This window comes from Dipodomys spectabilis, unplaced genomic scaffold, assembly GCF_019054845.1.
Source record: "Dipodomys spectabilis isolate Male_0828 unplaced genomic scaffold, ASM1905484v1 ptg000112l, whole genome shotgun sequence".
Taxonomy (NCBI): domain Eukaryota; kingdom Metazoa; phylum Chordata; class Mammalia; order Rodentia; family Heteromyidae; genus Dipodomys; species Dipodomys spectabilis.
In genome coordinates this window covers 1,322,422-1,444,317 of record NW_024870789.1, presented here as the reverse complement: position 1 = coordinate 1,444,317, position 121,896 = coordinate 1,322,422, and the positions used below count along the sequence as shown (strand labels likewise).

At 42.3% G+C, this 121,896-nt stretch overlaps 1 protein-coding gene across 1 annotated transcript; it reads right to left on the bottom strand.

Moving 5' to 3' along the window:
* Positions 1–16,276: 16,276 nt before the first annotated feature.
* LOC122114866 (spermatogenesis-associated protein 31A6-like) lies at positions 16,277–64,448 on the bottom strand. The gene is made up of 4 exons (XM_042688129.1): positions 64,210–64,448; positions 33,291–33,363; positions 20,703–20,827; positions 16,277–19,427 (listed from the first exon to the last, which is right to left on the bottom strand). Exons 1-4 carry the CDS (start codon positions 64,446–64,448, stop codon positions 16,277–16,279), a joined length of 3,588 nt encoding a protein of 1,195 aa, XP_042544063.1.
* Positions 64,449–121,896: the final 57,448 nt, after the last annotated feature.

Below are 121,896 nucleotides of genomic sequence, written 5' to 3'. Positions count from 1 at the left end.
TGGATTCAACCATTGAAGCAAGGTGAATTGTTTTCATCTACCACAAAAGAAGGTAAAATTTCTTGTATATTTTAAGCAGATTAGAACAGTGACAGGGTCCACAAGGTTTGAATGGTGAGTGGAACCACTGAGCTGCAACTTACTGGATGCAGGGGTTTTTCTCCACGGTGGTGCCCTGTATAGCATGTGGCTGTCAGTGTGAAAATTGGCCTTCTTCCAAGAATCACTAGCTTGTGCACAGATGGGAATGAGCTGCTCTCAACAAATCCAGACTTTTTTTTTCTTAGATGTGCACAGTGTATATAAAGGACAAACAAGTCAAAATTTACATCTTCTTTTGCCTAATGTTAAAGAGGCTTCCCTGGAGGGAATAGACAAATACATTGAGTATACATTGTATTAAAATTCGTGGGAAAGAGGGCTCTGAAAATCTCTTAGGAGGAGAAATAGTTTAAAAAAAACTTCCTTCAAAATCTTCTAGATGAATAAACCTGACCACTGGCTGATAGAGATGGGAGAATATCTAGATTAAAATACTCCCAAATGATGACCTTCCTTAATTACCTGCCATTCTTTCATTGCTATTATAGGTAGAGTGGAATCAAGTCCCTTTGGGGAATATGTATTCCTTGCAGATGTTTATAAGTGCACTACCAGTGGGAAAGCTACAGGTGAAAGGAACACACTTTATATATTTTAGGCAGAATGGAATTGTGAACCTGATATCTTAGAGATTATTCCCACTAGCCTTTACTGGGTGGCATTTTGATTGGGATGGGTTAAGGATGGTGAATTAGGGGAGAAGCCCTGCATGCTAGATTGATCCAGCTGGTTTAGCCCTCATTCTGTATGTGCAATTATTTTAGTTCATACAGTTACATGTGAAAGGGTAAGTCCCAATGCATAAATTATATTAGAAGACAAAATCCCTACATAAATGTTTTGTTTTGTTTTTGGAAGAACTGTTTTGTTTCTGGAACTGTTGTGAATGTACCTTTGGAGCTTCCATAGTCCTAAACCTAGTCACTGGAGTGGAGAAGAGGGAGAAGAGGAGGTGAGGCAAGGGGCTACCCTGTCCATGTCTGGAAGAAAGATGTTTTTGGTAAACACTAGTGTTCAATACCAGAGTTCATTATTTCATAGCATAATATGATGCTCTATAGATATACCAAGGTGATAGTGTTTGGTAAATCCAGTGAACTAGCCAATTTATGACTATATGTTTAAATGGGGAGAAAAATACGCATCTTGAGCATAGATTCATTATGCTCCCTTTGGGCAGTGTTTGCCAGGACTGGTTCATTATGTGGTGGTGAAAGATGGAAGGAAGCCCACACAGAGAAAAAGAGCTGTGTGTGGGTGTCCTCAGATTCAAATTTCATGAGAAGCATTGGTGAATGTATCTTCTGGCTGTTCTGTAGGGGTATGTTAAGTAGAGGGAACATAGCTTCTTGATAATCATTTAGTAGTATAGATCTGATAACAAGCTCTTAGAAATGCTATTCTTAGTATACTCTGTTCTTTATGCCTCATATAACAAAGTGTATGCAGTAATTTCATACAACTCTGCCAACAACTTTTACCCACAGCTTGTTGCTGTCTTGTCATTGAAAATTTGTCCCTGAGAAAGTAAAAACTACAACCTTTACTGGTAAATTAAATTGCAGTAGTATATATTTGGTTATCAGCATCTTCATGTAGCTTAGAGATTTTGAGCTAGTGGATATTCCCAATGTATGGGAAAGCATGACACATATGGTAAGATATAATTTTCTATCATGAAGGGCTGTGTGTATACATGCAGTGCCTAGGAGAAATACAATGGAATGGTTTGTGTGAAACTCATGTGAGACTTGTGCTTGTGTTTTTGTTTCCTGTAACTGTGGGAAAAAACAAAGTGTGTTTAATAAGCCTGAAAAAAATAAAATAGGCTGAAACATAAATGTATGTTTAGGAGTCTATAAACATGAAAATAAGTGAGTCTGCTCAGAAAAGAGCATCATAGCAAGCCTGATTTCACTCCTTAGGAGGTTTTTCTATAAGATGTCAGCTCTTGCTTGGTATTTTAAGTTAGGAGGATTGTAAACATCCTGTCTGTTCTTTTGGGTGATGGGTACTTTGTGGGTATTTGGTTTAGTTTGTGCTTCTCTGTCTATGCTCAAGTTAATGAGATCCTGTGTGCTTGTCCCAGACGAGATGGGAACCTCCTCCTCTTTCTCACCCTGCCCAGCAGAAAAATACAAAACTGATACTCAGATTATCAGGTAAATTGGGGTCATTCATTGTGAATGAGCGTTTTTATACAGTTTGTTCTGCTCACTGTGATGCTGGCCTGTGGAGTGAGCCAAGGAGAAGTCTTAAATGACTCAGAGCTAAGATAGGAAACCAGTGAAAATTTTAAAAATTGGTATATTTTCGTGTTCTGGTAAGTTTCATGTAGTTGGATAGATACACTGTAGACAAGGACATATGGGAGTTGCCATACAAACAAAAAATATTAGGTCCAATCTAGACAATCTTCAAACATTATATTATACTGTAAAAGGCACAGAAAGGTGGATGGGGGAGACAGTGCAACATCAACACTGGTATTCAGTTGGGAAATGTACAGCAGGGGTCCCCAGCAGAGGTTACATTTAGGTTGTACTGCTGCTTGCAAACCCGGAGACTTTATGGTTTATTAAAGAACTAGCACACTGTTAATGAGATATGTCCCTGGCCCTTCATAAAAAAAAACTCTTTTCAAGTATCACTTTATTCTTAATTAACTGTATGAAATAATGGGTTTAAATATGAAAATTTCATAGTTGTACCTGCTCTTTTAATGATATTCTCTTAGTGATCCTCCCCTTTTTTCCTTCTTCTTCCTCCTACTGGTCCTCCTCTTCAAAAATAGTCCCTCTTCACATCTTTAAAAAAGTGTCTAGGCACGCAGAAAAGCTCAAAAGCTATGCACATATGACCATATAAGATGCTGCTCAGTGAAATGAACTCCAAGAAAGGTACACAGGAGGTTCTATCTTTGTCACTGTTGCGTTTAATGTAGAATGTGATTTTTTGTTTCTTTTGTTTGTTTGTGCTCTTCCACATTTCCCCTATATTCTCACCAGCATTTGTTGTTGTTTCCTGATTCTGGCTAGCGTGCGATGGAATCACAATTTCATTAAACTTTCATTTTCTTTATAAATGAGGATCTAAACTCAAAATTAACAAATTTTTCAGAAGATGGTTAATGAAGATAATTAATACCATTTGTTACAAGACCATATGCCAGAGAGAGCCTAATTTAATAATAATCCTATAGCATGCGTGGGTAATAATGAATAAACATTTCACAGTCATTGCTAGTTGCATGTGGTACAGAATTTCAGGGTCCATAGTAGATGTCCCCCTTACCAAGAAGAGAGGAACTTTCTGTTCTTACATCTGTGGTTCTTCTGTGGTTTCTCCATTAGAGAGGAAGCAGCTTGCTTTCTCAGCCCCGATTTCACAGCCTTGAGGGAAGAACTTGAAAGAGTGATACTGTTCCCAGATCTAAGGGAAGCACTCTGGAACCAGCAACAGGCATGTTTGACCCACAGAAAAAAGAAAGCCTTTGACATATGTGTCAATTTGGAGGATTATGTTGGCTGTACATTTGTAGTAACAGTGACATGTCAGAGAATGAAGAATAGCCTTCTTCTATCTGAGCAGTCAACAGGGGAGCCTTTAATTTGATCCTTCGAGTGTTAGAATTTTGAGATCATTAAAACGCCATCCCCTCCAGAATATGGTTTGCAAGCATCCATGAGTCTCATGCCTGAACAGCAAAGTCAGCCAGTGATGTCATCCTATGGGACTGCACTGCTAGACTTGGGCCCTGAGAGGCTACTTGCTGCAAACACACTGGTTTCACAGGCCTCTCTGACTACTCTTCTGGTAGCTGCATATCCACTTCCTGTGGATCATGCCCTCCATTACTAGGGAGTGGCACATCTAGAAACCACAGGACACAAGATTCCCACCTCCAGGACCATGGTGTAGCAAGTTGTTTCATGTACCTGATTATAGAGCTTTGAAAGACCCAGACTCAGACTGCATGAAGAAGAGCCTGCAGGAATGAGGTTGTCACAAGGCTGGAAGCTGAACCTTACTGCCCAGGTGAAAAAAGAGAAATTCTAAGAACAAGTCTCTACCTGTGCCAAAGAAATGAGGCAGCCTCCAGAGAGGCATTTGAAGAGCCAGAGAAAGATTTTTAATGTCAATGTTCCTTGGTAAGGGCAAAAAGTGAGGTGGGCTCCCTGCATTCTAATATCCAGTCAGGCAGAATGTCAGAGTCAAGCCATTCTACAAACGGAATATTCATGGAGATTGGGGTGGGTGAAGAACAGTCATTCCATAAGCACTGTTTGGTGGATGCTGGGAGAGAAAGTCAGTTTTCAGCCGCTGTCACAAAATTATCTGAGGAAGATGACCAAACACCGCTGACACGGTGACGGTGGTGTGGACAGTGCACATGCTGGCCTGAGGCATCAGACTGTGCTGGCAGGATGACTGACTAGGGAGATAGACTTTCTGGGAGGCAAGGCTGTCCCAGTGCTGTCCCAGTATGGAATCTGCCTATCATTGGTAGAATGGCCATGACCACTGGGGCTGGTTTAATGGAAATAGACTCTACTGTTCTTGATTTTGTCCTAAGTAGGAAGAAACCATGTGATAGTGGGAATATCTACTTACAGGAATCTGAAATTCTTTGTGCAAACGTGTTCTTCAAGAAAAATGTCACATCATGCACAGCAATGCCAATTTTTTAAACCTGTGCATCCACTCAGTACTGATTTTTCTTCCTATCCAGATGTTGGTTACTTCGTAGTACAGCCTCCCTTTTCCTCCAAGGTAGTGGCTTCTCTGCTCTGCAGGTTAGGGTAGGGACTGTTATTATCTATTCTTCAGGAAAGTAACTAGAATAGATGGGCACATGGGATGGTGCCACTGATGACTCCAAGCTCATCCCAGATCCTTTACTGTTTCTTACCTGTCCATTGTTTAGTCCCTACAGAAACAAACTTCAGAAAGGCTTTAAGATGTGTGGATGAGGAAACCTGGGAAGACATCATGACAAGGCATTGCTGACCCTACTTTTTAGTGGTTAATTGGGTATTGGAGTGTCTGGACTTCCCTACCCAGGCAAGCTTCAAATTGTGATTCCCAGATCTCAACCATCACCACCTGGTCTCATGGCACTTTTATATGTTCTGGTGGAAGTTCTTAGGCATTCATGAGTAATTGCTTGCACACAGTAATTCTTCAGATGTGTAGTAATTCTATGAAACTGTCATGTCCATCATCTGCTGCAGGATGGGCCTGATTGACTTATTGAACTGAAACCACTTAAAGTTCAATAAAGGCCTGTATTGGGTTGATTTGGTTGTCCTTCTGGAGTTTTCGTATGACACACTTTCACCTCTGAGACTCTCCTTCTATCCTAATAAATATTTTGAATAAACTTTGTTATAACTCTGAATACAATTTGTGTCTTGGATGAAATTTCTCATTGCAGTCAATGATGGCGATAGTCAGATTTTCTGTGACATTTTGATACATTTCAGTCTGAAAGTTGTCCTTGGTTGTTTTCCCCACTATCCTTTCCCTTCCTATCCTCCACCACCCCCGAAGATGTAAAGTTCATTTCTGATATAGTGTCTTTTGTGTATCATTCTTGTAATGGGTCATCTTTTGTTCTTCTTTCAGCATTTTGTCATTCCCTTCCCCAAACCAGACTTGATTTTAAACCTGCACCATTGGATGAACTTTTTGGATTTTTACTTGTCCTTTTATTTGCCTGTCCTGAGGCTTGAACTCGGGGCCTAGGCGCTGTCCTTGAGCTCCTTTCACTCAAGGCTAGCACACTACCACTTGAGATTTTTTTCTGAGCACTCTAGCTTTTTCTGAGTAGTTTGTGGGAGATTAGAGTCTAATGGCTTTTCCTGCATGGGCTGGCTTCAAACTGTGATCTTCAGATCTCAGTTTTCTGATTAGCTAGGATTATAGTTGTGAAACACTAGTGCCCAGCCTCATCTTTTCTTTATTATTTTCCTATTCCCTGTGTAGTTCCCGATACTTGTCTTATGCACTCTGTCCATGCAATGAGGCAACCATGGCCAAGGTGTACATTGTTTACTCAAGGGATAAAATCCTACCATGCAACTTAATGCTTCCTTCCAGGTGCCAGTGAGCATATTACAGAGTCTAGAAACTCAACTATTCTTTTCTTTTTGAATATTTTAATAATATTTATGTATTGTACAAAGCAGTTGACATTCACTGAAGCAGTTTATGAATACAGTTCATCTTGATCAATGTTACCCTTTTCAACATTCTCACTCATCCCTTCCAACTGAGACTAATCCCACAGTTCTCTCTTCCTTCTAGAACCTCACTTACCCACATGGAAAAGAAATAATTGATTCCTTAAAGGACTTTGAAATGATTTGTTAGCAAATATTATGCTAATGACTATCTGTGCTGGAGGAATTAGTGTTGATATCTTGTAAGTCTTGGAGCTGTGAACCTCATTTGGAATCCATAGCAGTTTCCATGACTGCGTGGTCCTTGAACTGTATGACTCAGATGTAAGACTCTCATGTGTTTGGGCAATTAGTTAATTTCTCTGGAAGTTGTGAGAAAACACTGAAACTTCTGGTTAGATTAATGCACTAGCAACTGGCTACTGAAGACACCACCAAAACAGAGTACTCAAACTTACAATTTTTTTAATCAATAGGGATTTTTTGTTAACATTTACAAAATTTGGGGCAGCATAATAATGGCTTGATAACGTTGAGCAAGACACAGAATTTTTAGGAGTGGAGAATAATTAATGGTAAAAGTGGAAAAATGATCACATCTAAAGAATTGACTAGAAAAGAAGATAAAAAGGGAGGCCTTATTAAAGAAAAAAAACACATAAGCATCTTGCAAAACAGGATAAGAGAATTTCTTCTGGGGGAAAAAAATTGTTTTAATAAGTAGTAGAGAAGCTGGCTCATATAGAGAAAGCTCCTAACTAGATTTCCCCTGACCAATTTATGTAAATGAAAGGTGCGGTGGGACATCCCTATTGGGCAGTGAATCATGTCCCTATGCCACACCATGATTGGTTAACATTTGTACGTGAGGACGCTCAGTTTGCACGTCAAGTTAGCACTTCCGGGGACTGTTTATTCTGGCGGTTGGGACAGGCATAGGCCTGGAGGAGGGCTGGGAAGTGTACCTTGTGGTCCTTGAGGAGAACTGTGTTATACACTGTAGATGGCTGTCGTTGGTTCAGATGTGAAGGCCAGGCGGTCTTGGGCCCTGAGGCTGTACCTGGCCTGAGGCTCCTGAGGGCTCATGTGAGTGTGCCCGCAAGTCCTGGGAGGTGCCAGGTGAGAACCTCTGCGAAACACTAGAAACAAAGGCCGATGACGCTGAAATCCAGCTTGGAGGGGAGTGATTTACATGGTGTTTCACAGAGGCTTTTCTGGTTGAGCTGGCTTCAAACTCTGGTCCTCAGATCTCAACCTCCTGAATTGGTAGGATAACAGGCAAGTACCAACAATTTGCTTTCTCATATATTTTTTATATTTTTGTTGTCATTTTAAATTCTCATATCTATTTTCTGTATTGATATTTTGAATATATCCAGCTTTTAATTTGCATGTTTATTAGCATCAATTAGTTGTTGATCATTACAAAGTACTTTCATATTTATATGGCCATATATGAATACAATATACTTTGTACAAATTCAACCAGTCACCTTCCTGTTTCCCCTCCTCCCCTTCTCAAAAGTTTGAATGAGATCATATTCCATTTTGAAACATATACATGAAGTATTTCAAGCATATTCACCGTCTTTCATCCCCTCTGTGCAACTTTCCCATTACTGCGAATACCCATACCCTGCACCGAAGTACCTGCTTTACAATCCTGTCAGTTATTCCTAAAGAGTGTGTTAAGTGTTCAAAGAAGTCTCACATTCGTGTTTCACAGCCTATATACTATAACCAGACTGACCATGTTCTACTTATGTCCTAACATTCATCAGCTTTTGGTGAGTTGGATTTTTTCATGTTTATTTACAGATGTAATGTATTTCACTTTTAATTAAAATGTAATACATTTCAGTATTATTTATCATCTAACAGTCTGTTTTTGCACAAACACAAATACTTTTGTGTGTACATATTATTCTTTGTTACTTTGAATTTTAGATCTAGCTAGAAATATTGAGCCAAAAGTTGACCAAATATTCTGGATTTTCTAGGTTTATAATGACATTAACTAGAAATGTTGATGGTTGCATATTTTCTCTCAATTCTCTGCTCTGAAATTCTTAATGCTCCCTGTGTACTGACAAGGTTTTTAGGGCAATGTTTAACAGAAGCAATGATTCCTATTGAAGTCTTCTTCCTGATTATAAAGTAAATAGTTTTTAATATTTTTTACTTAAAAGTTGTGTATTAATTGCAGTTTTCATTAGTGAGGATGAACCAATCATTACCTTTCATGTATTTTTCAATCCAGTCCTTATTTAAAATTAAATAATATAATAGTAGAAAAAATATAAGGTAAATTTGCAAACTTCACCACTGCTTCCTTATTTCATGACAACTGCCTATGCTTTCAGCTCTATAGACGTTCACCTATCTTCCAACAGCTTGGAGGAAAAGTCATACAGAAAGTGAAACTGAGCATCACTTTCCAACCTTGAGGTCATTAAGGATCAGATTGAATTTGGGGTGAAGGTGTGAACTCATACAAATAACAAATGGTATAAATCAGGGTTTTAATTTTCCTTGAGAGCCTGTTCTTACAGATTTACTAGCATATCTTCATCAGATTGAGGATTCCTACAAGTTTGGTCATTTTTCTGTTAACTAAAAAGGTGAGAAAGAAGGAGGAAAAGAAAGGAGAGCATTAAAAATATTAAAATAATAAAAAATATAGTAAATAGTAAAGTATAGTAAAAATATAGTAAATAGTAAAAAATAAAAAATATTAAAACTATTTACTTTATAATCAGGAAGAAGACTTCAATAGGAATCATTGCTTCCGTTAAACAATGCCCTACAAACCTTGTCAGTACACAGGGAGCATTAAGAATTTCAGAGCAGAGAATTGAGGGAAAATATGCAACCACCAATATCTATTAATGTGTCTGTTAATCTGTGCATGATGATTTTTTTGTCTTCAGCTATGGTGGTGCTTGCTTCAGGTGTCCGTAAGTAGCAGCGTCTAGCCAGCTGTACAGCAACCTCAGCCTGTGGTAAGTTTCCTGTTGTCCTCTTGTAAATTTGCCCTGAACTCCCTCAGAAAGTGTTCTTTGCTCTTAGCTATTTTTCATTCTTAGAGCTATAAATTCAATTACACTGTATTTAATGAAATTGAAGACAATTGTTATGATATAATTTATAGCTTTTTTTTCTTGCTTAGTATGCATTTGTCTGTGGTTTGGCTAACTTTTCCTTTTACTGAATGACAATAAGTGCTATTAAAGGAAACTGAGGTTGGAAAGGATCATTGGAATTTATACATTATTTCCAAGTATGTCATCCCTTTTGAGTTGATAAACAGGTTAGAGAAAGTTGACTAGACAAATGAGGTACTTATGAAAAACTAAAACTGAGGAATTTAAAATATATATGAGCCCATATCAGAGCTACAGGGAGAAAGCCAAGACACATCATGACACCTCTATGCTGTGAAGGTGCTATGTCTAGTGCCAGGGACAAAGTCCCAGGACCTCTGTGGGAGGTTAGAAATATACCATTGAATAGAAGGACTCCACAGGAAGCCTGTACTCAAAGGGATGGGCTAGAGCCAAGGGTAGAGGAATGAAGAAGAGAGGGGTAAGAAAATGCAGATGTATTACCTAGAAAATTAGGAAGAGTGAGGGAAGAGGTGTGGACAGAGTGGTTGAGAATTTTGAATGGGTGACATTGACCAAGATACATTGCATTTAGAAAACCCTCCGTGAAATGGCAACTCCTTTCTACAACTACTTAAAGATAATGTAAAAAATTAATTTAATAAAAAGAAAGTAAGGATTACCTTTCATGGTAATGTAATGTTGTGAAGGGATTTATGGGATGATTCTTTGGAGATGTATTAATCTATTCATGCTAGTACTACTTGAATATGTTGCTTTTGCTATTATCAAAAAACCCACATCAAGTGATTTAATGCTAATATAGTTAAACTCAAATTTTCTTGTACTCTTTAAGGGGTAAAACTATTTTTCAGTGAAAGATGAACTTGTTTAGGAAGTACAACTTAAATTTAATGCTGCTGCATGTAAGTTCATTGTTGTAAATCATGGTGGTTTAACTATAGAAATCAGTATTTTTCTCCCATTTTCGAGTATTTTGAATTAGAGAGGTTAATTAGGACCTGAATTCACTGTATTTCTTAACCATCACAAGTGAACATATTAATTGTGGTAATGTACAAGATTCTGATGTCAACTATATTGTATAAAATATGAGTGAGTATCCTGATTATTGTGACTCATACAGGCAGTTGCTTTGGGTTTTGAAAATTCTAAGCCTGATCTAGTGAGGAAAATGCTGGTTAAAATGCCCTTTCTCTACATTATGGGATTTGTAGATTTTTTTTGTCAGTTGTTGGGCTAGAACTTTGGGCTTGGGCACTGACCCTCAGCTCTTCAGCTCAATGCAAGTGTTGTACCGCTTGAGTTCCAGCACTACTTCTGGTTTTCTGGTGGTTTATTGGAGGTAAGAGTCTTACATACTTTCCTGCCCAGGCTGGCTTAAAACCGAGATCCTCAGATCTCAGCCTCCTGAGTAGCTAGGATTCCGGGTGAGTCACTAGCGCCTGGCTGATTAGTAGATTGTTACTGTGTGACATCTTATTCTCTTAGCTTCTCATTTATGTTGTAATCATTGGGCTTCCAGAGTTTTTATTTAAAAATCAGGCCTATTGCAAATATCACAACTTGTTCTAAGTAGTTTATACACAGCAGCTGATCACTGACTCATACTTGGTACCTGAACTCCATTAGAGAGTTATCGGGCATAGTTTAGGTCGGTGATACATGAACTTAACCATCTTCTTGCTCCCCAGTATCATTTCAACACGTAGGAAATATGATTGACCAATTACATAACCCACATTTTGTACCTTCCAGATTTTGCCTATTTTTTGTGGTTCCATTTCTTCATTTAATTTATGCATATGTTCATGTAGCATTGTTAAATAATTATTTCTCACAATGTCACTAGCAATACATGTAACAGAAGAGTCTTTGAAGGGCCCTGAGTGCAGGGATTAGAGACCTGTGCTGAGACCCAGGCATTCCTCCAGAGCAGGAGGAGAGAGGCCCCATCCTAAGGGTTGCACATTGTGACCCCTGACATGTCACTATATTTTGGTCAGTTTTTCCAGTTTTTCCAGTTGTCTAAAAGAAAAATCTGGTTATTTTAGAGATAGCAATGGCTTGGTGTTATTTTACACAGAATCAAATGCTCCTAGAATTTACTTTTGAAATCTGTCTCAGAGGTTCTTCTAGAGGTCGTTTGATGTCTGAGATTTGGTGTCAGATACACTGTTTGCAAGAGAACCCCAATTCAATATAATTTTAACTTTTCACACCTTGAAACATGAACAAGCTTTCAATGTTCAACATTAACATTAAATTGCTATAAATTAAAAGTTCATTCATATTTCTCATATAAAGTATAGCTGATGAAATCTGCAAAATTGATGACAAATGAACAGTCTGTGATATTCATCTTTATTTTCTTTCTTAATGTCCTTCCCTACAAGCTATAATTCATTGAGATCTCCATCCCCCAAACAATCAGAAAAATCTATTCACAGTAAATTTTGTGAGGGTTTCATTCTAAGTCATTCTACATTTTGCTTTTGTTGGTTGTCTTTTTGTTTCCACAGTCTTGCTACTTAAGGAACTGTGAAGGATTTCAGATACTACTGCCTCCTAGCTGTAGGTGACATCAGTCATGAACACTGAGTGCAGGTATGGTGACAAGGACATGATCTTGCCAGAGGTAGGTAATTAACTAGGAAGTAACAGAGATGACTTATGTCTCTTTGCTCTTCCTCACAAGTGCTTGACTAAGTATTAATTTCCACACAGAAAGCCCACTCTCTCTAAATCTCACATTCTGAAACCATGGGTTGTAAAGTCATGCATATCCCATACACCCTGTACACATTGGAGGCACTAGACACACTGCTGTGGTTTCAACTTTGATTTCAATTTACCAAGAGTGAAATTTCAGAATGATGTGATTTAATATAAACAGATATGATTGAACCATTAGTTTCTACACTGTAGTTTTCAGCCTTCCTAATACTGAGTAATTGATATTTTGCTCAACTCATCAGTTTACTATCTGTTGGTAGATCAGGAATGTGTCTAATGTTTTCCATGCAGTTAATAACTGAGTATATTAGGGATTATCTTGTGAAAAGGGATCATATTTATTTCCCACTTCCTTACCATAAATTTATGGTTTAGGCTTTAGGAAAATAAGTAAATTAAAAAAGTATACAATTAAAAACCAATATTTACTAGATCCAGGGGAGAACCCTAAGGGTACAATTCCTCAGAAGGACAAATTCATGGACAAACAAAATAAACACCAGGAAAAAGTACTCTAAAGGTAGGGGTAGTGGGATAAAATGAAAGAAGTAAACAAATGAAGTGAGGCAAGGAGGGGATAAGGCAGTCATAAAATTCAGTGCACAACTTAGAAAATTTAGATAAGAAATGGTGTTGAGAGGGGATGATGGAGAACAATGAAAGGGATGACATAAAAAATAATATTTAGCTTTGCTTTAAAGATACTAAATAGGACCTCTATTTTCAATGTGCACATGGCCAAATAGCACACGATAGAAAATCCACTGTTTCTTAATCAAGGAATTGTTTTGTAAAACTTGGGAGAGGTTTGATGATTTGGCTATTTCTCTTTGTGCATCTCACAACATGGTTGTACAGATATCTCCATAGTAAGCTGACTGATTTTCTTTGAGGAGGGAGGTCTGTTCCTAGAGTGGTATGGATGGATTATATATGAGGTCTGGTTTTGGTTTTTGAGAAAACTCCAAACTAATTTCAATAGATTAGTTTACCTTCCCACCAACAGTAAATAAGAATTCTGTTCCCTCTGCATCCTCACTAGCATTTGTTATATTTCTTGTGTGCGTGCGTGTGTGCGTGTGTGTGTGTGTGTGTGTGTGTGTGTGTGTGTGTGTGTGTGTGTGTGTGTGTGTGTGCTGACTCTGGGGCTTGAAATCAGGGTTTTGGCATTGTCCCTGAGATTCACTGCTGAAGAATAGTCTTCTGGCACTTGAGTCAGAGTACCACTTCTAGCTTTTTAAATCTCTCATGGACTTTTCTGCCCCTGCTGGCTTCAAACCATGAGCCTAAGATGTCATCCTTATGAGTAGCTAGGATTACAGGCCTGAGCCACTGGTGCCCGGCTCTTATTGGTTTTCTTGAGATAACCATTCTTGTTGTGGTTTTGATTTGTATTTCCTTTATGCCTAAAAATGTTGAACAATTGTTCATGTATTTGCCATCTTATTTTGAAAACAGATAAGGAAAGTATCCACTACTTGGTCATTAAGAATGAAATGATGTAGGTTGCTAAAAATTGTATAGCCCTGGAGATCTTCATATTTGGTGAAATAGGCCATTCCCACAAACACATATATCACATAGTTTTCTCTCATTTGTAGAAACTAGGAGAAAACAACCAAACCACCAAGGCCAATGATATAAAACGTGGATTACAGTGGAGTAGTGTGTATTTGTGTGTGTGTGTGTGTGTGTGTGTGTGTATGTGTATGTGTGTGTGTTTGTGTGTAATTGCATTAATAACATTTGTTGAAATGACATGGGCAATTTAATATAAATGAAAACCTTGAAACATTAATTAGATATTTACTCTTAAATCACTTATGTTTGATGCAAATCTTGACAGTAACATTTCTTATATATTTTTAGAATCATAAATCATGATAGTGTTCCTATCTTTTCTTCAGCACCCAGTATGGGTCTGATATGAAGCAAAAAAAATCATAACAAAGAAAAACACAAATTTCCTTAAACATGCCTCGTGTTCTGAATTTATTTTGGCTTCCAAATGGCGTTAGGCCTAAAAGGGGCAAGTGATGGTTTTTTTTCATGTCATATAATTTTATTTAATTATAAAGGTGATGCACAGAGGGTTTATAGTTACAAATATCAGGTAAAGGGTACATTTCCTTTGGACAATTGTTTTTCCCGTCCATACCCACCTACAAGTTGTAAAGTTCATTTTCAACATACAGTGATCTATTTTTAAGCCAGTATTGTTTCTATTTAAACAAAGGTTCCTGCAGATATATTATGGATGTTACTAGGACAAAGGTAAGATTCCAATAGAATGTGCCCATGGGCTCTTCAATATTGATATAACTGATTGAATATCAAAGCTTGTCTGAAATGATAGTAGCTTTTGGAAGGAGATACAACACAACAGAACAAGCCTGGACTGATGTCGATGTGGAGTCATGTGATGCAAGGGGAACATCCTCTGCTCAGATCCTCTCACATTCCTTCCCAGCATCAGATGGTCCATGTTAAAAAAAAAAACAAACCCACACATTCTCAGTGTTGTCACCAACCTTCAGAAAGGAAGGTATGATTTTTTGGATACCATCTGTTAATTGATACTGGGATTATAAAGTTGTATTTATACCGGACCCTAGTCAACATACCCTTTTTTTAATAAGGTGGATCAGCAGGGATCATTGTACTGTCACTGCTTAATTCAAAATGGTATGTTGATTTATGTTAAAACCACGTGTTGCAGAAATGTACCTACCAGCACTGGGCCTAGGCTCTCTGTGCAGTTTCTGGTGTACACTGCCTGAGTCCATAGAAGAAACAACTCAAATTTGTTTCCTGTAACACATTCTTAGTTCAACTTTCAGCTTATAGAGCTTTAAAGAATATGCAGGTACATTGCTGGGCACCTGGGGCTCCTGCCTGCAAACCAACTCACTCCTGAGTCTGAGATCAAAATCTTGTCCCCCAAAGTGGCTCAGATCAGGACAAGGCCAACATCCCATACTTTCTCTCAAACCAACTACACTATTCTCCATCCATGATTAGGATTCTACATTCCAGCAAAAGGAACAACAAAAGGCTTTAGTATCTAATTCCAAAAGTCTCAATAAACCATTAGTCAACAGCCAACATTCTGGAGAACAGGCTGATTGATCTGTTTCTATGCTTTCTGGAATTCAATGCAACCCAAACCAGTGACCCAACAGCACCAAGGATCACTAGACATGAATGGCAGCATGGCTTTCCCTACAGACCCCTATCCTCCAGTGGCTGAGACAGCTTCTGTGAAGATTCCCAGAGAAGTGTTAATGGCAGATATAAGACAAACATAGGCTTTTCTAGTCAACATTCTGTCCTAGATGAATAGCCCGCAAGTACAACAGATAATGTTCCATCCGAACCAAGTTCATTAGTTTGAGGAACATCCCAGTAAGCTGTCTTCCCAGGCTTCCTCATCCTGACAACCCCAAAAGGCTTTGTGAAGTTTTTGTACTGATTAAATAACAGGATAGGGAAAAGGGGGGATAGAGGCTGAGTCTTCACTAGCATTATGTCATTTGCCCATCCCTTCTAGAAGGTTCTTTGAGGAAGACCACAGAGTGCCCATCCTTACACCAGCCGAAGGCACAAAGAGAAGTCAGTACATCTCATGACACACAAAGACTGTATTAAGCAATATGTATTTGAGGGGGAGACAGAGATTGTACTCATTCACAAAAAGCAGATTTGCTTTGCATGGACTGGAGTTAGTCCTCACAAAAATGAGCCTCACAAGGAAGTACATGCTAAGCATAATATGCATGACTGCCTAACCCACCCTGAGGACATTGCCCTGGGCAATGGGTATGCTGCCCTGGGACATGTGTCTCCCTTGGCCTATGCTGGCAGGCATGGCTGAGTAGAGACACAGGCTTTCTGGGAAGCAAGTCTGTCCCAGTGTTGTTATGGTTTGAGAGACTTCTGTCATTGAGAGGACAGCTATGGCCAGTGGGGCTGGTTTGGGGAAGAGACCCTGCTGGTCTTCATTTGGACTCCTTCTTGGTAAGGAGGAGCCATGTGGGAGTGGGAATGTCTATCTGTGAGGGCTTGAAATTCTTTGTGGAAAGTTTTGTTGGAGGCAGAAGGCCTAAGGTGAATTTCTTCTTCTAGGATTCACCCAATGGTGTTCTTGAGTGTCTGGGCTTCAGGCCCTCCACTGTCTTGGATTCTGCTTGTTGTTAAGTCTTGGTTCTTGCTATTGGCTGACTGGATTTTTGAATTTGACAGTGTGTCTGCCTGACTGTAGACTTTTCTAGGGAAAATAGACATAAAAAACTTCATTATTCGGTTTCCGAACTGACTCTCCAGGGGATGCTGTGCTTTCTCTGACACAGGTAGGCTGGAGTTCTTCACAGTTCTTGTTTTCCTAACCTGGGCAGGAGAGTTCAGCTTCCAGCCTTGTGAGGGCCTCATTCCTGCTGGCTTTGCCTTCTGTGTTGGAGCTTTGGGCCTCTCACAGCTCTGTGTCTCATTATGCCCATGAAACATTTTGCTGTACCATGGCTGCTGGAGTTTAGATGTCTTAGGTTCTTGCTGCTTCGTGATTTGCACTCCCTTTGGCAAGGGAGTGCGTCGCTCATAGAAAGTGGATGTGCTGCTTCCAGAAAGGTTCTCTGAGCTAGTTAGAGAGCTCTGAGAAGCAAACATGTCGTCAGCAATCAGCATCTCGGGGGCACCACCTTGCAGGAATGGGTCAGCATTGCAGTCCTGAAGGATATCATCAAAAGGGGTGCTTTCGCTTGTACTGGTTGATCCTGTGTGTTCTTTAAAGTATGAATCAAGTGGATAGTTGGAAATTGAAATTCTGGGTGGTAATAGTGTTTCAGTGGTCCTCAGTACTTCTGAATTTCTGAGTTTCAAGTTATTGAAATCCAGGTTAGTGGGCTTTTTATACTCTCCCATTTCCATGAGACCTTCTGTGTACTCAGAATTGGGTGCAACAAAGACCTCTTTAATGGACACACTGTGGCAGAGGTTTTCTTTTTCATTTGTCGCAGACATGCCCATTTCTGGGCTATTTGTTGTTTCTAAACTGCTTCCTTCTGATCCTGGCACAATGTTATGGTGCCACTTTCTTCCTAGTAAGATACAAGATGGAGTCTCAGAAAGCAGTCTACCTTCCTCTCCACTAGGAGAGACCTCCAAGGGACCACAGTTATGATTATCCTGTGTTCCCCTCGGGGTTTCAGGTTGTGAAGGAGGTTGAGAAGGTTGTAAGGCATGGCCTTCAGTTTTTTCTCTTTCTTTGCTCTTTTGTTCTTTGGGAAGGGCTTCTCTCTGGCATGCACCCTCCTTCACTGTGTGATAGGCCTTGAAGTTACTACAGGCCATGTAGGGTGAAGCTCCCTGTGAAGTTGGTAAAGGGGGAGCCTTTTTCAGAGTAAGGATGTTTATCGGTTTGAGAATTTTTAGGCATAAGCCCCACTGGTGCTTTGCCCAAAGCTTCTTGATATGCACATCTAGTAGCTGTTGAGTGGCAGCATCAATGTGGGAAACCTCCTGGGAGGAGCTCTTGCAGGTTTCCCTGGTATTTAAGGGTGGTTCTCCGCCAGTGTTCTTGCTAGAGTTGGAGTTACCACGGGCGGGCAAGGCATGATTTGTCTTGCCCCGGTAATGACTAACATGCATAGGGAGCTTGTCGCTACTGATCTGCTCCCATTTAGTGATGAGATGTGCTATTGGGGTTTCTCCTAGATAGTTCTTATTTGAATGAGTTGGGGGAAAATATCCTGAATCACTACTTGGTCTCATCATGTCGCTTTCTAATTTTTTCTGTGTTTTGGCCTCTAGAAAATCCCCTGAGGAGCTTTCTGCATCCCTGTCTAGAGCTCTCACTACTCTCCTCATAGAGAATTGCAGATCCGTTCTAGAGTTCTTCCATCCTTGGGATACTGGACACTCTGGGGTTGTTTTATTCCGGTAACAATTCTCTACAGATGTAGAGTGTTGTAAAAATGCATGTTTGTGGTCTGTCTGATCTGTTCCTGTCAAATTCTTAGGTGACAGCTGGATCTTGTGATTTGTTTTACATAGGTGCTGTAGGATCCTCCCTTGGAGGTGATGTTCCAGCTTTTTCCTCATCTCTAGGCTAATAAAATCACTGGAATCATCACTAAAGCCTCTCTGGTTCCAGGTACCCTGATCTTGACTAAAGGTTTTGTGAGACTGTTTGACCACAGAGGGTAAAGTTCTATGACATTGTAGGTGTTTCTTCTTGAGATGATGGTCTAATTGTTGAACAACAGGTGGGATAGTACAGGACCTCACTGGAGGTGAAGGACAGGATTGTATTGGTGTACAGAAGGTGCCATGGGCATAGGTCTGGATCTCAGCCACTGAGGAAGGCTGAGGCCAGGATACGGTTGGAGTGAAGGGTTGTGATTTGACCAAATGGTGCTGTAAAGGCTGTGGTAGAAAGTACGGTGGAGGTACTTTAGCTTGGACTTGTACCGGCACTAAGTGCAAGAAATTATTGAATAAAACAAAGGGTAAGTCTAGTGGATGACCAGACATTTGGACAGGAGCCACCAGAGACTCGCTGTGCAGGAAGGGAAGGCCCCAGAACAGTTGGCAGCATTTCTGCAAGACCATGGGGAAAAACAGTTCCTGAGAATCAGGAAGCTGCTGTGGTTTTCCCTCGGTGTTCCAGAAGGGCTGAGGGATGGCAGTGTCTTGTGCACTGCCTAGTGACTTCATCATGTTCCCCCGAGAATCCAGAGGGTGTTCTTTCTCCTGAGAAGCTGATTTCAGCTTTTCCCTCTTACTAATCACTCTGTCTGGAAAATCCAGGAGATCAGAGTTGAGGGTTGGGATAGGAGAAGGCACCTGAGAGCTGTTGGTTGGAGAGCTCTGTGGGGTGGTTTCTGGTGGGACTTCCCTGATGTCACATGGGGGAAGACCCGAGTTTGAGTCGTGCCTGGGTGGAGTGCAGGCCACAGTTGGAGGAAAATGAGAACAGGGAAAAGACCCTTCTCCTAGAGCAATCGACGGCTCCGGAGGCTGAGACACACTCTGGGATGAGTGTGACTCAACAGAAACTGAGGAACCCATGTGGACTGGTGACAAGGTAGAGGCCAGAGGCTGCAAGCCCTGGGGTGAAGGAGATGGGGAAGCCTTCAGGGACACAGTGCTGGAGAAAGTGTCCTCCTCAGAGTCCCTCGCTGATGGGAGGGCTGTAGCAGATTCTGAGTTGAAAACTTCACCTAAGGCATCTCCTTTTAAGAAACGCTGAAAGCTTCCAGTGTCATCGAGTTTCCCTAGGGTGCTGTAGGAGACAGGAGACAAACTTCATTCAGCAACAGACAGTCCCAGTATGGACAAGGGTATTTACCTGCTGTCCATGGCACCCACAGTACCACACCCTGTCATTTACACAGCCCTTGCTTTTCTACATCCTGTGGCTTCCGCCACATCCCAGGCCAACCTGAAGTCTTCCTCAACCCCAAGAAAATTCCATTCTCTGGGGTAGAAATGCAGGCACAGGGACATGTGGAAAACCTTACCTACTCAGAAAGGAAGCTAAGTCATGCATCTCCTCAAGCTCTTCCCGAATCTCTCTGCAAACTAGAAACAGATGGTGGTTAGGGCAGATAAGGGAGGGCCTCTGGAACCTACAGGAGGCTGAAGGAAACATCTGTCTATTAAAGAACATGGAAGATCACATTGGATCCCAGATCTGTATCCATGGCCGCCAGATGTGTACCAGTGCTAAGAGGGCATATAGAGGGGTAGTGCTTCTTTATTTACAAGGGACCACCGGCCTGCAAACCTCCATCATCTGCACCACCTCTTGGGGCACCCGGAAAAAGGACATCTCATTGCTAATACAGTTTTTAGGGAATTGAATTGGGCCACATGTGGGTTTGAAGTTCCCAGCTCCTCATCAAGTCAGTGTTACCTCTCAGCCTCTCAGCCCCTCCCCCTGTGTGACACACCTCCACATCATCAGTGTGACCTCACAGCCTCTCAGCCCCTCCTCCTGTGTGACACACCTCCACATCATCAGTGTGACCTCACAGCCTCTCAGCCCCTCCCGCTGTGTGACACACATCCACATCATCAGTGTGACCTCACAGCCTCTCAGCCCCTCCTCCTGTGTGACACACCTCCACATCATCAGTGTGACTCCACAGCCTCTCAGCCCCTCCTCCTGTGTGACACACATCCACATCATCAGTGTGACCTCACAGCCTCTCAGCCCCTCCTCCTGTGTGACACACATCCACATCATCACTGTGACCTCACAGCCTCTTAGCCCTGCCCTGTGTGACACACATCCACATCATCAGTGCTACCTCACAGCCTCATAGCCCTGCCCTGTGTGACACACCTACACATCATCAGTGTGACCTCACAGCCTCTTAGCCCTGCCCTGTGTGACACACCTGCACATCATCAGTGTGACCTCACAGCCTCTCAGCTCCTCCCATTTGTTATGATGCATGTCGCAGCTTCATTCCATGCAGAGAACCTGAAAAATGTCTCCAGTTCTGGTTTCTTTCCCAGGACTCTCCTCCTAAGGTTTTACACACTGAAATACTTGGTGGCCTGACTCTTGCTGACAGAGACCGAGATCAAATCCCCTTGGGAGAACGTGCGGAGCCTACCTTTCAGAGCAGCACGTTTCTTCCTGCACTTGATCTGGCCTCGTTTCTCCACAGGATACTGAGAGATGAGAAAAACGTGACTTAGACCTCTTTACTCTTTTCCTTTCCCTAGACAAGTTTAAGATATTTGGTGTTTCTGGATAAAATGATGTCTTCACCTATGTCCCTGCATTTCCTTTCTTCACAGTTAGTGTGGCTGCTAATTATTTCTGTTTTTCTTTCTTTTTTGGGGGCAGGGTCTGGTTCATGGGGCCTGAACTCTGGGCCTGGGCACTCTTCAGCTCACGGCTAGCACTCTACCACTTGAGCCACAGCACCACTTCTGGCATTTTGCTTTTTGCTTATGTGGTGTAAGGAATCGAACCCAGGGCCTCACCTATGCAAGGCAAGTGCTCTATCACTGAGCCACCTTCCCAGCTCATTTCTGTTTCTCTTATATGAGATAGACAACAAAGATCACCTCAGTGCTTTTTCTGTTCTAAGGACCAAGAACCTGATTTCCAGGTGCCTCTCAGCTTCCAGGTTGGCTTTTCCTTTCTGAGTCCAAAGGTGACCTTAGCCTCTGGTGGGAGGTTGACATGGGCCTTGAACAGTCGGCTAATAAGCCTAACACTGGGGAAAGTGCAGTTTTCAGGCACCTGCTGTGACATAGGATTGAGTGTTCAAGTCCTCAGCTCTCAGGACCTCAGTCCTTGGTTGCTGAGTTTCAGGGTTTGAATTAACCCTGGTACTTGCTGGACTCCACACAGCTGTTCTGAGAACTCAGAATACTACCTAATGCTACTGACATTGTGCCCTGTATGCTGATAGTTCCTAGGAGAAGATGTCTCTCTTTTTTTCTGGAATTTCCCCTCTAGAGGCTTTGTTACTTGTTTTTGAGAAGTGCAAACATCAGTAAACTAAAGAACCATTTAAAAAATTATCAAGCAGTTGTACACAGGAGTTGCTATTTCACAAAGTGGTATAATTGTTAATTCTTTCTGCAGTGTGTCCCTCCCCCCCACCCCCCACTCAGCCCTTTCTTACTGTGATAGATTATATATTGGATTCTTGTCTACATATCCCCCTCTTCTCCATTGAATACCCCCCTTTCCCTTTGACCCCTCCCCACCCTGTCAACAACACATTTCTGATTTTTCTATTTTACTGAACTTGGGCTTTTGGCTTTCTAATAAATTCCACTTTAAGATCTCCTTTGACTCTACCATATCTCAGTCAATACATTTGTGTACACATGTGTATATACACTAAATCTACCTTCCACATATCAAGGAAAACATGGATCCTTTGTCTCTCTGGGACTGACTTAATTCACTTAATTTTCCCAAGTCTTCTATTCCTATACAAATGCTACAGTATCACTCTAACTGATAAGTAAAATTCCAATGTGTGTGTGTGTGTGTCTATCTATCTATCTATCTATCTATCTATCTATCTATCTATCTATCTATCTATCTATCTATCTCTATCTATCTACGTACCTACCTACCTACCTATTTTTGGGTGGTCTGCCCTTAGAGATCTTACCTTAGTCAGTTTGTTCTTTCTCTCAGGTGTTGGTGAGGATGGATTTTCCTTGAAGCAGGGAAGTAGCAGTAGCAGGAGGTAGAGCCCCACCCCACCCACAATGGCAAGGATCATATCCATTGCAAAGGTGGCGAGTTCAGGGCTCAGCCATGGAATAGCAACGCTTTTCAGTGACAAGAGAGGATTCTCCATCATCTGAATCGCACTATTGCTCTTGAGCAACTGAGCTCTGGGAGTTTCTTCGGCAATATATAGTAAATGAAGGCCTACATCACAAAGGCCTGGTTTTCTACTAAGTCACAAAGGGGAAAGAGTGATGTGTCACAAAGCCCTACCACTGGCACTAGCTCAGCAAGTCCTTCATTCTTGGGCCCTCTAGATTCCTACCTCCAAATTCACCTGCTCAACCTGTCAGAGGCATTCTTCCATCCATTTCCTGTGCCTTTCCCCTTGACTCAGATATTACCTGTTTCTTTGGAGATCACTGCTTATAGTCTATATCGTTACCAGTTTTGAAAATTTAGAGTTTACTCTGCAATTTGTGTTTTTCACTTTGCTTTGTAGTCTGCAGCTCCCAACTCTCCTGTGTTACTGAAAATTCAGTTCCCTGAATTCAATGTCAATTCAATGTCAGTGAGATTAATGTCTTAGCGTAAAGGTAATAAAGGTATATTAATTTGCAGGCAAAATGAGACCTACTTGAGCTATTGTCTGAGAAAGAAGAGCAGAACTTGTGGGTAGGGGAAAAAAGAGGTTTTTATGGACACACCTAGGAGCATGGACTTCCTGATGGATTTAAGTGCTGAGGAATGAAGGTCCAGCCAAATGGTGTTCTTGGGCCTGATTATTTCCAAATGTGTTAACCAGCAGTCTCCAGAGATGTAGTCATCATCCTAAATGTTCCTTCAATACCTTGGAAAGCAAGATAAGGAGAGGAGTGTGTTGACCTTGACTCAAGGTATGAGAATCATCCCGAATTTCCTCTTCTAGGGAATGGCAAGTAGGTGTGTGGGTGGGGCGATAGGAGAGTGAGAAAGAAGAGAAAAATGCTGCCTTTGAAAAATTCAAGTAATTGGAGGCATCTTGGTCTAGTCATGAACTAAATCCTCACATGTAAACATATTCAGATGTCAGGTCCTATTACATTTTCCTCACTCGCGATTGTACCCAGCAACTTCTTTAAAAAGAGTTATTGTCAATGTCTAGATGCTTCCTGCTGAAATGGAATAATGGCCTATGATGACTCGGTCTCTCATCTGTAATCCCAGCTAAGCAGGAGACAGAAGTAGAGGACTGGAGTCCAAAGCCTCTCTGAGGAAAACTATCACAATGATAACTGAAAAAGATCTGAAAAATAACTAAAGAGCCATAAAAATAATGGGACCCTAACTCTGCCTAATGTGGTCCTGAGTTCAAATCATACTATTGCCAAACAAAACAACCTAAATAAAAAACTAGCAAGGAACTAGGGCTCCATGTTCTTCCAGTTACTACCAACCTCAACTTTCTCTTTTGTGTGGTTTTTCATGTGTGCTGACCTTGGGATTGAACCCAGGGCAGAAGCCTCTTCCTGAGCTTTTTGCTGAAGGCTAACAGTGTAACACTTGAGCCACAGCTCCACTTGCTTCTGCTTGCTTTATAACAGCTATCCTAGTGGATGTAAAGTGGTGAGACCCTGTGGTTTGGCCTTTTCCTAAATACTAGTGATGTTTCATGGGGCTGTATATCTGCTGTGGAAAAATTCCAGTTGATGTCCTCTGCCATATTCAAATTAGGTTTATTTTCAATTCATTATTCTGTGCCAAATCTAGGACTTGAAGTCAGGTTCTGGGTGCTGTCCTTTGTGTTTTTGTGCTCAAGGGTAGTGCTCTGCACAGCTCCACTCTTGGAGAGAGGTATCTGTGTGATAAATTGGAGATAAAATTCTTACATGCTTTGCTGCCTAGGCTGGCTTCAATCTGTGATCCTAAGATCTCTGCTTTTGAGTAGGTAGGATTACAGACATGAGCTAGTGGTGCCCAGAAATTCATAGTTTTTTAGTCATTTAGTGTAGAACTCTCATTCCCAGCTGGAATCGACATAGTAAAGTGCTAACCCTAGACACGCTTTTGTTCTATGTAATTATTTCCTTAAAGCCACAGTAGTTTATTCTGTCCTAACCTCTCATTTTAAATGAATATGCAAGTTTAAAGGGAGTGCTCAATATTTTGTACTGTATGCAAATATCACTCAGCTCATAACTCACTTCCTTAGTCCGAAGCATATTGAACTGTTGAAGAGGAGGTATGGACTGGACCCAGTGTGTGAGCACAGTTGAGTCTCTAAGGTCTTCTGGCCAGGCTCAGCCTGGCAAATGTGCGGGGTTTATGTCTGGTCTGCACTTCCTCGCGGACACCAGCAGAGGCACTCGCGGCACTAAGTGGCGATAGTGTCCCTAGGAGCATCTGGGTTGGAGGCTCAGCAGGCTCCAGGGCACAGAGCAGTGTGCTGGAGGGTTGGGGTGGGGTTTACAGGTTGAAGCTTATTTTTGGTGTGCTCTGGCTACTTGAAACACACAAGAGAAGAGAGCAGCAAGGAGGCATTAGCACCAAGCGGAGGACTGGAGTGATGGACAGTGGAGGACACTCAGACGCGGATATGGCCCTACCGCCCTGTTCAGGATGCTCGTGATTCTTTCTATGCAGACCTGGAACCCAGGAGTAGCGGGATACATTCGTGAGTGTAGAAAATCATTTACAACTGTATCAGAAACAGAAAATGCCATTGCATTACTATAAACTTTTATGAAAACCGTGGCTGACCTGCTTCTGAAAATGAAGCTAGCACGAGGTGGTTTATAGTTGATTAGCCCTCCTAAGTCCGGAAGATGAAAGTACTTTTGACTCTGGGAGCCCAGGTGTCTTGCAGTCCCCAAGAAAGCTCTCGTTGTGGTAAGGTTAACAGGCATGTTGAGAGATGAGAGAATAAGATGGGATTGCTGGACAGGAAGATCAGGCCAGTGTCCTCACTGGTGTTTTGGTGTGGATGAATCTTCCAGGAACTTTGTTACTAAAAGAAATCACTGGTCCTGGCCCAGGTGGCTTGGTCCTGCATTAGCATCATAGGTGTATGGAGTTGGCTCTCTACCCAGTAAGCAGACCAGAGAGGTGCAGGGCTGTCAGGTGGGCACAGCCTCCTTAGGCACAGAGAACAGACAGGTAACGGGAAGCACCACCATCTGAGACTTTCTTAAATTCTTTTTAAAACTGAGATTAATGATTTGACTTTAAAAATGTTTACTGTATTATCGAGGTGATACGTAGAGTGTTTACAGTTACACAACTCAGGTAAAAAGTATTCCTTTTTGGTCAATGTCATCCCTTCTCTCTCTCTGTCCTAGTTTTTCCTCCCATCCCCACTCACAGCTCTATAGTTCATTTTCAACATAGTGTGCAGTGAGAATCTTGCAGCATTTGCTCATCCATTGCCTTGTGACTCTTATCTCCATTTAACTAGCAAAAAATTCCCAAAGTGTAGGTATGGCTTAAATAGTAGAGCACCAGACTTGAGTGGAAAAAACATGAGCATGAGGTTCTGAGTTCAACCTCCCAAAGAAACAAAAAAACAAACAAAATTAAAACATCTTCCTAGAGTATATTGACATGGCTCAACTTTATACAAAGTTATATCTCTATAAATAATTTCTCTGATTTTTAGCTATTAAGGTCACTGGTTATTAGCAACTTAAACTCCCTCCCCCTTTAAAAAATAATGTAAAAGGATAACTTCTTTCAATATCACTTACTTTCCATTAGTTGGAATTATTGTGCTGAATTTGTCAGATCAATGTGGCCTGGACAACTGTGATTCTTATTCCTCGACTGTTGATTTGTTAAACCATGCTAGTCTCTGTGTGGAGCACACAGCTGTACCGGGGTGGGAGTCACATGTGCATAGACAGTGATGTTAGGCAGCACTGTTGGAATCTGAGAGTCTTCTGGAAATTCCAGCCCTTGAGTTTTCTCCTTTCCTCATTTCTTCCCCAGGCTTCTCTCTAGCTTGTTGAACCCTTCTTAACTCTGGCTCTTGCCCTGGGAATGTGCCTTCCTGAAATGCTTGGTATCTTCCTTTGTGTTCTCCTGTGCGGTTTTGGCTCTTTGCAGCCACTGTGAAGGTCAGAAGTGGCTGCTCAGGCATCTGTGAGGGAGAGGGTACAACACTTTACAGAACCTGCAACTGCCACATGTCCTGGCTAGTGGGTGTCTCCTGTCCCCCAAGATGTGCTATGCTTCCACCCCAGATGTCTGAGCGTACTTCTCACCTGAGGAAGATTCTTGCACAGCTCACTGCTTGGCCCTGGTAAGGAGGGGGTGTTTCACAAACCAGATCCCAAGTTCTCTGTTCATGAGATCTCTACCTTGTGTTCTGGTTCACGGCACTCCAAAGAGAAACTAAGACCCATACCACATGTCTGCCATTTCTACTCACGTTTTTTATTATTTTTTAAAATACCCTGCAAGGAGAAAATATTTGCAAAACACATCCAAATGCTTACTGGTAATAATCTTTGTCCACACTAAAATATTAGAAAATAACAATAGTTTTCTTGGGATCCACATAGTTCATTGTTTAGACCAGAATTTCAATGGAATTGTGAAGCAACAGGAAAGGAAGTGGCTTTCCAGATTCTATAGAATGGAAATAATCCTCTGGATTAAAGAAATTGAATAATATATTGTTCTGTGGCCATTTAAACCATTTCACAATAGAATCTGAGATTTTCGTAGAAACTACAGAATTGGGAAAGTTTGGGTTTAACATAACATGACTTCTGTTTTGAAACTGTGAGGTCACTGTCACTGATGTGGAATCGGGCTGAGTGGTACTGTCCTAGAACCTCTTGCAGACAGGAGATGTCCTAAGAAAACTGCAGGTTAAGTCTGGCCCTGCTGACATCATTGAGTGACCCCTACAAGTGATTCCTAGAAGTCCATCCATTGCACAGATAGAGCCCTGTGCTTCTGATGTGAATACATATATTTCCTCCCTCTATACACAGCCTTCTCCCTTGACTGTACATATACCCGCCCAGTGTATCTTTAATATTCTGGATTGGTAGAGCCCAAAGCAGATTACATTTTGCAAATCACAATTTCATGAATGGAAGTATATGTGTACATGGAGAAGAGACTGTATGTTTGTAACATACCCTAGATGTTTTATATTGCTTTTGAAATTACCTGACAGGGTTCTCTGATTAATGACAGGGTCTGATAGTCCTACCCAGAGGACCTGGGAGGCCTAGGCAAGTGCAGCCACAGGACTCAGTGCTTTGGGGCAGTGGGCTCTCAAAGTCTCCTTCAAGTCTGTGTTTAAAAGCAGACACTGCTGCTTTGCCTATTCTCTGTATTTTATTTCACAAAAGGACCCAATCTTGACAGACTATGCAGAAGTTATGGGTCCTGTCAAAAAGTGGGGTGTGGTGGGTTGTTGAATGTAGCTGGGATGGGAATGTGTCCTGATGTGAATGCTGTGGGAGCCTGCCTGGCTGCAGAGGTAAGCCTTGTTCCTAGACTCTTCTGTCTTGACTGGTGCTGTCACTCCTCTACCTCCCATCTGGCCTGGCAAATGAGGACGGCACAGCTCTCCTTTTAGGGTTATTTCAGCCCATTAAAGACGCATATTTATGGTCAATATGTGTTCAGAGTGATATATAGGGTAGATAACAGAGAGTTTTAGAAAGTTGTACAGAAGTTCTTAGATCAGTGGTCGGTGTAGTTCAGGAAATACTCATCAAATGTCAACTGTGGGTCAAGCAGTATAATGCAAGTTGAGGAAATAAAGATTAAATCTGGTTCCTTATGGAAATGACCTGCTTTATTTAAGCTGCATTGGCAGTGATTTGAGAGTCACCTCACTTGATTGCAACCTGTTTTTTTGCTGAATGAAGAGCTTCTCTTTTCCTTTAGAATTGTTATGCTTCTCAGAAATGTGTCCTGAGTACATTTAAACCTCAGAGGGAGTGAGTGAATTGGGAAACTGGCATTTTTTTCATAAGGACACACTTTGCACTATGTTTTATGGAGAGAAGTAAATTGCTCAATCCTAGTTGTAGCAATCTCTAGTTTCATGTGTGATTACAAGCTTATGATTTCTACCTAGCTTGTTTCTCCCCTAAGGTGATGGTTCTCCAATTGGTTTTGACAGTTCACTTGTTAAAAAGAAATAACTAGAAATGGTTCTTTTCTTCTGAAGGTTTTCAGAATTCGTCCATTGAAAAAGAAATTTTATTTATCAATAAGGCTCATCATCAGTTTTTCGTATAGAGATTTTTTCTGATGAAGCAAGAGAAAGAAAACAAAAAGAGGTCTTTTTTGTGTGTGTTCTGGTACTGCAACTTGAACTCAGGGCCTGGCTACTGTCACTTACCCCCTAGTTTTTCTACTCAAGGCTATTGCTTTAGCACTTGAGTCACACATACACTTGTAGCTTTCTGGTGGTTGATTGGAGATAAAAGTCTCAGGAACTTTCCTTCCTAGGCTGAGTTTGAACTGGGCTCTTCAGTCTTCAGCTTCCTGAGTAGTCAGAGTTACAGATATGAGCAGAGGGACCGAATTTCTTATCAACTTTTGAAGAGAATGTCAGAGGCTCCCGAGCCTGCAGTGGTGTGCATGTCAGCCAGCTAGAGTCAGTGCTGTATGTAATTAGCAGTGTTCCTGTCAGGACTTATGGAAAGTGTCACCTTGTGAACCCTTCCATTTTCCTAAGTGACTAGCAGTCAATTATGTGAGTTGATTCTAAAGCCTCTTATTTAGAGTGTAAAATAAGTGATAATTCATTAAAACTTGATCAAATTGTTCCTCTCAAGGGAAGACTGTGTCAGCATAGGTATTATTTCTTTTTCTGCACTAAGCTTTGCATACTTTGTGTTAGGAAAATAGAAATGTGGTTTCATAGCATGGATGTTATCTGGTCTTTCTTAGAGTTTGTATGAACTCAGCTTGTGGCCTCCACATCAGGGCTCAGATTACAGACCAGACTCAATAACAGAACCAGAGAAGAACATTCTAGAGGTTTAGTAAACTTTGTATTCTGTGGAGTGAGATATGCCTATAGGTTAAACACAGGGGTCCTGAACAGAAGTGGAGGAGAGGGGGCTGATTGGTCCAGGTGTCATAGCAGAGAGACAAGACAAGAAAGACAAGGTGAACAGATAGAAAGCAAAGACATGGAGGTTGAGGATCATAGTTGGGAGAATATGGAGAAGTGAGAGAGGATATGAAGTTAGAGGGCATAGAAAGCAGATGTGAGGAGAGTCAGAGGTTATATCAGATAACAGTGAAGGTGACAGGGCACAGCAGAGAAGGAAAGGGAGATCAAAACCACAGCAGAGAGCACACAGGCAGGGGCCATGATAGAGAGAGGACAGAGTGAACAAGGAGCACTAACAGAGGACAAAGAGGCTGGGGGCAGAGCCAGCAGAAGATACAGTTCAGGGGATATAGGCAAAAGACATCAGGAAGGTCAGGAGGTGACAGAAAAGAGAGGAGAGGGAGGTCGTGAGGCACAGTAGACAGGACTCAGAGTGGAGGGCTCATCGCAGTCAAGGAAGTCAGAGCCCAGAAGAGAGAAAGGACAGGAAAGGCTAGGGCATAGCGTGGACAGGGAGGTCAGGAGCACAGCTGAGAAGTTAGGCAGGTCACAGAGGAGAGGGGTGAATGAAGCTATAAAGGAAAGGAAGATCAGGAATCACAAACAAAGGGTATTTATCTCAGGGCACAGTCAGGGAGAGAGAAAACATGGAGGTCAGAGGGTACTGGCAGAGAAAGAGAGGGGCCCTACATCTTTGTGCTTTTATTGTGCCCAAAGTGATATCCAAATAGGGCCCCAGGGTTGCTCTATCCTGGAGTGTGAAGCATGGATGTGGTAGTTCAGAAGGAACTGAATGTAGTCAGGTTTATTGTGAGTACAAATGTCTGAGTGGTTTCTGTAAAAGGAGTTGGAGGAAAGTGGAGCGAGATCTGTCTGTTTTGCTCTTGCTGCCATCTGGACCCCTTTGGAAAGGATGTCACAGTGAGCAGGCCCAGCCTCTGTTAGGAGTAGTTCAATTACAGTTAAAAATGAATATGAAGACAGGACAAAATCATAAGCGTTCCCTACATGGGGACAATGTCCTCACAGAAAATGTCAGGGGACTGAATGTGTGGTGAGTTGTTTCACCATCATGAAATAGGCAAAGCAAGCCTTGTGAGCCGTGTGAGATTCTCAGTAACTTGTGTGGATGAGAAAATCCAGGCTTTGGGAAAGTGAGAAGCATTCTAAGGTCAGACACCTGGTGCCTAGCCCAGAGCTTTCTGTAGTCTGGTTCTGGAATCAGCAATGACGAGATTATTACTACGTGAGCAGAGGGGACAGAGAGGGGGCTGGACTGCTGTTTCCAGAGGCCATGAAAAAGAAAGGTGTAGGGGGGAAATATGGAGCAGGTGGCTCAGTTAAACAGGGAAGGAAATGAATCCCCACTCGGCCTCAGCCAATGCCATGTGTTTGGAGAGGTTGATTCCCTTCCTGGGATCCCTTTGTACACAAAAGGAATGGGGTAGACTGGTCTGCTGAAGACATCATTGCACCTGAGTTCCTTCCACTGTTATGCCTGCAGAAAACCTCTCCCTTCCAGAATGTTCTGAAATTTCCATTTTCCACAGTAATACTTCAACAATTAGGTTTTCTTTTTTCTTTTGTTAATTTTTTTGGGTCCGGTCTTGAGACATGAACTCTGGGCCTGGGCGCTGTCCCTCAGCTTTTCAGCTCAAGACTAGCACTCTACCACTTGAGCCACAGCGCCATTTCCGGCATTTTTCTTTTCGCTTATGTGGTGCTGAGGAATCGAACCCAGGGCCTCATGCATGCAAGGCAAGCACTCTACCACTGAGCCACCTTCCCAGCCCACAATTGGGTTTTATTTACACTTCCTTGTGCCAGGAGCATGTTAGAAGTTTACCGGTCCTGTGAACATGGTCTCAGAGTAACACTCGTAAAGGCCCGACACATGTAGAGAGGGCTGCAAAGAAAAGCCCTGAGACTGAAGCTGTTGAGCGTAGAAACTGTTGTGTGATCGGCATCCATAGATATCAATCAGCGCATCACATAACAAATTGCACGCTGAGTGTGTGAAGTGTGCTATTTTGAATGGATGAGAAGAGCGAACAGTGTGTCAGCCACAGTGGAGACTGTGGTTACCCTGGTAACAGACACAGCTGGTGCTGACCTGTGTGCCGTGCGCACCCATGACCGGAGGAAAGGCTGAGCCTGAGGCCCTGGTGAGTGAAAATGGAAATGATGTTGTAATAACCAGCGTGGCCCCGATAATAAGTGGGGCCCCGATAATCTGCATGGCTCCGTGGCCCGGCCGGCTGAAGGGGGCGGGAATCAAGAGGTGAGCCTCACTGCTGCACAGCCGGGCCACCGGAGGAGGCGGGACATCGAGAAGCTGGCCCCGCCCCGCGTGGTGTGCCACAGGAGGGGCGTGCCATGCCGCCGAAGGGGCGGGGCAAGCCTCCGAAAGGGGAGGGGCGCAGCCTATACATAGGCTGCCTGTTAGGAGTCCTGAGGGAAGACCGAGAAGGGGAGAGTAGGGGAGAGACCAAGAGTCCTGAGGGGAATCCTGAGGAGAGTCCTGAGGAGAGTCCTGTGGAGAGTCCTGAGGGGAATCCTGAGGAGAGTCCTGAGGAGAGTCCTGAGGAGAGTCCTGTGGAGAGTCCTGTGGAGAGTCCTGAGGAGGGTCCTGAGGAGAGTCCTGAGGGGAGTCCTGAGGAGGGTGGGGGAGAGAGAGCAAGGAAGAAGTAGAACAAGGGAGAGGGGAGACACTGAGTGAAGAGAGGCGACAGCAGGGACAGCCTGCCGAGTAGCGCAGGGCAGGCCTGAGGAGGCAGGCCAGCCTCCACAGCCATCCGGGACGGCCTCCAGAGGTCATTCGGGGCCTCCTCGAGGGGCCGTCTGGGACCTTTCTCTGGAGCGGCCTGTGGAGAGGCGCCTCCTGCGCAGGCGGGGCAGGCCTGTGGAGAGCAGAGAGGCTGCAGAGAAGGAGGAAGGGAAGAAAAGGAAAAGCCTTCCCCTTCGGAGCTTTGCAGCTTTGGAGGTCTGGGGTTGGAGGTAGCAGAACAACCGACTAATTTGTGGTTTGCAGACGAACTAATAAGATCGGGGCTGCCTACTGGAGACTTGGAGGCTTCATGGTCGAGGCTGCTCTTGGTTCTGGGTATCTAGCCCAGGACAACGTAGTCACAGGACCCCTTTCTGGTGTAAATAGTGTAAATAATTTTGTTCGTTATGTGAACCGTGCCTCGAAGGATTTTCTCACTCTTTAGAGGTCATTGGCAAACCTGTGTCACTTGTTTCCAAACTCTGAGCCATGTAGGGCTGTTTGAAATGCATGAAAAATTTTCTTTGGCTCTGGACTGGGCTTCCAATGAATCCTTAGATAGTTTTAGGGAAGTGTAGAAACTTTCAATACAGAGCCAATCATTACTTTTACAAACCAGTCGTTTTTCAAAATAAAATTATATAAACTTCCAGTTAAGCAAAATGAAAGTAAATTCTCAAACCTCTCCACTAGTTATTGATTTCATGACACCTATGTTTTAAGCACAATGGCTATTTACATATGTATGTGCATGGAGAAAATGCCATGTGATATGTGAAACTGTGCATCTCTTTCCAACCTATCCTGTGGACAGGTTCAATTCTGGTCAAATTGAAATACTTCCACCATGAGAAAGAACAAATGCTACACATCAGGTTTTAATAATCAATGAGAGCCTGTAGTTAGCAGTTACTAGCATATCTCAGTGAAAACTGATGTTTGCTACAAATTCAAGCGTTTTTCTACCTCTTAATTAAAAAAGAAGGGAGGTGAGAAAGTAGAGAGTTGGAAAATTTTTCTCAGTGTGTCTCTAGCCTGTGAGGGATGATGATGTCTTTTGTTGTTGTTGTACAGACAAGAGCGATGCTTCACTGACCTCTGCCTTGCGCTTGGTATCCTTCAGCAGCAGCTCAGAGCTGTCCAGCAGCCACGGCCCTGGATTTGCTAGTCTACATAGGACAGATGGTGAGTCTGCTATTGTCAATCCACTCTGGTGTCTTCCAAAGATTTTATATTCTTAGCTATTTTCCATATAGCTGCAAAACTAGTTATACTGAAATTTAAGAAAAGGACCCACCAAGTTATCATTTGTTAGCTTCTTCTTGCTAAAACTTTGTGTTTATTTTGTTTTGTATCTTTTCCCTGTATTGAATGACAATAAATGCTGATGAGGAAAACTCAGTCAGAAAAGAAATATTGGTGGTCATAGATTATTTCCAATTATTTCATCGTTTTTAATTTTAAAGTATTTCGTTTTAAAATAGCATGTGACTGGTCAAGTGAGCTGATCATAAGAAAAATATCACCAAAACTAAAATAAACAAAGAAAAGCCATGAGGCAGTTTCAGAACAGCTGGGTAAAGTAACCAAGGTAGCACATGATGCCTCTGTGATGTGTAGGAGCCGTGGCTTGTGATAGGGTGATGCCTGAGTCCCACTACCTCAGTGGGAGGAAGCCAGAAATGTATCATTGAAAATAAGGATTCCTGTCCACGCTAACCATGTGAAGGGAGCTACAGGATCACTCTCAGAAGATGTATTAATCTATTCATGCCAATCTAGCTTTACTAAATACATTGCTTTTCCTATTGAGCAAATAACACTTTAGTTGATTAAACAATTGAATGCATTATGAACTCACAAGTCCTGTTACTCTTTCTTTTCTTTCCTTCTTTCTTGTTTTCTTTCTTTCCTCCTACTAAGTAGATGTACAAACACATTTGAATTCCTTAGTTGTCAGGTTTTGACTACAATGCATTTTGATGACGCCCAATGCCTACTAAAGTTATATTTTCAAAATAATAATTTCTTTTCTAACATTTCCACTTCCTAATGGCTTCCAAATTATTATAGTAAACGAGTAAAGACTGAAGTTAGTTTAAAGAGACTCAAGGCTTGTGTCTTCTGTTTCTGACCTTCAGAGAAAGAAATTTAACAGTCTGGTCCCTTGCTTTGAGGACTGGGTACTGTAGAGGCTATAAACAATAGGAAGAAAAATTTAAAAGTAGAATTTCCACTTATTTCTAATATATTTAATGTAAACAACTCATGTTTGACATATTATAACATGTCTATTAAATGACTATGCAAAGTTTATCTTCTATTTGGGGGCTTCTTCATATATTCAAATGACAGATTAGGGAGATTGAGAATTATCTAATGGGGCTGGGAAGGTGGTTCAGTGGTAGAGTACTTGCCTTGCATGCAAGATGACCTGATAATTCCTGAGCACTACATAAGCAGAAAAAGCCAGAAGATGTTCTGTGGCTCCAGGTCTGAAGTGTTGTTGGATATCGCCCCCGCCAAGAGTTCAGGCCCTAAAACTGATTTAAAAAATCCATAATTAAAAAGCTGGTGATGGTAGAGAGGTAACATATTAGTATCATTTAATATATACTCTGAGAGTATGTTTGAAATCGTTTATTGTGATTTTCCTAGAGTTCCTGTGATGAGAACAGGCTGGACTTGCTTTAGTTCCTGTAGGATGAGTCAAACAGATAGCTTTTTGGCTGTATATAGTCTTTGGCACAGCAGGTCTTTCTCCACAGCTTGTGCTCTGGAAAATTGCTGGAGGCACAGAGAAGTCAGTCAGCCAGCACTTAGACCAGTCTAAAACAGGGTACATCCATTCATGTTGCATGCGAATAACTGAAATTGTTTCCTAAGAAAAAAGAGCTACAGCAAAGGCTTTAACTCTCCATGAAATAGTCAGAGTGGTAAAGAAGCCTCAGGGTTAAGCCCAGAGGTCTGAGCAGGTGTCCTGGGAGCAGGTATTGAGCTAATTGTCTCTTTCCTGTAGACACCTTCGATTTTGAAGGAAGACCCTGCTTCCCTCACCCTCTCCCCACTTGCCATATCATGTTCTGGAACCCTAATGAGTCATTAATGGTAGAGGAAGGCACGACATCCCATTTGAAACACTATTACAGTGGCCTATCATGTGGGACTATCTTGTATTTCACATTAGCCCACTTAGAATTTGTCCTCTGTATATCTCTGCTCTTGTTCTTATTAAAACTTCAGGAAAATATGAACTTACTTTCACTTTTCACATAGTGAGTCTCCTTTTTGTGAAATGAGTATTTTAGGGCAGTGTCCATCCTGGGTCAGCAGGGCCAGTGGTTATTTTTAGTAATCACTGGTGAGAGGAAGGTGGGCCCAGCCCACACCTGTGAATTTCTGTCAGCCTTTCATCTCTCTTGGGAAGCATCTTCCTGTGTGTCAGGATTCTGCTAGAGGTGAGCAAGCGGTTACATCGAACTAAGATAGGAACTTGCAGTATGTTTTCCCCCATTGAAAGTATTATCCATGTAGGCAATTGATAAGGACAGTCTAATTCCTGGACTGGGTACCACTAAAATGGAATTACCCTTCAATAGAAGCCTCACAGTATCCAAAAATGATGGTGTGTTTTCCTCATTTGCAAAGCACACTGCCAAGACAGCCACAGAGGGGCTGAAGAATTGGGATTGTGGTGAAGAAACCCTGTGTTGTGAGCAATGTCATATATAATATCAAATTTTATTAAGTAGCCATGAATTAGAAATATATGTTCATTTGCTTCACGTTAATTCACCAAACACTTAAGAGCCTAGGGCACTAACAATGTAGTCTATTTTATTCTACCCTGAATTATTAATATTAATTCTCCGACCACACCTTACACTTCCAATTAATTGAGGTAACGAGCAATGTAGGCTAAGAAAGGGTTAAACTGGTGGGCACAGGATTTCAAGAGGCCTTGCCTAAGGGCAAGAGCTTATGGCCAGATAAGATACTGCCCAGTAACAGAGCTGTCACTGAGCTGTTGAGGCCAGGTGGTGTCAAAAATCAGAGTTGTTTCCAGTGACATTCTGGTTCAAGGTACACAACTTATTTCAAGAAGAGTTGAGTTTGGATCTAAAGATGATTTTCAGGCACACTTCATCCTGAAGAATAAGTGAGTGGGCGAAATCAAGCTGAGGAATGACGTGAGCTGAAACTTCCAGGATAGAGTTGGGACTTAGGCACTTGTAAATCCTTGACACATAAGCTGGATAGTCTGATACTGGGTCAATGTGTGCGTCCCTGTACTAGGTATTACTCCTTTTATAGTTTACATGATGGAATTGCACCAAAGAAAAGATCTGTTATGTTTGGTAAGCTCATGGGCTTAGTGTCTGTGGTATGATTTTATATATTTGCACATGTGATTATTGGCACAAATTATTTATCAGTTCTTGCCTCATGCTGTGCCAATGGATATTCACTGTTGATGTATGCAAATAAGATGTAAACTTTTTGTTTCTTTTTTTTGGGGGGGGCTGTCTGGTCGTGGGGCCAGAACTCTGGGCCTGGGCGCTGTCCCTCAGCTCTTCAGCTCAAGGCTAGCGCTCTACCACTTGAGCCACAGCACCCCTTCTGGCTTTTTTCTTGTTTGGTTCTGTGGTGCTGAGGAATCGAACCCAGGGCCTCATGCATGCAAGGCAAGCGCTCTACCACTGAGCCACCTTCTCAGCCCTGAGATGTAAAATTTTTCTATCTGGCAATCATATTCATTTCAGATTAACGCTATTACTTCACAAAATGATATAGATCAAGGCTAGGCCTTAAAGCTTCTGTTCTACACATTATACAGAAACACAGCTGTTTCTTGTCACTGTGACATCTGGAAGGGCCTTGGTACCTCAGAGGAAGATAGTGAGTTGTGTTTTTCTTGGTTTTCTTCCTTAGCTTTTCAAAATTTACCTACAAATGCAAACTTCATGTTGGCTCTGTTAACTGTGAAGTGCCCAATGAGCAAGCCATTAAAATACCATTGTAGGAGCCTTGATTGCCTTCCAGCATGAGATGGAGCATGGAGAGAAATCAGTCAGTACTTACTAGATTTCTTCCTGAATGTTCATCACAGCCCTAGAGCTAATATGTGGAAAGGCTGTCTCATATGGGGCCCCCTGGGCTTTAGAAGCTTGCTCTGTGCCATGGGAGCTTCTAGAAGTACTTTCATTTTGAATCCTGGTATTTAATTCAGCTAAGGCTTCTGTGAATGGGTGAGAAGGGAGGAGGTGGGGGACAGTGGAGAAGCAGCCTAAGCCACTAACAATAGGCAAGTTGTGGGACCAGTCTTTTGTGTGAGGTAACCAAGTAATTACCAAATGCTGGACTCCCTTTGGCTTCTACATAGAACTTGTCTTTTTTCTTTTTGAGATAGTCTCCCAATGTAGCCTTGACCTGGACTTGAAATTATAGTCTTCCTATCTCAGCCTCCTGAGTGCTGGAATTACAGGCGTGCACCTCTACATCTTACATGGACTTTACAGATCTGCAATATTTGATAAGAGTAGCAGAACAGCTTGAGAATGACTGATCGGCACTGCTAGTGAGTAGGAGGCAGCCATTCACCTTGCCCCTTTTAAAATGCCATTAGTGTGCTTTGTTTGGTTTGATGTTATGCCTTGTTATGTTATGTTGACGTGATGTTAAGTGAGAGTTGGCTTCCAAACTGCCTTGAGCTCCCCAATATTCACCAGTCCAATGCTTATATATTTCCTGGTCTCTCTTTAATATTTTATTAAGTTTTAGAGAAAGCTTGTTTGACCCTGGCATGTGTAGATAGCATTTCTAAACCAGTCCACTGCAGCTTCCTTACCTGCAGAGACCTGGGTTTACCTGTGGCTGTGGTTCCTGCTTCAACAAATGGCCCCAGGCAGAGGGGACTCAGCTGGTTTCTTACTTTATTAGTGAATTCAGTCAAGCAGTTTAATAGGCAAGTTAATAGCCTCTCCTCACCATAGGTTGGAGGTGAAGTGTTCAAGGTTGATTAATTGCAGTTGTGGAAAGCTGCAGGGATGTGGGATGTAGGGATGTGGCTGCCCTGTGGGAGAGGCTGCTTCCAGGGCTACACTCTGGGAACATGCTGAACCTTTCATTTCTATGCACTCATTTGTAGGGCTTCCACAGAAAGATGGACATGTGCAAAAGAAAAGAACAGTATCAATAAATTATTGAGGATTGTAATACTAACCAGTAGGACCGTGAGAATTTGCGGCATTTAGCCATTCTCATCTAACATTTCAAGTGTACAACTTCCAAGGACAAGAAACTGTCAAGCCTAATTTCTAGCTTTGTCCTCCGCCCCAATGTAATATTGACCTCAGGGAGGCCAGAGCTCTATTGTAATATTTTCATTCCTCATTTTTTCCAGTCCTGGCAGTGAACTCAGGACCTGGTTACTATCCCTGAGTTTGTTTGTTTTTTGTTTTCTTTTTCTCAAGGCCAGCACTGTACTACGTGAGCCACAGCGCCACTTCTGTCTTTGTCTGTTTATGTAGCAATGAGGATCACACTCAGTTCTTCATACATGCTAGGCAAGCATTGTACCACGAAGCCACATTCCCAGCCTTCATTCCACATTTTTAACTTTAAATAGTAATTACAAAATTATAGTAGGAATTTTAGTCAAGGCTATGTACTCTCAGTCAAAACCCAACAGACTTCCACCTACCACATATGGGGTGTTTAGGCAGAGAAGAACAGGGAAGGAAGGTGTTAGATAAGTATCAGCCTTGTCATGAAAGATGAAACTCTGTCACAGAATGGAGAACACTGGGAAATCTGATTCCTGAAGCAGTGTGGGAAGAATGGTGTTAACAAAATGTGGAGTCTTTTGAGTAAGATTGGTGTTAATACTAATATTAATAATAAGATTGGTAGTAATATTAATATTAATATTGTTACTATTAAGGACAAGATAATATTGTTAATATTTCGCCACTTATCCCTAGACACTTGCCTGTTATGGCAACTATAGCTATTAAGAATATTCAGTTCACTTGGCAATTACTCAGAGAGTAGACTGTATGTGTTCTCATAACACATACACTGATTAGTTTGGTTGAACCTTTCCATGAGTCACGCATGGATCAAAGCATTGAATAGTACATAACAAGTTACACAATTTTTATTTGTCCAGTAAAATAATATTATCTCCATATTAACATCACAGTTTTTCTCAAAGTACCATGGAGAAGATAGGTTTTTATGAAGCATACAGAGTCTGGTGTTGGTAGTAACACTTGTAATCTAATTACTCAGAAGACTGAGATCAGAGGATCATGGTTTGAAACTAGCCTAAGCAGAGAAAGCCAGGAGAGTTTTATGTCCAATCACCATTAAAACAAAAAAGCTAGATGAGGAGCTCTGGCTCAAGTGGTAGAGCACTAGCCTTGAGCAAAGAAGCTTGGGGCAATGCCTAGGCCTTGAGTTCAAGCCCCAGGAAAACACACACACACACACACACACACACACACACACACACACACACACACACACACACACTAACAAAGCAAATTGATCTTTATGGAAATTGTTTTGTTCCCTCAATCCAACTTTTCTGCAAGTTTAAGTTGTTCCAAATAAAAAAAATAAATAAAAACAAGCCCTTACAAACAACTAGCATCACAATCCATTTAAGAATGGGCAGTGGGTTTTGTTTGAGGCAGCTTAGGTAGGTTTCTATTGTCCTCTATCAGCCTTCTAGTGCTGGAGTATATACGCAGGTACCACAATGTCTGGCCTTATTTGAGATTCTGGAACAAAGAAGTGGTTCTTGGCTAGGGCAAGCAGGGGGACACACAAAGGGAGAGAGGGCAAATGAGCAAATGCAGTCATTATATGCAATGTACATTGTGTAAAATTTGAACTCTAACTTGAGGATAAGGATGGGCTGAGGAAGGATGAGAGAAAATGGTGGAAAGAGTGACATTGATCAAGATGCACTGTGCTTCTACCCTGACTTATGGAACTGAAACTCCTTAAGGGATAATAAATTAGAAAAAGAACTGCATCATTGCACTTAGCAACATTTTGAGTATTTGAACACAGATTTTTGTTGAAGCAAATGAGTAGATCTTAGCATCTAGGCTCTAAAACTTACAGATGCTTTCTATTTTACTAAGCACACAGCTATACCTATGTGCAGGGCTATGCATAGAGGATGTAGTTGAGAAATGATATCTGTACCTCCCCAGTAAAACTCCACAAGTCCTGATGTAGGTGCTCTTGCACTTCCCTCCTCCCTGTCAGGTACCATGTCAACTATCTGACTTGTCCTCCTCACTTAAACATCAAGGCTTGGATGTCAATGTTAGCAGCTCATGAGAGGCTCTCCCTTCTTTCTAAATAAACAAATTAGTTCTGGATACAGATTAGGCATCAGAGCCCTTGGAAACAGTATTCAGATTTTGCTATATTAAGGACTGTTTGGAGGACAGTACTCTTTTACAGGCATTAATTACTAGTAAAAATCAGTAATTTCTAATTTCTTAGCTTATAAATCAGAAAATTCAGGTACAGGTCATCCTAAGGGATCATGGGATCCACAACCCAGATTTATCCAAGTTTCAACTGGCAAATAATTTGGAAATAATGTTGTGCAGGAAATGGAAATAAGAGTTTTTTCTTTGTTGCTATTCTTTTCTTTTCTCTTCTTTTTTATCTATGTTATGTATATATGTATGTATGTATGTATGTATGTATGTATGTATGTATGTATTTATCTATCTATCTACCCACCATATTTTTGTTGGAGATGGGACTTGAATTCTGTGCCTGGCCATTTTTCCTGAGCTCTTCTCCTCAAGGTTACGCTCTACCAGTTGAACCACAGCACACCTTCCTGGGGGTGTATTGGTGATAAGAGTCTCACTGCCTTTCTTGCCTTGGTTGGCTTTGAACCGAGATCCTCATATCTCAGCCTCCTGAGTAGCTAGAATTATATGCATGAACCACGAGCACCTGGCTTCCTTTATTTCTCTTTTTCAGTTAAGTATTTTTTGTGTGAAATGTTGTACAGAGAGGTTACAATTTCATGAGCAAGGTAAGGAATACATTTCTTATCCAGCATTATTGCCTCCTTTGGTTTTTCTCCTACCATGCCTTTCCTCCCTTAGCTATAACCCCATCCCCACCACCCCACCCTCTAAATTGTAAAGTTCATTTTTCCACATAGCTTTTTGTACATTTCATTGTTGCAATCAGTCAATCTATCTTTGGTAAGAAAAAGAGGACACAGTAATGGAAGGGCAAAGGGTGAAAAACGTAGCAATTCTCTAGGCACTCTGTTGAAAATGAATTGTACAACTTGTGAGTGAACATGGGAGAGAAAAATCGAAGGAAACAAGGGATGACATTGTCCAAAAAGAAACATACTCTTTACTTGACTCATGTGCTTGTAACCCCTTTGTACATCACTTTTACAATAAAAATAAAAAGTTAAGAATACTATATCTGTTGAAATATACAGGCATTTTTGGTTGTCATTGGTTAACAACAGCATCAAATTACTTTTTATGTTTTTATACTTTCAAATTTTTGATTTTTAAATATTTTTTGTAAAGATGCTGTACAGAGGAGTTATAGTTACATCAGTAAGGTAAGCAGCACATTTCTTGTTGAGCATTGTTATTTCCTCCTTATTTCTCTTTTATTATCCCTTCTCTCCCCATCTCCCCCACTCCTACCTCCAACAAACTTGTAAAGTGTCTTGTGAGTATCATTGTTGCAATGGGCCATCCTGTGTCCTGGTTTCAACATTTCCTATTCCCCTTCCCCTCCCCAAATTAGATAAATATATATACAAGATGCAAAGTACCAAAATCAAATACAATGACAACAGAGTTATACCACAGGAAGAAGAACAGATGAAAGAAACAAAAACCAAAACCACATTGTATTTTAAAACAACAACCAAAAACCAAAAACCACTTGTGTCCACATCTTGGGGTTCATTTCTCTCAGCATCATCTTATATAGTCATGTATACAAAGATTTTGAGCTTTGACGCTCATCTGATAAGATTATTCTAGACATATACTCATTATTGCAAAAAAGGAAAATCATGAGATATATTTCTTTGGGTCTACTTTGGGTCTCGTTTACTTCACTTAATACGATTTTTTTCCCAAGTCTTTTCATTTCTGACCAAATGGGACCGTGTCATTATTTCTTTTTTTAATTTAATTTAATTTAATTTTATTTTTGTGAACATACTATACAGAGGGGTTACAATTTCATGGGCAGGATATTGCGTACATTTTTTTATCAAGCATTGCAGCCTCCTCCTTTGTTTACACTTCACATCCCTTCCCAGCCTCTCCCCCGACCCCCTACCTAATTCTCCCCCCCCCCCCAACGTTGGAAAGCTCGTTTTCGACATGACAACTTGTACTTCTCATTGCTGCAACAGGTCCACCTGTATCCTTAAACGACTTGTTTTTCCCCATCTCCTCCACAAATTATACTGACATCAAATATAGTGAAAGCAGGGGTTATACTCTGGGGGAGGGACATACAAAGCAACAAAGAGATAATCTTATAAATGCGTTAGAAACAAATACATGAAAAAAAAACATTAAAATACATATCTAAGGGTTCCTTTTCCTAACATCCAATTATCTGACCTTTTCCGCTTGACTCATACATATAGTAGATATTGCAAATAAGGGAAACCATGGGACCTATGTTTCTTTGGGCCTGGCTTACTTCATTTAATATAATTTTTTCCAATTTTTTCCATTTCCTAACAAATGGGGCAATGTCATTCTTTCTGATGGAGGCATAGAATTCCATTATGTATATATACCACATTTTCTTGATCCATTCATCTACTGAGGGGCATCTGGGTTGGTTCCATATCTTAGCTATAGTAAATAATGCTGCAATAAAAATAGTTGTGCTGGTAGCTTTAGTGTGGTCTTGTTTGTAAACATTTGGGTAAATGCCTAAGAGTGGGATTGCTGGGTCATAGGGGAGCTCTATGTGAAGTCTTTTGAGGAACCTCCAAACTGCTTTCCAAAGTGGTTGAACAAGTTTACATTCCCACCAACAATGAAGTAAGGTTCCCTTCTGTCCACATCCCCTCTAGCATCTGTTGTTAATAGAGTTCTTGATTATAGCCATTCTAACTGGGGTGAGGTGGCATCTTAATGTTGTTTTGATTTGCATTTTTTTTATGGCTAGGGATGTTGAACATTTCTTCATGTGTCTATTGGCCATCCTTCTTTCTTCTTCAGAGAAGTTTCTCTTTAAGTCTTTAGCCCACTTATTTATTGGGCATCTGTGTCTTTGAGGATTTGTTGTTGGAGGATTTAATTTTTTGAGTTCTTAGTATATTTTAGATATGAGACTCTTGTGCATTGTATGGCTAGTGAAGATCTTCTCCCAGTCTGTGGGCTTTCTAATGATCTTGCTAGCTATGTCCTTTGCCATGCAGAAGCTCTGTAATTTCATGCAATCCCATTTGTCCGACCTTTCTTGGATTTGTTGTGCTTCTGGGTCTCTATTAAGAAAATTTCGGTCTGCACCAAGGAGACCTAGAGTTTCTCCTATTCCATCCTGTAATGTTTTCAGAGTGTTTGCTTTGACTCCGAGGTCTTTGATCCACTTGGAGTTGATTCTAGTGCAGGGTGGTATATCAGGATCTAGCTTTAGTTTTCTACAAGTAGTTAACCAATTTTGCTAGCAGCATTTACTGAAGAGGCTGTCTTTCTTCCATTCTATTTTTTTATCTCCCTTATCGAAGATTAGATGGCTATGTCTGTAGGTTCATTTCTGGGTTTTCAATTCTATTGCATTGGTCCTGAGGTCTGTTCTTGTGCCAGTACCAAGCTGTTTTGATTAATATGGCTTTAGAGTAGAGTTTGAAATTTGTATTGATATTCCTCCAGCAGTGTTCTTTCCGTTGAGGATTGTTTTTGCTATTCGGGGTCTTTTATTGTTGCATAAGAATTTTTGGATTGCCTCTACTATTTCCTTGAAGAATGAGTTTGCAATTTTGATAGGTGTCGCATTGAATTTGTAGAAAGCCTTGCGACGTATTGCTATTTTCACGATGTTAATCTTTCCAATCCAGGAGCATGGGAGTTTTTGCCACTTTCTAAGTTCTGTTTTGATTTCCTTTTTCAAGTTTTTAGAGTTTTCATCATAGAGGTCCTACACTTCTTTGGTAAAGTTAATTCCTAGGTATTTTATTTTTTGTGGGGCTATTACAAATGGAGGTGCTTTCCTAATTTCAGCCACACTTTTCTCATTGTTGGCATACAGAAAAGCCATTGATTTTGGGGGCTCAATTTTATACCCTGCTACTTTGCCAAAGTTTTGAATCAGCTTGAGTAATTTGGACGTGGAGTGTATGGGATTCTTTAAATACAAGATCATGTCATCTGCAAAGAGCGAGAGTAGTATTTCTTCTTTCCCTATTTGGATATCATTTATGTTTGCATCTTGTCTTATTGCTGTAGCTAGGCATTCTAATACTAGATTGAAGAGAAGTGGAGAGAGTGGACATCCTAGTCTCATTCCTGAGTTAAGAGGAAATGGCTTTAGGTTTTTCACCATTAAGTATAATGCTTGCTGTAGGTTTGTCGTATACAGCCTTTATTGTATTGAGGAATGTTCCATGGATTCCTAATTTTTCCAAAACCTTCATCATAAAGGAGTGTTGGATCTTGTCGAATGCTTTTTCTACATCAATTGAGATAACCATGTGGTTCTTATCCTTGCTCCTGTTGATGTGATGAATAATATTAGTTGATTTGCGTATATTGAACTAGCTTTGCATCCCTGAAATGAATCCTGTTTGATCGTGGTGTATGATTTTTTGGATGAATTGTTGAAGTCGATTGGCCAAAATTTTGTTGAGAAGTTTTGCATCAATGTTCATCAAAGAAATGGGTCTATAGTTCTCTTTCTTTGATGAGTCCCTGCCTGGTTTGGGGATGAGGGTTTTGATGGCTTCATAGAATGTGTTCCGTAGTGAACTTTCTCTTTCAATTTCATTGAAGGGTTGGAGGAGTATTGGTGTGAGCTCTGCTTTGAAGGCCTTGTAAAATTCCGCTGTAAAACCATCTGGTCCTGGACTTTTCTTACCTGGAAGGTCTCTTATTGCTTTTTCTATTTCAATGCTTGATATGGGCCTGTTAAGATGGTTTAACTCATCTTGGTTTAGTTTTGGTATGTCAATATTTGCTAAGAAAAGGTCCATTTCTGCCAAGTTTTCAAACTTATTAGCATAAAGTTTTGAGAAGTATTCCCTTATAATGTTCTGAATATTGGTTGTTTCTGTGGTGATGTTTCCATTCTTATCTCTGAGTTTATTTATTTGGGTGTGTTCTCTTCTTTTTCTGATAAGATTTGCTAAGGGTCTCTCAATTTTGTTAATTTTTTCAAAGAACCAACTCTTTGTTTTGTTGATTCTTTGTGTAGATTTTTTTGGTTCTTATTCATTTAATTCAGATTTAATTTTAATTATTTCTTTCCGTCTACTGTATTGGGGTTTATCTTGCTGCTCTTTTTCAAGGAGGTTTAGATGTGTCATTAAATTGTTGGTTTCAGATCTTTCCAGTTTTTTGATGTAGGAGCTCAGAGGTATGAACTTTCTTCTGAGTACTGCCTTTGCTGTGTCCCAGAGAAGCTGGTAATTTGTGTGTTCATTTTTGTTGAATAGCATGAACATTTGAATTTCCTTTCTAATCTCTTCCTTGACCCACTCGTGATTCAGCAGTGTGTTGTTCAGCCTCCATGTGATACCGGACTTTCTTTGGTGGCTTTTGGTGTTGAGTTCTAATGTTATTCCCTTGTGGTCAGAGTGAATGCATGGTATAACTTCAATGTTTCTGAAGTTTGCTTTGTGGCCTAAAATGTGGTCTATTTTAAAAATGTTCCATGTGCTGCTGAGAAAAACGTGTATTCTGATGCTGCTGGGTAAAATATTTGGTAGATGTCTGTTAAATCTAGTTGGTCTATGCCGTTGTTTAGATCTGTGGTTTCTCTTTTGAGTTTTTGTCGAGTTGTTCTATCTAGTGGGGAGAGTGGTGTGTTAAAATCCCCAACAATTGTTATCTTTGGATCTATGTGGGATTTGAGGGAAAGTAGTGTTTCTTGGATAAATTTGGGTGGTCTGTTGTTTGGCGAATAGAGATTTAGAATTGTAATATCTTCCTGAAGGAGAGATCCCTTAATTAGTATGTAGCGACCTTCTTTATCTCTTCTCACAAATTTTAATTTGAAGTCTATTTTATCTGATATTTTGTTTGCAACTCCCGCCTGTTTATGGAGGCTGTTTGCTTGGTAGATTTTGTTCTAGCCTTTAACATTGAAAATGTGTTTTTTTTATGGGCAAGAAGTGACTCCTGAAGGCAACAGATAGAAGGATCTTGCTTTTTAATCCAACTAGACCGTCTCTCTCACTTAATTGGAGAAGTAAGTCCGTTAATGTGGAGAGATAGGACTTAGAGGTATTTGGGAGTTCCTGCCATGTTATCCACCTTCTTGGGGGCTGCGAAAACTGGGTTCTTCCTATGGTTCTTGGATTCTCAGTTTGGGTGCAATTTCTTGGCCTTTATTGTGGTCTTGTTGGTTTTCTATGTGTAGGACATCTTTAAGAATCTTTTGTAGTGCTGGTTTGGTAGAGATATATTGTTTCAATTTTTCTATGCTATGGAAGGTTCTTATTTGGTCATCATTTATGAAGAAGAGTTTAGCTGGGTACAGTATACTTGGTTGATAGTTGTTTGTTTTTAGGGCTTGGCATACATCATTCCAGGCTCTTCTGGCTTTGATTGTCTCTGCTGAGAAATCTGAGGTGATTCTAATTGGTTTCTCTTTATAGGTGATTAATCTTTTCTCCTTGACAGCTTTAAGGATCTTTTCCTTGGTCTGAGTTGATCCTGTGTGGATTATAATGTGACGTTGGGATGTATTTTTCTGGTCTGGTCTATTTGGAATTCTAAAAGCTTCTCGTATCTGAATAGGCTTATCTTTTTGCATGTTTGGGAAGTTCTCTGTGAGGATCCTGTTAAACAAATTTCCTAGACCATTAACTTCTGTTTCTAGGTACTCCTCTACACCCATTATCCTTAGATTAGGCCTTCTGATGGTGTCTTCTAAGTGTTGGATAGGTCTATCATATTTCTTGGACTTGTCTTAGATGGTTGTATGTTCTTTCTCTATAATATCTAGGCTGTCTTTATTCCCCGAGATTCGAACTTCTGCATGGTCTAACCTGCTGTCAAGACTTTCTACTTTGTTTTTTATTTCTTTTCCTTCTAATTGGTCATCTTTGTTGGCTTTAAATTCTTTGTTGAAGCTTTGTTTTAGATCTTGTATGAACTTCTTTACTTCCTTAATTTGGTGTTCAATGTTTATTCTTAAATCACTTAGTTGATTGGTTATGGTTTCCTTAGACTCTCATTCCTTCTGTTGGGTTCCAGTCATCATTCCCTTTGTGGTCTCCCTGACTTCCTTCAGCTCTTTGTTAATGGATTCCATGAATGCCTTTTGTGATCTTTGTGTATTCTCATCCTGCTCTCTCAATTCCTGTATTAGTCTTTGCTTAGCTTCCTCACATTCATGTCATTCCTGTTATTCTCTTTGAGTGTTCTCAGCCTGCTCATGCCATTCCTGCCTTTCTCTTTGAGTATTCTCAAGCTGCGCATGGAAATCATGTATCAGTTTTTGAGTAGCTTCCTCAAGCTCATGATATTCCTGTATAAAACTTTGGATTACCTCCTCTCTCTCCCTATCACGCTCACACAGAGTCCTTTGTATGTTTTCAATCTTTACATTTATCATGTTTGCCAGCAGTGTTTTAGAGCTATTTGGGAACTCTCCTCTGGATTATTCATTAACTGTTCTGGCCCTTGATTAGCATAAGTGGCAGTTGAGATACCTGGACTTGCCATTTTTCTTGTGATTTTCCAGCTTACTCTGCCCATTTGGGATGAAAATAACACCAGTTTTGTGCTAGAGCACTAACTTAAGGCAAGCATCAACCAAAGTGTGAATTTGCATAATCAATAGTCTGCAGGTACAATCTAGTTCAACAGATACCTCTATTCAATATCAAACAACTATATATTAATGGGCTACAAACCGCAAAGAATTTGGTAAACCAGAAATTCTTAGGTTTAGGGAGAGATGTGGGTAAAAAATAGGAATAGAGTGATGTGGGAAGGCACAGGGAGAGTTAAGTCCTAATCTCAAAACAGGAAATAGGTTGGATAGGATGAAAGTATAGAGAGAGAAAAAAAGAAGAAAGAGAAAGGAGGAAAAAAAGAGAACAGAAAAAATACAAAAGTAAAAATTAAAAATATTATGCAGCCACGAACACAAAATATTCAGAGAAGAACATGGATATAATGAGAGAAGGGGAGGGATATAAAGGAAATGTGAAAAACTTAAAAATAAAAATACTTCAAATATTATATAGGTATAAAGAGATAGTACTGCTATTAAGGAATTTAAGTCTAAGAGGTTTTGAATTGAGTAATAAATTTGTGGATTGTGAGTACACAATGGGGGATAAGGTATAATGAGTCATTATGGGGAGAGGAAGGCATGTATCTAGATGACATCGCATTTGAAAAAATATTACCGTTGCCTTGGAGAGAAGATTGGCTTGGCACAAGTTTCAATGTAGTGTTTTTGCTTGACCTCTATACCTCCTGAAGAATGGGACTATCTTGTATTTCACATTAGCCCACTTAGAATTTGTCCTCTATGTATCTCTGCTCTTGTTCTTATAAAATTCGAGAAGACATGAACTTATTTTCAGTTTTCATTTGGTAGTCTCCTTTTTGTGAAATGAGAAAGTATTTTAGGTCAGTGTCCACCCTGGGGCAAAAGGAACAGTGGTCATTTTTATTAATCACTGGTCAGAGGAAGGTGGGCCCAGCCTACACCTGTGAATTTCTGTCAGCCTTTCATCTCCCTTGGGAAGGATCTGCCTGTGTGTCAGGATTCTGCTAGAGGTGAACAAGGATTATATTGAAATAAGATAGGAACTTGCAGTATGTCTTCCCCCATTAAAAGTATTATCCAGGTAGGCCATTGATAAGGACAGTCTAAATCCTGGAATGGATATCACTAAAATGGAATTACTCTTTAATAGAAGCCTCACAGGATCCTAAAATGATGGTGTTTTCCTCATCTGCAAAGCACACTGCCAAAACAGCCACAGAGGGGCTGCAGATGTGGATTGTGTTGAAGAAACCCTGTGTTGTGAGCAATGTTATATATAATATCAAATTTTATTAAGTAGTTATGAATTAGAAATATATGTTGATTTGCTTGACATTAATTCACGAAACACTTAAGATCCTAGGGCACTAACAACATAGTCGATTTTTATTCTACCCCTAATTAGTAATATCAATTCTCAGACCATACCTTACACTTCCAATTAATGGAAGTATCGACCAATGTAGGCTAGGAAAGGGTTAAAATGGTGGGCACAGGGTTTCAAGAGGCCTTGCCTAAGGACAAGAGCTTATGGCCAGATAAGATACTGCCCAGTAACAGAGCTGTCACTGAGCTGTTGAGGCCACGTGGTGTCAAAAATCAGAGTTGTTTCCAGTGACATTCTGGTTCAAGGTACACAACTTATTTCAAGAAGAGTTGAGTTTGGTTCTAGAGATGATTTTCAGGCACACTTCATCTGGAGAATAAGTGAGTGGGTGAAATCAAGCTGAGGATTGACCTGAGCTGAAACTTCCAGGATAGAGTTGGGACTTAGGCACTGGTAAATCCTTGACACATAAGCTGTATGGTCTGATACTGGGCAGTGCGTGCTGCTGTGTCCCTGTACTAGGTATTACTCCTTTTATAGTTGCACCAAACAAAAGATCTGTTATGTTTGGTAAGCTCATGGGATTAGTGTTTGTGGTATGATTTTATATGTTTTCACATGTGATTATTCATTGGCACAATTATCAATCCTTGCCTCATGCTATGCCAATGGATATTCACTATTGATGTATGCAAATGAGATGTAAAAGTTTTCTTTTTTTGTGTGTGTCCAGTCGTGGGGCCTGTACACTGGGCCTGGGAGCTGTCCCTCAGCTCTTCAGCTCCTCAGCTCTACCGCTTGAGCCATAGCGCCCCTTCCGGCATTTTTCTATTTTGCTTCTGTGTTACTGAGGAATCGAACCCAGGGCCTCATGCATGCAAGGCAAGCGCTCTACCACTGAGCCACCTTCCCAGACCTAAGATGTAAAATTTTTCTATCTGGCAGTTATATTCATCTCAGGTTAATGCTATTACTTCACAAAATGTTATACATCAAGGCTAGGCCTTAAAGCTTCTGTTCTACACATTATACAGAAACACAGCTGTTTCTTGTCACTGTGACATCTGGAAGGGCCTTGGTACCTCAGAGGAAGATAGTGAGTTGTGTTTTTCTTGGTTTTCTTCCTTAGCTTTTCAAAATTTACCTAAAAATGCAGTCTTCCTGGTGGTTCTCTCAATTGTGAAGTGCCCAATGAGCAAACCATGAAAATTGTATCACTTGCTATTGCCTCTTTATAGAATTACATGAGGCAGTAATACCATTGTAGGACCCTTGATTACCTTCTAGCATGAGATGGAGCATGGAGGGAAATCGGTCAGTCCTTACTAGATTTCTTCCTGAATGCTCATCCCAGCCCTATAGCTAACATGTGGAAAGGCTGTCTGTGTATGGGACCCCTGGGCTTTAGAACCTGGCTCTGTGCAATGGGACCGTCTAGAAGTACTTTTATTTTGAATCCTGGTATTTTATTCAGCTAAGGCTTCTGTGAATAGACTGAGAAGGGAGGAGGTGGGGGACAGTGGAGAAGCCGCCTAAGCCACTAACAATAGGTGAGTTGTGGGACCAATCTCTTGTGTGAGATGACCAATTAATTACCAAATACTGGACTCCTTTTGGCTTCTACATGGAACTTTTCTTTATTCTTTTTGAGATAGTCTCCCAATGTAGCCTCGATCTGGACTTGAAATTACAGTTTTCATATCTCAGCCTCCTGAGTGCTGGAATTACAGGCATGCACCACTTCATCTTACATGGACTTTACAGATCTGCAATATTTGATGACTAGCAGAAGAGCTCAAGAACGACTGATCGGCACTGCTAGTGAGTAGGAGGCATCCATTCATCTTGCCCCTTTTAGAATGCCATCGTTGTGCTTTGTTTGGTTTGATGTTATGCCTTGTTATGTTATGTTGAGGTGATGTTAGGTGAGAGTTTGCTCTCAAACTGCCTTGAGCTCCCCAATATTCATCAGGCCAATGCTTATATATTTCCTGGTCTCTCTTTAATATTTTATTAAGTTTTAGAGAAAGCTTGTTTGACCCTGGCATGTGTAGATAGCATTTCTAAACCAGTCCACTGCAGCTTCCTTACCTGTAGAGACCTGGGTTTACCTGTGACTGTGGTTCCTGCTTCAACAAATGGGCCCTGGCACAGGGGACTCAGCTGGTTTCTTACTTTATTAGTGAATTCAGTCATGCAGTTTAATTGGCAAGCTAATAGCCTCTCCTCACCATAGGTTCGAAGTGAAGTGTTCAAGGTTGATTAATTGCAGTTGTGGAAAGCTGCAGGGATGTGGGATGTAGGGATGTGGCTGCCCTGTGGGAGAGGCTGCTTCCAGGGCTACACTCTGGGAATATGCTGAATCTTTCATTTCTATGCAGTCATTTGTAGGCCTTCCACAGAAAGATGGACATGTGAAAAAGAAAAGAACAGTATCAATAAATTATTGAAGACTGTAATACTAACCGGTAGGACCATGAATTTGGGGCATTTAGTCATTTCTCGTCTAACATTTCAAGTGTACAACTTCCAAGGACAAGAAACTGTCAAGTCTAATTTCTAGCTTTGTTCCCCGCCCCATGGTAATATTGACCTCAGGGAGGCCAGAGCTCTATTGTAATATTTTCATTCCTCATTTTTTCCAGTCCTGGCAGTGAACTCAAGGCCTGGTCACTATCCCTGAGTTTGTTTGTTTTTTGTTTTCTTTTTCTCAAGGCCAACACTGTACCACGTGAGCCACAGCGCCACTTCTGTCTTTGTCTGTTTATGTAGCAATGAGGATCACACTCAGTTCTTCATACATCCTAGGCAAGCATTGTACCACAAAGCCACATTCCCAGCCTTCATTCCACATTTTTAACTTTAAATAGTAATTACAAAATTGTAGTAGGAATTTTAGTCAAGGCTATTTACTCTCAGCCAGAACTCAACAGACTTCCACCTACCACATGAGGGCTGTTTAGACAGACAGTAGAACAGGGAAAGAAGGTGTTAGATAAGTATCAGCCTTGTCATGAAAGATGAAACTCTGTCATAGAATGGAGAACACTGGGAAATCTGATTCCTGAAGCAGTGTGGGAAGGATGGTGTTAAAAAAAAATGTGAATTGTTAAGAGTAAGATTGGTATTAATACTAATATTATTAATAAGATTGGTATTAATAATAATATTGTTAATATTAAAGACAAGATAATATTACCCACTTGTCTCTAGACACTTGCCTGTTATGGCAACTACAGCTATTAAGAATATACAGTTTACCAGGAAATTACTCAGAGAGTAGACTGTATGTGTTTCATAACACATACACTGATTAGTTTGGTTGAACCTTTCCATGAGTCATGCATGGATCAAAGCATTGAATAGTACATAACAAGTTCCACAATTTTATTCGTCCAGTAAAATAATATTATCTCGGTATTAACATTGCAGCTTTTCTCAAAGTACCATGGAGAAGATAGGTTTTTATAAAGCATACAGAACCTGCTGTTGGTAGTAACACTTGTTATCTAATTGCTCAGAAGACTGAGATCAGAGGATCATGGTTTGAAACTAATCGAAGCAGAGAAAGCCGTGAGAGTTTTATGTCCAATCACCATAAAAACAAAAACGCTAGATGAGGAGCTCTGGCTCAAGGGGTAGAGCACTAGCCTTGAGCAAAGAAGCTTGGGGCAATGCCTAGGCTTTGAGTTCAAGCCCAGGAGCAAACACACACACACACACACACACACACACACACACACACACACACACACACACACACACACACACACACTAACAAAGCAAATTGATCTTTATGGAAATTGTTTTGTTCCCTCAATCCAACTTTTCTGCAAGTTTAAAGTTGTTTCAAAATAAAAAACATAATTAGTAAGAAGCCCTTACAAACAACTAGCATCACAATCCATTTAAGAATGGGCAGTGGGTTTTGTTTGAGGCCGCTTAGGTAGGTTTCTATTGTCCTTTATCATCCTTCTAGTGCTGGGGGATATGCACAGGTACCACAATGTCTGGCCTTGTTTGAGATTCTGGTACAAAGAAGTGGTTCTTGGCTAGGGCAAGCAGGGGGACACACAAAGGGAGAGAGGGCAAATGAGCAAATGCAGTCATTATATGCAATGTACATTGTGTAAAATTTGAACACTGTAACTTGAGGATAGGAATGGGCTGAGGAAAGATGGTGGAAATAGTAACATTGATCAAGATGCACTGGACTTCTAACCTGACTTATGGAACTGAAACTCCTTAAGGGATAATTAATTAGAAAAAAGAACTGCATCATTGCACTTAGTAACATTTTGAGTATTTGAACACAGATTTTTGTTGAAGCAAATGATTAGATCTTAGCAACTAGGCTCTAAAGTTTACAGATGCTTTCTATTTTACTAAGCACACTGCAATACCTATGTGCAGGGCTATGCATAGAGGATGTAGTTGAGAAATGATGTCTGTACCTCCCCAGTAAAACTCCACAAGTCCTGATGTAGGTGCTCTTGCACTTCCCTCCTCCCTGTCAGGTACCATGTCAACTATCTGACTTGTCCTCCTCACTTAAACATCAAGGCTTGGATGTCAATGCTAGCAGCTCATGAGAGGCTCTCCCTTCTTTCTAAATAAACAAATTAGTTCTGGATACAGACCCACAAATTAGGCATCAGAGCCCTTGGAAACAGTATTCAGATTTTGCTATATTAAGGACTGTTTGGAGGACAGTACTCTTTCGTAGGCATTAATTACTTGCAAAATTAATTAGTAGTAGAAATCAATAATTTCTAATTTCTTAGTTTATAAATCAGAAAATTCAGGTACCATCCATCCTAAGGGATTATGGGCTCCACAACCCAGATTTATCCAAGCTTCAACTGGCAAATAATTTGGAAATAATATTGTGCAGGAAATGGAAATAGTTTTTTCTTTGTTGCTATTCTTTTCTTTTCTTTTGTTTTCTTTTTTCATCTATGTATCTAACTATGTATGTATGTATGTATGTACGTGTGTGTGTATGTATGTATGTATGTATATATGTATCTATCTATCTATCTATCAATCTACTCACCGTTTCTTTGTTGAGAATGGGGCTTGAATTCTGCCCCTGGCCGCTTTTCCAGAGCTCTTCACCTCAACGTTACGCTCTACCACTTGAACCACAGCACACCTTCTTATGGGTGTATTGGTGATAAATGACTCACTGCCTTTCTTGCCCTGGTTGGCTTTGAACCGAGATCCTCAGATCTCAGCCTCCTGAGTAGCTCGAATTATATGCATGAGCCCCTAGCACATGGCTTCCTTTATTTATCTTTTTTTTAATTAAATTTTTTTGTGTGAATTGCTGTACAGAGAAGTTACCATTGCATGAGCAAGGTAAGGAGTACATTTCTTATCCAGCATTGTTGCCTCCTCCTTTGTTTTCCCCTACCAGCCCTTCCCTCCTACCCCCACAACTCCTCCCTCTCCCACCAAGTTCTAAAGTTCATTTTCAAATTAGTGCCTTGTACATCTCATTGTTACAATGTGACAACCTGTATACCTATTTAAGCATTTTGTTTTTTCCCTTCCCATTCCCAAATTAGAAAAATGTGTATCCAAGATGCAGGGCACCTGAACCAACTCCCCTATACTATAGGGGAGGAACATACAAAAGAAACAAAAAAAAAACACATTGTTCATTATAAATCTGTTTTAAACAATAGCACTAAAGAAAATAAAACCACTTGTTTCCCTATTTTGGAGTTCATTTCACGTATCATCATCTTATATGGTGATATGTACATAGCCTTTGACCATTTCTGCTTGTCTCAGACATACATATATAAACTAGTTATTGCAAATGAGGGAAACCATGGGACCTATGTTTCTTTGGGCCTGGCTTACTTCATTTCATATAATTTTTTCCAAGTCTTCCCATTTCCTAACACATGGGGCAATGTCATTCTTCCTGATGGAGGCATAGAATTCCATTGTGTATATATACCACATTTTCTTGATCCATTCATCTACTGAGGGGCATCTGGGTTGGTTCCATATCTTAGCTATAGTAAATAAGGCTGTAATAAACATAGTTGTGCTGGTAGCTTTAGTGTTGTTGTAAACATTTGGGTAAATGCCCAAAAGTGGGATTGCTGGGTCATAGGGGAGCTCTATGTGAAGTCTTTTGAGGAACCTCCATACCGCTTTCCAAAGTGGTTGAACAAGTTTACATTCCCACCAACAATGAAGTAAGGTTCCCTTCTGTACACATCCCCTGTAGCATCTGCTGTTATTAGAGTTCTTGATTTTTGCCATTCTAACTGGGGTGAGGTGGTATCTTAATGTTGTTTTGATTTGCATTTTTTTTTATGGCTAGGGAGGTTGAGCATTTCTTCATGTGTCTATTGGCCATCCTTCTTTCTTCTTCAGAGAAGTTTCTCTTTAAGTTTTTAGCGCACTTATTTATTGGGCAGTTGTTTCTTTGATGATTTGTTTTTGGGGGATTTAATTTTTTGAGTTCCAAGTATATTTTAGATATGAAATCCTTGTCCATTGTATGGCTAGTGAAGATCTTCTCCCAATCTGTGGGCTAGCTATGTCCTTTGCCATGTAGAAGCTCTGTAACTTCATGCAATCCCATTTGTTCAACCTTTCTTTGATTTGTTGTGCTTCTGGGTCTCTATTAAGAAAATTTCGTATATTGAACCAGCTTTGCATCCCTGAAATGAATCCTGTTTGATCGTGGTGTATGATTTTTTGGATGAATTGTTGAAGTCGGTTGGCCAATGTTTTGTTGAGAAGTTTTGCGTCAATGTTCAACAAAGAAATGGTCTATAGTTCTCTTTCTTTGATGAGTCCCTGCCTGGTTTTGGGATGAGGGTTATGCTGGCTTCATAGAATGTGTTCGGTAGTGAACTTTCTCTTTCAATTTCATTGAAGAGTTGGAGGAATATTGGTGTGAGCTCTGCTTTGAAGGCCTTCAAGAATAGTGGGGATGGCGGCAGGGGGATCGGGTGGGGGGGGGAGGCTGGGAAGGGATGTGAAGGGTAAACAAAGGAGGAGGAGGCTGCAATGGTTGATAAGAAATGTACGCATTAACCTGCCCATGTAATTGTAACCCCTCTGTACAGTATGTTCACAAAAAATAAAAATTAAAAAATAGTAATAATATTTAAAAAAACTTATGGAATTCATAAAAAAAAGAAAATTTCGGCCTGTGCCAAGGAGATCTAGGGTTTCTCCTATTCCATCCTGTGATGTTTTCAGATTGTTTGCTTTGACTCCGAGGTCTTTGATCCACTTGGAGTTGATTCTGGTGCAGGGTGATATATCAGGATCTAGCTTTAGTTTTCTACAAGTAGTTAACCAATTTTGCCAGTATCATTTACTGAAGAGGCTGTCTTTCTTCCATTCTAGTTTTTTTAGCTCCCTTATCAAAGATTAGATGGCTATAGTCTGTAGGTTCATTTCTGGGTTTTCAATTCTATTCCATTGGTCTTGAGGTCTGTTCTTGTGCGAGTACCAAGCTGTTTTGATTACTATGGCATTATAGTACAGTTTGAAATTTGGTATTGATATTCCTCCAGCAGTGTTCTTTCCGTTGGATTGAGGATTGTTTCCAAGGTTTGTTTTGCTATTCGGGGTCTTTTATTGTTCCATATGAATTTTTGGGTTGCCTCTTCTATTTCCTTGAAGAATGAGGTTGGAATTTTGATAGGTATCGCATTGAATTTGTAGATAGCCTTGGGAAGTATTGCCATTTTCACGATTTTAATCTTTCCAACCCAGGAGCATGGGAGTTTTTGCCACTTTCTAAGTTCTGTTTTGATTTCCTTTTTCAAGTTTTTAAAGTTTTCATCATAGAGGTCCTTCACTTCTTTGGTTAAGTTAATTCCTAAGTATTTTATTTTTTGTGGGGCTATTACAAATGGAGGTGCTTTCGTAAATTCAGCCACACTTTTCTCATTGTTGGCATACAGAAAAGCCATTGATTTTGGGGGCTTAATTTTATACCCTGCTACTTTGCCAAAGTTTTGAATTAGGTTGAGTAATTTGGAAGTGGAGTGTATGGGATTCTTTAAATACAAGATCATGTCATCTGCAAAGAGCGAGAGTAGTATTTCTTCTTTCCCTATTTGGATATCCTTTATGTTTGCATTTTGTCTTATTGCTGTAGCTAGGCATTCTAATACTAGATTGAAGAGAAGTGGAGAGAGTGGACATCCTAGTCTCATTCCTGAGTTAAGAGGAAATGGCTTTAGGTTTTTCACCATTAAGTGTAATGCTTGCTGTAGGTTTGTCACATACAGCCTTTATTGTATTGAAGCATGTTCCATGGATTCCTAATTTTTCCAAAACCTTCATCATAAAGCGGTTTTGGATCTTGTCGAATGCTTTTTCTGCATCTATTGATATAACCAGGTGGTTCTTATCCTTGCTCCTGCTGATGTGATGAATGATATTAGTTGATTTACATATATTGAACCAGCTTTGCATCCCTGAAATGAATCCTGTTTGATCGTGGTGTATGATTTTTTGGAAGAATTGCTGAAGTCGATTGGCCAAAATTTTGTTGAGAAGTTTTGCGTCAATGTTCATCAAAGAAATGGGTCTATAGTTCTCTTTCTTTGATGAGTCCCTGCTGAGTTTTGGGATGAGGGTTATGCTGGCTTCATAGAATGTGTTCCGTAGTGAACTTTCTCTTTCAATTTCATTGAAGAGTTGGAGGAGTATTGGTGTGAGGAATAGAAATAGAGTGATGTGGGAAGACACAGGGAGAGTTAACTTAACTAAATCCTAATCTCAAAGCAGGAAATAGGCTGGATAGGATGAAAGTATAGAGAAAAAAAGAAGAAATAGAAAGGAGGAAAAGAAGAGACCAGAAAAAATACAAAAGTAAAAATTAAAAATATTATGCAGAAACGAAAACAAAATATTCAGAGAAGAACATGGATATAATGAGAGAAGGGGAGGGCTATAAAGGAGATGTGAAAAATTACAAATAAAAATACTTAAAATATTATATAGCTTTCAAGAAGTAGTACTGCTATATTAAGGAATTTAAGTCTAAGAGGTTTTGAATTGAGTAATAAATTTGTGGATTGTGTGCAAAATGGGGTTAAGGTCTAAAAATCGACTACAGGTTTATCTGAGGATGTGCAGAACAACAATTAAGTCACATAAAGAAGAACGAAAGAGAAGAAAAGGTGTAAATGATAAGAAAGAAAGATAAAAAGATCTGAAGTTCAGCAGAGTTAAACAAAAAACAAAAAATAATTTTTTAAAATGAAAAAAAATAAATAAAAACACACACATACATATACCCCTAAAATAAAAATTATAAGAGGAAAAAAACTTACTAGAAAACAATTTTTTCTAAAAAGGTAAAAATTAAAATTAAAAAAAGTCTTAGAAAAAATTTTTTATGAAAGGTACGAAAAAAAAAAAGGAAAAAAAGTCTTTGTGTTTTTTTGGGAGGTGTCGGAAAAATCCTGTATCTCCCGTGTGTCCTTAACCAGCCTTTTGTTGGAGTCTCTGGTCTGTTTGTGGTGTTTGTTTTTCCTGTGGCTTGGTTTGGTTTCTTAAGTCAGTTTGTTTGAACAGGCAGAAAAATGCTCTGCTTTACCCAGGATTTTGTGATCCTCCTCCCAGGTTAGTTCAATGGGAGGGAGATCTGCTTTGAGTATCACAAAAGAGGAAGATGGCTTTTTCCTCAAGTTTGGAGATGCTGTGATGAGGCTAGGTTCTGGGTAGAGTTGAGGCATTTCAGCAAACAGTAGCTTTTCCCAGGAGCTAGTTTGTTAGAAAGTCACAGAGTCCAGCCTGGAGCCACTCTCAGGGTTTATGTTTACTGAATTTCAATTGATTGTCAAGGCTGCTATAGGGAAGGGCAGCCTCTGGCTCTGATTACTCAGTGAAGAAAGCCACTCCTGGTGCTGCCGCCCGAGCTGGGTGACTTTTCCCTGGGTGGAGCTGAGTCTGGCAGGTCAGCTTAGGTTCTTGTGACCTGCTAAATGACCCTAGTTTTCTTCCAAGGCCTGAGTTGAAGCTGGCATCTCCGCTGAGCTTTGTCATTATCCAAGATGGAGATCTCTGGTACTGGGGTGGGGAGGGGTGGCCTTCCCTCCTCTGCTCCCTGAGAAGGAGTGAGGACGTTAGGCTTCTACTCACACCGAGTCTTGTTTCCTGGGTCGTCTCTGGTCTGCGAACTGCAGGATGAAGATGTCTGCTCCTTGTCGGTTCTTGCTGGTGTTGAGTAGAATCTGCTTGCCCGCTGCGTCTGGCTCCTTCGTCCCAGACTCTCTGTTTTGCAGGTATGGTGGACACGGCTGCTGCCGCCACCACTGCCACCACAGCAGCAGCTGCTGGCAAGTGCTCAGATCTGTCTCCTTGCCTGCATTTTCCCTCTCTGGCCTAACTCTCTGTCCTGTGATGGCACACGTGGTGTGATTCTCTGGCTTAGGACTGTTCACTGGACCTCTAAAACTGCTTTCTATGCAACAGCTTGTTTAGCCTCCAGATTCTCCTCTGCCATTTTCCTAAAGACCTAAAGTTTGTTTTTCTGACATAGACTATGAACCTCTTATTTTTGATTGACCCCATGAAGCCAAAAGTAGATCTGTGGATCAATTGATAGGTCACTAGCTTTTAGCAAAGAATAAGGAAAGATAGAAAGAAAAAAAGCAAGCAAGAAAGACAGAAAGAAAAAAAACAAAGAAAAAGAAAGAAAGAAGGAAAGATAGAAAGAAAGAAAGGAAGAAAGAAAGAGAGAATAAGAAGGAAGGAAGGAAGGAAGCTGGCAAGGAAGGAAGAAAGGAAGGAGAAAGAAAAGAAAAAAGCTCAGAAACAGAGGGCAGACACTGAGTACCACATATACATTCATTAACTTCAAATCACTTATGGCTCATTATGTAATGCTAGGTAAGCAGAAAGCTGAAATCTGAGGACTGCAGTTTGGGGCCAGCCTGAGTAGATAAACTGTAGAAATTCTTAACTCATCTCCCATTAATCAGTCAAAGGACAAAGGTTAAACTATAGATCAATGGCAGAGCTCAAGTCTTGAGTGAATAAGCTAAGGAAGAGCTTGTCGTCCTGAGTTCTATCCCAGAAATGACACAAAAATCAACATAACTCCTAATTTGAAAATAATGTTCAAACAAATAATGCTTTAATGTGTTGAAAGTTTGTGGAGAAGAAAATTATTTTCCTTACTGTTTATGCCCAAATCTTCACTTGCCAGCACTAACCATTGTACTAAAAAAGTTAAGGCTCTGCTGCTGATTTGGATTTGTTCTATGTCTCAATGAAATCTTAGATTATGAGCAACATATACTTATTTACCTTTTGTATTTCTCAAATATTAATGAGCTTATCAGGAAGCAAGTATCCACATTGATAGCAAAGTGAATAAAGCTCAGTAGGGTAAGCTTATATCTCTTTCTTCACCTCTGTTGCCAGCATGGATTTAAAAAACTATATCCCAAAATAAACATTCTGTGGTTGTACTAAACTGTACTCAATAAAATTTCCAAGAATCTGGATCAATTTGCATCACAATTGGCATATGCAGCAGGATTCAGAACAGGCCAAATGCTTCCTCATGCCCCATAGCAGGGATGATTGCAGGGGTGGGCAGCAGGGACCCCAGGGTACCCCATGGCAGCATCTCCCTACAACACCAAGGAAAGAGGACATGCAGTTATAGCAGTTACAGGTGATGTGGACCCAGGGGAAAATGTTGACCAGCAGAGCACCCCAGGAGAGACAAAATGGGGTCCTGGCTGCCATCTTTCTGTCACTGTCAGGTGAAGCTGGGATCTAGAGGGCAGCCATGAACTGCCTGGGCCCATGGGTTAGCTGACACTGGGAAGATGGGAAAGGCTGGGCTGCAGGGAGTAGGTGCCATGAAAAAGCAGCTCAGGCCCAGTGCAGACTTGATAGTTCACTGATTTAGGAGAGAGAAATTAAAGGAAAGTAAGCCAGAGCTGAAAAATAGCAGCAGTAGTTAGAGTGCTACACCATGGGTAGGCACCCTTACTTGGCTGGACAGTGACTGGGTGAGTGTCCACCACATGTAGTGGGAGATGTGGCAACACCTGAGAAAGTTGATACCAAATCAGAGGAGGACAGCAAGGCAGGGTGCAAAGGGACCAGGAAGAGGCAGGGACCCAGCAGGAATACAGGGGACTGACCCAGACCCGCACAGAGGGAGCCTGAGTGGGTGTCAGAGGGCTGTACCACCTCCATACCAGCACTCCTGAGGTTGATGCAGGGGGAAGTGTTTGAAGACATCTTGGACTAAATAGAAAGTCCTCTCTCTCTCTCTCTCTCTCATAAAAAAGATAAGCAAGTAAATAATTCCACCATGCCATTCTATTGATATACACTATAGTATATATTTCTCTTACATTATGCATAGTGGTTTGGCCAGGGAAACCTGATTGACACTCCTCCTCAGCTGGGTTAGTACCTTGTGGAAGGCTGCAGTCTCCTATTTTTCTGGTGACATTTTTAAATGAATTTTGTGGTGCCTGTTAATCTCTGTGAGTGATTTCACTGATTTTTCTGTTCCATTGTCTCTTGTCATCACTGGCCTAGAGACGTTCCCTTAACTCCTCAATTTCAGCAGGGTCCCTTTCCATGAAGTACTCCCCTGACTTTTAAATCTGATCCCTTCCCAGAGGCAGCAAGTTATGTAGGGATAGTCAAAAACACCTCCTCCAACCTTGAGTGTCATTGCTGTTTCCCTGGAAATATTATTGTTAAAGAGACCCAAACCTCCAGTCCCAGAATTGCTTGCATCATATCATGGCAGCAACCAGTTTAGTGAAACAGATTTGAACTCTTGGTCTCTGCAGGGTGGCCATACCCTCCTTCATTAGAGAGGGAAATGGTGGCATCATTCTCTACTTCTCCATAAAGTCCACTGAACTGTACAAACTAAATACTTTGAATTTCACATAACGTGGAAGAGTGTCTTATTTACACTAGAGATGAAAGTAAAACCACAATGATTATAGTAGAAAGAACATTGTATTATAAATAACAAGTCTATATTTTCTATCTATACATTTATGATATCTACACATTGCCCTGCCCAATCAGTAGCACTGTGCTTTCTCCTCTTTCTACAAATGCTAACTACAAACAATAAATAGACACAGTTCCAAGTGCCTCAAAAGTTATATCCATGTGCTCTCTAATGCCCAGGATGCTTTTTCTGTATGGAGTGGCATGTTAACTGGGCAGGTCATTTATTGTCTACCCTTGAGTAGTAAAGACAGAGTTCTAGAAGAGGCCTTCCCTCTATGGTGTCTGGAGCTAAGCTTTGTTGTGAGCCACACTCATTCTCAGTCATCCTTGACAGGAGACTCTTCAGTGCAGCCTACTAAAGGCTAGAATGAATAAAAGGCAGGGAGGCTATCTCCTGGGTCCCTTCAATTCTCTAGGCAGGATGATAGAATTGAATGTCATATAAGCTTGGTAAGAAAGTCTGCAGAATCCACAGGCAAATGTGGTAGTGACCTGCACCAGAGAAAGGTGTCAGGTCAAGACTCGTGGGCATTCCTCTACCCTCAACAGGAGCTGGCCCCTGAGGCACTTCCAGGAGTCCTGGATGATAGGACACTGTCCAATTTCAAGTGTAATTGTGACAGAAGGAGGAGACTATAGATATGTGATTCTGAGTGTTACCTGGACATGAGCAGAGTGGCAAGTACAGTGTGGCTTCTGGACTTGAGTTTGGAAGTGCTTATTCCCAGACCTGTGGTGGACCACAACAATGTCAGGAGAAGCCAGGACATTTAGAAGTGCTCCGGTGTGGCAGCCAGTTCTAGGGCCTTTCAGAAACTGAATTTTGGAACTGGATTTTGGGGATCACAGTATGGATATAGAGAAGGCTGGCACTGGGAAGAAGGGATATGGAAAGGGCCAGTGTCATCTTTTCTGGACTTCAGAGGATTCTTTGATGAGGCTCCTGTTGAAGTTCATGTGGGAGCTAGATGAGCCAGTCAGCTTCCTGTTACTGTGTGAGGCCACTTCCGGAATAGCCCCACTGCTGTTGTCTGGGCAACACTTGGCCTGATCCAATGGTGTGGACTGGGAGCTTCCACTGGTATAGAGGTTAGTTTTCTGGGCATGACAATTTTATAGATGGCATGTTTACTCTACAAAGAAAGAAGAACCAACTTCTGGACACCAAGACACTCTGTGATTGGTGCCTCAGTCAAGGATCTAGGTCCACCACCAGCTACCTTCCTCCTTCCTCAAATAAAGGTCCATAGAGACATGACAGTGAGGAAGTGAGAATCAGAGAACAAGGACTCTCAGCCCAGGAACACGGTTGGTCATGGAAAGGAATCACCTGGATATCTGGCTCCTGTGTCCCATCCCAGCATGTTCCCTGGCCCCTGCCCACCAAGGCCCAGGAACTTACTTCTTTCAGGCCTGGCCAATGCTGAAACGCTGCTTGGTATTACGGCTTTTGGTGTTAGTCTGGGTCTGGAGCTCCAGTGCAAGAGACAGGTCATAACTAAGGAAAAGTGTGGCTTTGAGCTGAGAGAATAGCATGCTTGGGCCCCGCCCAGTGTCTGCCTGAACTGTAGAACCTGATACCAGTTCCTCATTGGCCTAATAGAGCATCACAGTGACACAGGTAGAGACCTAGGCTCTCAGGACTCCATCCTAGGGACAACCCCACTCATGTTGCCCTGTGGTTCCAGCTCACCTGGCCTTCTCGCTGAGCTGCTCTAGGCTCTTGAACCAGGCATCACACTGTTGTTCTGGTGTGAAGGTATAATAATTGCAGGTGGTCTGCAGCTGCATCACCTGCTCCAAAACATCGAATTCCTGGTTAGGACAGGAGAGGATGGAGACATGACTGGGCTGTGCTGGGGAATGGATTTCTGCTCTCTGCAATGGGAGCCCCTCATCTTCCTCCCACCCAGGATCTCCTTGTTTGAACATGATTGCTTACACAGTCAGTCTCTGGATGCTCTCCTCAGTCCCACCTCAGACACCCAGCTTTCTGCTGGAGGTGCCTAGCCTCTCTACCAAAGGTCCACGGAACTCCAGTGAATACACCTGATAATCCAAGGACTGAGGTTCTGGGACCCTCTTGCCTAAACCTATGAGAAACTTGGTTTTCAGGACAGATGGCTTTCCTAGACCACATGCTGTGTGTCTTTCAACCTTGGCTATATTTCCTTTTCCCCAGCTAGCCAGTCTTGAGGAATTTGCTGTTCCACCTGAATATCTGCCTGTGTCTCTATGGTCAGGCAGCTCTGAAAGTAACAGGGAAAAACGGGTGCAGTGTTCTGCTCAGAGAGGAGAGAGAAGGCTCTCAAGAATGCTAGAACTAACACCTCAGCAGGGGGACTTTACTAGCCCCAGGGTGGCAACTGTGCCCTGAATACTCACATCCAGGAAGTCCTGAATGGCAGTGCCAATCATCACGAGGTCTTTAGGAATATTCCTGCGTAGGGAATAGTGTCCTTGACTAGCAACTGTAAGATTGGTATGGGTGGAAATTTAGGCCCATGGATCCTCTCCCAAGAGGTGCTCAGCCATCCCAAGCCCCACAGGGGCTTCGTTATTAGAGTATGCTGGGGATCATATGGCAGTTCTGTGTTGAACTTCTCGCTTGCAGTTGGAACTCCAAACCGCATCTGCATCAGGGTATGTCCCATACTGTCATTAAAGAACCCCAGCTGGTGTAGCCTGTGCCGCCCAGCTTCTCTATAGTCCTGGTTCTGGTGGGTCCAGCACCTCTTCCACAATGAAAACAGGGCCAGAATGCTGAAGACATGGAGCCCATTTCTCAGAGTGCATATAGAGGAGTGGAGAAAAGGTAAAAAGATCTCCAGGCGAACTCTCTTGTCTTACGCAGCTGGGGCATTGGGCACAGTTACTCACGAACTCCTTTGACAGCCTCAGATATCTCTTGGCCTTCTTCTACTTGGTGGCAACTATGGAAGTGTCCTGCCATGATTGGGAGTGGAGTTCAAGAGGTCTTTCTCCTATCCACAATCATCCAAGACCATGAGCACAGAGTTCCCTGGTTGTCTGTGACAAAGGGCTTAACACCTGGCAAGCCAGTTCTAGCTCAGTTTCTAGCTGAGTTCCATTAGTGTGGGATCTCAAGTGAGGAATCTGGCCTCATTGTGACTGTTTCCTCTTCTGCAAGGTATGTGGGAATACACCTGCCTCAGAGGGCTGGGAGTACTCAGTATCTTCCCCCACCAGTGGTGCTGTCCTGATTAGCACCAGCACCAAGGCTGTTTCTGAATTCTTGAACATCTCTTTCTCTATTGGACCTCATCTTCCCTTGTGAAATAAACCCAAACCTCCTCATCTCTTTATATGCCAGATGAAAATAGTGAACAGAGGGCTGGCAACTTGTCCAGTGCCCTGTAGCTATACAAGGGGAAATATCCTTCAGCCTCATCAGGCTATTGACTAAGGTGTTGTCCTCTAGCCCCTTGGTGTGTGCCAGGGTGCCTAGAGTAATTGAGGCTCAAAGAGAGAAGAAAACTGAAGCTTTCTGCCTGGCCCAGGTGCCGAATTCTTTGTCCTTGCATTGGCCCAAGTCTAAAGCCATTTTATTCTATCCCCACAAATATTCTACCATTCTCCTGTGGAAGTCAGTTCTATTATTACACTTGAATTGGGGCCTTCTTCAGGATTCCTGATGTGGACAATTATGCCCTGTGACTGAGGAAATGAATCCTGCTTCCTTGTTACATAGTAGCGGACACTTATGCCCTGTGACTGAGGAAATGAATCCTGCTTCCTTGTTACATAGTAGCGGCTAGAGAGTTTAGGAAAGACACTCAATGAGATGATCATTCCCTTTTCATTTTTAAAGCATCTAGGCTCTCCACAGATGTGTAGTACCTACCACGGCTTTTGTGTGATCAGCAGCAGCTACTGCTCTAGGGAGCCAACACAGTGCCTCCCACGTTACATCCAGAGCCTGGATGATTTGGCTCTAACTCAATGACTTCCATGTCCATTTGGCCCCAGCGCAGCACTGAGAACCCCAGTGGCACTGCAGAGTAGGAATTTCCCCAATGAAGTCCATCCAACAGTGACAGCAATAGAAGCCAGCGTTCTAGGGCACTGGTGGGACCTGTGTCTTGGCAAATGGACTCAACCACTCCATTAACACAGTCTGCCAATATAAAATCCCAATAGGAAGCAAGACACCCCAATTTGGGTTCAAGTGTCCTCCAGAGATACCCTGTCTTCCTGCAGTACAACTATTGTGAGGGGCCTCTTGGTCACTGTCTAAGCAGCCTCCTCCCTCCTTACTCCAGCTGACACAGAATTGAAATTGTTTAAAATAATCTCAGAGAGCTAACAACAAACACTTGTCCTCCCCTCACCCACCTCTCCTTACCTTGAATAGCAGTTCTCTGCACCTGGCCTGGTTATTTTCTTAAGAAATTATGATGACAGTTTCTGAAATCTTCGGAAGTTATCTCTACAGGAGGAGACAAGAGAAGGTGACAGTTGGAAAAATGAGGGGGGTGTGGAGGATGAGAGAATGGATCTCCATTTTGTTTTAAAACCAAGACTTCCAGGTGCCTGGACAAGAGTGCCTGAATACATCTTTCGAATCTTACGGATACATAGGCTTGGGGAAAGTACTTGATCCTGGCAAAATGGGGGGCTATATAATTTCCAATATGCCATTCTGCCTTGATTACAAAAACGTAGTGTGGGTGATGCCAGCCTTTGTGCCGGCATAGCTCCTGTAGAGAGAGGACCCACCTGGAAACCATTACCCAGGTCCTCTCCAAGATGTGGATGGAAGAGTTTCTGCTGCAGGTCAGAGATGATCTCAAACACGGAGCAGAAATCCTCAGCACTAGGCACTCCTGGGCAGAAAGACTGAGATTTGGATGATTCTAACACTAGATTTTACTATGGTTGCTGGCTTAGCCGCTCACAGTTAGGTTTGTGGGAGATCAGGGAGTACAGCAGGGAGTATGGGACAAGTAGGCAGGATTTTACGCAGCCCAAGATCTGGGTGAGCACAGAGACAGTGAGTGGCCTGCTAGAGGAAAGATTGTCTGTGGGAATGTGGGACTCGATCCACACAGGTCTCTGAACACAGTCAAATCCTGAGGATAAAATTTAGAATAGTGAGTCCTTGGTCGCCCCATGGATCATACCTAGGCCACCTTGATCCACTGCTGCACCAGAAGAGCTTTGTCTGGGGCCCTCATGCTGTGTTCCCCAAGACAACTTGTGATTACGCAGGATGACACACTGTTGAAGTGTGTGACGTTGGCCCAGATAGTTGGGGCCAAGTGCTCCTTGACTTTCTTGTCACTCATGGACCTGATAGAGTCCAGGCATTGGTACGGCACTACTTTTCTGAATATTTCCTGGGGAAGAGAATGGTGTCACCTAGCCTTGTCATAGATTGCAATGCCAGGTGCAGGCTGGGATGACACTAGTAGGAGATGGAGCTAGGGAAGTGCACAAGGTGACCTGAGCCTGTGGGAAGCTCGGGGTCTCGTGTGCTCACCACCTAGTATACCCAACACCCAAGTGTCATAGAAGGAAACAGGTGGAAAAGTGAGAGTTGTATTTTCTCTATATAATCCCAGTCTATCTAATTGAATTTAGCTATGTCTGCATGGCACTAACCAGCAGCATCTGCCCTCACATAGCCACCTCATGCCTGTCTCCTGATGCACATGCAATGTCTACCTTTAAAGCCAGTCTTGTCTTCCCTAACCTCTGATAAAATAGGAGCCTAAAACGTCCTCATGCTGGAGAGGGTTCCTGGAATGAGGATGAGCTATAGGCCTGGCTGCCCCTGGGAGGGGAGTGGGTCTCATCTCTTTTGATTTCATGTCAGAAATTTGCTCTGGCATGGTTAGGTATTGTGGAGCTGGGATTTAGACAAGGTCGTGGCCCCAGGAAGAAGCAGCTACAGAACAGGCAGCAGAAGAGAGCAGGTACCCCATCCTCCCTTCATCCCTGCCTAGGACCTCACCACATCCATCATGGTGAGTTGCTTGGCTACCAGATCAGGAGGAAAAGCCAAGAAATCCAGCTTCTCCTTGTTCATCCAGTTCTGTGAGGTACCACAAGAAAAACTTGAAGGGTCTCCTGAGAAAGCTGCTGCCTCCTAAGGCTCTGAATCAATGGAACCTGGGACTTCTGGGTCCAGCTCTGAAAGAGGTTCTGTATAGGGCTTAGGCTCTTGACCCTCAACAGGATCTGGCTCCAGCTCAAAACAGGTGCTGGAGATGACTCTTATTCCAGCTCTATACATTGGTTCTGGCTCTATACATTGACTCTATACATTGGTATTGGTTCTGCTGCTGGCTCAGCACCAGAGCCAGAGAGGTATTAGACTCTAGGTTGCAGTTAGCTGATGATGTTTCTCCTGCTGAGCTGGGTGCAAGAGACACAAATGGAGTAGTTTCTAGTTCTGTTCTATCTGATGACCGATCTCCTGCTGAGTTGGGAACCAGAACTCCAAGTGGAGTAGGCTGTAGGTCTGAGCTAGCTGATGAGGATTCTCCTTCTGAGCTGGGAACCAGAGCCACAGAAGCCCAAGGATCTAGGCTGCAGCTATCTAATGACAGTTCTCCTGTTGAACTGGGCACCAGAGCCACAGATGGAGTAGGCTCTAGGTCTGTGCTATCAGATGACTATTCTCCTGTTGAGCTGGGTACCAGAGATACAGATGTAGATTCTAGGTCTGAGCTAGCTGATGATGGTTCTCCTGCTGAGCTGGGCACCAGAGCCACATTTGGAGCAGGCTGTAGGTCTGAGCTAGCTCATGATGGTTGTCCTTCTGAGGTGGCCACCAGAGCCACAGGTGTAGTTGACTCCAGCTGTGAAGCTGAGGCCAGTTCTCCTGCTGGGCTTGCTACACAAACTGAAGCTTGTGCTAAATCTGAATTGGGCTCCCACTCAGAACTAGAGCCTTTGACTCCCACTGGGACAGCACCAGAAGCACAGATGGAGCTAGCTGGCTCTCTGAATGTGACACTGGTTTTCCTATTAGGCAGGGAACCACAGCTGCAGGTTGGGTTGGCGTCAACTCTTCGTAAGGATTTCGGGCTGGTGAAACACCTGGAAGAGGACATAAGATTCTTCATATTACCACAATGCTCTAAGTGTTTTCAAAGGTAGAGAAGACACCCTCTGCCCCAAAATTTCCAGTTCCTCACTTTCAATAGGATACCTTCTAAAATGCCTCCTACCCACTGTGCCTTTCAGGTTGCTTCTTGCTTCTAATCCTATGCCACACTTAACTATGCCTCCCAGTGTGGCCCTGCCCTGACTCCCCTTCTCCCCTCCCTGTTCCCACCCCTGAATTCTCACCCTCAGACTCAGCCTTGTTGGGCTCCAGGGCCTCCATCTGGGCCAGGAGTGTGTTGACATAAGATTTCACATTGCAACCAGGCATGTACTACTGCAGGTAAGCCATTAGTTTCTTGAAGCATGAACTTTGCAGAAGTTGGCAGAAATTCTCTGAGTACAGATCCAAGCAGGTGCCCAAATGGAGGAGATGGCACCGGGAGGAGATAAGGTGTGCAACTGAGTCTGAGGCCTGGCCTCTCCTTCTTCCCATTGAATTCCCTGAGTACCAATGATAGGACAGGGGTTAGGCCTGTTCCCATCCATCCAGTGTTCAGTGTGGACCCTACCCCAAGCCACTCTGCCTGGCAAAGCAGGGGCAGACTAGGTTATCCAGGCCAGAGCTGCAGAGAATATCCATGCATGGATCCCAAAATCAGTACTCTGAGCAGCTCTCTTGCCTTCACCAAGCACCACAGTCTCTAATGTCTCTAACATCTCCCCACTAAAATCGTCTCCAAATGGCTTGTCCCACGTGGCACACAAGATTCTGATGGTATCTCAGCTAGTGCATCTGCTGCCTCTTTTTCTGTGATCTACATGTAATCTATCCTTCTCCTGAAGATACAGCCTGACCCCAGGCTCTCACTGAGGGTCCAACACCAAGCAGCAAGGCCTCCACACTTGTGTCACCTGATAAATGGTGGGCTAGCCTGGCTGGAATATGCTATAGGGAAGATGGATTCTTCCAGGGGTTTCTTATGAGCCCTAGGCATCCCTGGTGCTCAGATTCTCATGTCTTTCTCCTAAAGCAAATCCTTTCACCTCAATGCTCCAGTACAACATAGGTTGGAAGAAAGACAGCTGGTGATGGAACAAAATTGGCTACGCACTGGCAGAAAACTGAAACTAGAGCCTTTACACATCAGTTTGCACCAGAATCTATTCAAAACGGATCAAAGATCACATCAGACAGAAACCATGAAAACATTTCAGGAAAGGGGAGTGGAAACACGAGAGCTCCTAGACCCAGGTCAGCCTTTCTCAGTAAAGATCCAGAATCAGAAGAAATCAAAGACATATATAACAAGTTAAAAAAGGGCTTGAACAAGGGATTAATATCCAAGTATACTGAACAGCTCACAATATTAAACCTCCTGAAATAAACCTTCAAAAATAAACCACTAAATTAATTAATGGGCTAATGAGTTAAAGAGAGAATTCTCACAAGAAGTAAAAATGGCCGAAGGACACATGAAGCAATGTTCTGCATGTCTGGGCATAAAGGAAATGCAAGTCAAACCAACAGTGAGATTCTACTTCATGTCAATTAGAATAGCCATTATCAAGAAAATTAACAATAACAAATGGTGGCATGAATATGGACAAAAGGGAACTCCATTACTGTTGGTGGGACATTAGTCTTGTTTTTCCACTCTAGAAAGCAGTACAGAATTTCCACAGAAAATTTAACATAGCGCTACCCAATGATAGAAAACAGTCACACTAAATCTATCAGCACAATCATGTTTTTTACAGCATTATTTACTGTAGCCAATATATGGAATGAGCCCTGATGCCCTTCCATTAATCACTAGATCAAGAAATTATGGTTTATATACAAACTGGCATTCTATGCATCCATCAGCAGGACTGATCTTGTACCATGGGAAGATTTGGAAAAGGATGTGGCACTGGAGGCAAAACTGTTTCCCTCACCACCTCTCCTATATCCCTACTTGTACAAGGAGTCCCTCCAGTTTATGCTACCTAGAATGTACTCATCATGTGGACATGCTTGTAGGTGTCTGATTGTTCTTTTTGACTGTAAGCATACTGTACAGATGGTTACAGTTAATGAGGAAGGTAATGAGTACATTTCCTATCAAGCATTGTTACCTCATCCTTTGTTTTTCCTGTTCTATCCCTTCCTTCCCCAACTCCTCCCCCCACCCCACCAGCCGAGGTTGTAAAGTTTGTTTTCCACATAGTGTCCTGCATGTCTCATTGTTACTGAATGTCCTTTGATAAGTAAAATCACTCATTGCTAGTGCACTTAGATAATGACAAGACATGGAAAGACAAGGAACACAACACAGAAGTGGCAGTGTTGGAGATGCATGGCATGCCAGCACTGATTGGGAGGCAGAGGCAGCTGCTGATCTGAGCATCAGAACAGTGTTTGTTACTCCCTAAGGTTCTCATAGATTGGTAGCAAATCCATCTAGACGTGGCCTTTTTGTTTTTGACAACTCTTCATTACTACATCAATCTAATTGTTGAAGTGACTATTTACTCTTGGTACATTTTAGGAAGGTCAAAATAAAAGGTAGATCTAGGAAAGTATTCACTTCCTGGCATTTGATTTTAAGTATAAGTATTTCCTCCTGATTCTTTGGTTTTCATTGAAATGTATTGTGGCATTCCCTTTTTTAATTTTAATATTAATTTGAGTCACTTTTCTTCGTTTTGACAAATGTTACAGGGTTACAAAGCTTATTTTTCAAAATTTGTTCCATCAAGACTTTGCACAGTTTTTTTCAGTATTCATTTGATTCCTCCTCTTCACTAGTTATTTACATTTGTTTATTTTGCATTCTCATTCTTTTCTCATTTTGAGGTGTATCATTAAGCTTTTTGAGATCTCACTTTCTGTTCCCCATCCTCCTGACATTTTTTCGGCTCTGGAAGGTACATACTCACAGCTCTACTAAGTTTCTTCCCTTAGTGGTACTCTTGCTGTATCCCAAACATTCTGACATTCAGTCTATTCATTTAGACTACCTTGTAGGATTATTCAGATTCTCCCTTTCCATCTTCAGTCATTGTCATCAGTACTGTTCATGTGTTCATTGTTCATGTGTTTGCGTAATTTTGGTAATATCATTAGCTGTGGATTTCTGGTTTCATTCTCTTAAATATGTTTCAATAGTGGGACTTATTTCAACTTTCCTTTATTTGCTAAGATTTACTGTATGTCTTTTATGAAGAATGTTCTAAGGGCTGCTGAGAAGTGAGTATTGTGTAGCTAGTGGTTGAAGTACTCTGTAGATGTGTCTGAATTTTGCAGTTTTCAACAAAAGAATAGAGATGATGACTTGTAACAAAATTAATCCTCCCTTTCTTTGATGTCACCACATAGAAATCACTATGTGGCTCAAGCTAACCTTGAACTCACAATCCTCCCCCCCCCCCCATCTCTGTCCACCACAGCCAACCGCTATGCCAGTTTTATGTCTGACAAAATTTGAGCATGGGAAGAGTAGGTAATGCATGTGGCTTCCATGTAGCACAAACAGACATTAAACACAAGCACGGGTGCTCCACTATTCAATGCTGAAGATGGATCTTCCTGCCCTACAAGCTGATTGTGTGCAGAGCTTCCTTCCCAACTTTAAGTTCAATTACTGAATTCTGGCAGTCTGAAATTGGCCATGATGGAGACAGTAAATATTTGCACCATGGAAATTGCTAAACATTTGGAATGCTGTCTTTTTATGGACCACCAGTTTATCTGTTCTTGACTGTACTATTCAGCCTTTGTAGTCACCACTAAATACAATGACTTATTTAAGAAATACACAATCAGTACACTTAGAAATACCTATCTAGTATCAAGAAAAACCATTCATTTGAATATTTGAGCTATAAGCCTTCTTCTTCTTGACACCTACTATATTTTGATAAAAACAGCTTTACTAATTGTGAAAGTGTGAGACATTCTTTTCTCAAATTCTATTCTTATGTCATAGCAGCAAAGTTTTAGAAGGGTAAAGTCAGTAAATAGGAAGCAATAATCAGGATTGAATGTACCATGACCAAGAATCAACATTATTATGTATGTTTTTGCCATTCTCTGGACAAGGCTATAAAATCAACATTATTATGTATGTTTTTGCCATTCTCTGGACAAGGCTATTAGCCAGAAGGCCGGAGAAATGGTTCATAAATGTTAAATATGCAATTTTTCTCTATTGCATTTTTCTTTTACCAAGTAGAATTTAAACGTAAAGATACTATAGCTACTTCATACCAAGCAATTGATGCAAAGTGATGAACTTATTTACAACGTGAATCATGACTTATGAGAGGACAAATTTCTTTTAAAGGGAAGTCACATTAGAGGTATAGAGACATGAGAACATCACGTTTTGTTCCTTCTTTCTATTAAGCCGAAGCAAACTAATAGCTGTTTAAATTTTGTAAATCTACTGTCTTCCTGAGTTGAAAACTTAATTCATGTACATTAAATCAATAGGAGATTTTTTATTCATAAATGGGAAAAATCAGGTTTGTTACTAGGATGTTCAGAAACTCAGGTAGCTGTGTATATTCTAAATTGAAGGCTGAGAAATATTTCTCCAAACATCTGACCCCTAAATCAATCAACCTGATAAAAAATATGCTAACATTCTTCAGAAAAGAAAAATAAGAGTTCTGAGAAAAGTGGCCACTATTCTGTAGTGGTTTCCCCTAAAAATGTCATTAGCATTTTTAAAAATTGTATTCAATTGTAAAGGTGATGTACAGAATGCTTATGGTTATATAGGTAAGGTAATGAGTACATTTCTTGTCTAACACTGTTACCCCCTACCTTGTTTCCTTCCACTTTCCCTTCTCCAGACTCCTCCCCTACCCCAAGTTGTAAAGTTCCTTTCCAACATAGTGTCTTGTGAGCATTGCTGTTGCATTGGTTCAACCGTTGTCCTTTGTCTCACCATTTTGTGATTTCCCCTTCCCTTCCTCAAATCAGATAAAAAAATGCACAAGACACAGGGCACCAAGATCAAAGACAGGGATAGCAGGGAATAAGCCAAAGCAATTTATATATATTTTTAAAAACACTCTTTTTTTCCATAACTTGGAGGTCATATCAATTAGTACCATTAGGGTTTTAACTAGATCTAACTACCTAGAATAAAATTTTTGCCCAAAGAGGTAAACAGTTGTGTGGAGAAAAAGAAATGCGCACTTCTTTACATTGCTGCCTAAATGGTAAGGGTCCTGGGGCCCCAAGAAAGGTGAGAAGTGTATAGAGATGGGCAAATGGAGAAACATTTGCACAGAAGCAACATCTGTATTCTCACTTCATCGCTTATTTACCTATTGGACACTTTCATGTCCTAAATTAGTTTGCCTGATCTGTGTTTCTCTGATAGAATTTTTCTCAGCAACGCAACTCTGAATCTCCTCTCAATCCCAAACCACAGAATCTTCTATTCTACTTCATTATTAATCACTTATTAGAAGTATATTTTGTGCCATGGTGTGTGTGTGTGTGTGTGTGTGTGTGTGTGTGTGTGTGTGTGTGTGCGTGTGTGTGTGTGTGTGTGTGTGTGATGAGTCACCTGTGCTGTGCTGAGAGAAGTGTCGTGGGGGAGGACGGGGCAAGGCTAGCCAGCAAATGACAATGCAGCAAAGATGACTGGGCCTTGCATCACAGCCCCAGCCTGAGGGCCTGTAGCCCAGGCCAGTCTTGAACTGGCTAGGTAGCTCCAGCTTGTTTTGAACCCATGATTTATTCTCCTGCTGGGATCACAGGTGTGGACCACCACAGCCAGCACAGCTTTTCATGGGAAGGAAGAGCCAGCCGCACATAATGAACTCATCAATCATTTCATCCCCCACCCCACCTCGCCAGTGCTGCGGTCAATGGCCCAGAGCTCCGGAGTGGTTGAGGGTGACCCCAGAATCTGCGTTCTTGACAGACAGGACAGCATTTGGGTGGGACTAGTCAGATGGCTGCGTGAATAAATGACTGACTACTCTGGTGGAGTAGTTCTCTCGTGATTGTGTTTCTGAACCCTCTGCGATCACAGCCAAAGTGTGGGGAACATTTGCTCAGTAAGATTTCATTGAAATGTAGGAAGAAGATGATTTCCACAGCCTCAAGCTCCCTTTAGGCTAGGAAGTATTTGCTATGCATGGCCTCACTGAGCTGAAAGCAGCATGGCCAGTACTCATGGAGCGGAGCCCTGGGCCTAGGAGGTCCCTGTGCTGCCCAGTCCCAGAGAGCCTGCAGGAGCAGGGTGTACCAAAGCCACTGCAAACCCCTGTGCCTCCCTGATCAGAATGCCAGAGTCAGCAGATATGATCCGAACAACACTAACTGCATGGCATGGAGACCTGAAGACGTCTGACACCTGCAGACCTGAAGGGCAGTGGGAAGTCTGGTGGAAACCCTGGTGACCACAGTTGTGTGCTGGGAACCAGGAAGGTTGATTTGTAAAACCATGCACCACTTCCCAGGGGAGGTCCCACTCTGCCGCCAACCAAACTGGACAGGATGTGTGGGGATGGGGCCACAGGAGCAGCTGTCATTTTGACTACCGCATTCTGCCTCGGTCACAAGATTCTGGCCACACCCCCCCATTTTTGTCCTGTTTTGCTGACCAATGGGATCCAAGAATAGAGGCCACGCCCACCTTCCATGCTGCCTAGTAGCACTGGTATTCCCTCAACTGACTCACACCACTACCAGGCGTGGAGGGAGGTAGAGGTACGGAGTGGTGAGGGAGCAAATCGAGGTGAATCGAGGTGACATAGTTGGTGCATCGAGGTAGATATAGTTGGTGGTGAGTGGAGAACGGACGTGACATCCAAGAGCCTGGGAATGTGGCCCCCACATCTTCCCCGTCCCAGAGCTGGGATGTCTGAACAAACACGACTGAAAAAGTTAGCTGCAGGAAAGAGACTCCTGGAAGAATACCAGCGGAGGAATGGTCCTGCCGGATCTGCAGAACCCAAGAGAAAGAAGAAGCCTAAAAAAGGAGGTAACCCCAAGACAAACGCCGCCGGGGACGGTCATTCAGCTGAGGGTGTGGCCAAAGACCACGCAGGCCTTGAGCCTCCCCCGCTTCTGGGCACAGTCAGAGCTGCAGGGGTCAAGAGTGACCCTGGTCCCTCCACCACCGAGGACTTCGAAAGGTGGTACCAACACCTGGTGCTTGCCCTCGATGCCAGCAGAATACAAAACGAGAAGCTCTGCAGAGAGATCGACCTACTGAAGCAGGAGAATAAGGAGCTGCAGGAGCGGCAGGAGGAGACCGCCTGTATGCACGAGGCACTGGGAGCAGAGCGGGAGCAGTACAATCTATCAGTGCAGATGGTGGCTTCAGAAAAATCCAGTTTACAATCTGCCCTGGCCCACATGTGGCAGGTGGCCGATGGAAGAGCCCTGGAGCGGGACCACCTCATCAGCCGCCTGCAGGCTGTAGCGCAGCGCATGAGGGAGCTGGAGATGAAGCTGTCTGCGATCTCCACCACAGAGACTGACACCGAGCTCCACAACCTCGAGCTCATGAAAGCCCTGAACCGCGTGACACTGCAGCTCTAGCAGAAGAGCAGAAGCTGTGAAGAACTGGAATATGAGAACATTGAGCTGCGGGACAGGCTGGACGCGCTCCTGACGCAGAAGGCCAACATGGATATACAAATGCACATGTGTCAGCAGGTGCTGGTGGAGCACGCAGAGTTGGAAAGACAACTCCAGAGCATGAGAGAGCTGGCCACCACCTTCAAGCTGGAGAGAGACTCTCTGGAGGAAGAACTGATGGTGGAGAGGTGTACAGGGAAGGAGAAGGCCTGGCAGCTCTTAGAGGAGGTGGGCAGGCTGAGAGAGGAGAAAGAGCAAGGGGCCAGGCAGGTGTTGGAACTGGAGGGTGAGCTGGTGGAGCTGAGAATACAGCTGGCAGAGTTGCAGCGCCCTGTGGGACCATCTCAGGCTGAGCAGTGGCTGCAGGCTCATGCCCTGCAGTTGCAGAAGGAGCTCGAGACCCTGGAGGAGCACCTTCACCTCCAGGTGGAGGAGAACCAGAGCCTCCATCTCCAGAGCCTGGAGCAGCAGCAGCGGCTATGGCTAATGGACAAGAAGGTGGAGGAATGGGAACAGCATGCCTCGGACCGGTGCAAGATCCTGGAGACGATGGAGAAGGAGCAGGAGAGCAAGAGACGCATGCTGGTGTGCAACCGCGAGCTGAAAGAGCAGCTGGCCCAGCTGCAGGACGGCTGGAAGAGGCTGAGCAATGAGAAGGACTCGCTCACCTGCCTCCTGCACGCCGAGCAGCAGGAGAAGAAACATCTTCAGGAGAAGCTGGAGCAGCGGGAGGAGACGTTCAAAGAATGGAAGGAGATGGCTGAATCCAAGCACCAAGAGGCCCAAGAGCTACAGGACCTGTCCCTGGCCCAGCTGCAGGAGCTCAGAGCCACCTGTGAGCAGCACCTGGCCACCCATCAGCAGCTGAGCACTGAGAAGGAGGCCCTGCAGCAGCACCTAAGGAGGCAGGCCCAGCTGCTGGAGCAGCTGCAGCAGAAGCAGGTGCAGAGCACATTGGAGGACCGGATGGTGCCTCCAAAGTTCCAGGACACACTGACGTGCCTGGAAGCCATGAGGCAGGAGAATGCGCAGCTGTGGTTCCAGCTGAGGCTCCTGACTCTCCCTAGAGAAGGCGAAGGAGAGAGCAGAGGGGATGGCAAGGGGGAGGAGGCGGCTCCCCCTGCTGTGACCGTCCCAGAGGACGTGGACAACCCACATACCATGTGGGATTTTTACTGTGCAGCACTATCTATCGCTGAATCTAAGAAGGCGCAGCTCAGCCGTGAGCTGCAGGAGCAGCAGGCCCGCTGTGAGGGCCTGGCCCACCTGGCAGCACAGTGCCAGACAGAGCTGGAGCGCCAGGCCCTCTACCCCAAGACCTGGCACCACAGCGCACCTGGGGAGGGAGAGCAGGACAGCCAGAGTCCCACAAAGCGGCTGAAGATCTGCTTCACCTACGACCTTCCTGGCCAGGGGGACCAGCAGAGTCCAGTGGATGACCTCCCCCGTCGCTGCAGCCTGCTGTCAGAATGCATCAGTGCCATGGAGGAGGAGATGGCATCCTGTGAAGAGCAGATGGGTGTCCTGGATGAGCTGCAGCGTGAGAAAGAAGAGTGTGTCTGCCGGCTGATGCAGGAGAAGATTGAGAAGAAGAAGGAGCTGCAGGAACTGCTACTGTGCCTGACAGGGCAAGGCAGAGAGGGCCGGTACTTGAGGCGGGCAGCTGATCTTACCGCTGCAGCAGAGGCCCCAGCAGACCTGGCAGGGCCCTTGCAAGGGGAAGTTGGGGAGGAGCAGGAGCACGGGTCTAAGGCGCAACTTGAAGACAACGCAGAGCCTGTCCCAGGAGAAGCCGGGGTGTCTTGCCCCCAAGACAGCCCCACCGCAGAGCAGGTGGTGTTGCTGCAGCCTGGCATCCAGCAGCACCAAGAACATGCAGGCCCGGACAACCAGGCCTCCTTCCCTTTCATCTATAGACTGACGCAAATGATCGGTTTGAGGTAGTTGCCATCCAGAGACCTGGAGGCTAACGCCCAGAGCACGGCTCCTGCCCTCCTTCACATACTTGGGGACATGGCCCTGGGCGCCACTCTCTCAGGGCTTGTTAGGATGAGGGAGGGGCCAAAAGCGAGAGACATCTCCTAGTCCACTGGTCAGCAGAGAAAGGGCCGTGTGAAGGAGGATGAGAAGCGATGACACGGGTTTTGTATTAGCTTTTTGTAGTAGAGATGGTATTTTTATGAATCCCATATTAGCATACTCACATTATTTTTGATATATTTGATGCTTTAGACTTTTTTCAGGAAAAGTTTGTATTTCCTCAAATGAGTCATCCCATTATTGAACATGATATGTTGGTGCATTCATGCATGTTTTTTTTTTTTTTTTTAAATCATGCTCTGCACCAGCAACACTGAATTTTCTCATTTGTAATTTAATCTACTATGATGATAGGATACTGAGGGGTGAGAAACGGTGCAAACTGTGAAGAAGAGAAGGTCATTTAACTTGTTTGGAAAAAATAATCCTAATAGAACAAATGGAGGTGTCCTGTAGTGGAAAACATACAGCCAATAAGTACAGAAATGTATTTCAGAATAACATAATACACGATTATAGAACATCTATAATGAGAATAGCAAGTGTCTCCACTCTTCACTTGTGAATTGTTCAAGTGTATATGCATTGAAGCCAATAAAATATTTAAATTCAAAAAGTTTATTTTGAATTTTTCACTCTGTTTGAACTCCACTCCTTTTACCCCATATTTGGGCTGGAACGGTGACTCAGTGTTAGAGCGCTAGCCTTGAGCTGAGGAGCTGAGAACAGCGCCCAGGCCGAGTTCAGGCCCCATGACTAACAAAAACAACAAAAACCACCTCACAGAGCTGGGCATTGGTGGCTCATTCCTATAATCCTAGCTACTGAGGAGGCTGATATCTGAGGATCGTGATTCATGCCAGCCCAGGCAAAAAAGTCTGTGAGACTCTTCAATCAACCACCCCTCACAAGTGCAATTGTGGCTCAAGCAGTAGAAAACGAGCCCTGAGTGTAAAATCTGAGGGACAACACTCAGGCCCCAAGTCTAAGCCGCAGGACCGACCAGTATGTACATACATGCACAGAGACACACACAGACACACACACACAGACACACACACACACACACACAGCATGTATGCCCAACTCAATCCTTGTAACTATTTTTGTCACTTGTTTATAGTCTTTACACTGCTTTGAGTTGCCTTTCTAAAGCACAGATCTAATCATGGCATTTGTAGAAACACACACACACACACACACACACACACACACACACACACAACATAATGGACATCTTGCCTTGGCATAAAGTCTGAACTTCACATATGTCTTACAAGTCACTAACCTAGGCCATTAACATTGAGTATTTATTCAACAAATATCTCTGGAACTCTCTGGACCTGGCCAGAGACTACATGCCAAGGAAGATCTGCAAATGAGTTTTGTGCATACACATTAGATGAATAAACAAAACATGAAATGACAATCACTATGAGATTAATAGATGGTAGGCTTTGGCATGTCTTAGGGGTAAGGTAATGGAATTCTGTTAAAATCTACTCTGTTTCTAAATATCACTTTTATCAGGAGGAAGGATGTTTCAACAAATGAAAATGTATGTCCCCAGGAATAACAACAAAAAATAAGGTAAATTCACCGAACTAATTGTAAAGGGTTAAAACCATGGTGCTGGATGATTGTATATTTTTAAATCATTCTCTCCTGTAATTTATTTTTAAGTCATTTCCTAATTAAAGTATAATTTGGGGGTTATGATGAAAGAGTTCTGTAATGTGTTAGGTTATATTATGTATTTGTCAAAACTTGCCACAGTACTTATTTAAAATCTAAACTTTTTTTCTTGAACTCAGGGCCTGAGAGCCATCACTGAGATTTCTTTTGCTCTACCACTAGTGCTCTACCACTTGAGCCACGGTGCTACTTCCAGCTTTTTCTCTGGTTAATTGGAAATAAAAAGTCTCAGGACTTCCCTGCCTGAACTGACTTTGTTCAAACCATGATCTTCAGATCTTAGCCTCCTGAGTAGTTAGGATTAGAGGCATGAGCCATTGGTGCCAGGCAAATCCTGTACCTTTATATGAGGTGTATTATCTCTGTATTTCTAAAATATGATCTCAAAATAAAAAAATGGCCTCTCCCATGTCAGTGTTACAGAACTGAATGGTGCCTTATTTTTCTCTAATCTTATTTAAAATGAATGAGATCCATCATGGCAGGGGGTGAGGGTGGTAGTTGAATGTCTGTAGGCTTTATCACAACATACAGAAAAAAAGAGCTTGAAAAGTATGCAAGGACATCACAAAACAACTTACGGCCGTTTTGTTAGAAAAATCACCATGGCTTCAGTGTGGAGAACTTTAGAAGCTGAGCGGCAGGGATATCATTAGGTGACTAATGGGATAAAGAAGGAAAGACCCAGTCAGCAGCAGTAGGATTCTTGCAGGGACAGAGAAGAAACAGCTGCTGGCTGGCAAGGCAACAACCAGGGGGTGAGGGAAACCATTTTCTAAGAAAGTAAGCAGACTGAAAGGAGCTTTCAAAGGAGCTGACTTTGAGACAGATGTGTGTGGTGCAGCAGAGGACTCATGGCCTGGGACCTTAGTAAGGACAATGCCAGGAATTAATGAGTTAACAGTTCAAGAGAAAACAGAAGTGAGCTCGTGACTTGTGGAAATCCAAGTGGACAGCGGGCAACGTAAGCCTGGAGAGGAAGAGTAGCTAACATGGAATTCGGATCCTCGAGGTCGACATTTACAACTGGTTGGGGAAGTAAATAGGGAGTTAAAGCTATCAAGGAAGTTGCCATTCTATTGCGTTGCTGTCTGTATTCAGAAGTAAAGCATGTTTGTGTGGGATCCTTGCAAGTCCGGGACAAGGCCTGTTTCTATACTGTGTAGTAGAGCTAGCACTGTGGTGGAGACTTGATTCCATCACCTGTTAAAATTATCCAACTACCTTTTCCACTCCAATCTTCTCCAAAGTCTTGTCTGCATTGGAGAAGCCTTTTAATGTACTACTGATGAAGGCTAGGAAAGGTGACTAAGTTCTCTATGGATGACTTGAAAAATAGGAGGCTGTTAGTCTAGATCCTCTGAAGACAGATACCAAGACAAGATTTGACATGCCAGAGATTTATTGGTAAACAGAAGGAGAGTGGTGTAGACAGTGAGGAGATGGTAAAAACTATCTGACATCGGTTAACCGAAGTCAGGAAATAGGGGAAGAAATCAGCAGAGCAGGCAGAAAGGAAGTCACAAAAGCAGATAGGAAAGGAGGCCAGCAAGCCTGTAGACAGGAACCAGACTCTAATGAAGCATTAAGAGAGGGATGGAAGTGGAGCTGTGTCTCAAGTGGTTGAGCACCAGCCTTGAGCAAAAGAGCTAAGGAACAGGACCAAAGCCCTGACTTCAGGCCTTAAAACCAGTCATACACACACACACACACACACACACACACACACACACACACACACACAGAGGAAAGAGACTGTTGTATTTAAAGGGATAATTTTCTGGCATTTTCCATTTTTATCACCTAGCTGGGATCTCAGGGTACTTAATAGAGAAAGTGATTTAAAATTGGACAGCGAATGGTACAATTATACTTCAATATATCTCCTGTAGATACAGAGGAAACGTAAGTGTATCTGGCTCATGTCAGGGGAGGGAGACGTGCTGGAAGGTTTAACTTAGTGTACCATCTCTGGTACATCTTGCACTCTTGAATTAGCAGGTGAATGAAACATTCATAAATCAGATATGACTTAGTGAAGTTTATGAAATGATTAGAGGACATTATGTCTTTGCTCATTTTACAAAGTAAAATGGAATTTTTTTCATTGGGAAATAATTTCAAATTTACAAAATGTTATGAAATAAAAATAGTACAGTGTTAAAAGAGTACTGAAATACACGTTCTATATCTAGATCAATCTTTGTTGATATGCCACGCTTTTTGTCCTTGTTTTTTAAACCTTTTTCTTCCAATAGGGTAAGCTGCATATCTATCACCATCCTTCAGTGTTTATTTCCTAGTGTTAGGAAGATGATGTTACCTAATGTATATGTGAAACAATGAAATAAGCAAATCTGTCATCTGAATTCCTGTTTAGTCAGTTTGCCCAATAATACCCTGTCGTTTCCTTCTGAAGAATAGGACTCAGGAGAGGGCCAAATAATGCATCTTGTTGGCATATCTCTAACCTGTTTTAAACTACAACAAGAAGTAGCCGTTGTAAACAATACACCTGATGTATTGAAGAACGTGCACTTCGAGGAAAAGGGCTTGGCTGGTCCTGAGCGCTGCCCAGAGCACTACCTCGTTCACGGGCTCCCCCCCTAAGTGGTGAGAGCGTGAATGAGGGTGGGTTCACACTAGGCATGAGTGACGTTGGTTGGTCATTTTAAGTATTCCTGTCTATAATCTGAGTGTTGTTTTGTAAGTCTAGATCTGTGAGTGCCCGTGCCTGTGTGCAAACATGTGCCGGCCTTTAGTGTTCTGGGAGATGTCCCTCCGGGTGCTCTCTTCCCTGTGCGGTTATGATAAATACCTTCTCATCCCTCCATCAACTTAAGCCTTTCAGCTTGCCTGGATCTGAAATGGAGATCCAAGTTCTCTGGCATGAGGACTGGCCTTCCTTGAGACTTTCCTCTGGCCAACGCTAAACATTTACCCCCTTGTCAGGGCTGTCATGAATCTTGGAAGTCTAGGTATAACCAGACAACACGTTAAAAAACAACAACAACAAAAGATGGCTCCTGGCTGGTCTGTCAACATGCTGACTGCCAGGCTGTCCTTGTGGTGGGAGTCTTGCCTCATGACCCGACTTCAGTCCTGGCTCTATGAACAGGATGCCCAGGCAGACTGTCCAACAGCCAGGGAAAGCCCCAGCTTGTTCCAGAGGGCCAGGTACCTCTTTCCCACACTGCAGCGCAGCTGGCTAACGGAGCCCAAGGAGAGCCTGCGCTGCTGTAAGGCATGCCAAGGATCTCCTTTAAGGGCTGGCTTGTGAGGATCCATTTCCTAACCTCAGAACCCTATTACTCTGTTCTTCCTATAAACCAGGGTCAAAATGAGCAGGCATCGACAGGGATATCTTGCTCATAGTGTAATAGAAATAAGGGAAACCGGACTCAAGTTAGGTATACAATCCAGGCCTTGTGTGAGTAAAATTGTATAAAAAGTTGGATGGCAGGAATGTCAATGTAATTACTATGGGGGCCTTCAAGTGAGGGACTGTGGATGACTTAGAGTATCTGAGCTTTCATTATTGACTATAAGAAATGCATACTAGTGAGCAGTAGAAAGAATTTAACTGAAAAAGGAGAGGCGTGTTTATATGGACTCACCTCTAAAATAAAAGATACTGAGAAACTGCCTGAAGTCACAAGTGAATTTCCACCTTAGTTTCCCCATATTTCAAGTAGATACAATAATGCCAGCTACGGGGCTGGGGGTTTAGTGCATCAGAAGGGTGCCAGCCCGGCACATGCAAGGCCCTGGGTTCGGTCCTCAGCCCTGGGAAAAAAATAATGCCAGTTACAAGTCTACACTGAGGATACATTAGGTAACTATGTAATATACTTTCATTTTCTTAAAAGAATATTCTAACTGATACACTTGTCTTGGAAATAACTTTTTTCATTACCTTTCCATCAATCATTGGGAAGGAGAATTATAGATCTTTACTGACATCTGCTCTTCTGTAAGTATAACCAAATGGGATAGCAAAAAAGGGTAATTTTAAAAATGAAGAGTCTTAGAACTAATCTCCACCTGACATGCACTTCCAATTCTAGTTTATACTGAAAGAAGTGCTTATTATAGGCAGACTTGATTCCCTGTCTTTCATCCTCTCTCCCACTCTTAACAGAAATCCTCTCTTCCTCCAGCATCGCTTTCAATTCTTTAATTTAAACACCCGAGAAAACCATCAGAACATGATTCTTGTAGAATGGTCTTTGGACAGGAAAAGTGATGGACAACTGCAGAAATTAAATCTGAAGTTTAGTCCTGTGGCAAAGGGGATACCAATTGCTTACAGATTATCCACAAGTCTCTGATGAGGAGAAAATTTAAGAGGTTGCAGTATTTATTCAACAAACATTCCTCTGATGTATCATATAAACACCCTGGAGAAATTGTCCCTGTGAAAATACAACTTTTATTCCTTATCCTTATCAAATGTGATGTGTAAATGCCAATTATTAGCATTATTATTATCAGACTTGATCAGATAGCTCAAAAGAGGAATATATGCTCTGATCAATGGATTTATCATCTAAAGGAAACTTATGTTTCATGCAATAAAAACACATGGTATTAATTTCATATAGTACAAATTGTCTGTAAGGATCTTCACTGCTGACCTTAATAATGGACTCATTACTTGAGAACTACATAGAATAGAATAATGGTAATACTATTGATGGCTGATACTTAGAAATCTGCAAGGAACTGGTTAGACAATTTTTCTATGTAAGAGTACATCAAAAGAGTGATGTCATAGGCTTTGGCATTAGCCATCTGCGTTTGAATATACCCAGCTTATAATATTAGCTTTTTAAGATATAGGACTACTCAAAATATGGCCCTCAAACCCGCAAGATCCTCAAACATTTGTGACATGTATAGATATTGGGAAATTGAGGCTAAGCATTTATCTTAATATGATACAATAATTCTACTGAATCTCAAGGACAAATTTTATGTCTTTTCTTTTTTGAGTATTTTCTATTTTTATAATTTGTCCATAACAAACTGAGGGAAAACTGGGTCCACCACAAAGAGAATTAGAGAAATTCAGTTCTCTAGGATGTTGCAAAATAATTGGTGAAGTAAGCTGAAGGCACCTCCATATGCCTTGGTTATCTTACATGGAGAACAGATTTAATGAGTAAACTTAACCAATAGGGCTGGAGTTGAGGATGAAGGGCGGCTAGATGAAGGAAAGTGACGAGCATGGTTCATGCCTTTGCTGAGTGTCCACAGAATGTCAGCTTTTAGTACTACTGAGTAACAAAGGTTTGAGATGGTGTATTCTGAAATAGGGGTCTGTGGACAATGTCTGTTTGTAGTGGCTTGTAGTGGCTTGAGTACCCCTGGCATTTGTCATATTCAGGAACAATCACTTACCACTGACTTGCATAATGGGATGAGCATTTGGGTTTTGCACTACTCTAACCTACTTGGTGCTGTGGGTCCACCTTGATGGTGAAAACCAGACATCTATGTTTTGTTTTCCTCATTAAATTGGATAATAGTTGTACACCTCAACAACTGAATTATTCTTTTTTATTGTCAAAATACTGTACAGAGGGGTAACAATTACATGTGCAAGATAATGAGTACATTTCTTATCAAGCATTGTGGCCGCCTCCTTTGTTTCCCCTTCCCATCCCTTAACACCCTGCACCCGCGCTCCCCACCCAATCCTCCCCCCAACCCCCTCACCAAGATTATGAAGTTCATTTTCGACATAACGACTTGTACATCTCATTGTTGCAATGGGTCCACCTGTATCCCTATTTAAATGATATGTTTTTCCCCTTCCCCTCCACAAATTATACCGACATCAAATACAGTGAAAGCAGAGGTTATACTGTGGGGGAGGGACATACAGAGCAACAAAGAAATAATCTTATAAATGTGTTAGAAACAATCACATGAAAGAAAAAAAAACATTTGAATACATATCTTAGGGTTCATTTCCCTAACATCACCTTATCTGACCTTTTCTTCTTGACTCAGACATATACTAGCTATTGTAAATAAGGGAAACCATGGGACCTATGTTTCTTTGGGCCTAGCTTACTTTCACTTAATATAATTATGTTTTTTTTCCTCATTAAATCGGATTTTGTTGTATACCTCCACAACTGAATTATTCTTATCTTTTATTCCTAGGAGATTGTATGATTTGGGGACCAAGATAAAAATGACTTATTGCTCAAGGATGGCAAATATAGAGAAGTGAGATTTGTTTGTCAAAGATGGTGTTATGGTTTGAATATGATGTGTTCCCCAAGAGTTCATGTGATGAATTCTTGGTCTCCAGCTTGTAGTGACTGCAGGTGGTCCAGGACCATTGAATGCTAAGGTCTGGCTGGAGGGCAGAGACCGCGGGGATGGATACTTGGAGAGCAGGGTCCTGAGTGCTAGCCTGTGGGCATGAGGTGAGCAGCTCCCTTCCACACTGCTTCTCCCACCATGATGTTCTACCTCACCATGAGCCCAGGAACAGCAGAGCCAAGTGGCCATGCGCTGAGTGTTCTGAAGCTATGAGTGAAAATATATGTTCCTTCCAAACTGTCCTTAGTTATTTTGGTCATACAGATGATAAAAGTAATGAACAGGGTGGTATCTCAGAGTATAAAGAGAAAAGCATAAATTCTTCAGTGAAAGTGGCCAATCTTTTAAAAGTCTGTTTTGGCTACACATCCAAATGGAAGGTCGGTGGTCCTCCAATGGGCATCCTGGTGGCTGAAGCAGGATGCTGGCTATTTCAGAAAAGACACGCTTAGTGGAGAGCAACCCAGCCAAAGAGTGTTCAAATTGTTTTTGATGTACACTGCCATAGGGAGACTGCTAGGCTTTAGAATCCGATTAAATTTAGTTCAAATCATGGTTTTGCAAATTAGTTCTTAGATATTGCAAGCAAATCCTTCCTATCTTTGAGACTTAGTTTCTTAATCTATGAAGTAGGGGCTGTAAGATCTATTACACAGAGTAATTGTGAATATTAAATGAGATAAAGAATTTAATAGGGTAATACTTATACACAATAGGTGCTCAAATATTAGGACACTTCTTTTTCTTTATTCAGTAAGTAGATGCCAGTTTAGGGTTTTTTTTTTTTTTTAACATAGTCAATATAATAATTTTAACAGAGACTCCACGAATAGATTCATGTTATAGTATAAAAAATGTGTCAGGCACTGGTGCCACACCTGTAATCCTAGCTACTCCTGTGTCTGAAATCTAAGGATTGTGATTCAAAGCCACCTTGGGCAGATGAGACTCTTAGCTCCAATTAGCCACCATGGCAGGGTCGTGTTGAACCAAATGCAGAGATGTGGCTCAAGTGGTAGTGTGCTAGCCCTATGCACAGAAGCCCAGGGACAGCACCCAGACCCTGAAGTTCAAAGTCCTAGGACTGGTAGCAAAACAAAGTAATGTATGGAAAACAAAAACATGCATTTGGCTTAGGGGCTGAAAACTGACCGATTCTTTCCTCCCTTTTCATTTTGCCTGGAACTCTCTGCTCCAATAGGAATTTTTCTAGGCCTGGTACTGGGGTTATTCTTATTCTTTTAGTCCATTGTGTCAATACACTGATTTAAGTACCTTCCAATGACTTCCAAACTCTAACTAACTTAAAGTTGTTCATCATTTGTACCCTTCAGACAGATCTGGTCCACTCTCAAGTTTGTAGGTTCTGGCACATTTTCATGGTGTGAATTCCCACTGCATTTGGGGGTCTTTCTCTCCCTTTCAGAGCATTCCTTTTCCACTGGCGAGGGTCCCACTGAGGACACTCAGGATCAAAGCGGCTGTCGGTTGTTCCAGGCCACACATTCCTTGGCTGATTGATGTTGAACAGGGAGTCGCTGGTGCTTTGGTTTTTTAGTCTGTAGACACATGGAAGGAAGTGCTAGAAGAAGAGCAGACTGGGGAACCCAGGGTACCCTGGTGAGAGATGGGGGCAGGGTGGAGGGGAGGGAGGTACAAGGCCTTAGAGGCAAATCCCCCAACCCCATCTATTTCAAATTGTAAGTAAAAGAAACCAATTAAGTAATGACAAAACATTTGTGCTGTTTCTGTGGGTGCTTAATAAACAAAACTATTGTGAGGGCCAATGAAAAGACAGCATCACTTTGCTTTCCTCTCAGCCCCAACTCTAAACAATCTACAGGATTTGGGTCAAAACTGTAAACTGCCACTATGTTAAAAATAAAAACAGAAAAACAAACTTGACATTGTCCTTAGGGGTTCCAAGGATAAATGCAGGACAAGAGACAGAGAGAAGAGTTGTTATAAAAATAATGAGTACAAGCATCCTTGAACTGATGTTTTCTATAAAAGTCTGATGGCTGTGAACTGCAGAGGGAGGCTGTGAAGGGGAAGGGAATGGGGAGAATCAACTGGTGTCTGCTTATCGCCAGCTGGCTTTCATGTGAAAGTCACGGCAGGGTCAGCCACAAAAGAGCCAGGTGGCAACTCCAGGCTGTGCTGCCATAAATAAGTAGTTATGTACGAATGTCACACAACCAGGGCTAGACAGAAAGCATATGTCAAGAAAACATTCTGATGTAAATATTCAGGGGGAGGAAGGGACATTTTTTTTGGTTGCTAAATATAGGATCTACTTCTGAGACTGGAGTTTGAGATGCCTTCAGAAGATGAAATGGTGTAACACACACACACACACACACACACAACACACACAGAGACACACACACAGCTGAAACATTCTTTGAAATGCAGTGTGTATTCTTAAAAAAAAAAGGATCCTTGCCATTTGGCTTAGGAGAGTGTAATTATTTTAATGGAGGAATGACCGAGGGCTGGCAAAGCCCGAGATCTCCGTGGGCATGACCCGGAGGGCCTATTCACTTGTCTGCTCTCAGCCAGTCAGTCTTCCTGTATGCAGAGCAGGCCAGCTTTCCTCACCTGGAATATTTTCATCCCCATTCTTTCATGGTTGCCCCTTTCACTAACATCACTTGTGATTTTTTCATTGTGGGTTTGTGAATTGAACTTGTACTTTTCTTTTTAAAATACAGATCTAGTTACCATTCTGAGATCTAAGCAGTATTTTATGCTGCTCACTCATAGTATGTGTCATCATTATGAGCTAAATAGACAAACCAGAGTTGCCACAGGAGACAAATCCACAAAACAGATTATACAGTGAATGTTCATATAATCAGTGAGTTAAAATACAAGGGTATCAGAACTATCACATCAGCACAGGAAGGGAAGGGAAGACCTTAGAGAGAAAGAAATTGGTGGTAGGATCTACTCCAAGACTGAGTGAAGACCTAGTAGAATAGGTGAGTTTCAACCAGCTGTGGACAGGTCACTGGCCAGTTTTTCAGCTGTCTTTGACCTCCCATGAACATCTACCCCAGTGGCAAATTGGGATGTTCCCTGACAGCATGGAGGAGGTTATTAGCAAAGGCTCTGTCTTTTCATCAATTAATGTTTAGAATTTGGGTGTAGAGATCACCAGCTAAGTATGGCAAACTTGCAACAATCTGCGTGTCAATTCTAGTTCACTATGCTCCTGGTTCACTGATGTGGGCCCCCCAGTGAGTGACCTGGCCTCCCTGTGATTGTTTCTGTGTTTACAATGTGTGCAATAGAATGCACATGCCTAATGGGGTCTGGGAGGACTCATGGTCTCCTCCAAACTTTGGTGCTGTTTTGAGTGGAAACTGGTACCAAGGAATCCTCAGAATTCTGCCACATTCCCTTGAACTTCATCAATCTAGGGAGTTCAGCCCCAGTGTTCCACAGACCTCCATTGCGGAGATTAGGAAACCAAGATTTAGAGAAAGCTAGTGAGCTGTAGGTGATCAAAAGAAGGGGAGTTTTAGACTCTGACCAGTCACATAGCCTTTCCATGTCCACCAGGGTCTGTAAGAGAAATGATCTACATAGAAGAGGAAAATGGTGATCCAGGCTCCTTCCTGACCCAAAGTCCTCATTTTCTTCACCTGAGTAAGCACATGGATAGTAGAAACTCTTGTTTCTCTCCTAATCCCCTGATTATGTACCATTTTGGACTTTGTGCATTTGGGTAGGGAGTTTCCCAGGACACAATTCTGCAACACCTATGTCATGTGAACAATAGGCTATGCAATCTGCTCCCAAACTCTCCTCCAGCTGGATGGGGCACATTCATGATGTCAATGTGTGTGGCCACCAGACAACTCGGAGTGGGGTCTTCAGCTTACTGCCAAAGGCTGAGTGAGGGTACAGGTTAACATGGCCATTCCTGAGCCTCAAGGAGCCTCCACTATGTACTCAGTACAAAAGGCAGTGCTCAGAGATTCCTCCAAATAGCTCCTCCGGAGTGTTGGGGGAAGACTGGATCTCTGACAAGGAGTGCTCTATACAGGAACAGAGGAAGCCTGTTAAGGCAGCCATTTAGAGTCTCAGGGAGAAACTGAATACAACTCACACAGCAGGCTTCTTGCTAATGGGACTGTCTCAAAAGAAGACTCCACAACAGAGAAAGCTGCAGAAAGTTATTGCAGCACTGGAGGAGGACTCAAGCAAAATCTAGTTTATTGTTCTGTCTTTTTGGAAAAAGAGATTGGCTGCAGAACAAGGCATTTCCCAGAGAAGGCAGAAGTCCACTACATGTCATGATTCCCTTCAGAAAGACCAGAGCCACGGGAAGACCCCTGGTGTCTTTTATCCAGTGGGGATGGGTCTGAATGGAGGCAGCTCATCCTGCTGAGGGCCTGGACCCCTGTGTGACAGGAGTGAGAGCTAGACAAAGGGGATTCCACTCTGACCCAGAAGAATGACTAATGCTCTAAGTGCAGAAGGAAGTGAGAAATGGCTCAAGGAATGGTCCAGAATGAGGCCTTTGAGAAAGGAGCATGGAACCAAGAGAGAACAACACAGTGGAAACGAGAAAAGAAGGAAAAAGCCACAATTGGAATTCAAGATGCAGAAGGGTATGACCATAGTTTGATGTGAAGCCAGGGCTCATAGGTAGAAGACAGCAGGGCACAAAGTGGCCCTGGGCTCAGCTTACCTATGGGTTCTTCTACTGAAACCAGAATCCTCAGCAAACTGGACCAGAAAGTCAAGTGGTTCAGCTGGATCTTGTAGGGCTCATATAGACTCCAAAAAAACAACGTGGATTATGTGAGATCATTTTTAGCAAAACTGTCATAGCAACAGGAGTACAAGGGATTTCCAGAGAACTCCAAGACACTGAAACCACAAATTCCTATGGAAAAGAATACACAGATTACTATCCTGAAACAACACTACTGACTTGAAACACAATTGTTCTTAACACTGTTCTGTGTAGGATCAGTATTCGGATGGCATGCATCTGTACAGGAGAACATATACACACTCATAACAACATCATTCATGTGTATAGATACACGTGTACATTCAAGAGTACACCGCTAATGATGCATAGACCCAAAGCAATACTTACCTCACTATGCCAGCCATAGCCATATCTGTTTCTCTCCTTCTCTCTGAATCTCCTTATAACTCTTTCTAAAAACTTTCAGTGCATTACCTTTACTATATTAATAGCAAAGGCAATCTCAAAATATCCTGAAGAGGTACACATCCTGAAAACTGTAGTGTGTACATATCTAAGCTGTATAGATGGAAATCATATATTCTACATGTATCATTTTTGTATACAGAATGGAGCCATCCTCCCAGGGAAAGAACATAGTCGATCCCATCTGATTCCACAGGAGCATGAGCAGTAGCACACCCAACACAGCACAGTCTTAGACACATAGTGGCTTAATAGGCACATTCCACATTTGTCTACAGAGCTTTCTCATGACAAGGAAGAATCCACAAATTCAGAAGGGGATTCAATGAGACAATATATGAGAAAAGATTTCATGGACTTAAATAGGTATAAAGATTTAGAATAAAATGAGATATAAAATGATACATATATCATTATATCGCTATGAAATTTAACATTAATTTTGGTTACACAGTGATTAAGTTTGCTCTTCACAGGTGATCCAGGGATCTTGTCTAGCTGGTCAGAAGTCTGTCACCTGAGTATCAGTGCACATGTCTAGAATCCCAGCTCCTTGGGAAGGTTAAGGTTGAAGCATTACAGTTGGGGACTAGGGTAGGAATGCATGTTTAAAACAATCTAGAAGAGGACTGAGAATGTAGTTCAAGAGCAAGAGTGCTGGCAGCCCTGAGTTAAATCCCAGGAACGGAAAAAAGTGAGCAAGCTTCTCTGTACACGATGAGATGTGTAACTGACCGATGGCTCAGGATGTGCAAGAGGTAGAAAAATTGTGATGAAAGGGATTTCAGTAGATGGGAAGGATTAAACAGCACACAACTATTGTGTGGAAGGAGAGGCATTGCTTTCCAACATGCATCAGTGGGCACAGAGGATCTCCCCAGAGTCTGAGGCAAGATTCTGACGTGGACTTCCTACAGAAACTTGGGCATCCCAATGACTGTCTACCCACTGGATGTGTAACAACTTCACCTGCATATTGCCATGTCCCACTGGGGCAGTGCCATCTGCATCCCATCCTCTGAGGCTTCTTTACAACTCCTACATTTCAGAAGTAGAAGTTTTTTTCCTTCTAATATTCTGTCTTGGTTTTTCAAAATCAAGGACCAAGTAGTCAGAGTTACTCTATGACACAGGACTCTAAGCCTTCTTACTCAGGAGGTTATGATCAAGAGGATCACAGCTCAAGGCCAACCCAAGCAAAAGCCAAGTATACACTAGCCTTGGCATAAACCAAGCACAGTGGTAAGAGGGTGTGGCTCAGGTAGTAGAATGCCTGCCTAGCAAGCAGGTGGTTCTGACGTCAAACCCCAGTACCTTCTTCCCCCAGAAAAGAGTTGTTCTGTCATATCTAAAGGCATTTCTATAGCGTCTACCACAGAGCGACCACTTTAACTGAGCAGCTGAAGTATAGCATAGGAAATTCTAGAATGCAAATTGGCCCTTTGCATGTTGGGATCCTGACTTGCATAAAGATGAATTTGCAGATAAACAGGTGAGAGAGTGAAACTCAAAGACAAGCTTCCATTGTATCTGTGCTGCCAGGGCATCCCTGTTGTGAGGCACTCACAGAACACTCAGTACTGAAGAGAGCAAACAAACATGCACTTCTACTCACTACAGCTAGTGGTTCTCAAACTAGGGTTCCCCAGAACAGTTACTGCTGTTGCAGCAGCAGCAGAACCACTGGGAAACCATTGGACCTAATTAATTGGAAGTTACTATGGTCCTATAGTGCCCAGCTATCTGTTTCAAACATCTTCCAGATGATTCACAGGCATATCGATATTTAGTAGCTTCAGGTTAGGAACTAAATACTGAATATGCTAATGATTTACTGCATGTATAAAGGATATCTTTAAGGATGGTTCCAATGACCATTTTCTGAAGGTTTCCCTAAGCAAGGCATAGACCAACTCCTTTAAAAATATTATATCATAGCCAAATAGCACCTTGCGGTTTTCAGTTATTAGTCCCTGCTAGGCACTTGCTGTGGTTTCCTTGAAGGATTCATGTACTGAAGGCTTGCTGCACAGCAAGGTGGTATTAACAGATGGTAGGGAGAAGGTGGTCAGGTTTTCTAGGACAACATCCTCAGAAGGAGGCAATCTGGTGTCCTTGAATTCAGTTGGTTCCTGTGAGATGGGTTTGAAAAAGAAAGATGACCCCTCACTGGTCTCTGGCTTCCTTTCTCAGCACATGATCATCTCTCCTATGGATAGCACTCCTACCATGATGCCACCTGCTATGATGAGACTTAGACAAGGGGGCCCTCAGCAGAGGGCAAACAGACAAAGCCACTTCATCTGGGACATGTAACTTCCAAAATTGAGAGGTACATGGACCACTTTTCTCTGTGACATGTTAAGTGTCAAGTATTTCAATATAGCATTAACAAATGAAGCATTAAAGTAAATTGACAGCAAGAGTGGTGGTTCCATTCATGGCTGTATCTATACCCAAAATTATAGAAGCACCTTTGGAACTGGATAATAGGCAGAGCGGAAGAATTTTGAGAAGCTGGTTAGAAAACCCCTGGAGTTCTGTCAGCAGTGTGTTACAGGTGGTTCTGAGATGGCTTCTGAAGGAGATTTTGGAATTGGAAACTGGGGAGAATACATCCTTGTGCTGCAGTAGTAAAACCATGGCTATCCTATTCCAACTCCCTGGATTCGCATGGAAGGCAAATTTTAAAAGTAATTGTACAGAGGATGGTGCATGCACTGTGAACAAAATCCTCCTCAGCAACGTTCAAAGTTTCTTCTCCATGTACATGCCTGAAAGGGAAGAAAACACTTAGCAGGATGTGGTGGTACATGACTGTAGTCTTCATACCTAGGTGGCTAAAGCAGGAGGATTACATCTTAAAGGCCAGCCTGTGTGACATAGCAAGATTCCATCCTCCAAACAAATAAAACACTTAAAATTTTGCATGTGGAAAAGAAGAACCCATGGGCACACACATACTGTTAGCTAAGACTCAAATTGTATTTCAAGAGAGTCTTCTGTAGTGTGTGGGCTTGTGACTCATGCATGTAATCCTAGCTGTCTAGCTAGAGACTAAGATGTGGGTGATTGTTGTTTGAAGCCAACACCATCAGAAAAGTCTGCAAGCCCCCCTATCTTCAAAAAGAACCTGCAAAAAGCTGGGCTGAGGGGTGGGAAGTGGTAGAGCGCTTGCCTTACATGCCTGAGGCCCTGGGTTTGATTCCTCAGCACCACATAAGCAAAAAGAAAAAAGCCAGAAGTGGTGCTGTGCCTCAAGTGGTAGAGCACTAGCATTGAGCTGAAGAGCTGAGGGATAGCGTTCAGGCCTAGAGTTCAGGCCCTACGACCGGACACCCCCCAAAAAGCTGGGATGACATGGCTCAAGAGATAGGGCCCCATCCTAACAAGTGTAATGCATTGAATTTAAATCCTAGTACAAGCAAAAACATCATTCACATATGCAGGTCAGCAAATTTACTAGGAGTGTTTTATAAGACTTTTCATCGAGATAGTCATTCAGTTGTATTTGTGAAAAGTTTTCTCCTTTACTTGCCAGTCAGGTATATGTCCTTGGAATAAACTTAAAGCAATAAAATACTTTTGTAATTAAAGGAAGCTGAAGTCTCATATCGTAGATCAAACTCGTAATGTGTACATTTATAGATAATAGCATTGGTAACATATTTCACAGATTTTTAAGAAAAATTTAAACTACATAAAAGCTTCCAACTACTAAAATCCAGCTGGTAGAGAACATTTATCTCAACATGCACTTTTCACTAAAAGGCCTCCTTTGGAGTATCCTGTTTTGAACTTCCAGAAAGACTGTTTCAAATAAGCAAAGCAAAAGGCAATTCGGGCATGTGGCTGAAGTACATTGTACACAGTATGAGAGGTTAGATGAAATCCCTTCTAAAATTTACAAGAACATGAAAAACAGGGTTGGGAGAGATGGAAAATAATGAAGAAAGTGGTGAGGGTGGTGAAGATGCACTCCCCAAATGGCGTGTTAAGTTGGAATACCTTGGAATAACAAACTAAGGATAATATAAATTAAAGTAAACAAGATACAAAAGATAACGTGGAGAAACAGGGAAAAAGGAATAGCGGGGACAAATATGCTCCAAGCCTATCCATCTAAATGCACACAAAGCAATAACAGTAAACCTCTCTCAGTGTACAATTAACATGCACTAATAAAACTATGGTGGAAAATCTGTCTCTAAATCAGGATATCCTTTATTCAAAATCCTGGGAATTCACTAGAGTGCTTGCCTTGCATGCATGAGGCACTGGGTTTGACTCTTCAGTATCACATAAGCAGGAAAAGCCGGAAGTAGAGCTGTGGTTCAAGTGGTAGAGCACTAGCCTTGAGCTGAACAGCTGAGTGAGAGTGCCCAGGCCCAGAGTTCAGGTCCAATGACCTGAAATAAAGAAAAGAAAATTACGTTACTTGGTTACGGGTTTGGTCAAAAATAAGGCAAGGCTTATGGTTTCAAACTTTTCCACTGAGAGGGGGCATAAAATTTTAACTTCTACCAACTGTACTTGTACTTTTCTATTGTTGGCTTTTCAGTCATCTGTTCAGGTGGCTATTAGGCTAGGCAATAGCATCAGTGTCTAGGAACAAGGCTTCCCTCTGCTGCCAGGCAGGCTCCCGCAGCATTCATATCAGGAGACATTCCTGTCCCAGCTACATTCAACAACGCCCCACACCCCACTTTCTGAAATGACCCGTAACTTCTGCATAGTCTGTCAAGATTAGACCATTCTGTGAAATAAAATACAGAGAAACAGATAGAGCAGCAGTTTCTCAGATACTTACCAGGAACCCTTCTTTATACAAAGACTTGAAGGAAACTTTGAGAGACCTCTGCCACAAAGCACTGAGTCCTGTGGTTGTACTTGTCTGGGTCTCCCATCTCCCTTGGGCAGTACTGTCAGACCCTGTCTTTAATCAGAGGACCATGTAGGTAACTTCGAAAACAGTACAACACATCTAGGGCATTTTATAAGTGTACGTTCTCTTCTCCATACACACAGATACTTCTACTCCTGAGCAAAGTGTAATCTGCTATGGGCTCTACCAAGCCAGAATACTGAGGATACAGTGGTTGGATTTATGTGCAGTCAAGGCAGAGGCCTATGAACTGCAGGAGGGAATATATGGATCCATATCAGAAGCACTGGCCTCTACCGGTGCAGTAGATGGATTCTAGGAGGTGCCTCGGATCATTGAATGATGTCCCCAGACTAAACCTGCAGTTTTCTTAAGAAGTCTCCTGTCTGCTAGATGTTCTGGGACAGTATCGCACAGCCCTGTTCAACATCAGGGCAGTGACCTCACCATTTCAAAACCAGAAGTCATGTTATCCTAAACCCAAAAGTTTCCCTACTCTAGAGACTCTTACTAAATTCTGAGTCCAAAGTGAAGTAGTTTAAATGGTCATAAAATAGGCAAAATTACATTTTTTTCAATTCAGAGGATTATTTCCTTTCTACTGAATCTGTAGGACATTCCATTTAGCGTTTCTTTACCATTCCTTTGAGTATGTGAATCTCACAATTGGTATTACTGTGACTTAACTTTAACATGGGCAAAGATTATTAGCAGTAAGTACTTTGAATGTGTTTTCTAAATGTTTTCTCCTGGAAGGGACATAAAACAATTTAAAGGGACTTAAACAACATTAAGAGACTTAAAAGAATTTGACTACAAAAGGCAGACATTTCCTGTGGGTTGGAGTTACTACAGACCATGCAGCTGGCATGCAGCTGTGAAATGAGTATTCCACTCAGAGACTCTATGTGAAGTATGCAACTCCATTGTCTCTCAACAAGTGTGGGTCATTCATTATATCAGAGGATCTTCAAAGAACGTTAATGCAGTCATTGTTTTCATAATCAGGTGTTTTCTTACACCAGGTTGCCCTCCTTCCTGTAATTACTTAAAATTTTTTTTTTTAGCAGAGTAAAGGTCACAAGGATTCTTCCAGGAAAGAAAGATCCTCTGATGGAGATTCTGATTGAATGATACTTTTTTACTTTTTCTTAATTGAAGGGTTTAATACCTGCCATTCCACTTGAAGAAAATTTCGTATTGGGAGTGTAGAAGTGAGGAATATACGTTGCTACACAGAAAGTTCCAGAATCAGCAGTACAAACAAATCAGAAAACACAGCCTAGACACTGTTAGAAGAGCTGGGATCCAGGCGGGCTGTTTCTCCTTTAAGCAAGCCTCAGAAGGTGACAGGAGTAGGTGCTTCCCTGAACCTGTCTGTTCTCTGTGCCTGAGGTTGCTGTGCCTGCCTGTGCAGCCCTGCACCTCTCTGGTCTGCCTGCTGGGTGGTGTGCCAACTCTATACTTCTATGATGCTAATGCAGGACCAAGCCACCTGGGCCAAGGCCAGTAATTGCTTTTATTTTTTTAACATTGTCAACAACCAAACACCCGTTTTCTCAGTGACTGTAAAACAGCAGCCTAGGTTTGGACTTCCACAATCAAAACATGTGTTCTATCTGGTAAGAGTGACAAGGCAAATTTCCTATAAACCACCTCTTGTTAGCTTCATTATCAGAAGCAAGCCAGAGATTCTGTGCATCAAAAGTATTAGGAAAGCAATGGCTTTTCTAGGTCTCCTGTGTAAGTTTTAAATGATATGTTGCACTCACCAGTGTTTCAGTCACTCCGGGTTTCCAGGGCTGCGTAGAAAGAAGTACAAGCATCCTTAGGTAGGGTCCTGCCACAGGGTCCATGTCCATATTTGGGGTCTCCTCTCACTGGGTTTCAGTCCTTCAGTCCTCTGCGTGGTAATAATGCCTCCTGGCTCCTCTCTTTTCTTCTGTGGTTTAGGAGAGGTTATGCGCCTAAGAGGATGAGCCATAACCACACCCCACTTGCCAGCACACTACATTGTACATGCTGAGTCAAGCGAGCCTGTGGCTCTTGGTGGTGGCTGCTGCAGTGCTGATATTGGCCTGGTGGTGTCCACGAAGATGTGCATACCAGACCACAAAATCCCTCACCACTTGCCAGGCTAGGAAACTGGCAAGGAGAACTTATAAATAGCTGTGATCATAGAATGACGCTCACTATAAATTCCTCCACAGTTCAGTATACTTCACTCTAAGGAGGTCAGTTATGAGATGAGTGATGCCAGTGCATTAGTCTTGCACAGCACAATGATGTCAAGCATTGACTTTAGTAAATAGGAAATTAGTTGAAAGTGAAAGGTTAGGACAGAATTAACTACTGTGGCTTAAGAAAATACTGACCTAGAACAAAATAGTGTTAGGGTTTTATATTGCCTATTTCTGCTTGGAAACTTGAGGGCAATAGTCACTAAATGAACAGAAATTTATGAACTGCTAGGAACTGGTGGCTCATGCCTGTAATCTTGGCAACTCAGAAGGCTAAGATCTGAGGATCACAGATTGAACCGAGCTGTTCAGGAAAGCACATGAGAGCTTATGTCAATTAGTATCTCTCTCTTTCTTTCTGTCTCTTTCTGTCTCTCTCTTTCTGTCTCTGTCTCTCTCTCTCTATCTCTCTCTCTCTCTCTCTCACACACACACATATACACACACACACACAATCCATAGTGAAGCTGTGGCTCAAACACTAGCCTTGAGGAAAAGAAGCTCAGAAACAGAGTTCAACCTTCAGGAAAGGCATAAAAATAACAAAATACATTAAAAAAATAAAAAAATAAACCTAATTTGAAAATGGAAGAGAACATCAACTGGAATTTTTACAGTGTACTGGTACAACTTCATGAAACATCACCAGTTGTTATAAAACAAACCATACGGTAGTACTCCTTTATGTTCACTAGGATAACTGTTATATGGCTTAAGTGGCAGAATGCTAGCCCTGAGAAAAACCTCAGAGACAATGCCTAGGCTCACGGCTCAGGCCCCACAACAAGCATACCCAAAACAAAATAAAGCAGAAAATCGATGTTGGTGGAAATGTGAAGAAAAAAAATCAAACCCTAATTCCATGCTTTTTCTTTTGTTTAAAATTTTTTTGGCAGTCATTTGGAACTAGGCAGACCTAGGGCTCCATTTTTTCTTGCTTTTTAGTTATTTTTCTGTAATTTTTTCCAGAAAGCCAGCTTGAATTTCAATCTTCTACCTGTGTCTTCTGCTTAGCTGGGATTGCAGATGTGAGACACTAAGATATCCAGGAATCACTCACTTCAAAAGGAAACAGCAAGACATCTATAATACCCCTTTTCAAAGAAATTGGTGTGTAAATTTGAGAGTAGGCAAATGTAACAGGAACCGATATCTAAATGTATTCACGTATGAAGTGTTAGATCATGAAAGAACCAGGATGCTTTCAGTTATATGTTTTTACAAGCCAGCTTTTTCTTGTCTTTCTCACACTGTTGTCCCCCCCCCCCCATCCAACCCCTTGCAATTCCCCAAGAGCAGATATTCAGGATGGTTTGTATAGCTCCAGGCAAAGTTACCACACTCCTCTAATTATCTTGCTTTCCAAGGTACTGAAGGAACATTCAGGAAAAGAAATACATCTCCAGAGATTAATGGTCAGCACATTTAGAATGAGCAGGCCCAAGACCACTATTAGGCCAAACATGAGGCCTCAACACTTAAACCCATCAGGAAGTCCAAGCTCCTGGGCCTTTCCATAAAAGCTGTCCTTATCCTACCCAGCCTGAAAATTAATAAGACTCTATTTCCTTTACCTAAAGATACTAATGTCATCACTATCTGTGAATTGATAGAAATTCATGAAACTGAATTCCCAGTAACATGGGAAAGTTGGGAGTTGCAGATAGAGATCATCTTAAGACGACTAAGCTATGTGAAACAGCACAGTTTCCAAAGTCTACATTTTCAAAAACTGTGCAAAATATGGACTTCAAATAGTGATCTCCAAAGAACAGCTAATATTGGTGCTCAAGGAGGAAGGCACAGAAAATGGGTGTGCTCCTGTCTTTTCCACCTGCCTCTGACAGGTTGAGCAGGTGAACTTGGAGGGGGGAATCTAGAGGGCCCAATAACAAAGGATAAAAGGTCGTGCTTTGCTGTATAAATAACCAGGGAATGCTTCAGTGGGAGTCATTGATAACAGGTAATCAACCTTGCCAAGCGTGGAATGAAGTTTGTCTACTGTCTCCTACAGCCCACTAGAGAAGCTCAATGACACCAGCAGCTTTCAGCACTTCTTAAGAGGAGATGCCCTAGATGAAGTTCTCAACTCAGAATCTGCTACAGCCGAAGAGTCACCTAGGCACTCTGAGGAGGACATCTTCTCTAGCAGTTTGTCCCTGAAGACTCCTCCATCTCCTTCACGTGAGTTTTCTCAGACTCTGGCTTCTATCTTGCCACAAGTGTATATGTGGTCCTCAGTTTCTGTTGGGTCACACTCATCCCAGAATGTGTCTCAACCTCTAGAACCTTTGATTGCTCTAAAGCACATTTATTGTGCTCACTTGCACATTCTTCTCCCCCTTCTCATTCTCCTCAACCTGTGGCCTGCACTGCACTCAACCTGACTCAAACTTCCATGGAACTTCAGGGAAGTCCCACAAGAAAGCTCCCCACTGAGCCCTCCTGCCAGCATCTCTGGGGTGCCTTCCTCTATACCAGGCCTCAACTGAGATATCCTAGATCTGCCAGAAATAGTGATGTGAAAGAGCAAAGCTGTAAGCTGGTCAAGAGAGAGAAATCCCTCTGGATGCTCTGGGGAACAGGATGCAGTCATTCAGAAGTGAAAAAGGCATTGCCTTCCCTCAGCCCTTCTGAAACACAAAGGGAAACACAGCAGTTTCCTGATTCTTAGGAGGTATTTTCCCCCAAAGTCTTGGGGTCCTTCCCTTTCTGAACAATGTGTCCCTGGTGGCTCCTGTCAAGATGTCTGGTCATCCATTAGACTTATCCTCTATTTTGTTCAACAGATTCTCTAAATACATGCCATACAAGTTCAGATTAAAGTTTCTGTACAGTTTTTTCACCCAGCCATGATTCCTCATTCGGTCCAATCTCAATACTTCATGCCAACTTTGCCCCAGCTGCTCCTCCTTTTTGGCTGAGTCTGAGGCCCTTGCCCATGTGTACCATTCCTAGCATTTTTATTCAGCTCCAATGAGGACCTGCACATTTTGTGGCCTTACAGTCCAGAGAAAGGACACATGTCCTAGTCTACCTGCTGTTGAACAGGTAGAAAATAGAAAATGACCTTGTAACAAAGCACCAGGAAAAGTCACAGGATTTTACCCTCTATGTTCTAACATTTTCACAAAGCTTTCGCTCATGATAAGGGCCCCTGGCAAAAGAGAGGCTTTATCAACAATCCCAGTGATTTTCTCAGCTTTGAGTTAAAGAACAAATTAGAAAATCATCTCCAAGTGAGGCTCCTGCAGTATCTAGAGAACAAAATTCAAGATCCAGCTGTCTCCTGATGGGAAATTCCCGTTAACAGACTAGGCAGACGACAAGCATAGAAGTTTATAGAACTCCATATTTGCAGATGATAGTTGCCAGAATATACAGAATGCAACTTGAGAGTACTCAGAAGTATTTCAGGAATGAGAGAACTCCAAAAAGACCTGCTAAATTGTAAGAGCAGGATACTGAGAGATCTGCATAAGCAGACAGAAATCTCCTTGGTGAATTTCCTAGATGTCAAAACAGAGAGAATTAGAAAGTGATTTGAATGGACCATCAAGTAAGGGTTCAGAATACATTTCTCTGAATCATTAAAACAAAAACTGTTTAGAAAAATAACATAAAATCAGGTTTCATAACAATATGGGAGCAGATCAGTAGGGACAAAGTCCCTATGCACATTAGCCATTTCAGAGACATGACAGACCAGACCTTGGGACCGGCCCCCTCTGCCCCAGCAAAACACTCCAATCTAGCCTGGAAACTGTCAGAGATCCACACTTAGAGACTAGAGAAATCTACAAGAGCTCCTCCACGGAAGTTTCCCACTTTGATGCTGCCCCTTGACAGCTACAGGAAGCTCATATTAAAAACCTTTGGCTGAAGCACTAATAGGGCTTGTGCCTAAAGAGTCTCAAATCACCTTACTCTGTAAAAAGTTCCCCAATGTCACAGGGAGCATCTCTGAACCTGACATGTAGTGAATTAAAGACCAATCCCACAGTCATGTGGGTCCCGTTCCAGGGAGAAACTCTTCACAAAATGCCATAAAATAAAGGGACAGAAAAACTGAAGGTCATGGCACACTGCATTCTCAACGACCTTCATCACATGAAACCCTGAGAGGAATGAACACTATATTCACAACTGTGTTCCCTCAGAGTTCTATCCAACTGTAAAGGGGAAGGTGGACTGTTTTCTTAGTCCACATTGAATAGTCTTGTAGGAAGAAAGTAGCAACATGATGAAATTGTCCTATGTTCAGAGGAAAGTAGTCTAGAACCGTCTACAAACCCAGTAATGTGCATGTCTGAGACATAAAAATAGCCTCTGCCACAGTATGTCAGTAGGAATGATCTTTGTTGAATCCACATCTGAAAGGACAAAAGATCTCAGGAAAATGGCAGAGGGTGAAGAGATACTGCCCATTATCTTGCCAGTCCACAGGAACTCCAATAATTTTTATCTTAGGAGTTTAGAACTTCTGAAGACCACTCAAACACCATTCCCATCCATAATTTCTATTTCCAAGGATCCTGCCCGAAAGAACAGGAATAGTCAAGCAGTACAAGTGAGAGTCCAGCTTTTTATCATATCATACAGGATGTGATGCTAAAACATTCCATGGAGACTGTATGCCCCCAAGGTGCTGCTTGCAGCATATATGCTGCCTTCCACCCACTTCCTATGAATTAAGCTCTGCAGAGCCAAGAAGAGGATGCATGAAGAAGCAACAGGATGCCAAGACATCCAGCTTCCAGGACTCATGGTAGAGCAAGATGGTTAATGGACCTGATGAAAAAGAGAGATATCAGAGACCCAAAGCTAGAATCCAGAAGGAAAAGCTTACAGGAATGAGGCCCTCACAAGGCCAGGAGCTGCAGCCTCCTGCCCAGTTCTGGAAGATAAGTACCACAAGGAAGATATCTTCCTTATCTGTACTGGAGATAGGACAGCATCCTCCGGAAAGTCATTCAGGAACCAGATAAATAATTTTTTGTCAATTTTTCCTACAAAAGACAAAAATCAGGTAAAGTCACTGGAAAATTCAAAGATCCAGTCAGCCAGTACCCAGAAGCAAGACTTAATTTAACCACAAGCAGAATGTTCAAGGACAGTGGAGTTCTTGAAGAACAGACATGCCCGAGTACTGTTGGATGAATCATACAGAAGAAAATGGGATTTCAACTTGAGTCTTATGTCTCCAAGAAAACATTGCAGAAAGCAGTATTTTAGCCTCCCCTCTCTCAACATTCCCACTATCATATGGCTCACCTTTCTCACTACCCCATGGAACCTTTTACCTAGAAGGAAGCCAAGTAAAGAACAGCAGAGTCTCTTTTGCCAACCAGCCCCACTGGCCATAGCCATTCTGATAATGACAGGAGAGTCTCAAACAATAACTACCCTGGGACAGATTTGCCTTCCAAAAGCCTGTGTATCTCCTCTGCCATGCCTGCCAGCATAGGGAATCATGTCTCAGACCAGCATACACACTTCCCATTACACTGTCCTCTTATTCTTTTAGTGGGCAGTCATACATACCATGCTTCTCACATAGTTCCTTGCAAAGTGCATTTTCTCAGGAGAAACTCCTGTCCATGCACAGCAAATCTCTTTGTGTATAAGAACATTCTCAGCGAACTGATGAAGTCTCCCTCCTCAATTGTGTCTTGCTTTTTAATACATACTTTTTCCTCATGAGACATTTTGTGTTTTCTTTGTGACACCACTCAGAGTAAGGATGGTCAGGATTTGGGCTTCCAAAATGCAGCTTCTTTCTTGAGAAGGATGGGGCAGGTGAGCTAACGCCACTGAAGACTCACCCCAGCCTACATATCTCATCTCATCTCACCTTAGGAGCCTCCATTCAGTCACTACAATATGAACTTCGGAAAGCCTTTATGATTTGTCACGGTGAGAAAACATGGCAAGAGAGTTTACTCAGATGTTTTCTTACCTGCTAGAACTTGTTCTTTGGAGCAATTTTGTATAACTTACTGGCTACACAATGTGCACAAAGTATTTTTATCCTCCATCTGCCATTAATACTTCTCTGAGGATTGTCACAGAAGCTGTCTCAGCCACTGGATGCTAAAGGTCTGTAGGGAAGGCAATGCCACCAGTCACATTTAGTGATTTTATTGCCTGTGTTTTTCTTCCTTGGGCTAGTAGAATTTGGGTGATGACATGAGCATGGATAAGTAGATAAGGAGGCATATTTTGTGAGTGCAGTGAGCACAGACGCTAGGTCATGGAGGGGCATCTGGCAGGTGGAGTGCATTACACTCCATCTAAATAACAGGTCAAGAGGCTATGGGCCAGCCTAGCAGGAGAGGGGGCAGCTGGCATGACAGGCCAGGAACCAGCCAGCAGGGTCTCAGAGCAGCTTGGGGCAACTAAGGATCAGTCAGGGTCTCAAAGAAGCCAAGGACCAGGTCCCTAGGGCCTTCCCATGTCTTGGTGAAGCCTGGGGTATGGGGACAAGGTCCCAGCATGCTCTCATCAGTAACACGAGGTGAGGGACTGAGGATCTGGTAGGTCTCAGATGGCCTGGGGCCAGGGAAGTCTTAGGTCACTCAAGTTGTAGGCTGCTTGAATCTCGTTGAATCATGAGGCAAGGGGCTAAGAGTAGTACATCAGGGTCTCAAGGCAGCTTGTGACTAGGGACTGAGTGCTGAGTTGGTCACAAGGAAGCCCAGACCAAGGGTACAAGTGCCTGCTGGAATCTCCAGAAAGCCCTGGAAGAAAGGATAATAGTCAGTAAGGCTCTCAGGGAAAACCTGAGCAAAGGACTGGGGATGGGTCTTAGAATAGCTGGGCTGAGCAGCTGAGGGCCAAGAAAGGTCTCCAGGCACAAGAGGATGAGTAGTTGAGCAACCAGCTGCGTCTCAGGGCAGCATGGAGCCAAGAGCTGGCTGAGGTCTCAGGGAAGCTCTGGGCTGGGGGAGTATCTGACGATTGGCCAGGTAGGTCTCCCAGAGCTGCAGGACCAGAAGTCGAGGATTGGCCAGTGCCAGGGCCTAGGTTGTGCCCAGATCCAGAGGATTCGATGGTTCACAGTTCTGAGCATGCAGAGACAAGAGTGTGTTAGCACCAGAACCGGGACCTGATTTGGCAGCTCAAGCCATTGCAGGGCCCCACCAGCAGTGGGCGTCCTTGCTCCCATTCATGCCCACAGTCACTGACCTCCGCTGAACTCGGCACTCCAATTGCTGCTGTGTGCCACCACCTGACACCTGTCATGTCCTGCAGCCTCTGACCACTTGCTGTCGCCTACCACAGCTGGCCGCCACCTGCAGTAGCTTGTGGCCAGCCATGCTGTGTGAAGCAGCGCTTCACAGGCCGCCTGCTGCAGAGCTTGCCACCGACGATCGTGCCGTTTAGACCGCGCACAGCTCTCTATCCAGCGCGTGCGGCTTGCCGCTGTGTGCCATACGTGTGACCAGTTGCCGCTGATCTCGCAGCTCGCCACCCACTTCCGGAGCCTCTGTCCAGCATCTTGTCGTGCTGCGGTTATGCAGACTGCTGATTTCCACCGCCCCTGCGACTGCCCACTGCCGTCCTCCTCCATCTTCTGCCTCCTGCCCAGCCACCTCCCCTGCTGCTCACCCTGCCTCTCCCTCCCCTGACTGACTCACAGCCACGGGACTCAACTGTCACCACCCGCCACCCGCCACGGGCCACCACATGCCACCAGTGTCAGCAAACGGCCAAGCAACCGTTTCCGCAGCTGGCTGCACCACTGGTGGCTGCCATCTCCTGCCTTCCCCGCTATCTGCATGGCGCCGCCTGCCTTGTTTTTTCCAGTTGCCAGCGGCTGCCCTCCCCTGTTTCCCTCTGCCGCCCCTCTCTGCTTGCTGCTGCGCACCGGTACTGCCGCGCCCATCACCTCTCCCTGTGCGTCCTGGGCACCCTGTACTGCTTGCTGTGCTACCCTATGCCTTCCCATGCAGGCCCTGCCACTTGCCACCTCTACTTGGGCATCCCTGTGCCTCTGACCCCATCTATTGAGAGATTACAGTTGTGCTGTAGACAGACTTGACAAATCTATGCAGAAAGCTCACTTTTGTCAAGTTTTCTACAATCCCCTGAGGACTGTTCCCACCCATTCTCAGAGCCTTGTAATCTGTGTTTTCAGCATAGCCTTTTCAAAACAGGTCACCCACTGCTCATGACCCAGAATTGCGCCTCTCAACTCTTCTGGTCCAGTACCTCCTCTTAGATATTTGCCAGGACACAAAATTATTTACAGGCCATGGAATCCCTGGCCCAAAAAGAAACATACTGAAAGAGAAACAGCCAATTCCATGAGTGAGACACATCCTGACAGCTGATCCTCCTGACAGACCAGTTGTGTTGTGAAGAATGCTTCAAGCCTGGCGCTGGTGCTTCATGCCTGTAATCCTAGCTGCTCAGGAGGCTGAGATCTGAGGATCATGATTCAAAGCCAGACCAGGCAGGAAAGTCCATGAAGTTCTTATATCCAATACAACACCTGAAAAACAGAAGTGGTGATGTAGCTCAAGTGGTAGCATGCTAGCCTTGAGTTGAAGAGGTGAGGGAGAGCATGCAGGCCCAGAATTCAAGAACCATTATCGATTAAAAAAAATAATGCTTCAAACATCTTCTGCCTTCATGAAGGGAATGTATATTGCAAAATCTTCCTTATGAATAGTCTATGATCAGCTGCATTGAAAATGAAGGCAGATGCATTTATAATCAATTCATGTAATTTATACATTTTTGAAAATGTGTTTCTGAATTCAGTTTGTTTTCTCAAATAATTGAAAAAACTTTGTGAGTGTACTAGTTAAGTTCCAAATCTTGACCATGAACAGCTCATAGACTTTAGTTTTACCTTTCTAAAGTGAGTGATTGGGACAGTTGGACATCTTTAAAAAGTCATATTGGATGAGTACCAGTGGCTCATACCTGTAATCCTAGCTGAGATCTTAGGATCCTGGTTCAAAGCCAGCCCAGACAGAAAAGTCTGTGAAATTGTTATCTCCAATAAACCACTCAGAAAACTGAAAGTAGCATAGTGGCTCAAGTGGTAGAGTGCTAGCCTTGAGCTGCAGAGCTGAGGGACAGCCCAGAGTTCAATCCCCTTGTTTGACCCCCACCTCAAAATAGGCCATATTGATATTTTAGAGTTTAAATAAAATTTTAAGGAGTACCTGTTGAAAATGTAAGCAATATGAGTAAAAAACAATTTTACAACATAATGACAATTTTTATAAGATTACTTTGAACATGTTTACACACAAACACATTTGGGTACAAAATAAAGTATGCTTGAATTTTTTAGAAAAATGAGAATTGGCCATATGTTTTCTGGAATTGCAGTGGCAAAATACATTTTGCCAATTGCATGATAGTACCGTATAGTTAATGTATAAAAAACAAGCAAAATCTATATACTAGTCTAATTTTTTTTAAAAAATTGGGAATAGGACATATTAGCATATAAACTGACCTTTAAATACCTACAGGAATGAAGAAGGCATAAGCTTGGTGGAAGAGTGGGATCATGTGAAAACCCACCATGGGTCCTTTGTCTCTTCCTAGGTGGGTGTGGATCTCCAGGGTCTGTAGAGAACTGCGGTGAGAGAGGGTTCCTCCTAGTGCCTAAAGTAAACTCTTAGAGGAGTTTTGTCTGAAGAGATGTATTGGACATCCAGCTTCTGAAGTGAGTAGATTCAGGAAAGACAAAGGACTGGTTTATTTGAGGTATGACATATAACTGCTCCCCTTATGGATTTTGGGTGAGAAAAGGAGAGAGAAGTAAAAGGAGAACCTGGCCCCTATGTGTTTGCTGGCCAGGGACTGTCAGTGATGGAGTTCAAGCAGGGTGGTTAGCTTGTTGCAGTGACTACATTTAAAGACACTGTTGCTTTACCTTTTGAGGATTGCAACCACCCCAACTTGGACCAGCTACACAAGAAGGTAGATACAGGAGGAGTACACTTAAACAGAACAGTTTACTGAATGCAAAGGGGGAAAATGAAGTTAATGGAAAAAAAGTGGAAAAAGGCCCAGAACATAAGAGGGGGAGCATGGAGAGAAATCATTTTGGCTAAGAAAACATTTAGGCAGGATGGCTAGCATTGAGAGGGAACCCAGATTTGGTGTCCTTGTGACCCTCCCCATGTCCCAACTCTCAAGGGCCCTAGCACAGTGGCAGAGAGAGAAGAAAAGCTTTGTCCATAGATGATTTCTTTCCATATTTCTGAGTGCTTACATCAATTATACAGGTCCCATAAAGTGTCTACTGTCCCATTGCCCAGTGAATATTGGGGCTCAATTCGATTATGTGTTTAAGCTCATGAGGTTTAATCTCAGGCAAAAGCTTAAGGGCATCTAGTTTGTGTACAGGCAGCCCAGAGGGGAATCCTGAGGAATTTGAGATTGGGCTCCTCCCATAGTGAGTGTGCAGAGTTGATGCGAGACATCCATGGACATCCCTAGTGGGAGTCTGGTCAACTATCACAGGGAGCAGGCAGCAAGAGGAGTCATCACCCACAATTGCTCGTCCTGAACACAAAGGGAAGGAACAGTAGGGTCAGGATTGTTGGATCCCCCAGCCTATATAAAACAGCTAGAGGCCTAAGACTCACTGGAAGGGCTCAGGACTCGGTACCAGGTTTTCACCCTTGTGAACTCCCAACCCTGACACTAAATGCTTACTCACCCAGAAAAAATGTCAGATTGGTGACTTGTAGGGGTAGAAAAGGCACTCAGTCAGGAGGCAATCACCTCAGTGGTCCTGTGGGTGGGCCTGAGATGGCCACCCTGGGTCTGCTCAAATTTCCTGAGGGGAAGAGCAAGGACCACTAGGGAACCTAGTTCCAAGTGATGGCACCAATGAGTGCCTAAGCGTGGAAGACCACATGGCTACTAAGTCATGTACAGCAAAGTGTAATGTCAGCAAGCTGGCAAGCTGACCCTCGCAGGTAGGGACGGGAGCCTGTCTTTGTGTAAGGTCGCTTCATAGAACCAGAGCCTCTGGACAGGGAATAGTCTGTGGTCTGGTTTGTGTGAGTTGTGGAGTAGTGAGGTACATGAAGGCAAGGCATGCCATTACGGTGGGGCAACAATTTATGGCGACAGCTGCAGGATAGGGATAACATGTGACTCTGGGAAGCGAAGTGAAAGGAACAACCAGGGCAGAGAAACCAATTGTGCTTAGGCCTGGCCTGATCAACTGGTTTTGGGCAGGGCCTGTGGAACTGTGATGGAGTATACCAAGACAGAATGGGAGGGCAGGCTAACAGAAGTATATCCTGGTGTTGCTCATGATTCTTAAATGACCCACACACTATCTGATAAACATGTGTGCACATGCACACAACTGCTCTGCCCTCTTCTGGACTCTGAATTTTTTCCTCCAATATTCTACAGATAGACTATATTGATTCATTGAACACACTTTTCTTACTCAGTTTGAATTAGTTCCTCTTGCTGTAGTATGTTGAACTTGTATCTTCCTTTTGGAAGTGCAGGAATTAACCCAGGAGGGTTTTTAACAGAGCAGGTATTTAACTGCCAAAGTGATGTAGACATGAACTGGACACAGATGAGGCAACAGTCACAAGGAGCTCAATAGAAATAAGTGTGTGTGTAGAGATCCCTGTGTTATAGCCATGCAAAGGTAACACTTGATCTGAAACAGAAAATCTGCTCATGTTTCTTTTTTCTTTTTCAAACCAGAGAGAAGTTTTATTTTCCAAAGAGGTCGTTGCCTGGTTATCCAATGATGCTTAGCACATCATTAAGATTCACTGCAAAAGACGAAAAGGTAACAATGCTCTCCTCTGTGTTACCTTTTGCTAAAGATAATTGAAAATAAACATTGAAGGGCTAGCAGAAGAAGCATACTGCTATTCATCAAATAGGGAATTCCTATAGATTAATAGTTGCTAACATTTTTATTGTGAAAATACCATACAGAGGGATTACAATTACATGAACAAGGTAACGAGTACATTTCTTATCAAGCTTTATTGCCTCCTCATTTGTTTCCCTTTACCATACGTTCCTGTCTCCCCCCAACCCTTCAGCCCCCCCCATCAGTGCCAAACTTGTAAAGTTCATTTTTCGACATAATGTCTTGTACATATCATTCATACTTTGGGTCCACCTGTATCCCTACTTAAACAATTGGTTTGTTCCTTCCCCTCCTCAAATTATACCAACATCAAATACAGTGAAAACAGGGCTTATACTGTGGTGGAGGGACATACAAGAAATTACCTTGTCACTAAGCCTTTCTCTCTCCAGTCCACAGATACCAGCATCTCACCAAATAGAAGTTGCAGATACACCTGTCCCTCATTGTTCCAATTGTGCTGAAAGACTTACTTTACCTGTTTTAGTTCTTTGGTGGTCCTCCAAGAAGAGAAAAGGATATGTTGAAAAGTAAGACCATTTTGTGTAGAAATGAAGAGAGCAAGCAATGCACACGACATTTACCATGACTCTCAAGGCATTCATCGACAAGGTAAAGCCAAGTTTCCCTTGGGTGTATTCTGCATTGTGCAATTCATTCATTTTCATGTTCTCCTCACAGTGCTGTCCTCTGTCCTTCTTCATCTTAGGAAAGAGTACAAGTGATAATTGCTTTTTCTATTTAAACCCAGCACTGTTCAGCAAATTGTCCTGCTGAAAAAGCTGGAGAGAGACTCTGGCCAGGATGTGGTGCACTTTTGGAAGCTATTCTTTATAGTCAGAAAAGAGCAGGATGTCGCCCCATATTGTGCTCTATGATTAGCATTAGGTTACTGCCTTTATAAGATCTGGCTTCTAGAAGGTACTCTTTGGCTATGCAGTTCCATCAGCAAGAATTATGTCTTTGGGTCCCTCTGAACACATAGATGTTACCCCCACTGTGCTGTAGCTTTTCCTCTGCTTTGTCTCCCACTCCATCCATTATCCATGCAAAGGAGGAGCAAGCAATGGAAAAGCTGAGGCCAATCTCTAGCAAAGGATGACCAGCCACAGAGAAGGATCCATTTTGTAAAGTCTAGAAGAGAAGGGAAGCTGGGATCTCATGGGACACATGGTTTTAGCAGCCTTCTTTGTCTAGTCTGGAAAATTAGGATCATCTTGATGATTGAAATATTCAAACTATTTTTTCAAATCTTTATCCAAAGAATTGTAAAGGTTTAAGGATGTGGCTTGACTTAAAGAGAGAACTGGAGGAATGTGGTCAAGCTATCAACATGAAGGATGTCCTGCCCAGAACTCTTAGTGTTGAAGCAAAGTCTGCAAGGGTAATGTTTGGCTCAAGCTGTGTCATTCAGGCAAAAACCTCACTAAATGAGATGTCTGATCTCACTATGGACAATGAGATTCCCAAAAGTTCAGAGACCACCTGACAATTTCTTGACCAATACATATCAGGCAATAGATAAGTTGTGCCTTAGCATCTCTCCTTCTTGAGTGAAACCTTCTGGAATAGCCCTCCTAGACAAACTGGGAAGACAGCACCCCACATTGCCACAGTTTCACAAACAGCCTCCAGTGTCACAATCTACTGTCCCATTCATGAATACATGGTCATGTACTCAAACAAATGTATGTCGGAACCCCAGTACAAGCACCTGGTCAGGAGCAGACAGCTTGTGGAGCTCCGGGCTCAGATTTGGGTCCGTTCATGTGGAAATCTGGGTAGTGCCTGTCCAAGGATATGGCATCTGTTTCACCCTGTGCACATTTTTTTGGGAATTGGGGGATGTTACTTGGTTGTAATAGACAAGAAGGAATGAGCATCACAATATAGTTTGCAGGGATCCACCTGCCCTATCCAACTAGGCCAGACCCTGAGCCTGAGTGAACTGCACAACAGGAGATCTTCTGAGGATCTTATGGCCACCCTGGGTTTCATTCCTCCACAACCTGCCGTCCTTCTCTGACATCCCCAGTGTTAGTATTAGGGCAGAAGTTCTTGTTCCTGCAGGTTGTGTCTACTTGTGATCTTTTTCTTGAAAGGATCCCTATTCTATCCCATCTTCCCACCAAGCCTCTGAGGGTTTGGGATGCTCACCTGAGATTGAAGGTATGCAGGTTCACTCTGCCATGTACTTCTCTGAAGGCCACGGTCCTGAAAGCTCCTGTTCCTGATACCTAAATCAGGCTTTAATGTCTCAGGTCTACTAAGTGGCCTGAGGTCTTCTCTACCCTTTGAACTGTGACTAGACCCACAGTCAGCCCTGTTCAGCCCTCTGACATGATCAGCTCCACTTTGTCTGTCATATTCATCCTCAGCCCTTCTGCAATATGATACCCTCTCTCATGGTAGAAGCCCAAAGGAAGGCCCTTTCCAGATGCTGGCATCTTGATATTGAATTTCTCAGTCTCCATATCTGCAAAGCAATATACTTCTCATACCCATACACAGAATCACATACACAATCTGCTGTATTCTGCTAGAGCCAAATAGAATAGTCTAAGTTCTACATGAGTAGACCAACATAGTATTTGTCTTTTGTCTCTCGCTATAATTCATTTAGCATAATAATAACTAGATTCATCCATGTTGTAGCATCTGCCAGAATATTCTTTCTTTCAAGGCTGAGTAATATTTTTATTATACATAGAACCATTCCTTGTTTATTTGAGTGTTGGATTGTTTGCACATTTTTATACTACTAATAAAATTCTTAGCATATAAATGTACAAATCTCTACTCATATTTCTACTTTTGATTCATTTGGGACTGGAACTGCTAGATATAATTATATGCTTGATTTATTCTGCAATTTCCACAGTAGATGTACTATTTTCATTAACACCAGCATTGTACAGGTTTCCAGTTCTAATCACCTCTTCAGTATTTTTTCCTTCTTCCCTCCCTTCCTTCCTATTCTCATTCCCTCTCTCTCCTTTCTCTTATTTCCTCTTTTCCTTCCTCCCACACTTTTTCTCCGCTTTCTCTTTCTTTCCATTCAATGGTTATCCTAATACTTATGAACTGGTATCTCATTGTGATTATGATTTATATTTATCTGATAAGATAAATATTTCTGATAAGAAAAAGACTTTTTGGAAAAGTTCTCAAAAAACCCACAATCAAAAGTACAATTATATCCCTAGTAACTGCCAGTTAGACAAAAGGAAACATGACCCCAGTTACTGAAAAATGGACAGGTTTGTCAAGTTCCTGGAAAAAGCAGCTGTCAGATCATAAACAGTTAAAAAATATATAGTGGACTGCATTCCTATGGTTAGCCTTATGTATTCCAACCAATGATCTTCTTGCTATGTATGATTTAACCAATCCTGTATTCTCTAAGTTGGAAAGCCCCTACCCTTACTGAAAATGATTATGCCCATAACCAGTGAGCCTACCCTGAAACTTGCCGGTGAAATGCTGTCCAATTACGTAGAAGCCTGCGAAACTTAATCCAATCATGTAACTGTTAGAATGGAAGCCCCTCCTCTTGCTAGAAACCCTATAAAAATCCTATGTTTATTGCAGCTTTATTTACCATAGCTAAGATATGGAACCAATCCAGATGCCTCAGTAGATGAATGGATCAAGAAATTCCATGCCTCCATCAGAAAGAATGACATTGCCACATTTGTTAGAAAATGGAAAGACTTGGACAAAATTATATTAAGTGAAGTAATCCAGGCCCAAAGAAACATAGGTCCCATGGTTTCCCTTATTTGCAATAACTAATATATGTCTGAATCAAGCAGAAAAGGTCAGCTAAGTTGATATTAGGGAAATGAACCCTAAGATATGTATTCAAATGTTTTTTTCTTTCAGGTGATTGTTTCTAATATATTTATAAGATGATTTCTATGATGCTTTGTATGTCCCTCCCCCATGGTATAGTCCCTGCTTTCACCGTATTTGATGTTGTTATAGTTTGTGGAGGAGAAGGGAAAAAACAAGTGGTTTAAATAGGGATAGAGGGGGACTCATTGCAACAATGAGATGTACAAGTCGTTATGTCTAAAAACGAACTTTACAACTTTGGTGAGGGGGGTGGAGTGGGTATGGAGGATTTAGTGGTGGGGAAAGTGAGGATGGGAAGGGATGGGAAGAGGAAACAAAGAAATGTACTCATCTTGGCCATGTTATAGTAACCCCTCTGTACAGCATTTTCACAATTAAAAAAAAAAAAGTGCTGATCATGTGGCTGGGGCTCACAACACTGACCCACTGTGTCGGTGACGATTATAAGTTCAGGCTCCAGCTTGCAAATAAACGACTCTTTTGCTGTTCTCATTGTACGTGGTCTCTGGGAATTGCTCAGGGGTCTCAAGTTTGAGTCTAACAGCTTTTAGGAAGGATGGTAAGATTTTTAGTACACTATTGTTGGATTTGTGGTTATTTGGAAGTATGTTCAACAGTTGAGGTTTATATGCTAGTATTCCATGGTGTATGTGTACATGTGTATATAGTACCTAAGTATGATTCTGCATTTTGAAGAATTAATCCTCCCATCTCATCCTTCTGAGTAGCTAGGTTTGCAATTGTGAGCCACTGGTATCTGTCTCAATTTTATAAATGCCAGTTCTCTCATAAAAATCCTGTATTTGAGTGATGGAAAAGCAGATATTGTGAAAGGAAAAGGACTCCTTACTGAACGTATGAAAAGATAACTCCTCTGTAATCATCTTTATAATAACAATAAAAGATAATAATAATAATAAGAAGAAATCATAAAAGGAAAAAATCCTCTTTTTTAGCAGGTTTTGGTGGCTATGCCTGTAATCATAACTTCTTAGGAGGCTGAGTGTGGTTGGGCAATAACTTCCATGAAACTCTTATCTACAGTTAACCACTGAAGAAAGGTACAACTGAAGCTGTGGCTCAAGTGGTAGAATGCTAGCCTTGAACAAAAAAGCTCAAGGAGAGAGCACAGGCCCTCATTTCAAGCCTCAGAATCAACACACAGAGAGACAAACACAAATCCTCTTTCATCCTCTTGTTTTTCTCTTTCTTGAATATATTAGCCAGAAAATATTAAGTCTATTGTCTATTACTCTCTATAACTGAGTCACTGTGACTGTTTTTTTTTTTTCCCTGAATTTTCTCTTGGTTATGCAGAGAGTTTTCTTGTTTTGGGTTTTTTTATTTTTTTGGTCTGGTCGTGGGGTCTGAACTCTGGGCCTGGATGCTGTCCCTCAGCTCTTCAGCTCAAGGCTAGCGCTCTACCACTTGAGCCACAGGGCCACTTCCGGCTTTTTTCTTATGTTGTGCTGAGGAATCAAACCCAGAGCCTCAGGCATGCAAGGCAAGCGCTCTACCACTGAGCCACCTTCCCAGCCCGATGCAGAGAGTTTTTAATGAACAAAGTTTGACAGGGTGCCAAAAATTCCTCTGATAGTTGATGGGTGTCTTTTTCTTCTGAGACACATTGAATGTGGGGTTAAGGGGGTGATTTGCTACATCCAGTCTTACAAAATAGTTAAAAATCCACTTTCCAGCTTGATTACCTCTCCACAAATGATGACAAACAAGAAAGTTGTTTTGTGATTGTGATTGAATAGGCATTTAATTGGACTACAGTCACATAATGAGCAATCAGCTAAAGGACTACAGCTTCCATATAGACAATCAGCTAAAAGGACTGCAGAGAAAAAAGGGATCTCCTTAAAAGTAAGAAAAGTGAGGAAAGGGATGGGGTTGAAGTGGTTGGTGAGAATGTTATAAGGAGTGACATTGATCAAGAGGCACTGTATTCATAAACTGCTCTGTTGAATGGTAACTCCTTGGTACAATTACCTAAAGAAAATGAAAATATATAACAGCAATCAGAATCTCCTCCTTTTGTGCAACCAAATGGATTCAACCATTGGAGCGAGGTGAATTGTTTTCATCTGCCACAAAAGAAGGTAAAACTTCTTGTATATTTTAAGCAGATTAGAGACAATGCTTGGAACAGTGACAGGGTTCACAAGGTTTGAATGGTGAGTGGAGCCACTGAGCTGCAACTTATTGGATGCAGGGGTTTTTCTCCATGGTGGTGCCCTGTATAGCATGTGGCTGTCAGTGTGAAAATTGGCCTTCTTCCAAGAATCACTAGCTTGTGCACAGATGGGAATGAGCTGCTCTCAACAACTCCAGACTTTTTTTTTCTTAGATGTGCACAGTGTATATAAAGGACAAACAAGTCAAAATTTACATCTTCTTTTGCCTAATGTTAAAGAGGCTTCCCTGGAGGGAATAGACAAATACATTGAGTATACATTGTGTTAAAATTCGTGGGAAAGAGGGCTCTGAAAATCTCTTAGGAAGAGAAATAGTTTAAAAAAAACTTCCTTCGAAATCTTCTAGATGAATAAACCTGACCACTGGCTGATAGGGATGGGAGAATGTCTAGATTGGAATACTCCCAAATGATGACCTTCCTTAATTACCTGCCATTCTTTCATTGCTATTATAGGTAGAGTGGAATCAAGTCCCTTTGAGGAATATGTATTCCTACCAGATGTTTCTAAATGCACTACCAGTGGGAAAGCTACAGGTGAAAGGAACACACTATATATTTTAGGCAGAATGGAATTGTGAACCTGATATCTTAGAGATTATTCCCACTAGCCTTTACTGGGTGGCATTTTGATTGGGATGGGTTAAGGATGGTGAAGTAGGGGAGAAGCCCTGCATGCTAGATTGATCCAGCTGGTTTAGCCCTCATTCTTATGTGCAATTATTTTAGTTCATACAGTTACATGTGAAAGGGTAAGTCCCAATGCATAAATTATATTAGAAGACAAAATCCCTACATAAATGTTTTGTTTTGTTTTTGGAAGAACTGTTTTGTTTCTGGAACTGTTGTGAATGTACCTTTGGAGCTTCCATAGTCCTGAACCTAGTCACTGGAGTGGAGAAGAGGGAGAAGAGGAGGTGAGGCAAGGGGCTACCCTGTCCATGTCTGGAAGAAAGATGTTTTTGGTAAACATTAGTGTTCAATACCAGAGTTCATTATTTCATAGCATAATATGATGCTCTATAGATATACCAAGGTGATAGTGTTTGGTAAATACAGTGAACTAGCCAATTTATGACTACATGTTTAAATGGGGAGAAAAATATGCATCTTGAGCACAGATTCATTATGCTCCCTTTGGGCAGTGTTTGCCAGGACTGGTTCATTATGTGGTGGTGAAAGATGGAAGGAAGCCCACACAGAGAAAAAGAGCTGTGTGTGGGTGTCCTCAGATTCAAATTTCATGAGAAGCATTGGTGAATGTATCTTCTGGCTGTTCTGTAGGGGTATGTTAAGTAGAGGGAACATAGCTTCTTGATAATCATTTAGTAGTATAGATCTGATAACAAGCTCTTAGAAATGCTATTCTTAGTATACTCTGTTCTTTATGCCTCATATAACAAAGTGTATGCAGTAATTTCATACAACTCTGCCAACAACTTTTACCCACAGCTTGTTGCTGTCTTGTCATTGAAAATTTGTCCCTGAGAAAGTAAAAACTACAACCTTTACTGGTAAATTAAATTGCAGTAGTATATATTTGGTTATCAGCATCTTCATGTAGCTTAGAGATTTTGAGCTAGTGGATATTCCCAGTGTATGGGAAAGCATGACACATATGGTAAGATATCATTTTTCTATCATGAAGGGCTGTGTGTATACATGCAGTGCCTAGGAGAAATACAATGGAATGGTTTGTGTGAAACTCATGCGAGACTTGTGCTTGTGTTTTTGTTTCCTGTAACTGTGGGAAAAAACAAAGTGTGTTTAATAAGCCTGAAAAAAATAAAATAGGCTGAAACATAAATGTATGTTTAGGAGTCTATAAACATGAAAATAAGTGAGTCTGCTCAGAAAAGAGCATCATAGCAAGCCTGATTTCACTCCTTAGGAGGTTTTTCTATAAGATGTCAGCTCTTGCTTGGTATTTTAAGTTAGGAGGATTGTAAACATCCTGTCTGTTCTTTTGGGTGATGGGTACTTTGTGGGTATTTGGTTTAGTTTGTGCTTCTCTGTCTATGCTCAAGTTAATGAGATCCTGTGTGCTTGTCCCAGACGAGATGGGAACCTCCTCCTCTTTCTCACCCTGCCCAGCAGAAAAATACAAAACTGATACTCAGATTATCAGGTAAATTGGGGTCATTCATTGTGAATGAGCGTTTTTATACAGTTTGTTCTGCTCACTGTGATGCTGGCCTGTGGAGTGAGCCAAGGAGAAGTCTTAAATGACTCAGAGCTAAGATTGGAAACCAGTGAAAATTTTAAAAATTGGTATATTTTCGTGTTCTGGTAAGTTTCATGTAGTTGGATAGATACACTGTAGACAAGGACATATGGGAGTTGCCATACAAACAAAAAATATTAGGTCCAATCTAGACAATCTTCAAACATTATATTATACTGTAAAAGGCACAGAAAGGTGGATGGGGGAGACAGTGCAACATCAACACTGGTATTCAGTTGGGAAATGTACAGCAGGGGTCCCCAGCAGAGGTTACATTTAGGTTGTACTGCTGCTTGCAAACCCGGAGACTTTATGGTTTATTAAAGAACTAGCACACTGTTAATGAGATATGTCCCTGGCCCTACATGAAAAAACCCTTTTCAAATATCACTTTATTCTTAATTAACTCTATGAAATAATGGGTTTAAATATGAAAATTTCATAGTTGTACCTGCTCTTTTAATGATATTCTCTTAGTGAGCCTCCCCTTTTTTCCTTCTTCTTCCTCCTACTGGTCCTCCTCTTCAAAAATAGTCCCTCTTCACATCTTTAAAAAAGTGTCTAGGCATGCAGAAAAGCTCAAAAGCTATGCACACATGACCATATAAGATGCTGCTCAGTGAAATGAACTCCAAGAAAGGTACACAGGAGGTTCTATCTTTGTCACTGTTGCGTTTAACGTAGAATGTGATTTTTTGTTTCTTTTGTTTGTTTGTGCTCTTCCACAATTCCCCTATATTCTCACCAGCATTTGTTGTTGTTTCCTCATTCTGGATAGGGTGCAATGGAGTCACAATTTCATTAAACTTTCATTTTCTTTATAAATGAGGATCTAAACTCAAAATTAACAAATTTTTCAGAAGATGGCTAATGAAGATAATTAATACCATTTTTTACAAGACCATAGACCAGAGAGAGCCTATTTTAATAATAACCCTATAGCATGTGTGGGTAATAATGAATAAACATTTCACAGTCATTGCTAGTTGCATGTGGTACAGAATTTCAGGGTCCATAGTAGATGTCTCCCTTACCAAGAAGAGAGGAACTTTCTGTACTTACATCTGTGGTTCTTCTGTGGTTTCTCCATTAGAGAGGAAGCAGCTTGCTTTCTCAGCCCCGATTTCACAGCCTTGAGGGAAGAACTTGAAAGAGTGATACTGTTCCCAGATCTAAGGGAAGCACTCTGGAACCAGCAACAGGCATGTTTGACCCACAGAAAAAAGAAAGCCTTTGACATATGTGTCAATTTGGAGGATTATGTTGGCTGTACATTTGTAGTAACAGTGACATGTCAGAGAATGAAGAATAGCCTTCTTCTATCTGAGCAGTCAACAGGGGAGCCTTTAATTTGATCCTTCGAGTGTTAGAATTTTGTGATCATTAAAATGCCATCTTCCCCAGAATATGGTTTGCAAGCATCCATGAGTCTCATGCCTGAACAGCAAAGTCAGCCATGACGTCATCCTATAGGACTGCAGTGCTAGACTTGGGCCCTGAGGGGCTACTTGCTGCAAACACACTGGTTTCACAGGCCTCTCTGACTACTTTTCTGGTAGCTTCATATCCACTTCCTGTTTATCATGCCCTCCATTACTAGGGAGTGGCACATCTAGAAACCACAGGACACAAGATTCCCACCTCCAGGACCATGGTGTAGCAAGTTGTTTCATGTACCTGATTATTGAGCTTTGAAAGTCCCAGACCCAGACTGCATGAAGAAGAGCCTGCAGGAGTGAGGTTGTCACAAGGCTGGAAGCTGAAGCATACTGCCCAGGACAAGAAAGAGAAATACTAAGAACAAGTCTCTACCTGTGCCAAAGAAATGAAGCACCCTCCAGAGAGGCATTTGAAGAGCCAGAGAAAGATTTTTAATGTCAGTGTTCCTTGGTAAGGGCAAAAAGTGAGGTGGGCTTCCTGCATTCTAATATCCAGTCAGGCAGAATGTCAGAGTCAAGCCATTCTACAAACGGAATATTCATAGAGATTGGGGTGGGTGAAGAACAGTCATTCCATAAGCACTGTTTGGTGGATGCTAGGAGAGAAAGTCTGTTTTCAGCCGCTGCCAGAAAATTATCTGAGGAAGATGACCAAACACCACTGACAAGGTGACGGTGGTGTGGACAGTGCACATGCTGGCC

What these genes read in the sequence shown, in the direction of transcription:
- LOC122114866 (XM_042688129.1), bottom strand. Translation starts at nt 64,448, where the DNA reads ATGTTCAAACAAGGAGATCCTGGGTGGGAGGAAGATGAGGGGCTCCCA. An exon ending in CAGCTCAGCGAGAAGGCCAG is followed by an intron (nt 33,364 to 64,209) that starts GTGAGCTGGAAC and finishes TGTCCTATGTAG; the next exon opens with ACTAGCAAATCCAGGGCCGT. An exon ending in AGCAAGAGTCAGGCCACCAA is followed by an intron (nt 19,428 to 20,702) that starts GTATTTCAGTGT and finishes TGTCTCCTACAG; the next exon opens with CACCCTAGGGAAACTCGATG.